The sequence below is a fragment of the Liolophura sinensis genome, chromosome 8 (genome assembly GCF_032854445.1).
Source record: "Liolophura sinensis isolate JHLJ2023 chromosome 8, CUHK_Ljap_v2, whole genome shotgun sequence".
NCBI classification, from domain to species: Eukaryota; Metazoa; Mollusca; class Polyplacophora; order Chitonida; family Chitonidae; genus Liolophura; species Liolophura sinensis.
Window position 1 is genome coordinate 52,694,422 of NC_088302.1, and position 130,120 is coordinate 52,824,541.

At 40.0% G+C, this 130,120-nt stretch overlaps 1 protein-coding gene across 1 annotated transcript; it reads left to right on the top strand.

Annotated features, from left to right (window-relative positions):
* The first annotated feature begins 59,197 nt into the window (after positions 1 to 59,197).
* LOC135473669 (potassium/sodium hyperpolarization-activated cyclic nucleotide-gated channel 3-like) lies at positions 59,198 to 119,450 on the top strand. The gene is made up of 10 exons (XM_064753533.1): positions 59,198 to 59,663; positions 60,239 to 61,062; positions 100,080 to 100,243; positions 101,548 to 101,715; positions 111,452 to 111,549; positions 113,694 to 113,843; positions 115,304 to 115,522; positions 116,037 to 116,183; positions 117,791 to 118,034; positions 118,576 to 119,450. The coding sequence occupies exons 2-10, from the start codon at positions 60,344 to 60,346 to the stop codon at positions 119,448 to 119,450; spliced, it is 2,784 nt and encodes a 927-aa protein (XP_064609603.1). The 5' UTR covers positions 59,198 to 59,663; positions 60,239 to 60,343.
* The last annotated feature ends 10,670 nt before the right edge of the window (positions 119,451 to 130,120 follow it).

The window sequence follows — 130,120 nt, forward strand, 5'->3', positions numbered from 1 at the left end:
CTGTATACGATAAGGGAAAGTAATAGAAATAGTACCTGTTGCCTGAAAATATCTGAAATCTATGAACATGTGGGGTTAGGCCGATTTAATCCCCATATCAAAATGATGTATTTCAGGGAGGGTCACACTATATGATAGCTTACAGGCAAAGAAAACGATATACGTGATGTGGAAGTACACGTTGCCTGAAAATATCTACCAGTATATGAACAGGTGGGGTTGGTGAGATTTAACCTTCATATCAGAATGATGTATTTGTATTTCTGAGAGGGTCGCACTATATGCCAGCCTAAAGGCAAAAGAAAACACTATTATGAGATATGTATATATATCAGGTGATTAACAATTAAACATCGTATTTTCTCTTTAATGGTTCCTTTATGGTCCATTCAGCGAGTGCATTCACAGGCATGTATCTGCATTTTAAATGCATAAGTCTCTAGCAGTGTTTTTGTGTGACGTCACTGGTCAGAATATGGTTAGAAAATGTCATCCTAGGAGCCATTGTTTCAAATGCGTTTTACTCGGTTGAAAACATTCTAGCAGACTACATCGAAATATTTTCCAGGAGAGTGTTTAATGTTCTTTTATCTGATATGTAGCCTACTTCATATTGCTTCAGGTTTCTTTAATTCTTGAACCATGTGGATGCCTGGAGCTGAAAGGCGTTATTTACATGAATCACAAGGTACATAATAGTGAACGTTCATGTCATCATGACATTATACGTGTATATAATGGTCCTGTTTTATCTGCCCAACGGTGAATGAATGACCCCCAACTGGCCGAGGATTGCAATCTGAACTTTGCCCGTTTGAGTCAGTGAGATAAAAGGAAGCTGTGTACGTGTTAGCCGGGGGTTGTAAATGGACATATGCTCTAGCCTCCTGAAATAATGCTGAAATTGTGGCTGATTGGCGGGCTTCTGGCGTGCCTGCCTCGGAGCTCAGGCTAGGTTGTGATCAAGCCATGATTATGTAATGCTGTGACTGAGCCGAGTGTTAATCCATCAAGCGGAGTCCTGGCCACAGTCTGGTGTCTGAGTGGTCAAGTTTGTATCGATTATCTATCAGTGGAAGATAAAATACGAGTGTGCTGTGAATTGCATCGCATCGGTGTATCAGACCGAAAGGGGAATTGGGCCTCATGACCACTGACAAGCCAGATATCACCTTATGAACTATACCATTCCATATGAAAACAGTACATATAAAAGAAAAAAAATTAAGGGAGAAAGCCTTGGAGCGTTTTTTGCGGAAGGAGTTGAGTCGCGTGAAATATATGCATGTATCTGTGGAAGAACAAAATAACAACCCGTGGGAGCTGAAATGGCCACATACAAGTTGCGTATAATAATCTATAATCAAATCATATTTATATTTGGTGTTTTACCCATTCATCCCCTCTCTCAGACGTTTGAAGCCCTGCCGGTCGGAAACTTAAACGGCAACAGAATCGACGCTGATTGGCTGATAGTGTAGATAGGGTTTCCTGGGTTAATGCCTACTACCATGGACACCCTTGAATAAATTTGTCATATTTTAAGTTCAGCTTAGGCTAGGAGTAAACCCAAAGTATAAATAAAGTGAGGCCAAAGTGTAAATAAGGTAAGGCCAAAGTATAAATGAGGTAAGGCCAAAGTATAAATAAGGTGAGGCCAAAGTATAGATAAGATGAGGCCAAAGTATAAATAAAGTGAGGCCAAAGTGAAAATAAGGTAAGGCCAAAGTATAAATGAGATAAGGCCAAAGCATAAATAAGGTGAGGCCAAAGTATAGATAAGGTGAGGCCAAAGTATAGATAAGATGAGGCCAAAGTAAAAATGAGGTAAGGCCAAAGTATAAATAAGGTAAGACCAAAGTATGAATAAGGTGAGGCCAAAGTATAAATGAGGTAAGGCCAAAGCATAAATAAGGTAAGGCCAAAGTATAAATAAGGTAAGGCCAAAGTCTGAGTAAGGTAAGGCAAAGTCTGAATAAGGTGAGACCAAAGTCTGAATAAGGTTAGGACAAATTCTGAATAAGACAAGGCCAATATTTAAATAAGGTAAGACCAAAGTTTGAATAAGGTGAGGCCAAAGTATAAATAAGGTGAGGCCAAAGTGTAAATAAGGTGAGGCCAAAGTCTGAATAAGGTATGACCAAAGTCTGAACAAGGTAAAGTCAATATCTGAATGAGGTAAGGCCAAAGTATAAATGAGGCGAGGCCAAAGTCTGAATAAGGCAAGACCAAAGTCTGAATAACGTAAGACCAAAGTTTGAATAAGGTAAGACCAAAGTATATAAAAGGTAAGGCCAAAGTATAAATAAGGTGAGGCCAAAGTTTGAATAAGGTAAGGCCAAAGTATATATAAGGTAAGGCCAAAGTATAAATAAGGTGAGGCCAAAGTCTGAATAAGGTAAAGCCAAAGTTTGACTAAGACAAGATAGATATTTGACTAAGGTGTAGATGAAGTATGACCAGGCTTGATTAGTCTTTGACTAAGATATAACTAAGCTATAAACTGACCAAAGTGTTAATAAGGCATGACGACACTGTGAATCAAGTATGAATAAGGTAATGATTAAGGTATGACCAAGCTATGCCTAAGACATGGACAAACTATGAATAAGAAAAAGGTTTGATGGAAGTATATTGTGTGGACAAGGTGCGACAGGTACATGAATGACCAAGATATGACTAATTCATGACGAATTTGTCAGCAAAGTATGACCAAGGAGTGATTATTCTATGACCAAAGTGTGAATAAGGTATGGTCACAGGATGACTCAGGTATGATCAAGGTATGACCAATATTTGATTAATCTATGACTATAAGGCATGGCTAAGGTGTAAATAACATATATGGCTGGGGGCTGGTTCATTAAATTGAAGATTTTCCAATGTTAAGTATTACGACTAGCTGCAGCTGTTAAAGAATAAATTTGTGAAGGCTAAAATGTGACGTGGGACTGCATGGAAAATTACAAATACCAGTTGTAACAATGCCATTGCTGCACTGGGGTTTCCTCTATTTGGTTCTTTCAGATGTTCCCTCTGAGAATTGGCCTTTTTTTAATAGCAGAGTAGATTATTTGGTTTGCGATCTGTTCCCTTGATTGACTTTCGTTTTCTTAGTTGAGGATCATCCATTTTAATTGACTTTTACGCGTGATACTCTCCAATGATTGACGATCGCTTTCTTGATTGAGAAATGGTCCCAATGACTGTCAAATGTGTAAAATGACATTTCTTCAGCTGGCACGTGATTTCTCATTGCCACAGATGATTGCACCTTTAGACGAACTACTCTGCAATTTGACTGATGATTCGTTCATTTCACTGACATCTAAATTGTAGTATGCTTATTGGCTCTTACACAGCTTATTATTATCTTCTAATTACATGTAACTCTAAAACGATATTGTACACTTAGTGTGCCGATATTATTGTGATTACATCTGCGCGATGACCAGATGTGGGTAGATTAAAGGCTTTTTCAAGCCTGTCAGATTAGGGTTTTAATACAGTTATTGCCGTCAAGTACCTATGTGAAAGGAAATAACATGCCGTAAGAAACCCTCGCCAATGCCCCACATTTTACGTCATAGACTTAAGGTCAGAGGTCAACAGACCCACGCAAGCTACGAGTCTCGGCTAATTGTAGGACGATGGGATATTTAGGATGGTACTCACATTTTGAATCTTCATGTCAGACTTCATTCATGGTCACGGAGTCATTAAAGTTAATTGATGCCTAAAGTTGCATCAGTGCATAAAATTTCAGATTGATATATGGATCGCTACTCGACAGGCGAATATTTTTTTCTGATACGATGGATTTAATCTTAGTAACAGGTTCTCGCACGCACTATATCCATTCCAGGTTTTATGGGCCGTTCAGGATACCTAAGTAAATTACACCCTTAAACTTAAGATTTGAGGTCAACCAAAGAATTTATTATTGGGTTATTCCCTATTACAGCAAATGTGATTATTGAACAAAATACATTTATGGTTTTCTGTTTCTCAGTTATTAACAGAACAGTACAGGTACAAGTCAAAGAAACGATTTGTTTTTGCTCTGTTTGAGACTGATATGTTGCGTTATAGACGTATTTTAAAGTCCTGGAGAACTTGTTACATTATTTGGGTAAAGGAAAACGTCTTTCAATCAGTTAATCAACCAGTCAATCAATCCTATTTGTTAGTTTTCATAAATACGGTCGATTAATCCACTACTTCATCAAATGGGAAGGATGAACAATAACTGGATTCATATATTTCCATCACGACATGGATTTTATATAGTGGACACCCGACTCATCTTTGTTGATCAGCAAGCTATATGTTTCTCGGTAAAGTTGGAACATGTTTATTTACTTATTTATTTGGTTGTTACTTAACGACATACTTAAGAATTTTCACTCATACGATGGCAGTCAGTTTATGAGTATGGAAAACCCGTAACGCTCGGCGTAAACAACCGATCTTTGGCAAGTTACTGGCAAATTTTCCTCACACATGAGCCCGGTGGACCGCTTATTGTCACCAAAACCCCAAGGATTTTCTAAATTTCCTGTTCCAGGTGACAACTGAACCCTTGAACAACAGAAAGAAGAGCATAAAAGTGTTTCTTTTTGGCTTAGATGTGAATTTTTTCAGTCATATATCGATTTACCTCTCATTGCAGTAGAATGGTTCCGAAGCCAAGATATTTACAGTGCTACCTCATGTAAGAACTAGACATAAGGGCATGCCACCCGAAAACACCAGATGTGATCGGCAACCACACCGAAGACACCCCACAAGACCATATTGAAGACACTACAACACGACGGCTCACCATGTCCACGAAACCAGGCATGACAGCACATCATCCTCAAGACACCAGGCATGTCTATGATCTTTCACCATGCCCAAGATACCATAAATGGCGGATTATCATGAAGAAGGCACCAGTCATGTATGTGAAGGCTCACCTTGACCACGACACTAGGTATGAAGTCACATCATGCAGAAAACCTAACGGCTAATCCAATCGAAAATATCATAAAAGTCATTATTGTCTTTAGCTGAATGGAACTGTTCAGTTTAGGCTACGTTACAAAACTTATACAAACTATTAATAACCGAAACAGTTCACAGTCAGTAACCAATTTCGATTTTGTTCCAAAAAGTTTATCCCCAATGCCCAAATTGTCAGGGAGTGAAAACGTTAATTAAATCTTAAAAGAGACAATTTCGCTGCCCTCAGAGGGCAATGTACGTATTTCCTTTATTTTTAGGACGCTAACGTCGAAACAAATCAATGAAATCTGGAACGGTGACTTTGAGGTGAAATTTCAGAGGCAACTCGTTGAGACATGAGCTTCCGTTTACCCCCGTTTATGTCGTAGACAGTGTGATGTTACCCGACTGGCCCAGGCTCTAAATGGAGAAGGACAAATTGGTCGTGTAATCAGAGATGTCGTGGTGCATTTTCAGCTCGCTGTAGACGGTCTTTAGTAGGCAGACATAAACACTCAGAGAGTGGCAGAAAAACACAGAGTAAGTCCTTGCAATAGATGACCGGATCACTCAAGAATCGGGCTTATGGTCCGACAAAGGCTCGTCCGTTTCGGCTAGGAGGCTGTTTGTTAGCTTCCAACGCTGCTTGAGTTTTCAGCTCAATAAATGCTTTTGACAGATGAAATTATATTATACCAACGAGCAGATCTGTTGACTGAAGAGCTACACGGTATTCTATCTAAACACATTATCGTTCTAATACAGCAGTAGTCCAGTGAGCACTCGCTGACCAGCTATAGATTGTTACACTGATTGTGCCACTTTTTACCCATTGGTTGTACACAAACGTCAATCACGCATTCAGGATTTGCTACATGTATAAGTAAATGCGTTTGATAACATGGACACTCAATCATTGCCGTAAGTGGTGGGTAAAACTAACGAACAGCCCGCTGTGTACATCAGCATAATGACCGTAATACTTTCTTGTCATTTTCTGAATAATGTGATGTGGATTGTGACTAGATACCATCCTCATATAGAAAAACTTCTGAATGGCTTTGGACATTGTGTGCCGCTAGTTTCCCCTGTTAAGTATTGCTTTGTTTTCTCGATAAGTGTTCACCGTGTCTTTCTGCTTTAATGCGGTCTGTCATGGCGATGTGTCCTTGAAGCACGGTTGGAATCAGCACTGCCATGATTCTCCTTCATAAATAAGGGGCATGCTAACGGTTGTCTTGGAAATAAAGAACACAGGGGTTTATGTGCAGAGACACGAATAGTATGCTAATTTATATTTGACCACCTCTAACCGATAACCGACATTTTAACTTTGACATTGTTCTTTTCTGTCTGATAAAGCCTTAATCTGAATGGTCGAACTCCTCCCAAAGAGAGCAATTATTTCAGAAAAAGCAAACAATATTTCACCTCTGGCGAGTTTCATTCAGGATTTGTTAACCAGGCTGCTGTGCTTCACACATTTATTTCGATGCCGAAACTTGGTTATAGTCTTAAAATGGCCGTTCAGGGTCAATAATCGTAAGGACAATTCTTAAAATGACGTTTAGCACAAACCACGAAAGAACTAAGAAAGTATATAAGGTACGAAATTAGGGAAATAAATATAAAATCAGCACAAAGTGAACTTAAGATCAAACAGGATATAACTGAATAACAGCAAGCATATTAAGGCACACATTTCGTGAACTAGTTGTTCAGTCCACTTGCACTTGTATGACTTTATGTGCTGGACCTCTACCACGCCCGTTATAATTAAAATATGGTGGACAAAGCAAGGTACTCTTCGAGGCGGAATTTTGTTCTACGGTTCAATAGACATGTGAGAATCGCCTTCTTGGAACTCGCAGCTTGCTTTTCCTTGGGCGTATTCTCGGTTCACCAGACCCACTGTTCGCAAATTAACATTGATTTCCGTTCTTCGTTTGTCGTGTTTGGGACCTGGTTTAGAATCTAGTCATCCACGAACACAGAGCTTATTGATACTGAACCATTCACTAGCACCACGACGCCCTAGAAGCAGAAGGAAAATTTCCATCATTGAGAGACACTTACTAAAACGAGAGCTCTCGAGACACCGTCCGCGTTTGCGCCTTCCATGTCAATAACTGACTCAGTTTTCAACACATAAGTTTATTGACCCAAATATATTGGTTAAAACAATTTTTCCTGCAGTCCCAGTGACGTTAAAGGAGAGTGGCTTCTGTATTATGGTGTTATGTATTGGGGTGGACATGTTCACTAAGTAGCAATCTCCAAGTGACGGATTTTCTAGTCATATGTATTATCCATTTATGGCAAACCCTTAATGAATAAATCGGAGAGTGGTTCGAGGAACGAGTTTCAAGTAAGAAATTTTACACATAAAGAATGTGATGTTCATCGATCTGATGAAATTTCCGAGGACAAGGATTCCAGTGCGAAATAAGACTGTCGGTCAATGCAGGTGTGTGCGTCAGTGTTGAGTGCCAGTCATCAGTTAATCGCCTTTCTTTAACTTATAGTTATTATTCATGTGTGCTCTAGGCTTATTCTGATCCCATAACTAATTGTTGTGAATTAGATATTGAGCAACTTTGCTCTAATTGAAATGCGTACCATCGGGAATCTGGACTAATTTGCGAAGATGATAAACTAGAGAGTATTTATACGCATCTCCCAAGACCACTGACATCACAAAAATTTTAATTGACATCGTTGCACTGTTTTTACCTAACTCTGCCTAAGCTAAGGTAATAGAGAATTTGTAAGTTGGTACTATTTAAGGATGTACATTAGCAGTAAATAAAACCCTAACCGAGGTAAACTGACAAGAGGCCAGGTTTCACCATTTACGTGTGGCTAACTATCACCTGGCCGACGATCTTCTGATTTTACCACCTGTGTTGCGGCCTTTTATACCGTACTGATCTCAGTGTGTTACGCGTTACACTACACTGTTCTCTCTGTACCAAGTCTTACACAACACTGATCTCCCTGTGACACGACAACGATCTCTCTGTACCAAGTCTTACACTGCACAGAGCACCCAATGTCAATTGTCACCTATATAACATCACATGGAACTGTGTCATGTGCTACGCCAGAGAACCTCTGTTATGTGTTGTTCTACTGTGCTGTAAGCATAAACAACGAATTAATGCTGAATAATTTAGTATGCTTAGGTTTATTCCGTTTGTTTCTTTATCGACATCTTGCTGATTCCTGTCTGTGTGTTTCCGCGCGTTCAGACGCGTTCACGTGAAGCCTGAGAGTCAGTCAATGGATGGACATAGAAATAACTTACCAATCGTTGACGTAAGTTTTGCATGTCTTCATCAGGGTTACTCAATAATGCCTAGCACTGATCAAAAGGAAAAAAATATTAACAAAGAAATGTCCCTTTTTATGCTGTTAAAACATCAAAACAGACATTTGTATAGCAGTCGCCAGCCAGAATGAACGTTCCGTGAAAATAATAGCAAGGGGAATTTCAAAAAAACACGTTTAAAGTACCGAAAAAGTTAAGATGCATTGATGCAAAGAGAAGCAAGAGAGGAAAAGTTCTTCAATGATGCCTTAAATCAGTATCCAAATAGCGTTCCATGCTAGCTCATAATGTTGCATCGTCGAATTTGGGTAATTCTAGACCAGTGTCGTTTAATAAATTGTAATTAACATCAGAGCATATTTTTACCTAATTCTGCTTTTGCCATAGTGCCAAGAATCGTGTAAGTCACTGCGATTTAAGCATTTTCGTGAAAACTTAGAATAAAACGCTGAGGTAAACTGAGATGAGGCCGGATTTCACCGGCCACGTATGGCTATTTGTCAAATATCTCACTGTTGTCGCTGCCATGGTTTTGATCTTCGCTCTATTGTATGATTCGTGAACAAAATTAGTTTTTGTTGGCGGACATTGAGTTCCCGAGGCCTGGTCTCTCCGCATTGCTTTCATGCGTTTGCTTATCAACTGTGATGGACCCACGGTACTAGTGAACATTTGTTGCATTTACATGATCAGTTAGCATAAAACCCTAACTGATGCAAACTGACGAGAGGCCTGATTTTACCCGTTACGTATGACCATTTGCCAGCTGTTACTTTCTCGTCGGTGTACTTTATATTAACATCTACAAGACTTTGGGGAATTCACTGACCGCCACAAGGCATTGTGTACATTCCTGACCTTCGCAAGACATTGTGTACATTCCTGACCGCCATAAGACATTGGGGAATTCACTGACCGCTATAAGACGTTGAGGACATTCCTAACTGCTATAAGGCAATGAGGACGTTGCTAACTGCTATAAGACACTGAGAACATTCCTGAATGGCATAACGCATTGTGGACATTCCTGATCACTATAAAGCACTGGGGACATTCCTGACCGCTACTAGGCATTGGGGATTTCCTTACGGTTACAAGGCGTTGAGAACGTTCTTGACCTCCTGAAGGCAATGGGGACATTCCTGAACGCTTCAAATCGTTGCATATATATTTTATATCTTTGTTCGCTAGTTTGTGTTGAGCATTATATTTGATCAGGTTGACGACTGGTATGTGAAAGTCTGTTTTCACGCTTAAATTTATTAGGCTATAACGATCGCTATAACGCATTAAGAACATTCCTGACCACTACAAGTGTTTGAGTGTTCTCATGATTTCTGAAAGTTTTCCAGTAGTCTCCTGACTGCTGGAAGTCTTTGAGGATATTTCTGACTGCTGGAAGTCTTTGAGGACATTCCTGACAGCACGCCTGAACAGCCAGACTTGAGCAGTTTTAAGCGTAGCCTTCCCCGTCATGTTTTTCCATCATGTTTTGGATGATGCGAACATTTCTGACATAAAACTATTGTTCCAAGGCTACATTTGTTCACTGAATAGAGAAGAAATCCATACTGAAGCCCCCAAAAGTACTACTCTCTTTTCCTTAAATACGCCGGCTTCTATGTTGGAGTCGAGCAGTGATATGCAGGCCAGTGAGGTTTGGCCTTGAATTCCCGGCGTCATCTTTGAAGGGAACTATTATTTGGGGTATAGGGCGCCTTTTAAAATGTTAGGTTCGCCGACTCAAGGAAGGCAGTGTGGTCATTCCCATTTTAGAACCGTCTTGGGGGCGTGTGGTGAAGGGAAATGTAAGCTAACTATGTGATCTCAGGTCATCTTGTCTAGACTTACCACAATAGGTGCACCATGATTACCCCAACTTAATCAGGATTCGCTACGTAAAGATGGTGGATTAAACGACCAAATTAGCTATACTCGGGTAGACCTCAGCCAGCCTCTAGAACATATCCAGGTCATCCCTGTATCGAACCACGACCGGTGTACTCTTCTCCAGTGCACGTAACACGATGATTTCTCAGATGTACCAGTGAGGCTCGACGGAGAGAAAACTGACGGAGAAAACAACAATCCAGTTCTTTGCTTTTTGATGTCGATAGTATTAAGTACCTGAATGGTATGACGAAAATGAAACAAATGCACATAAAATCATTGAAATTATATTGCATAACAAACGTTTGAAGTTCGAAAATCACAGTGTTTTTTTTATTTACGCTTTAAACTGTACACGTAAATTTGGATCTCTGGCGTTAATGATGTTTTCCTTGTCAACGGCGTAAATCATATCCTTGTTAGTGTTTAGAGTCATAGAAAACGCATCTGGTTGTAGCGAAAGCACACAGCACGGCCACCAGCCATTTAGCCCTCAAAGAAGTGGTCAACAAAATAACTGATATGACTTCTGGGGTTAAAATTCCTCCCAATAATTCAAATGCCAACATCTTTCTTAACAACAATGATTTATAAGCTCGCCCAAGTTTGTCTTAGATGAATAGTACGCCATATAAGTCAGTTCGAATTGTTTTTTAAGACAATAAACATTTGTCTTGAAAGGCAGCCCGCTTTTGGGCTTTGAAATTGGACAAAAAACCAGGGCTTAATGTAAAAGTTACAAACGGAAAACGAGCAGCCATTGTAAATAGTAACAAGAGAAATATGAAAACAATTATACGCCTTATTTCGCACAAAGAAACGAACTGCTCTTGTATGCCAGCTGCAAATCAAGACACCAACTCCTGCAACTGGTCAAAGTAAGGCTCTGTTTTGGCCTGACAGGCATTTATATTCAATATTTTTTCTCTTTAACAGAGTCAGTTTAATCGTTCAGGTGCACATGTTTAGGGTTTTATGGATTAGTGTTTTGACCACCTTACCAAGAATGTGTCCACACCTAAAAATGAAGCTTTTGTGCTCACAGAAGTGCATTTGCTCGGTTGTCCTACTGGCCAACAAAACAGACAACGGTGAGCCAATTCATTAGAAATTAACCCAGCGAGTAATTGCCGCTTTCCCTCGAAGTCCATTGCATTGTCATTGGTAAAGGTTAAAGATTAAAAACATTTAGGTAATTCCAGCCTACAAATTAATACCTGGATTAGAAGTTCAAGTGAGTAAACTACAACATTACCAAGACAGTATGTATGTTATATCAAAATCTGTGAGCGTTAATTAGCCTGGCAATTCATTGATTTTATTGATAACTCATTATAAGATACTGCAATTTTTAGGAGAGTGAATGCTTAATATAGGAAAGCATACACTTTTAATAATGGAAACAAGAATTGGCGACTGCTCGTCGGAATGGTCGGAAAGGCCTATTAAACCAAATAAGGATGGAATATTGCTCAATCGGAAATGTAGGTATTCTGTAAAACAGTTACATCAGAGTGCAGAATAACAACTGTGCGTAAATTTGTCAATGCAAAATGTGTCCAACATGTATAAGGCACTCGGTGGTCAACAAGAAACGTGTTGATGTTTACTGTCATGACCTGATAAAATCGTGCCTTCCTTGGCCGGCAGTTGTTGACCGCTCTAAGTGCAAAACGCTTGGGTTTTGCGTTAAGCCACAATCATTCTATAAGTCTGTCAATCAGATGAACGACAATTGCTTACAGTTGGGCAGTAGTGTAAAGAGTTGTGGTTACATGTATGGATGGGTGGGTATTATCAACTCTTTTACGTATTAAGTGTTCGTTTGCTATCGTGATAGCGTATATTGAATAATTTTACACTTTTATGCTTGACTATTTAAATAACTCACATTTAAATTTTGACTTCCGAGGAAACCTTTTTTCTGCTTTAGTGGCATTTAAACTTTAGTGTTTCACTTTGGAAGTTCTTGAATCAAACAAATGAAGCTTTTGCTTCTTTGGAGTAAATGCTGGAACGGATCAATAATGGGTGTGACGGATTCATTTTACCTACTATTCTGTTGATGAATCGTGGTCCGTACAATGGTGTGCAGTCCGTTTTGGGTCTCCCGTCCAGTCTGTTTTATTAGAATCATGCGTTTAATAAGAGGATCTGTGAGAACAGACAAACCAGTCACCTATCTAAAGACTTCGGCTGGACGTCAGCCACTCACAGTAACAGCTGGCCAACACTTTTCCCTGCATCGCTGCCAGAAACCTCTTTTCTGCGTGACACAAGCTCTCGTTTTTTCAGCCTGTGCGTTAATGACTAATTTGGCCGAGGATCAGTTCTTCTTTACCGACTCGACCGGGGCATGAACCATTGTGGAATTTATCGCCGAATTTGGGTCTTCTCTTAGGGTCGGACTTCGAGTCTAGACCGCTTATCATCAGGCCAATTACTTAATTGAGAGGAAAAAGCGAGATATCGATTCAGGGACGTGCTGTTCTCGATGTCCTTAGCTCGTGGTAAGAGACCCCTGGATATTTCCATTACATGTACTAGAGATAAGACAAGAACAGAATAATTCCATAGAGCATCATCCGTGCTGTTATACTTTCCTCGCCACTGCACTGCTGGGAAGTCCCAAATGTTACAGTTGATATCTATCCCCACAAGCGGGCGCTTCTGTGAGCTTGAATTGTCGCTTAGGCCTACACTAGTTTCACATTTTCCATAGACCTATCCATGCAGCTTGTGCGTCATAAGTAGGCAAGTTCGTCGAGAACTTGTTAAAAGCTGTCTGGTTTCCTTCACTCATAAAACTGAGCGCCGTTGTTCATGTGAAAAGTTATTGATTGTGACGTTTAGCTAAATTTATTCATCAATCAATCAATCAGTCTATCTACACGCCGGTCTGACGTCAATAAGCTTGAATTTATGGATTCCTAGTCAAATGCTGAGATGAAGGCATATCGACTGCGAATATCAATATTTCAGAATTCACCAAAAGCTGAGCTGCTCCTCACGCAGTCTTGTAAGGTTTAAGGGGAAAACTAACAGAAAACTATACATGTAACTGTAATAATATCAAAAGACATGACTCCGACGCAAAGAATCAATATGTCCGCAACACAAAGCGTACAGGCATCACATCACATATAGACTTATTTTTTTACTTGCTACACGTAGCTACACAATGTCCTAGGGGTATATTACAGAATAGTGGATGTCATTTAGAAAGTCTAAACTACCATTTGGATACTACACTTATATTAGTTAAGCCAAACTGTACTATCCTCGCTTGGGATTCACATTTTCTGATGGGTATAGGTCACATTCTAGCGCTGAAATTTGGCCAAACCACCTTTTTGCTTGGATATTGGTCTCCAGCGATTTTCAACCCTAAAATCTGAGCTATACACAGACAAATGTACATCCCAAATAACGCTATGACAACTGGGATATAAAAAATATACACTGATATAACTAAACTCGATCGGTGTGACTGTATACATACATATACATAAGCTTTCATACAGTGGTCAATAGGCTTTGTTAGATGGCTGTCGATCTTACACACAAAACTGTGGTAAGGTTCGAAAGACCCAGTGCCGATGTATATCGCAACGAATCCTTTTCAGACTTACATACACACAGGGTTTGTAAAGTTACCCAATTATGTTGAGCAAACAGAGAAACCGCTTACCACGTCATTGATGTGGGATAGATTAGACGTCAGACTGACTGTACGCCATTGACTGGGAGATCACGAGATTATTGTAAGTAGTATTCTCTAAAAGTCTAAAAACAAGAGGGTTTTACCTTCAGGACTTGGACACGTGTCCATGCATACCTGAGTGTCCATATATACCAATGGTTTATTTGGACCGTTGCCGTGTGAACCCCAGTTTAAGCAGTTCCTGGCCCTTGAGGATTTCCACGGGACACGATAAAGCACGGTTGTAGAGTAGACCCTGTCGAACTAGAAGGGTTCTGAACGTGACATAAGTTCCCCTTGTCCTTCAACAAATATCATCGAAACAATGTCAGCAAATGAATGTATGTAACCGGATACCAACTTGCTCATTTATCAGACACGATAGTATCAGTTTTCCCCCTGATATTATCCAATGTGACAACATGGTTTAGCTATGTAAACACTGGTTAGGCGCTGTGTAGCTGTAGCCCAATCTCTGGGGTCTGACCCGCCACTTTTGCCCCAACGTTATGACGGTTGTACATCACGTGGTCCTGGATACATAGCAATTCCAATTAGAAGACAGTGAAAGTTAACTGCTTTAATTTGTTCCCGGAAATTATTATGTTCTCAAGAACTTCTATGGTTATCTCGTTGATGGGCATAAAAACAGTTTTCGTTTGACTGTGTGGTTTGGATGATGATGTCGGGAAAGCGATAAGCAATGAATGACTGATGGAATTGAAATTCAACAGAATGAGAAATCTAATCATTTATCAATCATACACTTATTTCTTTTCGAGGACAAGGACTATTCCAATACAACATAAAGACAACGCATAGTGCAGCTAGGAAACAGAAAAGAAACAGACAAAAAGAATATTGAGATTGTTTGATACACAAATACATTGAAAATATTAATGTTTATAACATAACAAATATATTGATCACAACTGGAGTGACGTTTCGATATAGGTACTAATACCGTTATCAAACATAGTGATTTATGTTTTTGTATATTAATGTTTATGTCAATGTGAACTACATGGAACAATTAGTCCACTCCGCCCTCGCTTTCAGGGGAGACAATTTACCCCCGTGATTGCAAAGGAAGCTAATCTGTCTGCAGAAATTTTGGGCAAGCCTTAAGCAAGAGTATAAAAAACAGCAAAATGCATTTCCCCGACAAATATCCGTGAAGACATTGAAAGCTCTTCCAAGTCTAGTTTAAGTTACGGTCTGTATGTTTTGCCACTGGACAACGGCATGTGATGTACACACAGAGCAACAAAAAGAAAGAAAACGATCGTATTGGAAATGACTGAAATGAAGCCATACGTTCTGATCATTTTGCTCTTGGCATGAGTTTTGATCTTACTGTGCCTTAGCAAGTGCACTTTGATACTGGAAATTGCCAGAGGTGTGGTTATACCTGAATGAGCTACCTTTACCACAAATTCTGAGGCTCCTGAAATGTTTATTGATTATATCACGTGTTCAACTCTCGGCAATTATGCACGCGTAATGAACTATACACTTAATCTAATACTCATTTCCAAGATGCCTTTCCGAATCTGTGTCCATTTTCAGATCAGCGTCAGCCTGTGGTTAAGTTAACAGGCTACTGCAAAAATTATTTTTGGATTTTTTCATCAATTTGAAACAGCCATTAAATGATACAGATATCAGATCGTGTTTTGATAAATTATGAGTAGATGTAAACACATAGTATACATATGTGTATATAATTTGTTGACAAACACAAAGCGACGACTTCCATGGCCTAATGGTTAGTGTTTTCGAAAAGTTAGTGCCAAGAAGCAGGACTGGTTGGTCTGGTGTAAGTATAATGTGATTGAGTGGGGTGTCGTATTTGGTGTCTTCCGCATGAAATTTCAGCTGAGACAGCACTTTGCTGACAAGTATATGTACACAAACCTAATGGCTCCTCATCGTCCTATGACTGAAAGATTATTAGGTAGGACGTAAAACCCCAAGCATGCATACATACCAACGCATGAAGAGTTGTTTAACACGTGGACACTCCAATCTTCTCCACTCATCCGTAAAGCTGACCGTCATCGTATGAATGAAATAATTCTTATGTATGACCTTAAAACAAAGTTAAAATCAAATAAATCATCCTAACAATGACCCGAAACAATGTTTCCGCAAACGTTTCAACAACATGCATCACCTAAATAAATGAGCACACGTTATATTCGTGATCCTAGTTCATACTTCCTTCTTTTTGACGTTGATTGAGAACAATGATTGCTTATATACTGCTTACGACTCATAGTTTTACCTCGATTCAATAGTAATAATAATGAAGTCGACGCACCAGCATTTTACATTACGTGGTGATGCCTCGACTTCATTATTAATGATTGCTAGTTGAAACGTAACAAGATATTTGTATCGTTATTTAGTGGCCCTCTGGGCTATCTAGGTGAGCCTGATAAACGAGCTGTCCGTACCACAGTTCACCCGAGTCATTTGGTTACACCTCATACATGGCAGTTTGGCACATTTGGCGTTTAATACCTTACTGAAACCATCAACGTCATGGTTGTTGATCATGTAGGAAGACCGTGGCGTCTACATGCCATTTAGACATCCCATCTCTGCCACTCAAACTGATATCTGCCCATGGCTGGTGGACAAGAAACCCCAGGGCGGGTCTTATCGTTAACATAGAACTAACCTGCCAAAATTAGACACGGGTCTTTGAATATGATTGCCAGCTTGTCAGAATCTAGATATTGAACTGTGGTGACTTTTGTGGGTCTCTCGGAAGAGTGATTATATGCCTAGAAGATATATAGCCAAATATTTGCCTACCAGACAGCAGATCTGATTCATGCTGTCAATCAACACTATTCTGTTATCTGATTTATTTTTTTACCTATGCTGACCAATGAAAGCGTTATTCTGCTCGCTTTCAATTGTGTTCTAATAAACATTTTGTTTTAACCGTGGTATACACGGAATTGTTTAATGTGACTTACGCACCATATACAAGCCTTTGTAACTACGAAATTATGTAAAAAGTTTTGAGTATGACAATGGTATAAGTATATGAGTATAAAAACAATAAAATAAATAAAATCCAATAAAACGCGATGGAGGTTGGCGTTTTATTATTTGAGAAAACAATTGTGTAGTGAGACTTCCACAACCAGAGCCCTAAACCGAGGTTTATGTTTGCCTTTGCTGTAGAGACAGCATGGCTTTAAGCACATTCCATTTTGAGCTAATTTCCATTCACACAAACCAACCGTACCGTGTTCGAAGTAACGATAACCTGAGCGTTTTCTGTTATCTGTTTGGTCAGAAAGAGCCGGACATAATTATGTGGCACATCCTCTACTGGCGAAAGGACAAGAAAGTCAGGACCATGACAAAGAAAGGCAGGAATCCAAGACCGTTGACAGGGAATTAAATGTCTCTGTAGGACAGGTAAGAAAAAATTACCCACTGTTTTGTCAGAGGTAAAGAGCAATTACAATTAACTGTGACATAGAATGCGAATTCAGCCAAAGCGGCCTTAGCAGCCTATCACAGTTAATATCTACACGACTCGGTTAATGTGGATAATAACCGCATACAGATGGTAGATCTCACCAGCAGATACTTTATTTAATAGCTGACGAGTTTTCTCACATTCACTCTTCTTATCTATAGATGGGACTAATTCCCTGGTAAGTGCATTTTCTTTCTTCACTCTTTTAATCTTTAATTGCCCTGTGCTCTCAAAGGCCCTCAGCTGCCTTTAATGCGGGACAATTAAAGAAAAATTCTTCCATTCGCGTTCATTTCCGGTTAATTGGAGTAGAGCCTATTGAAAATATTCAGAAACTTTTTCCAACACAGATGCCGAAGGAGCCAGGGAATCGCTTTCTCGATTATTCTCTTACATTGATTTTCGAAAGGTCAAAAATCTCAGACCACAAACGAATTTTCTTTATTATTAAACCAATCTTCTGGACGGCTGGATTCACAGTGGGTTCTGTCTGAGCACTTGTGAAAGGTCGTAGACCATAATCCGAAGTAACGATGCGTGTACATCCAGAGCTCAGTTAATACTGACGGCCAATATCACTTTTAACCTTTTCGGATAACTTCGGCTGTTTCCGTATCACTGCGAATCTGGTGAAGGACTCGTGTTTATTTTGAATTTGCTCGGTCCACACAGCTCATATCGTTTTCGCGACCCCCCTCCCCCAAAAAGTCATGAAACATGCTCCCGCTTTCAAGATGATCCTACCGTGCAATTTTAAACTGATGCTGAGGATAGCGATGTTTAATCCGCTCATTTGCCTGTAAAAATGGATATGATCGATAATGTTATTATCTGTTATCCGTTTTATAAATGAGTCAAGGAGTCAAGTCTTTCGTAGTTCATTCAGATAGTCAGCCATACAGCTGATGTAAACGTTCTATCATATGTTGGGCAATAACATTACTAGGAAGCCATCTTCTTTTTTGCTTATGTCATTATTGAAATTTCCCCATATTTGCCACAAACATGTATTCGCGCCATTTTTTGTCCCATCAAAGTGATTTTCTCTGCTACTGAGGCGAGATTTAAAGCCAGATGTCGCTTCCTGCTTCATTAAATATTGTATTGATCGTCTAGGTTTTAATACATTACGGCCACCCAAATGGGGGACTGAAGCCTGTATAAGGCTGCGTCTGCTCTACTTTAACGGTTTCGGACAGCTTAAGTATGGTCATCAATCTAGTACGCTAAGCAATATTTGCTCTGAAAATCAAATGAATATTGATCTTGCATCACCTCCGCTGTTACTCAATTTTTCTTCAAGGTCACACTGAATAAGCACCGAATCTGAGAGGGCAATACATCCACGGGCGAATTCGAGCTGTTTTTGTCTGACCAGTTCTTTCTATACCCCTTTTTGGCACTACATTTCAAAATATGTTAAACGCGTTTGACATTTTACACTGTATTCCACAGAAAAATATCCCTGGTTTGTTAGAATGTTCGCTTATTGCGTTTCCTAAGAAACAGAATCAGGGCTTTTAAATTCAGAATAAGGGACCTGTTTAGTGGAATATCATTTTTGGCATTACACGTGCGAAGAATGAAACACACCAAACACATGCAAAATTGAAACGTAAATCCTGAAAATAATTTGTAAATATTTAATTCAGATTTAGGCCTTTCCACTGAAATGTTTCTTAAAAGTTGTCTATCAGATATAATGGGGGTTTTCACTACATATGAAACAATACCGATCGCTGCCTAACGAAAGTAGGTCGCTCGCGAATGAGACTCTCTCCCAATTCTCAAAATAAACGGTCAGAAATATAAAAAGAGAATGAAACAAATAAGAAAAATGCTGTCTAGGAGCTGTGTTATGAAAGAAGAAAAAACATAATTCTGATTTAAAAACATGCTGTCCACCAAAAGTCAGAAGATTAAGCGAAACTCAAATCAGGTCTTGATGTTCTAATACGAAATCATGTCGTGAAAAACTGTAACGAGTATTAACGCAGCAATCTAATATTCACTGATTTCTTTCCCCACAAAACCCCCTTTTAATGGAATCCAGTTTGTTGTGTATGTCTTCTGATACTGAGCAAACGCCAAAGAGTACGTTAACTTGCATGAGTACATGTGTAAAAAAAAAACAGGCCGCATTTGAGTTCCGTAAAACGTAAGGGACTGTCCATGGACAGCATTGTCAATATTTGAATTCCATTCGAGACGGAGTTTCACAATTAGCAATCCAACTGCAGAGTAAAGTCTCCAGCTATCTTCCAATCCACTAACTCTAGCTCTGATTGTCCTCTTTGAATTGTGTCGACAAAACCAATCAATTTTTTCCCCCAAACTCTACCCGTGATCAAGCATCCCTGCAATAGTTCAAGACACACAGACTTGCGCAATGTGGGTGAAGTGTCCCAAGAGGACAAGAAGGAGCTACTGAGTGTTGTTCCGGTCTGTCGTAAGACAGGACTAAGTGATTCTCCTTAGTAGAGTCTCTACGGTTACCCGGTGGCACAACGATGTTAGGGCTGTCAACCATTTGACCGGATGGCTAAATAAGCCGCAATAAAACGTAACCCTGAGAGTTCTTGACTGCAAAGATCAAACAATGCAAAATGCTATAACCTGTACACAAGCGCTCTGGCAAACACATTACGTTCAGTGTTTAATTTTAAGGTGCAATAATTTAAAGCTGAAAACCGACTCTAAAGTCTTTTAAAATAAGAGGAACAAACAAACGGAAACGCAATAAACATTATTACGTAAAATGAGGCCAAAATATTGGCGGCATTTGGAATGGCTATGCTGAGTTTTTAACCACAAGGGAAATCGTGTTAAGTCGGTGGCACACAAAAGACTTTTTAACGGCAACTTACACAAAAGAGATCTGAAAGGTCATAAGGTTCATTTGGCTAATTTGTCAGAGTGTTCTATTTTTCGTGTTTAACCATTAGTGGTATCCGCTTGCAAGGCCTGTAAGTTTGGGGTGTGATGTGATGACCGTCAGTGAGGCCAGTAGGCTTCGGGTGTGTTATGGGGACAGTCAGTGTGGCCTGTAGGTCTGGTGTGTGTTACATGTATGGTCGCCGTCAGTGTGGCCTGTAGGTTTGGTGAGTGCTATGGTGATCGTCAGTATGGCCTATAAGTTTGTTGCGTGCTATGGTGATCGTCAGTGTGGCCTGAAAGTTTGGTGTGTGCTATAGCGACCGTAAGTGTGGCCTCTGGGTTTAGTGTGTGTTAGATGTATGGTGGCCGTCAATGTGGCCTGTAAGTTTGGTGTGTGCTATGGCGACAGTAAGTGTGGCCTCTAGGTCTGGTGTGTGTTACATGTATGGTGGTCATCAGTGTGACCTGTAGGTTTGGTCTGTGCCATGGTGACCGTCAGTGTGGGCTGTAGGTTTGTTGTGTGCTTTGGTGACCGTCAGTGTGGCACATAGCTTTTTTCTGTGCTGTGGTGACGTCAATGTGGCCACTAGGTTTGCTGTGTGCCATGGTGGCGTCGTTTTGGCTTCTAGGTTTGTTGTGTGCTATGGTGATCATCAGTGTGACCTCTAGGTTCGGTGTGTACTATGCTGATTGTAAGTGTGGCCTGTAGGTCTTTTGTGTGCTATGGTGACCGTCGATGTGGCCTGTAGGTTTGTTGTGTGCTATGGTGGCGTCATTGTGGCCTGTAGGATTGTTGTGTGCTATGGTGACCATAAGTGTGACCTTTAGGTTTGCTGTGTGTTACATGTATGGCGACCGTCACTGTTGCCTGTAAGTTCGGTGTGTGCTATGGTGACCGTAAACGTGGCCTCTAGGTTTGGTGTGTTTTACATGTATGGTAACCACTTTTTAGGCCTGTAAGTTTGGGGTGTGATGTGATGAACGTCAGTGTGGCCAATAAGCATGGGGTGTGTTATGGTGACCGTCAGTGTGGCCTGTAGAATTGGTTTTTGTTACATGTATGGAGGCCGTCAGTGTGGCCTCTAGATTTGGTGTTTGCTATGGTGGCGTCAGTATGTCTTTTAGGTTTGTTGTGTGCTATGGTGACTGTAAGTGTGCCCTCTAGGTTTGGTGTGTGTTACATGTATGGCAACCGTCAGTGTGGCCGATAGATTTGGTGTGTGTTATAGTGATCGTCAGTGTGGCCAAAAGGTTTGGTAAGTGCTATGATGAACGTCAGTGTGTCCTGTAGGTTTGTTGTGTGCTATGGTGATCGTCAGTGGAGCCTGTAAGTTTGGTGTGTTCTATGGCGACTGTAAGTGTGGCCTCTAGGTTTGCTGTGTGTTACATGTATGGTGGTCGTCAGTGTGGCCTGTAGGTTTGGTGTGTGTTATGGTGAACGTCAGTGTAGCCTGTAGGTTTTTTGTGTACTGTGATGATCGTCAGTGTGCATGTAGGTTTGTTGTGTGCTATGGTGATTGTCAGTGTGACCTGTAGGTTTGTTGTGTGTTATGGTTATCGTCAGTGTGGCCTGTAGGTTTGGTGTGTCCCATGTAAACGTCAGTGTGGTCTGTAGGTTTATTGTGTGCTATGGTGGCGTTAGTGTTGCCTGTACGTTTGTTGTGTCCTATGGTGATCGTCGGTGCGGCCTGTAGGTTAGTTGTGTGGTATGATGGCGTTGGTGTGGCCTTTGGGTTTGATGTGTGCTATGGTGACCGTCGGTGTGGCCTGTAGTTTCCGTATGTGTTACATGTATGGTGGCTGTCAGTGTGGCCTGTAGGTTTGGTGTGAGCCATGGTGACCGTCAGTGTGCCCTGTAGGTTAGTTGTGTGCTATGTTAGCGTCAGTGTGGTCTTTGGGTTTGGTGTGTGCTATGGTGACCTTCCGTGTGGCCTGTAGGTTTGTTGTGTGGTGTGTTGGCGTCAGTGTGGTCTTTGGGTTTGGTTTGTGCTATGGTGACCTTCCGTGTGGCCTGTAGTTTCGGTGTGTGTTACATGTATGGTGGCTGTCAGTGTGGCCTGTAGGTTTGGTGTGTGCCATGTTGACCGTCAGTGTGCCCTGTTGGTTTGGTGTGTGCTATGGTAATCGTTAGTGTGGACTGTAAGTTTGTTGTGTGGTATGGTGGCGTCGGTATGGCCTGTAGGTTGGGTGTGTGCTAAGGTGACCGAAAGTGTGCCTGTAGGTTTGTTTTGTGCCATGCTGGCGTGGGTGTGGCCTGCAGCTTTGTTGTGTGCTATGATTATCGTAACTCTGGGCTGTAGGCTTGTTGTGTGCTATGGTGACCGTAGGTGTGGCCTCTAGGTTCGGTGTGTGCTATATTGACCGTCAGTGAGAAATTTAGTTTTGATGTGTGTTACATGTAAGGTGACCCTCAGTGTGGCCTGTAGGTTTAGTGTGTGCTATTGTGACCTTCAGTGTGGCCTTATAGTTTTGGTGTGTGTTATATGTATGGTGACCGTCAATGTGGCCTGTAGGTGTGTTGTGTGCTGTGTTGACCGTAAGTGGGTCCTCTTGGTTTGGTGTATGCTATGGTGGCCGTCAGAGTGATCTTTAGTTTTGGTGTGTGTTACATGTATGGTGACCGTCAGTGTGATCTTTAGTTTTGGTGTGTGTTACATGTATGGTGACCGTCAGTGTGATCTTTAGTTGTGGTGTGTGTTACATGTATGGTGATCGTAAGGGTGGTTTCTAGGTTTGGTGTATGGTATTGTGGCCGTCAGTGAGACCTTTAGTTGTGGCGTGTGTTACATGTATGGTGACCGTCAGTATGATCTTTAGTTTTGGCGTGTGTTACATGTATGGTGACCGTCAGTGAGACATTTAGTTGTGGCGTGTGTTACATGTATGGTGACCGTCAGTGTGATCTTTAGTTGTGGTGTGTGTTACATGTATGGTGACCGTCAGTGTGATCTTTAGTTGTGGTGTGTGTTACATGTATGGTGACCGTCAGTGTGATCTTTAGTTGTGGTGTGTGTTACATGTATGGTGACCGTCAGTGTGATCTTTAGTTTTGGTGTGTGTTACATGTATGGTTTGCATCGTTGCCTCACCATTGCGAACATCTGCGTTCAGGTTAGTTTGGGTCATTAGCTTGTGTAAATGGGACACCTATGACTTTTACCTGGAATAGTATGTACTGTAAAGTGATACAGATTTATTTCATTGTTTTCCCCACTGAACTGCTCAGGTATTTTATAGGTTCTGTTGGACTCAACACCATGACTTACGCCTGTGAATGAAACTTGGAGAAAAATTATGAGGATACTTGAATTTGAATGCTTTCCGTTTCGTGGAAACGGCTGACATTTTGAGGATTTATTTATCATAAATAAGTATTAATATCCACAAGTGAGACCCTGAAACCAGAACGACAAAAGTGATGGCCAGCTTTACGAGGGTGTTTTCGTTCCCTGGTGATCCATTCTGGATATCCCTAATTTTACTGAGAAGATTAGCTGGGGTTTCAGTGATTATTTTGCCTAAAGTGGCGTTAGTAAATCTGCCCGCATGGCAGCAATCCTCTAAATTCTTTAGGGCGGCAATTTTCGCTGCTGTCGGTAATCGCTGTCCTCTTAGTTGTACGTGACGTATTTGAAATGGTGCTGACTGCTTGACAAGGCAGTCGTCTCCTGCATCCATGTAAGATGCTGTATCTTAAAAAATTAAGAAAATATGTATTAAATATGCTGTTTACCAAAAAGTTTAATAAGAAGAGCTGCAACTTACCCCAAGAACAGTGCTTGGGCCTTTTATGGCAGCTTTTGGGCATATTCAACATTTTTAGGGCACATTCAACATCTTTAATGTGCTTTAATCACATAATTCATTTGTGATTCGCTTAGGTGAAAAAGTGAAAAAGAATACCATACCTTAAAATTTACACGGGAACTCTGGAAACGTTCTTTTAGTCCATGCTCGAGGCTTTGTGACCATGCATATCGTAACTGGTGCTCAAGAGTGGTTTCATATCTGATGTCACAGGTGTTAATCTATGCGTCGAAACAGACAATAGTATACCAGCCGTCAACCAAGATGGGCGCAACCAAGATAGCGACATTGCTCAGTAGTGTTTTCTTTTTGGTTTCAGTGGAAATGACTTTTCCATCTAAATGTACGTCGCTACGAATCAGAGTCAGGGAATGTATATTTACAATGGCCGAAGGAGCAGGGTAATCCATGGAGAAGCAGGATCGTCTCACGAAGGCAGGTGACTCAGTGGGGCAGACTGTGACAGTCGAAGGAGACAAAGTAGCACGAGTGATACAGAAAAATTTACAATTTTCATTTATATAACTCACCACAAGTAAAATTTTGAATTATTGTGAGAAATTACAAATGAGCAGTATTGATCAGAGAGCTAAAAGCTTATCGATATTTCAGTTTTTGATATCGATAATACTCGATTAAATGTAAATTTTGCCTCACATCCACACTGTTATGACATGGCAACATTGCATATGGACCGAGTAATAAATGAATGGGCCAACCAGTGAATGAGTGAATCAATTGCAACTAATAAATAAAAGAAGTAACAGATCAGTTAAATTATTGCTTTTCCATTTGGATTTGATCTACCCAATTTGCAGGTCAGCGGTCACGTTTGATTTTGACACGGAATTTCATTCACACTGTTCATTAAAACATCTCTGTGAGGAAAAATACCCATATCTGGTGAGAATGGATTGTGATACCGAACACTCTTGCCGCCTTCACGATCGCAAATTTCGAATATCTGGTAAAACGCCAGACAGAATCAAAGGTAAAAATTAGCAGAAAGGCTTTTTAAGTGTGGAAGAAAACAGGGGTCACGGTACTGATGAACGACCTGTGTGTGACCCGGGTCAACTACCTGTAGGTCACCTGTTCCTGATAGTCATCAGGAAAACAATACCTTTTATTTAACCCACACGATGGGTTTAAACCATATAAAAGGACAAATAAAAACATACTGACTGAGCCAGGTTGTACTTGTCACCAACTCCTGTCACAAAACTGGCCTGAGTTGTGGCTCATTGGACACCTGCTACACGAGCGGGTGACAATTAATGTAACATTATTTGTTGTTGAATTTCGGTTTCTGCGTGGCTGGATTAGCAGCTATTCTACAGTTGAACAACAATAACACTTTTACCAAGACCGCTTTTAAAATGACATGCTCAACCCCCACCCTCGCTCCGCACACTAAATTCATTGAGAAACGTAATGTATTCAAACATATTCCTTTTGTAACCAGATATTAATGGTTCCTCACGCAAACGGACACAAATGCAGATGGGTACAATTGTCCAATACACTCAAGGCTTAGAAATAAAATATAAACTTGTTTGAGGTCTCTTGTAAGTCAGTTTCTCCCATTTACTGGCGTTTACAATAATACTGCAAAGAATAAAAGCAAATATTCTGGAAAATATGACCTATGCATTCCAAAAATATACAACGTACATTATTTTATTTCTTTGAAGATATTTCCTTCCTTCTAGTTGTCGGTAAGAATTATTTTACAGATGTGCACTCTGTGGTAAGAGTGGACATGTTGAGGCAGGGCTAAAATGCAGATAAGGTGTGCATGCTGACAGGATATTAGTTCAAGGGGATGTGAAATATTGCTACAAAAATTTGAACTGTGCTTCTTTTTCTCCACGGACAGGGCTTGATTTATGCATATTGCTGCACGAAAAACTGGCTTAATTTAAAGAGCAATTTAAGCAATCATATAGCAATGATCTGGCCTAGAAGGAATACGTCGTTGGGCGAAAGCTGCAGCAAAAAGTCAGGCTAACCTGTATTTATATACAAGGGCACTATGGAGACGATCTCCCAGCTACACCTACAGACCCTTGATTCTCCGGATCGTTCCTCGAGTTTGAAACTCTCGGCAATCAAGAATCCTAAATTTGTGACTACATGTCCCATGGGTGAATCCCCGGCTGTCAGAGTGATGGACATGTGTTGTTAACGTTTGTCGGGGGAATTCCACCAGTCTGGCCGTTAGCCCACTCCTCAGCGCTATCAGCTGTACAGCAATAACGCCTCTTACCGGCCTTTTTAGCATGTAATACGGTAATTTTGACAAGATCTTCAGCCTATCTGTTAGCCCCACCTCAGCACTGTCTGTTGTAGAGCCCACCTGAGCATAGCGTGTGTGGCAACATACTGTAACCTTGACATAATCACCAGCATACCTGTCAGCCCACACTTCAGCCCCCTAGCTGTACAGAGATAACGCCTCTCACGCGAGTACAACGAGTGTGGCAACATACTGTAATATTGACATAATCACCAGCATACCTGTCAGCCCACACTTCAGCCCCCTAGCTGTACAGAGATAACGCCTCTCACGCGAGTATAACGAGTGTGGCAACATACTGTAATATTGACAGGATACCCAACCTACCTGTTACCCCACACTTCAGCTCCTAGCTGTACAGAAATAACGTCTCTAACACGAACATAGTGTGTGTTGCAACTTATTGTAATCTTGATGGGATCACCAGCCTATCTGTTAGTCCACGCCTCAGCCCTGTCTGTTTTACAGAGATAACACGTCTCACGCTATGTGTGGCAACATACTGTAACCTTGGCAGGATCAAGCAGCCTCTTTGTTAGTCCATTCCTCAGCGCCATCAGCTGTAGAGATAACGCGTCTCACCCCATGTGTGGCAACATACTGTAATTTTGGCAGGATCCCCAGCCTATCTGTTAGCCTACTCCTCAGCGTCATCAGCTGTAGAGAGATAACGTTTATCACGCTATGTGTGGCAACATACTTTAATCTTGGCAGGATCCCCAGCCTATCTGGTGGTCCACTCCTCAGCGCCATCAGCTGTACAGAGATAACGCCTCTCACGCCATGTGTGGCAACATACAGTAATCTTGACAGGATCACCAGCCTATCGGTTAGCCCACTTTTAGCTGGATTTAGATCTCTACTTCTCTCAAGTGACCGATTAATGTACGTTTAGCCTTGGCGTATATCATTTATTAAAATGGAGCTGCAGCGACAATAAATCATCATAATTCATGCTGCCACAAGCCCATCCTTCTCCCCAACTCTGTTCTTTCCGCACAGATATGCTGAATGTTCCACTGAGCCTGTCTAGCTCTGTCTTTTCTATTTTATTTGACTGGTGTTTTATGCAGTACTCAAAAATGATTCACTCATACGTTGGAGTCGACAAAAGCCTTATTCTTCAGATCTCCAAAAGGGCAAAATACACTACATGGCTTGACAATCTCTATACACTTGATGAACAGATCATTAAAACATAAATAAAATTAATTAAGATTAAGACTGACCTTAAGTGACATCTTGACTCTTGTTCAACAACAACTGAGGACATGTTGTGTTAACACATCTGAAGAGAATGTAAGTCTGTTTGGGTGTGGGGAAAGGTTTTATGGTTTTACTTGAAAGCCGCAATCGAAGGTCAACATCCATCCCGCCTGATCAGCCGTACAATTTCCTCTCTGAATTACCGATGACTTTCTCTATTTATTTGCTGCCAGGATTTCACGCTGGTTTTAAATAACGTACGTCACTGACGAGGATTATACCGTTAAGTTATTTCAAAATTCTTTGGCTTCGTTAAGGATAGTTTTTTACCAAAGATATCTTTACTCACTGATTCAGACAAGCGACCTTAAACTGAGAGAGGAAGACAGAATTTAAGCACCGGACACAAGTGGCCAACCTTGATCTGAGAAACCTTGTTCAGCTGCCACACGAACACATCTCTGACAGGTCCAATGGTAGCCTGGTAACTTTCATAATCAACCAGGAACCCGTGAACAAGTTTACGTTGACCTCAGCAAAAATGTTCTGATCCCGAATTGGCAAAAGAATATATTTATGAATATCGATTGCAACCTGTAACATGCGATATGTTGATTGTATCAAGACAGGCGAACACGTCGATTCCTTGACAAGTGTTTAATGAAATTGACAAAGTGCTATTGGTCGTTCAAATTTTATTTGAAATCTGAGCCTTTTATGCCATACTTCAATACTTCAAAAAAGTAAAATTAACATTTTTGTTTTTGGATATTTTTGAAAGATTAAACTTGTGGGATTCCCGGGCTTATAAAAAAACGAACTAGCACGTTTTATTGTAGAGGCTTCGTCAACCCTCAACATGATATGTATTGCATACACAGAGCACTATGCAGTTTTGAATGAGTTCTATTTTAGGTTAAATTTAATTTATGCAAGAATAAACAAATAACGTCCAAGGAAAATAAAACAGCTAACTGTACTTGGAAATTTCGTTTTAATTTTTCTACAAATTTAATACAGCACATTTTACATGATAGGGGTGAAGCGTTAGTTTTTGAAGGTTTCTCATTAATAATTATTCATTTTAGTAACAGCTAAAAGATCTTAATGTTTCAGATTTACTACCTTTATTTAAGGGCCAAACTCGAAATCAAAGGATGGCCTTATCTCTAAAGGACAGCTTCAAAGGGATGTTATTAAATTAGCCTTTTTACGCTACGACACTTGATTGCTGAAGATAATGAATGGCTTTCCAGTTACACAACACACAATGCGATCGATTTCTTAAAATAACTGAATGATAAGGTAACCATTTGTGGTAACGTTGAAGAAGATTCATCAAAGTAAATAATCTTTTATTCATCTAATTCCTGCGAAACGCCGATAAATGCTTACATCCTATATCGACCATTGAGTACAACCCGCACGAATGTGGCACCTACTAGTGTGGTGTTCCTGATGCTTGTATCTGTATTCTACATATACCACTGGGAAAAGGTACTATGTCTCGCCGTGTTTAACACCCTTTCACCGTCCCGTGTTTGGTGCAGACTAATAAAGATTAACTAATAAGACGCAGCTACGATGTTTGTGTGACAGAAAATTGTGTTATATTCAAAATATAGGATGAGATGGTTAAAACCGGAGACAGTGTATGTGTAACCTACACCAGCCACAAGTGCAATAAACCAATCACTGTAGGATGCATTGAATATGTCACTGACTAATGAGTATTGATACGGATGTTACCGATTACAAACGTGAGTGTTATTCAACTATCAATGCCATAGCGTTTTCTCTCCCAACTGTACACAAATACCAGACATATGGTTGCGCACAGAGTAGAGCGTTACTGTAACCAGAGTGATTCCATGGCAACACAAGACGAAGTCTACTGTTTTTTCTGCTCTGGAAAGGCAATCATTGGATTAACACCGGCTCTCAGCAGTCGTATTGCAATTAAATAGAGTTTCTATAAAGCACGATGTCTTTATTAAATAATGGAGCCGTCGTATGGAATTAGACAGATTTGAGAAGTAAACTGCAGCCAGCGTGTACGCCCACACTTAACTGAAGTTTGAGATTGTATGAGAACAGGTTATGTTTTGTTCTCCAAAAAGAACTCATACCGTCATTACATGATTGAATGAGGCTGGTGAGCCTCTCAGGGATAATCACATTCTCTCTGACCAGAGTCATGTCCAGATTTTACCTGGAATGACCACGCCCACTCAGACTTACGTGGTCTAATTAGTAGCCATCACTTGTGACGGATATATGTCAACTTTTTACTGTTTATCAATTGATAAGAATTGATGAATCTCAAGTGCTGTGCACCAGTCTAAGGTTAATGGAACTGTAGTTAGATAAAATACCTTCTGACGTTATTCATGACGTGAAAAATGACGTCAGACGACGCGTTTATGTGCAGATTACCGGTACCTCATAATTATCAGAAAAATGAAGTGGTATATGGTAATCAGGAGACATTATATATTGTAATTATCCGAACTTCCTTTGTGTGTCTTCCACAGACAGAATGATCGCTCAGCCTCAAGATGTCCCTCACATCCAGGATGCTCTTCCCGTCGTAACTTTATGACTTAATTTAAAAACAGGGTTTCATTCGCCGTTCATGGTTTTTGATTTATGGTTATGTTTTATCGCAAAAATCACCATTAAGACCAGCTTTACTCACGGTACCATCACCATACAGGTTGGTGTCCGAATATCACTTCAGTTGTTTATCATTTACAAGGGAAATGCATCTGCTTTACTCACAGTACCATCACCATACAGGTTGATGTCCGAATATCACTTCAGTTGTTTATCATTTACAAAGGGAATGTATTCGCTTTACTCACGGTACCATCACCGTGCAGGTTGATGTCCGAATATCACGCCAGTTGTTTATCATTTGGAAAGGGAATGTTTCTGCTTTACTCACGGTACCATCATCATGCAGTTTGATGTCCGAATATCACGCCAGTTGTTTATCATTTACAAGGGAAATGCATCTGCTTTACTCACGGTACCATCACCATACAGGTTGATGTCCGAATATCACGCCAGTTGTTTATCATTTACAAGGGAAATGCATCTGCTTTACTCACGGCACCATCACCATGCAGGTTGGTGTCCGAATATCACTTCAGTTGTTTATCATTTACAAGGGAAATGCATCTGCTTTACTCACGGTACCATCACCATACAGGTTGGTGTCCGAATATCACACCAGTTGTTTATCACTCAAGACAGCATAATTTCAGTTTTGTACACCTCTGAGAACATATAGGCCAATCTCTCTGAGGTAATTTTTTAGTACTTTGTCACTTAGTGGCTTTGTAATTTGTATTCACGTATTCCTTTGGAATTTCACTACGGCCTGAATGGATCATAAGTTTTTTGGTTAAATTGTCACTTAGACGGCTTTTCCTGTGGAATTGATCCATGACATTGAAAAGCAAAATCTGTGGAGGGTTATGAAGGAAATCACATGTGTGTAAGTCAGTGTGATCTGTACGGAACTTGAGAGGTTACTCTGCATAATCCCTGGTCGTTAGTAAGCTGATGCAGCGTGTGAGCTGGTCTGTCCTGTAACGGTGAAGCCTGCGAATCAATACTTCTCGGATGTATTGCATCGTCTGTCAATACAACCAAATTCATGTAACAGAACACATGCGTGTAGTAGTGACCAGTTATAAATCATTCATACCATGGTTACATAACATAGTGAAGTAAAACAATAAAAACTGCATTCCCCATAGACCTTGCATTAAGATCAGGAAGAGGTGGGTGGTGCGATCAACGCTGGCGAATGTCGCTGTGCTTTGGTGGTCGGTCTTGAAGCGCTTCTTATTGTGCATACATTGTTCCACTCATGCTCTTGTATTGTTTATGGCGCACATCTGTCTGCTGAACATTCAACCAAACAACCAACCAGCCAGAGAGTAGAGGGTAGAGTAGAGAATTCGTATTAGATTTCTCAGACTGCCAATCTATATAGCTATACTCAATTGAACCTGAATATACAAAATATAATTCGACACAGCCATTTCATAAATTTCGAAGTTGTATAAACGGGTATTGATTTTGGAATAAAGAGTTTAAATTTTGGAAATGGCAAATTTTGTTACATGGCTTGTTTGGACAAAATTAAAATTGCCGCTACCATCATGGACTTTCCTGGTCCATTTGCAAACAAAAATTATATGTTCATTTTATGTCTTACATTTATTGCAGGTTTACCCTATCAGCTTGTATTATTTCCCACGGTTTGTGTATTACCGAATTTCACTTTTGAACCCGTATTAAACTAGACCAACTATTTTTGAGCTAATAATTTTTATTGTAGAAGGATTGTCTTCATTTAATGCGCCTTTATTATTTTAATCCTTACATGCCTTGGATGCCCTGTGTTTCAGGCTTGGTAAACATTGAATATTCTTGGGTATTAACTTGACACATTAAGTATCGAGGGGCAGTAACAGTAATTTCAGCATGTGAGAATGTCAGCATATATACATTAACAAAAAAAGAGAGAATTTCTACCAGGTCTACTCAGCTAAATGCACAGGTAATCTACAGCGAAATTACCAGCTGTGTTTTACTGGGGCCTGAATATCATGTGTGATAGGGCTGTCTGGATGGCAGATCGCTCCGACCCGCTCTACACAGATTTAACCTACTATTGATCAAAGCTTTCGACTTGGCTTAACAGAGCTAAGATTTGGGGGTGGTGGGAAATGGAAGCTGTGGGACAGTGAGTTAACGCTCAGCTCAGAGACATCCGATCAAGTCTGTGTCTCTACTATCACTAAACTAGGCTCCGGAAGTGATGATATTAGCAATCCGTAACAAACTAGTTCAGACAGATTTGGACATTTGATAGACAAATTGTTTCAGACGTCACATCGATTTTTCAGCCTGCAGATACCGCTAAGTGTCTGCGAACTCCTTCCCACACACTTCACTGGTACCTAAACCTCTGAACACAATTCACGACTCAGTAATGTGAGAGTATCCACAACGGTATCCACTCTCCAGTGAATTCATAGTACATGTTACATGTGGATATCTTGTCAGAAAGTCCAAGAATGTGCATCATAGAAAATCCACAGCATTCATACGTCAGAGCATACTTTCTTCAGAATGATCACACCTAACTGTGTAACGGCCAACTCTTTGAGGGTCCACTGGATTAGACTCACAGTATGGTCATTTTAATATTGTATTCTAGCTACACCCTTTATCTTTTTAAAACACATACACACATTTCATACCTTTGCTCTAGATAATACCCTAATTACCTCAGGGAAACAAAATCAGCATTGACTGTCTGAAGGTGTTAATTGGTCCAAACATGGTGATTAGAACTAGACAGACTGTCAGTAAGAGTTAAGTTTTACGTACACAGAATGCAAACTCCAAGCGATCAAGGTTTATGGTTTCTCCGGGGCGCCATATAAAGCGTTTTCGTCAAAGTGAATGCTTGTATCAATGTTTTTATAGTTGAACATACAGTATTTGTACAGGGTATATAAAATGTTCACTGGAAGGCCAAAAAGATATGGGTTTATGACGTCCAGCACATTTTATGCCACCCACTGGTGTGAAATTGTAATGAAGATTTGAAACCGATCCTATTTCTTGAACCCTCTTCCTGATACCTCAAGACCAATTGCAATTTCTGCGTCGGTTATAGGTAACGACTTAGTTTGTCATGACAGGTAACAGGTGTCAAATCGCCGTCTTGGATAAACTTTTGATTTTGGAAAGAAATCCGAATGCAAATATTTTTCTAAAATTATGCTTCCTTATTTGGATAATTAAACAAAGGCAGCCGTGGTTTTCAATATAATAATAATTGGGCCTTGTTTTAGATTGCAATCTCCATATATGTACAATGCAATGTCTAGGTAACATTTATAAATTCTTCAAAATCCACAATTTGTTCTGCTCGTAGAGTTTTCTCAGCTCAAGGTGGGCGACCTTCTGTGTTCCTCCGTCAGCTGAATCCGAGGTAGAAACTCAACTCGTGCAAAGACCAATACGACTCGCTCAAATCTCGAGACACATTGTGAGAAAACAAAAATTACATATTATTGAGGGCTTTGTTCAAGCTATAGCGATGACAAGCTAACGCGTAATTTTAATGTATTTTATAAAGATTCGTTATTTTACTGTGGGCTGTATTGAAATTCAAAATTGAAATGTAGCGATGATATCTTTTTGTTACACATTACATGCGAAAACATTAACCATTACTCGGTCCGGGTATATGAGCAATTTAGGACAGTGACAAGTTTTTTATTACTAAATTATGCATTAAATGCACCATGTATATTTTGCGAATGCATATATTACGAACCTGTTTAGAATATGATGTGTGGTCTTTATGTAAGCATCATGAATTAAGATATTGGTTTCTTTAAACAGTAGTGATTAGGCAGAACCAACCAGTAGAGCCGGAACATTTTTTATTTCATTGTCAAACTCTGAAGATATTGCACATTTACACCAATATATATTTCTCTGTACTTGTGTGAGGAAGCATTAACATTGGTGTCACAAAATATATATGTTTGAGTATGTGTATGTTTTCGATGAATTTGAAGTGGGGGGTTTGAGCATATCATTCTGAACGCAGTTGTAGTACAAATATTGGCGCTGATCAGATTCTAAGCAGCTGTTTGTCCAACGACTTAGAAACTGAAGTTCACCAAGAACTATTGTTACGTTAATTGGTGTCCAATTAGCCACAGCTCGGGCCAGTTTGGTGACTGGAGCTGGTGACAAGTACAACCCTGGCACAGTAAGTATGTTCTCACTTGTCCCGCCTACTTTTACCTCCAGTGCGTGGGCTAAATAGACGTTTTGTTTTCCTGATGACTAGCGGGAACAAGGTACCTACAGGTAGGTGATGCTTATCACATACATCAGTGCCTTATATTCTGTTGCCTTACAAACTCACAAAGCCTTTGTTCTACGTTATTTTAAACTAGGCTATGTTTTAGAAACAATGTTTTCAAAGTGACAGAAATGTTTAAAATTTCTGAAACAAGTAGTATATTTTAAATCTCCATCCACCCCGCCTACCCCTAGCGATAAGGAAACCGGAATACATGATTGGCCAAATAAAGCAGCCTTTAGAAATAAAGACGACCGGGGAAGAATTTACCTTAGAAATCGTGCAGAAAACATTGGCACTTACGATGCTGACAGGTGCTTTGTATTAATGACTGGAAAAGCATTATATATGGTAATGCATTTTTTAGGCTTCCGATCTGAAGCTGGAATCAACTTTTCTTGCTCGGAATACTGTACTAATTCTTTTCGGGTAGCGCTTTTCTTTGTTTTCCTATAAAACGGCAAATCGCAGCTGTTGAGATCTGATGTTTGTTTTTCAAGTTTCGCGGCTATATAGGAGTTCGAGCAAAAGTTTAGACAACTTCTTCTCAAGCATCAATGGACGAATCCTTCTAGAATGCAAGGAAAGCTGACACGGCCTGTGTTACAGACGTTTATAATAGCCTACATCTGTGGTGAGCACTCATTGGTGAATGGCATATTCAAGACTGTTAGTTGATATTACTCTCTAGACTGAATGTCTTTAACTAAGTACAATATCCCATTGTCGCTTCTTATTAGCAATAATAACACCCTCCTCAGCAAACTACATGTACTGACACTGAAAACGTATCGACCGTGGAAAGGCATGTGCCTGAGGTCGGTGTATTTCCCAAAAAGCACAACAACAATGTTTCCAGTTTTCAAGATGTGGGATATGGACACAGGTGTGTAAATGTTATCGGCATTTTGTCGACGTTTGATGGATAAACGAGCGTTTACAGTTGGAGAAGCTTCTTCATCGTAGCCACAAATGGTTATCTGATCAAATAGTTATAGTAAGATTTTGATTGCATTATGTGTTGTACAGGTGGAAAGCCATTCGGTAATCTGGTTTCCTCGCCTATAGAGGCTAATTTATTGGCATCTCCTTTGATTCTGCTCTATACGGAAAGAACCATTCTTGGACCTTTAAATAAAGGTAATGAGTTCGAAGCATGGAGATACTCCAGTTGCTGGTAAAATGAAGAATTGTTTATGAGCAACTTTTCAAAACCATGTCGCTTCGACACATTCCTTGTTCATTACGCAGCTAGTCGAGGCTATGCATCAACCAATTGCAAAACCTGTAAAAACTGTTTTTTTTTTAAAATTTACAGAATAATTGAAATGCTTTTACAAGGAAGTATCTTCTGCTCATGTTCTGCAAAGTAAAGTTAGTGGTGTAGGCTGTATCAAGTACATAACGCGTAGCTCATGTAATGACGTTAACGAGGCCTGTACAAATGAGATACGTTCTCTCTCTTTATTATTAAGGTTTAAATCTCTAAAAGTCAAGGAAAAAAAAAAAAAATTCTCGGCGTTCAGGAAAACTAGATTAGAACGTCACCAGTCGGAGTTCTGTTTGTTTAGCAGCTAAAAGTTGGCGACCTGTGTCCGGGACTTCCCCTTCAGCTCACGACCGCGTGTCTGAATCCACGGACATATCCTCGGCATTAACTAGCTCTCACAAGAACAAAATGCTCAAATAAATGAGGGGATCCTGGTCAGCGACGTAAGAGACAAAAGGTCCGGAAGCAGTTGAGAGACAACTAATTAGCCAAGCTGGGAGGACACGACTAAGTACCAAACTGGTAAGAGACAGCTAAGTACCCAAGCCGGGAAGAGACATTCGAACAAGCCAACATGGTACAATGCTTCCACAAGCTAATCATTTCAAGCACAGGTTCACATCCTGCTATTTCTTTAATATTTCTGACAAATTGCAGGTAAAGCAGTTACTTGAGTGTGAAAGGCCATATTGCTAAATGTGGTTTTCCTTAAACATGGAAATATAACATAGTCGACTCAAATGTGCTTAATACATTTACAAGACTATTGCATGTGCGATAGCCACTTTCAAATCTGTCCTCTTTAATAATATATCATATCTGTGGTTTTATGCAAACAGAGACGAGATGTTGTTTACACCATAAGCTATAAGTACCTGGGAAGGTCTGTCAGCGATCTGCGGATGGCCGAGGGTTTCCCTCGGGGTCTGCCCGGTTTTTTTACACCATAAGGCTGGCCGCCGTCGTGTAACTGAAATATTCTTGGGTATAAATAAATAAATAAATAAATAAATAATAAGCTTTAACTTAAAACTTCTGGAAAGTATGGCACATAGAGACAGACAATGCACCAGATTTAAGGTACGTGGACGAAACTGTCGTCGGTTTGACTATAGAAGGATAGCACACATGTCTCATCATCTCATCAGGTACTGCTGGATGTAGCACACATGTCTCATCGTCTCGTCAGGTACTGCGGGATGTAGCATACATGTCTCATCGCCTCATCAGGTACTGCTGGATGTAGCACACATGTCTCATCATCTCATTAGGTACTACGGGATGTAGCACACATGTCTCATCGTCTCATCAGGTACTGCTGGATGTAGCACACAGGCCTCATCATCTCATTAGGTACTGCTGGATGTAGCACACATGTCTCATCGCCTCATCAGTTACTGCTGGATGTAGCACACATGTCTCATCGTCTCATCAGGTACTGCTGGATGTAGCACACATGTCTCCTCATCTCATCAGGTACTGCTGGATGTAGCACACATGTCTCATCGTCTCGTCAGGTAGTGCGGGATGTAGCACACATGTCTTATCGTCTCATCAGGTACTGCTGGATGTAGCACACATGTCTCATCATCTCATTAGGTACTACGGGATGTAGCACACATGTCTCATCGTCTCATCAGGTACTGCTGGATGTAGCACACAGGCCTCATCATCTCATCAGTTACTGCTGAATGTAGCACACAGGCCTCATTATCCCATCAGTTACTGCTGGATGTAGCACACAGGCCTCATCATCTCATTAGGTACTGCTGGATGTAGCACACGTCTCCGCATCTCATCAGGTACTGCTGGATGTAGCACACAGGCCTCATCATCTCATCAGGTACTGATGGATTGCACAACAGGTTGATATATCAATCTCCAGATCGCACGTCCTCTGTGCGTGGTATGTTTATCCTACCATTAATTATACCGCCTCTTTCAGCGACTTCAGCTACTTAATCCATACATTCGTCCCAGAGGAGGAAGATTGTCACAAATCAGGGGAGAAACTTTGTAGTTGATGGTCGGTACGACAGACTTGTCGGGGATAAATCTTGCACAATGGAAATGTACGGCAATTCAAAACCATGTTTATAGTGTTTCTGTTAGGTTAAAATGCTTGCAAAAGAAACAGGAAATCAAAGTTTACGGAGATGATGCAATTAATAGCATTGCCAACGTTTGGACTGTAATGGTAGCTTAATATACTGCTGTCATACACTCTGCTTACAGAGGCATATATCGTCAGTGGTGTGAAACATTGATTTGTCATCCGTAATGCAAATTTATCGTAGATGTCAAACTAAGGAGACGAAAGGACAGGCTAATTGTGCAGTTTTGCACAGATCTTTTACATATCTGTACAGATAACTTTGTCCACGTGAGACACGTTTCACCTGGCAGATTGCTTACCTGGATAGATTGGTCAGTGTATGGAAGAATCCTGGTGGCCTGACGTTCATCGCCTTTGAACAAGTTGACGGTGACTGCAACAGAATAAAAGGTTGGCGATCCCGAGCATTTTTATGAATATCGATTGCAAACCCGTACGTTGTAACTTAGAGAATGTATTAAAGAAGGCAAACACTGTGACTCCTTTGAAAAAACTAATCAAACTGTGCTGCTGGCCTTTCACGTTTAATTTGAAATCTGAACCTGTTCTTTAGAGCATTTAACTTTTCTTCAGTTCGGTTTGTCGTCTATTCTGTATGAAGAAAAACGGCCGCCATCTTTTATAACTTGCAAAATACATCGCTCAACACTTGTTTCATCTGCAACTATGTCATTTTGTAATTACAGCTGCACAATTCTATTCAAATGGCGTTTTGTTTGCCATTTGCTTTGTGAGCAGCCACCGAAGACTTCAAGGCTATAAAAAAATGACAGAAAAAAAGGAAATTGCGAACCACTTTGGTAAATGAAACGAAGATACTCTTACCTGGTGTTACGACACATAACACACCCACCCTTCAAGAAAAAAATTTTTCCTAACTTTTTTTTTACTTACAATATATGTTAAACAATATATATATATACAACATTGTAAAATCACATTCAATTAAACATTTTATACACAACCTATACACGAGACAAGCAATCTGCAATAACATTATCTTTTCCCTTAACATGTTTGATTGTATCCTTGCAACAATAAACTCCACCGTAACAATCTCTGATTCTTTCCCCTTATTTTCTGTAGAAACACAGGTGGACTGTGATCAGTATTTACAATGACAGGTTGTCTCGAAGCTGTTACATGAACTTCAAAATGTTGCAGGGCCAAAATAACAGACAAACATTCTTTTTCAACAGTTGAATAACTTCTCTGAAACTTGTTAAGTTTACGGGAAAAGAAACAAACTGGATGATCAACACCAAGATTGTCTTCCTGAAGCAAAACAACACCTACAGCAACATCGCTTGCATCATGAAAAATGACATCAGTTGTTGATGGTACATCCGGAAACAAACGTGAAAACTCATAAACAAGTTCAGACAGTTGCTGTTGCTGAATGGGTTCCAGAATTTGCAGTTTAGAATCAAGTTGTTTTAAGACATCTGAATTCTGAAGCTTTAAAGAATTGAGCTTAGAGTCAACCAACTGTTCGCCAATATCATCTGTGTTACAGCAACTCTGGTCAATGTCAGCAGCAACAACATTAACAGAACGTGCAGCAGTGTTGTCAGTGTCATTTCTGTTTACATAGGTTTTCAACATGTTAATGTGACTTAACTGACTTGATTTGCGTCGATCAGGTGTTTTAACAACATAGTTAAGCTCACTCAGCTTTTTGTCAACAACGTATGGACCAAAATATCTGACCTTAAAGCATTTACCGGGCACAGGTAACAATACTTAAACTTTCTGACCAGGTTGAAATGACCGAACAACAGATTTCTCATCATATCTACGTTTCATATTCTTCTGAGTACATTCAAGATTGGCTTTAGCCAATTCACATGCTCTGACAAGCTTAGCACGAAAATCAGATACATAATCCAAAAGATTTACATTACTTGTGTCATCATTGAGAAACTGTTCCTTGTAAATTAACAATGGTCCTCTAACAGTATGTCCAAATACTAAATCAAATGGACTGAAACCCAATGATTCTTGTACTGACTCTCGAACAACAAACATAAGAAATGGAATACCTTCATCCCAGTCTTTCTCTGTATCATAACAATAAGTCTTAATCATGTTCTTTAATGTTTGGTGAAATCTTTCAATTGCACTTTGACTTTTTGGGTGGTAGGCAGAAGACTTGTATTGTTTAATGCCTAACTGGTACATAACTTGCCGAAAAACACCAGACATAAAGTTTGAACCTTGATCAGACTGTATGGATTTGGGTAAACCAAACAGAGTAAAAAACTTTGTTAAAGCTTTGTCAACAGATTTGGTGTTTATATTCCTTAAAGGAACAGCCTCGGGAAATCTGGTTGCTATACACATAATAGTTAACACATACTGATTCCCAGACTTCGTCTTAGGTAAAGGGTCTACACAATCAATCAATATTTTGCTGAATGGCTCTTGAAAAGCTGGTACAGGCCCTAATGGTGCCTTAGGAATAGTCTGATTAGGCTTACCCACTACCTGGCATGTATGACATGATTTACAAAACTGGGTTACATCTCCCTTTAATCCTGACCAAAAGAAGTGGTTCAGTATCCTGTAGTAGGTCTTGTTAACACCCAAGTGACCAGCTATTGGCATTTCATGTGCTATACGTAAAATTTCAGTTCGATATGCCTTAGGTACAACAATCTGATGTATAACAGCCCAGCCATCATCAACAGATACATCTGGTGGTCTCCATTTACGCATAAGTATATGAGACTTGACATAATAACACACAGGTTCAGATGAAATAACACAATCATCGAGAGCTCTGTCAAACAAACATGAAATGTCTGGGTCTTTATGCTGTTCAGTTACAAGCTGATGTTTAGAAACATGTGATATGTCACTAGGTGTACAATGGTCTGATTCATCATTATAAATGCAGTCACCTTGAGTAAACATATGTGTAAGAAATGTATCGTGTAAGTCCGTTACTGTGTTTTTGCCGTTATCAGAAAGTTTGTTTGACATAGACCTCGTTACAGCACAAGAGGGATACAAATCTGGAATTTCTCTCTCAACAGGATCAACAGTTTGATTTAAACAAGGTTTAATTATCAGTCACAATAGGATTAACCATTACTTTGTCACCAGCAAGATCATTACCAAGTAGTAGATGAATTCCTTTAAAAGGCAAAGTAGGCCTAATGCCGACAGTAACAGGACCCGAAATAATATCTGATGACAAGTAAGCTTTGTGAAGAGGCACAGATTCAAATTCAGCAGAGCTTACACCTCTAATTAATGCATTTGATCCAGAATATGATTCATCAGAAAATGGCAAAACATCTTGTAACAATAAAGACTGAGAAGCTCCAGTATCTCTTAACACCCTGATCTTTGTATCACAAGACATGTCACTTTTAAGTGAGACTTTACCGTCACAAATAAATGGCTCAAAAACCTTCATAACATTATCCTGTGAATTCTGTGTACAATCTACTGGTGGAGTCTTAACATAATCAAATGCATCAACATTGATCACTATGTCAGACTTTCTAGCAGTAACACACAAACAAGTAGGCTTGGAGCCACCCTCATGTTCTTGCCTTCTCTTTAAAGCATAACAATTTGATATAACATGGCCTGGCTTCCTACAATAATTTCATGTAACCCTGCTAAACTGTCTATGAGTAAATGTATGGTCAGACCCTCGTTGAGTAGTGTTTGAATTAACAGGTCTTCTTTGCTCACTTGATTTGTTAACAGTTTGAGCCTGTTTCGGTGGGCCTAAATTTGAGTTAAATGAACTGCTGGAAAAGGGTTGAGGCTTTTTCAATGTAGACGGCTTTTTCTGAAATGAGACCTTATGTGTAACCGTGTAAGTATCGACCATAGTGGCTGCTGCTTCTTTTGTCCTCAATGAAAGTTCTGACATCATCATTAATACACCTTTTAAAGCTTTCAATCAGAATGATCTGTTTTAACTTTTCATAATCTTTACCTACACTTTTAGCAGAACACTACCGCTCAAACAATTGTTCCTTCTGCCTAGCAAATTCAATGTAAGTCTGATCTCTTTTCTCAAAATTTCTAAATTTCTGCCGATAGGCCTCTGGCAAAAGCTCATATCTTTTAAAGATAACATCTTTCACAAAATCATAATCTGCAGCCTGTTCTGTTGATAACTCTGTGTATATGTCCATAGCTTTGCCAGTTAACACACTCTGTAAAAGGGTAGTCCAAAACTTTTTAGGCCACTCTAAATTTTGAGCAATCTTATCAAACTGTAGAAAATATTTATCTACATCAGTCTCACGAAATTGTGGCACCAATCTTATGTTTCTAGCGACGTCAAATTTTGGAGGCATATCAGAAAAACTTAAGCCAGACCTATCTAATTCTAGTTTCCTCGCTTCAATTTCGCTCTGAAGTCTCAATTTCTCCAAATCGAACACTCTTTCATTTTCCCTTTCTCTAAATAACATTTCTTTTTCATTTTCTTTTTCTTTAAACAATCTTTCATCTTCGCTTTCTTTCAGTTCTAACTCCTTCAGTCTTATTACAGTGGAATCATCGCCCTCAGGCCTGTACGCATCTAATGCACTTTCATCAAACTCCTGTAATTCTACCAAGCATTTAGCAATACTAAACTGCATATCTTTCTTGCGTAAGGATATTTTGATGTTAAGATTCATGTACTTGCTTAAAGCATACAAATCATTCTTATTCAACACATCAAAAATGTCCTGATCTGGCGCTTCCATAAACTTGTCGGGCTTAAAATCCGACACGATGAATAAAATCTGCTGGCAAAATTTACTACAAAGTCAAAGACTAGAAAAATGACACAACTTACACAAAATCCTTTCAATTCCAATTCCAATTCACTTCCCGGACAAGCCCCCGATTTTTTACAACCCATACTGTCTGTATTATAAAGAGATAGCTTGTTCGAAATACACGACAGTTTAGCCGCACAAAAAAGTAACCAAAACCATCAGATTTTATTTTACAACAATTTATTAGGTTTAACAAGAACAGATAACAAGCCTTTACCAAGACTACAGTTTAACGAGAAAGGATAGCAGTATCTATACAAACACTAAAGTACTTAAGTTTAACAAGAAAGGATAGCAGTATCTATACAAATACTAAAGTACTTACATGTACAACGGTGTCAAGTCCAAACGGACGCATATATTCCACAATGCTGAAAACCATACAGGCATGAATGCAGAGAGGCAATATTCATAAAAACGAAAATCCACAGTATAACTGAGTGTATGACGAAATGTACACAAAATTCCACAGTCAGGGTCCGTGTACTAATAGTCGTAAACTTGTCGTAAACAAACAGGCCCCGAACTGAGGGTATTCTGGAACATTCTAAGGCAGATGCAGACAGCAGGCCCTGAACTCAGCATATGTAAATAGTGGCAAGCTAAATTTAGAAGCTGACGGCAATTGTGCACATAACACCTGGGTATTCAAAAAGATGTGTTAATAATGAAATGCATTTTTGCCTTTTTTTCTTTTAGGTTCAAAGCATTAAAACGTGGTTTTAATTTGCTATGGATTCACCATCTTCTCTACGTGTTGTTTTTGCTATGGACATCAAACTTTTGGCGTTTCTTCGAATAAATGAGGACACCACAGAAAAGCAGCAACTAATTTTTCCCTCCTATGTCAACTTAATTACTCCGCAAAGTTTGTGTAAAAGAATACTAATTTTGCAGCTGATAGACGCGTCTTCCTATGGCAACGTATTTGAAAAATATTTCCTGGAAATGGTCCTTATCGTGAAATTGGTCATTAATATTTACTCCTATTAAAATCTTGATGTTTCATGTGAATGACCTATATTCCAGGGCTAAACTGAAAATGAAAGGAGTGCTTTATCTGTAAAGACTAACTTCAAAGGAATGGGAAATAAATTAGCTTTTTTACAAGATCAAACCTGACTGCTGAAGACAATGGCTTTCCAACTATAGAAAAACGATCTGACCCATGTCTTTCTATAACTGTATCATACGGTAATCATTTAGGGCTAGGATGAAACATCTGCTTAACCATTCTTTTGTCCTTAGGATGCCTACGAAAACACCAATAACTGTTACACTCTGACGTTCAGTGCATACAACCCACAAGCTTGTGAAACCCACCGGAATGTCTAAAGTGTGGGACGTTTTAGGTGAACGTTTTAATGATGTTCAGGTATCACTGAACAAAGGTAACATGCCTTTCCACGTCTGACACATTTCCAGTGCCCTGAGTTTTGTGCGGTTAATATCTATTTGCTTTTGATAAAGGCTAATTACGACCCAGATGATTTCGGACAGAAAGGTTGATATTGAGAAAAAAAAAATATACGAAATCTAAAAAAACATGTCATCGCCTTAACATAATCAAGCGGAAAGTACAATGACCGGGTCACTAGGATACCCTGTGTGTCTTACAGAGACTGTATATCACCGGTTTCGTGTGGCCGTTTACTAGCAATCACACTGTCGTCGCTGATCTGGTTTTACTCTTTGTGCTGCACGTCTTTAATTATATTGACTTATGAGTCTTCCCGACAGATGTCAATCATTACAAACGTGTGGACATTACAGCCAACAATGCCATAGCGTTTTCTCTCCCCACTGTATACACACACCAGACGTATGTGGGCCGAGAGTAGAGCGTTACTCTAACCAGCGTGATTCCATGGCAACACAAGACAAAGTCTACTGTTTTGTTTTAACTCAGTTAAAGCTATTATCGGATTAATGCCGTCTCTCGGCAGTCGTATTGCAATTAAATAGAGTTTCTATAAAGTGTGATGTTAATTAAATAACGGAGCAGCCGTATGGAACTAGACAAGAATGGGATGTATGCTGCGTTCAGCGTGTAGGTGTACATGTAACTGAATTTTGGGAGTGACATTTGTCCCCCAGCAAGAACTCATATCGTCATTTCGTCATTGACCGAGGGCGGTGAACCTTACACGCATAATCACATTATCTCTGACCAGAGGCAAGTTCAGATTTTAACCAGAATGACCACGCCCACTCAGACTTATCAGACTTACCTGGGCTAATCAGTTGTCATCGCTTGTGCGCATAATGAGCAGGGATACATGTCAGCCTATAACTGGTTTTCAGTATATGAGGATCGATTGAATCTTCAGTCCTATTCACAACTGACCAATGCTAGAATGATGGGACGGTAGCTACAAAAAAGGCCTGTAACTTTATTCGTGACGTCAAACTTGGCCAGCCATCTACGTTAGAGCGAGGCGTTTATGTGAAGTAACATCTGACGGTTTCGTTAGTTTACCTCGTAAATGACGACCTCAGGGCCTCATCGTGAAGGTGATAAGTTAGTCACGGGTTATTCTGGTTCTTCACATACACTGGGCAGTTGTATCATTTGGAAATGGAAAAGGTTCGTCTTACTCACGCTACCACTGATGTATACAGGCCGATCTCCGAATATCTCGCCAGTCAACCACTGTTTGTCATTCATGACAGCATAATGCCATTTTCCAGATCTCAGATCAACATAGGCTTTGTATTACTTTGTATTTGTCACTGTGTCGCTTTGAAATTTGAATAAACGTATTCCTTTGGAGTAGGTCTCACTACAGCCCAAATGGGTCGTAGGTTTGGTGGGTGAATTGTCAAACATCAGCTTTGACGCCTTGTCTTGGGGAACTGACCCATGGCTTCAACAACTTGTCAACCCTCCAAAACGGTGGATTTGAACAGGTGTGAAGCGAATTACATGTGTGTACGTTTGTGTGGTTTGTTGGAGGCTTGTCAGGATACTGTGTATAATCCGTCGTTAGGAAGCTGGTGCAGTGTGTGAGCTGGTCTGTCCTCTAATGGAGAAGTCATTAATCAGTCCTACACGCATGTATTGCGTCGTCTGCAAATACAACCAAATTCACCTAACAGAACACATGTGTGTAGTATTGACCAGTTATAAATCATTCATACCATGGTTACATAACAAAGCGATGGTATACATGGATGGCTTGTTATATCAACGCTGGCGAATATGGCTATGGTTTAGTGGTCGGTCTTGAAGGGCATGAATTTTTAATGGTTAAGCTTCATCGCGTTCTCATTTCCTTGTGGCGAATTGCTATGAAACTGAAAAATGTTTGTAATGTAGAGCCTCTTCTAGAGAGATCTGAGAGAAGAGGAAAGTATTCACTGCACACTTCTAAGAGGTCCAGTCTGTACAGCCATACTCAATTAAATCTGATTATACGCAGAATAATTCGGCACATGCCGTTTCATAAATGTCCGAGGCTGAATAAACGGGTATTGATTTTGGAATAAGGATCAATTTCAGCGACGAGTTTAAATTCCGGAAATGGGAACTTTTTGTTACAGGGCTTGTTTTAAGAGGATTTTAATTGCTGTAACCACCATGGATTTTCATGGTCCATTTGCCAACTCAAATTATGCGTAAATTTTATGAATGTCTGAACATTATTGTAATCGAAAGAAATGGCTAATTTTATTGTTTTTACGCGCTGCCAAAACACACAATAAGGTAATGATTTAAATCAGATCACGCCATGCACTTTTTAAATCTCTTTCAGAGAAAATGATTCACCTTATTTACTTGTAACATTATACAAGGTTTGTGTGTTACCGAATATCGCCTTTAAACTCCTTTTAAAGTGACCCGAGGGCTTTACGGTTAATAAATTTAGTCATAGAAGAATAGCCTTTATATTGTTCGCATGTATTATTAGTAACTAATATTAGTCATGTCAGCATTGCGGTAAACGGTATGCTTGTAAAGGTATAAAACAAACAAATAAATCAATCAATCAATGAAGAAAAGAATTTCTGAAATTTCTACCGGTCTTCCGCACTCCACAGGGAAATTACAAGCAGTGTTTTACTCACAAGCAGTGTTTTACTTACAAGCAGTGTTTTACACTTACCAGACAGGAACTGATGTAGCGTGAATATCGTGTTGATAGGGCTGTCTGGATGGCAGATCGCTCTGACCCGTTCTAGTTAGATATAACCTACTATTGATCAAAGCTTTCGGCTTGGCTTAATTGGGACTGTGTGTCCGACTTTCACAACACAGAGGTAAAGATCTGGCGGTGGTGGCTACAAATGGAAGCTGTGAGACAGAGTGTTAGCGCTGAGATCCGACCGTCTATCAAGTCTGTGTCTCTACCTCCACTAAACAAGGTTCCGAAAGTGATAATATTAGCAATCCGTAAGAAACTAGTGAGACAGATTGGGACAAATTGTTTCATGCCTCCAGCGTGCAGAAACGGTTGAGTGTCTGTGAACTCCGTCCCACGGTCGCACTGGTACCTTAGCCTCTTAACATAATTCACGACTATGTAATGTAAGAGTATCCACAAGGGTACTATCAGAATATTCAATACCCTATCATACCCTATCAGAATATTCAATACCCTATCATACCCTATCAGAATATTCAATACCCTATCATACCCTATCAGAATATTCAATACCCTATCATACCCTATCAGAGTATTCAATACCCTATCATACCCTATCAGAATATTCAATACCCTATCATACCCTATCAGAATATTCAATACCCTATCATACCCTATCAGAATATTCAATACCCTATCATACCCTATCAGAATATTCAAAGTATTTACATCACAGTAAATCCACAACATTTACACGCCAGAACATCCTGTCGACAGAGAGGCCAGAGCATCCAAAGTGCATGTAACGTCCAACTTTGTGGTTGTGCTGTGGTTGACATTTTACCATATGGTATGAACATCTGTCATTGATTTGAATTCAAGTTTGGTCACTTTACCACTGTACGCTAACTATACGCTTTGTCGTATTGACGCACACATACATTTTCATATCTCTGTTCAAAATAAGACCGTAATTGCAAAGGAAAATAAGAAAAACAAAATCAACATTGGCTATCTGAAGCTGTTAATTAGTACAAACGTGGTGCTAAAAACTTGACATGCTGTCAGTATTTAAAATTTTTGATCTAAGTGGCTAAAATTTCGTCAAAGTGAATCATTTTATACAAAGTTTTTATATTTTAACCATACAGTATTTGTACATGGTGTTTAAAATGTTCACTGAAAGGCGGAAATGTATGGGTTCACGAACACAATTATGCCACGTACATATAAAACAAAGTTGCCCTTGGGACTGCCATGATTTGTAACTGGTTTGATGTTGTGAATTCGATCCTATTCCAGAATGGCTCTGCCGGTGATCTCAAGACCAGTGAAAACGTCTGCGTGGGAGTTACGAAATAAATTAGTCTGTCACGGCGGTTAACAAATTTATCACCGTTTAATTGTTTAATTAACAAACCCCATATACACGTTGTATTTTAAAATATACATACATGGAGAAGATATGGACTGCAGTTTCCAAAATTTTTCGCTGTGAAGTCTTTGGTAACATTTATGAACTCTACCAAAGCGCTGTATAATCCCGAGAATTTGATGGTAAATGCGAATCGGTATGTTGTTGATCGTATGAATAGAATTCTGATAATAAATAGCTAATAAATTACAGATTGATATTTCGGTGACGCGATGATCAAACTGTTCTTCAACTTATTATTTAAATGATTCCTTCCCTTGTGTTTAAACAATAAATTGGTTTATATTCTTCAAAGAACTGAGACCTACGCAATCAATCAATCAATCAATCAGCGAATTAATTAGTCAACCTTTCATTGGTATACTGTAGTTCCCAATCAGTTGCATAGATTCAACGTATTGCTTTATTCCGTTTAACTTTCCAAGAGTGGGCCATGATGCTATCAGGGAAATATTCGATACATCGTCTGGGTAAGCTATCCGACACGTGAGACGTGTCTCACGTGAACCTGGCTATGTATACGGATATATAACCGATTCCGTTAAAACTGTACAATTATTCAGTCATTTCGTCTCGTTGCTTTGAGACGTTTGAGAATTTTTACTTGGTAAGATTGTGCTTTCACGCCACCGATAATATAATTCAGTGATTTTGACAGAAGTACACTGAGGAGATCTAGGCATTCTAATTCAAATAGTGTAGATCTTATTTTTATTTTGATTCCTTCTTGTAAATTTAAGCCTCGAATTGTGTTATGTTCTGCAAAGTTTGGCGCTTGCTGAGACGAGGAACTGTAACATAGCTCGGAACTGTATAACAAGTCTGTTATACCGACCATCAGCTACTACACATCTCCCCTGATTTGTGACAATCTTTCTCCTTTGGGACGCAAATATGGATTAAGTATTTCACCCAAGTGAAAGAGGCGGTAGGATTAATGGTAGGATAAACATACTGTGCTCAGAGGGAGGTCTACTTTGCCAGGGAAAATATTTCAGATGTCACAATCTGGATATTGGTGTGTCAGTCTTTTGTGCAATCCAACAATAATTAATGTCACCTGTGTAACATCTGTTCTTGTCAAATCGCCGACAGTGTCGTCCATGACTAACCACACATCCCGTCCCGTGACTTACCACACATCCGGTCCCGTGACTAACCACACATCCCTTGTGTCCTGACGTATTGTAAGTCAGATGTTTTGCGGATGTTGTTTATCATACCTTATGATAGAAAACATTGCTCATTACTCTGTGCATAAAGTCACAGATATAATGTATTCTTACAGACAATGGAATTTAAAGTGGCCAGTCATGTGCAGTAAATTTATTACACACAGCAGGATCGAGTGTCCAATGATTTAACAAAACTACATTCAAACAGTACAGTGTTTTTCACACCCCAATATCTGCTCAATGTGTATCTAGGCGCCACAACAGACATTCATATACCAGTGGTCAACCAATATGGACATTTAAGAAAAGTTTTCGGAAATATTTGATAAAGACAAATGTAGGATATGTATCTATTCAAGGAATGATTAGTCTGTCGTGAGCATTATACTGTGTAGCCTTGTCTTACTGTCTCTTTCCAGCCTGGGTATTTAGTTATCTCTTACCAGCCTGGGTATTTAGTTATCTCTTACCACATTGGATGTTTAGTTATCTCTTACCACTCTAGGTGTTTAGTTATCGCTTACCACCTTGGATATTTAGTTATCTCTTACCACATTGGATGTTTAGTTATCTCTTACCACTCCAGGTGTTAAGTTATCTCTTACCACCTTGGATATTTAGTTATCTCTTACCACCTTGAGTGTTTAGTTATGTCTTACCACCTTGGATATTTAGTTATCTCTTACCAGCTTGGGTATTTAGTTAACTCTCACAGGCTGGAGTATTTAATTGTCTCTTACCAGCTTGGGTATTTAATTGTCTCTTACCAGGTTGTGTATTCTGTTGTCTCTTTAATAACAGTCTGGGTATTTAGTTAACTCTTACCAGCTTGAGTATTTAGTTGTCTTTTACCAGCCTGGTTATTTAGTTGTCTCTTGCCAGCTTGGTTTATTAGTTGTCTCTTACCAGCTGGGGTATTTAGTTAACTCTCCCCAATTTGAGTATTTAGTTGTCTCTTACCAGCTTGAGTATTTAGTTGTCTCTTAACAGCTTGTGTATTTAGTCGTCTCTTGCCAGCCTGGGTGTTTAGTTGTCTCTTAACAGCCTGGATACTTGGTTTCCTGTTAACATCTTAATATCGTGTTTAAAGTAAGTTCTTGCCATGATAAGTCTGATATATTTTCAGATGTGACATTATGCCATAATCATTCATCCATTCATTCATTCTTACCAGTATGAATACTTTGTGATTGATTACCAGCTGGATACGTCGTAGTCTCTCACCAGCTTGCATACATAGTTGCCTCTTTCCAATTTGGATACATAATGGTCTCTAAACATCTTTAGAAATTAGGCATTTTTTTGTCTCTTATCAGTTTAGGTACTTAATTTTCTCTTACCATCCTGCACCAATGCGGTTGCCGTGAGTTCAAGTCGAGCACATGTTGGCTTCCAATCCGGTCGTACGTGGGAAGGTGTTCCAGCAACCTGCGGATGGTCGTGGGTTTCCCCAGGGCTCTGCTCGGTTTCCACCCACTATAATGCTGGCCGCCGTCGTATAAGAGACATGTTCTTGAGTACGGCGTAAAACACCAATCAAATAAATATAATAAACAAATCTTACCATCCCGGATATTCTTTGTCTGGGATCCGCTTGAGTACTTATCAAAAATATACAAAAATCAAAACATTTGATAAATAGGTCAGGTGTTGCCATTCTGTCTGATTGCGAAACATTGTCGACAACGAATTAATTTTGAATGAACTAAATTTTATTTTGTAATTGTACTTTGTATTTTGTTCTTAGCACTTATATTGTTTTCTGAATGTCCAACGTACTACCCTAATATATGTCAGCTGTAATTGTTTTTATGTATATGTTTTCATATCTGAGCTTGCTTATGTTACTGCACATTTCACTTATCAGAGCATTCATGATCAAATGATTGTTTAAAAGGTAACCGGCTTTAGAGTTTTGGCTTATTCATCCTAAAATTGTTTGTACTTTTAATTGTCACTTATAAAACCCGACTACGTCTTCACTCGACTACGTACCGGGCACATCAACTGCTTATTTGTGAGGACAACAAATGTGGGAAAATAATTACAAAAAGATGAATCCATGCGCTAAAGACACACTGCACAAAGTCCACTTATGGAATTGTCTAACTATTTACATAATATATCCTGTGGACTATACTTCTCTTAAATGTGTGTTGAAATAAGGTTTTGTTATTCATAAGGTGCTGTCACTATGCTTTTTAAGCCCATTCATCCATTTACTAAACTCGCAGCATGAAAGATTTTGCAAATGTGGTAACACATTTTGATGTAATACCAGGCTACCTGGATCAAGACGTTAGGGCAATGTGAATATGTGCTGTGCATCAACGAACTAGCTAACTGTAGTGATCCATATTTATTTCTGTTTGTACGTTTCAAGGAATCTATGGCGCAAGCGGCGAACACATGATGTTTGCTCTGCACTCCAGGAAGAAATCTGGATTTATTTAGCGGTGTGGTAATATAGAATCGATTCTAATGGCAAACTGTATTGGATAAGTATGAACTGCGTTGAAGGTCTGGTCACAATGGAGATTCCACTTTGCATTTTAAAAGGTCCACTGAGCTTTGTATTAAGTTGTGGTGAGCAAATTTCATCACTGTTAAAAATCGGATTAAAAGCTTATTGATTTCTCTGATGTTTGGTGCTTGAAAGCAAAAAAACAAGGTGTTACCGCTGAGGAAATGGAATATGTCGAAAATATATTGGCATGGAAATGCTATCCGATATGATGACCCTGTTCAATATTCCTCTACCTTCCCAACGAGGCTTGACGAAGTAGGGGTGGGGCAATGTCGACGAAGTGTTAGGCTTATATCAGCAGCTCCACAACAATGGCTCTGATATGACTAGGTTTTCGACCGATATGAGCTTAAGCGCTGGGACACATACCGCCAGAGCCATCTGGAGTTGCTCGTGCCAACCTGAAGGTTAACCCGTCTAAACGAGATTGGTTATCTTTATAATACAGCCTGATTAGCCTGTGATTGATTAGCCCATTGTACCCTTCCAATGTGTTAACAAATCCCAATCAATCCCAAGTGTTAACACGACAGACTTTCTGAACAAGTTCCATAGAGGGCTGGAGGTCACATGCTTTTTGACTGGAATCGTTTCAGGCCAACATTGATGTCCAGGGTACAAAGGAAAGTAAGTTTAGTGGGATGTTTGGTCAGTGACTTATGATTTGTGATAATTTCAACGTGGTTTATCGAATTCTGATACAAAATGATTATCTCGGCGTATTTGCTGTGCTTGGGTGGGATATATGCTGACTAATACAAATATGACGTCATTAGGAACGTCTTTTTACAGGAATATCATGGTAAAATACAAACGAACTAATATTGAAAGCTATGTTGAATGATTATTAATCAATCAATATGTCAGTAGTTGACACTTAACAATCAGTCTATCGATCATTGACACTTAACAATCAGTCTATCGATCATTGACGTCACGAAGTCTATACTCAAGTGGTGAGTAATATTTTAAAACCTTAAACCTAAAGGGCTCTAAAAGGGTTCTGCACACAGAAATCTACGAGAAACTTAAAATGCACTTGCATAGATATCTGAGGGTATGTTGAAACATTTTCTTATTGAGTAGTATATGTCCGCCATACTCTATTAGTTTGACATCATCGTTGTCAAGATCGCTGACCTGAGAGTCCAAGTCATGCGCAACATGTGGAGTCCAGTTACTAGGGTGGTCTGGCAAAGAGCAGAGTAATACGCCCAAGTCCGTCTGCTTCCTGTCCCATGATCAGTGAAACAGTATTGCTGTTCTCCTGAACCGCAGTAGACCACTTGAATTCCGAGGCGTCGTTGAAACATGAACCCCGATTCAACAAACTTCCTAACTTCGGCAAATTACCTAAGTGTGTAGTTTTTGGCGTCATCCAAACTTGGGTGTTTCAAAATTTGAGTTTAGGCATTCAGAGGAAATCGATTCCTGGGATATCAGATGACGGGGATTTGAACAGCAGGTTGCATATAATAGGAACAGAAATAAGAGGATTCTCTAATATTTTTGAATTGGTAGAGATGATTTTCTGAGATTGGTTAAGAAACTGTGTAAGTAGGGTAAAACTGTATAGTGAATATGTAACTACATCATTCAGATTACGGAATTGTGTAAGTAGGGTAAAACTGTACGATGAAAATGTAACTGCATCACTGCGATTACGTAATTGTGTTAGTGGGGTAAAACTGTACAATGAAAATGTGATTACATCACTGAGATTACGGAAATGTGTAAGTACCAGTGTGCAGTGAACATCTAACTGCTTCATGGAGATTACGGAATTGTGTAAGTAGGGTAAAACTGTGCTGTGAACATGTAACTACATCACTGCTATTACGTGATTGTGTTAGTAGGGTAAAACTCTACGATAAAAATGTGATTACATTACTGGGATTAAGGAAATGTGTAAGTAGGGTAAAACTGTGGCGTGACCATATAACTACATCAACGGGATTACGAAATTGTGTAAGTAGGGTAAAACTGTGCTGTGAACATGTAACTACATCACTGAGATTATGGAACGGTGTAAGTAGTGTAAAACTGTGTAATGAAAATGTAACTAAATCTCTGAGATTGCGGATTCGTGTAAGTAAGGTAAAACTGTGCCGTGACCATGTAGCTACATCACCGAGATTTCGAAATTGTGTAAGTAAGGTAAAACTGTGCCGTGGCCATATAACTACATCAACGGGATTACGGAATTGTGTAAGTAAGGTAAAACTGTGCCGTGACCATATAACTACATCAATGGGATTACGGAATTATGTAAGTAAGGTAAAACTATGCCGTGACCATATAACTACATCAATGGGATTACGGAATTGTGTAAGTAAGGTAAAACTGTTCCGTGACTATATAGCTACATCAATGGGATTATGGAATTGTGTAAGTAAGGTAAAACTGCGCCGTGACCATATAACTACATCAATGGGATTATAGAACTGTGTAAGTAAGGTAAAACTGTGCCGTGACCATATAACTACATCAATGGGATTACGGAATTGTGTAAGTAAGGTAAAACTGTGCCGTGACTATATAACTACATCAATGGGATTACGGAATTGTGTAAGTAAGGTAAAACTGCGCCGTGACCATATAACTACATCAATGGGATTACGGAATTGTGTAAGTAAGGTAAAACTGTGCCGTGACCATACAGCTACATCAACGGGATTACGGAATTGTGTAAGTAAGGTAAAACTGTGCCGTGACCATACAGCTACATCAATGGGATTACGGAATTGTGTAAGTAAGGTAAAACTGTGCCGTGACCATATAACTACATCAACGGGATAACGGAATTGTGTAAGTAAGGTAAAACTGTGCCGTGACCATACAGCTACATCAACGGGATTACGAATTTGCGTAAGTAGGGTAAAACTGCACGATGAAAATGTGACGAGTTCAAGTCAGCCCATGCTGGTTTCCTCTTCCGTCGTACGTTGGAGGTTATGCCAGTAACCTACGGGTGGCTGCTGTCAGCAACCTGGCATATTCCCCGGGCTCTGCTCGGTTTCCTTCTGCCATAATGCTGACCCTTTTGTAAGTTAAATATTTTTGACTACGGCTTAAAAGACAAATCAAATAAAATTAAAACAAAACCTGTACACTGCATTCAAAGGGGGGAAACCTTGAAGTTTTGCACATTTTTGTGGAATAATCAAGATTTATTTTCTAACTGAGAACGCTCTGAAGTGGATGTAAAAGTCCACGCCTCAACAGTCATATAATTCATAAATTCGACTATGCTACAGACTTACGTTACACAAAGTAAGTTATGCTATAGAGGATTACAAAGTGCAAAGTCGATGATGCTACAGGCTTACGATACACAAGGTCAACGTCGCCACGGTCTTGCGGTACACAAAGTCAATGGCGCTACAGGCTTAAAATTCACTAAGCCGATTGCGCTGCAGGCTTACAAAAGAAAGTCGTGGACGCTATAGGGTTACAAAATATAAAGTCGATGGCTCTAAAAACTTACGAAATACAAAGTCGATGGCCCTAAAATATACAGTCGATGGCCCAAAAGTCTTACAAATCACAAAATGGTTGGCTCTACTGGCTTAAAGAACAGGCTTCCAGGTGGAAGATATTTCCAAAGATGGTAAAATGGTAGTTTTATATCATGTGGCTTTATCAGCATGTATCAAAGACACGGATAGCGACTGGTGGACCTGTTGTCAATATTTTGTGACTGGCCATTGACAGGTAATGCGACACCGCTCTGTTATCATTTTAATATTGCTGAATGTCATATGCATGTATACTTCAAATTGAATGAACAAAAGCTTGGTTCTTGCTAATAGTTTATTTAACACAGCAGTGAAAGCCGTTGCAACCAAGTGATACAAGATGACCGTAGTTTTCTGCATCAGACGTTAAAGCTTCCGCGAAACCCAAACCGGAAGTCGGTCTTCCTGATCAAATGGGAGGTTGAAAGGTGAAGGGGTGGGGTACTTTTACAAGTTGCTGATGGTCAACGTGGTGAAGTGCAGAACTGTGGATGTTTGTATTTACACGAGTACTTAGCGGGGCAGTATTGTTACAACCCAGCCTTCTCTCCATTCTCCATTCAACGTCTTCACACGGCCACACTGGTCCCTTCCTGATCGATGTAGGAAGCCCACAGAGTGTGATTGGAAACCATTGTCCCTTAGGCCTCCTGCTCTCCAAGCGACCGAAACTAACACGTCCAGCGCCCAATATAACAGTAACATGATACCTAACAAGGCGCTGACGACAGCTTTGTCATTGTGCAATATGTGCTGAAGTCCACAGGCAGCAATGATCTCTCTCCTACTAGAACGTTATTGGCCCCACAATTACCCGGATCACAACACACTGTGATTGCATGACAGGAAATTTTGTGAGGAACACGAATTTTTGCAAAACAATTATTGAATTCACCGCCATGAAAAAAGGCACCGTTTTCTTGCATAAGGCATTGAAATCTCTGTGCTTAGCTGCAATTCATCACAAAATGAGTCTGAAAAAAATATCGGAAAAAATGAACCCGGTAGCAAATTGGTTGTTATTAGGTCATGTAATTATGTTATGGGTCATTAGCTGTTACAGACCTCATCGCATTAATAAATGTCATATATATTCTACAGAGAATAAAAAGAAAAGTATAATTGATATAAATTAATTATGACGGCAAATACATACATGTGCTAATTGTCAGATGGACAGCTTGTAGCTGTGACATTGATGTAGTGATGACAGCTTAATAACTTGGACACGGTTAGCTAGCACCTTTTGTAACGCCGCTAACGGATTAGAGCCTGCTCATGATCAGTTAAACGGTATTATAACAGTCACAAAGATTAGAACATGTGACACCTGACACTAACAGAAGCGTACCAGTCTGTTCATTACTGATTAATTCGGTTGACCATATTTCTAAAGCCATATTGTGATGACTAAGTTGGCTAATTGGCTGATATCGAAAATATGTAACAGTAGAATGAAGCCCTATTTAAAACAGTATTCTGAATTTCTCAGAACGAATGTTCGTACAAAAGTATGTAATTTATTGATCAAAGATCATCGATATTCTGCATTAGATATTCTTGTTATTAGATCAAAGTAGTTGCCATTTTCGCGTTCTGCTTCAGCATTAAACTTATGACATTATATAGTTCAAATTATGAAGTGAACCTATTTTTATGTCGACCCCTCCATTTCAACCTCATTTCAATATAAAAGCCTACTGATACTACATATAGGTAGAGGCTATAATGGAACATGCTGGAAAGTCTCACGATAGCATGTGCTATATCTCAGCGAGTCACAAGATGGCATTACTGTACCAAAGAGAGACAAAGAGCGGGACACAACATCAACAGACATTTTCCCGAAATGTCAGACATATTGCCGTAATATTGTTGGAGGTTATTACGTTTGGAGAGATTACTACCAAATGTGATGCCTAATGTTGTGACATAGTTGGGGACGGAATGGTACGAAATTTAGCCTATCATCGTGTTGGAGAGAGACTATGCCGTCTAAAGTTTTCATAGTATCAGAGACTGACTGTTACAAAAAGTGAAGTCTATCATAGTATCTTGTTGAGGAGGGACTATTGCGAAAGGTGACGTCTAGCATGGCACCGTGTTGGGGAGAGACTACTACAAAACGTGGAGTATAGTGAAGTATCGTGTTGAGTAGAGACTATCACGAAATGTGTGGACTAGCGAGGCACCGTATTGGGGAGAGATTATTACAAGACGTGAAGTCTAGTGTAGTGCCACACTGAGGAGGGATTATTACGAAACGTGACGTCTAGCGTGGCACAGTGTTGGAGAGAAACTATTACAAAACGATAAGCCTGAAGTTTTGATTGTGTTGGAGGCTGACTGTACAAAACGTGACTCTTAATGTAGTATCGTATTACAAAACGTTACGTCTGAAGTCTTAGGCAGAGTCTGTTACGAAACGTGACGTTTAATATCACAATAATGTTTAAAATAAACTATTAGTAAACATGGCCTCTTGTGTAATATCGTGTCAGGGAGTGTTTGTTGCAAAACGTGGCGTAAAGTTGTGGGGACAGACTATTGTGGAACGTGACACATGGTGACGGTAATCCGCTGACACGGAATGTGTTTAATTAAACACGTTTTTGAAATCTCCACTCAGCGGGAGAAGAACGACCGAGCGAAAAACGGCCAAATTATCAAAAGCGACCTGACCACAGTACTGGGAGAAAGTGACTGATAGTGGAAATCGAACGTCGGAGAACTAGACTTACAGCCTCTTTTCTTTGATAGAAATAAAGGCCAGGCGCCAATATAGATATCACAGCTGACTGCTGCCACCACCTACTGGTTGCCATGGAAACCAAGTCTTTCAAGGCGGATAAATGACGGGAGTGAGTGGGGTGGGGGGTGCTGAATCACCTCTACACAGAAATGGTCACGGTGCCGCTTATTACGTGATCTCGTGTGTGATTCCCAGCTACAGAGACATTCCACGCTCTGCCATCTCTGCAATAATGAGAACAAATGAAGACTTAGATTGTGTGAAGAAATCTACATATATTCTGAGCAGATTTTGATCAAGTAAGGATCGTCTTCTTGAACCGCTCCCCTTTCCTCTGGTCGCTCGTTCCATTTAATTACCTCATAAGAAGAATAACACCTTGACCAGTGCTCATTTCTATACACAATCGAAATAACTTGCCCTTTTGCATCAACAGAATGCCAACATCAGAAGGTGCATGTGCTTGCCGTGAATAAGCACAGCTTTCTTGTTTGGTAATGACTGTTTTATTGTGCATATGCGTAATCGCCTTCACACACCTTTCCGCTCCGCATAGACCACCTTTTCTATGCTAGTTCGGTATGATCGGGTTGAGCATGCATGCACCCACTTTCCATACTCAGATCCAGTTTAACCAGTGAACACATACGTCCGAGCTCGTCTAATAAGATTTGATAAGCCAGAGCGAGCTGAAGCCCCTGGTAATGATGCACAGATTCGCCGCTCTCTCACCATCTATACTTCAATTTCCAGACGACCACCGAAAATTCAGTTGGTAAAACTGGCTTTTATAACTCTCTGATCCCATGAAAAGTAGAGGGTATTTAGCAACGGTGAACTATTGAATGTTCTCTTTTCGATCGATCCCAATCGATTGTCTGTTTCAGCCTCGTCTACATATCCAACTCTCAGCAATATCACAGACGCTATGTTCCAGCCATCCTCTGTTACTCTCCACTTGGAATCTCTCCGTCGCTCTAACTCCTGTTGTGGATTTTACACCGTTCATTCATTAGTTGTTCGCTATTAATTTATTTCGGAGAGGTTGTGGTCAGAATTGAGACTTAGAGAACAATTGCTGGAGGCACAGCTAGTTGAACATTGCGAATACCACCAAACCGAGACGGCTCAGTAGACGAGCGGAATTTAGCGATCCCCAGTCTGGCGGGTTCCACTGATGTAATGACTCAACAATATCTAACGTAGGCGCGCCGAACCGACTCCATGGACGTTGGACTGCCCGCATATGTTCCCCGGCCAACGATATGGCAAGTCCTGTATATGTGGTCGGGCTAAACGGCAAGTGGTTTATCTGAGAAATTCTCCCGACGAATTACTACTCAAGATGGCAGGCCCATAATCAACGGAGCGATATCAAGCTACACACAGGTTCTAGCCCATGGCTTAGTGCTGAAGACGCAGCGTGATGAACTTACCTCGGTACGATCGGCCACAGCTTGAGGCTGAGCAAGGTAAGTGGCCTATCTTCTATACGCCTCCAGCCCAATTAAACGGTAAACTGTCACAACAAAATCTGTCTTTGCCGATCTAAAGAGCACTGGATTGGAAGCACAGACAACTAATTTCTAAAGTTTAAATAGCATCATGTTCGGAACTTCATCGTTGGAAAGCATCCAATCTCACTCTATAGGCTGTTACAAAACTTTTCTGTCGCTACGTAGATTTGTCCAGGGATCAGGAAAACAGCCAATCTGCAGGGTAAAGTAGAACATAATAACATAAACGCACGGATTTTGTTGAAACTAGGACAGATGTGACTGTAAGGAACGGGGGAAATGGACACAGAAATACCCCGCTATTGCAGCATGTGTTGGATTGGAAATCCAATTAGATTTAACAGGAATCCCGTGCATATCTGGGGCTGTAACCCGGGGAGTTTGTAAACCGAATTTTACAAACCTGATTACTTGTAAATGCGACCATTTGGTGTTTGAAATTACATTCTCTGTTGTTATTACCAAATGTCCACTGTTTTACGCTCTGGGCGGGTCAAAAATATCATTTACAGCTTCCATTACTTTCCTAGGCAATCCACTATGTCCAACAGCAAGCCAGTAAATGGTGCAAATTACTGGCTTCAGCCAAGGAACAGAATAGCAAGAATGGCTCCCAGGGTAGTGGCAAGGTCGTGATGAACGCTGGGCCAGTGACGCGAGCAGGCGAGGAGGAGAATGGTTCGATTGGTTCGCCAAGTCCCGACTCCAAGACTGGCGCGTTGATTTGGTCTCTCAATGGATCCCCGCCCAAGACAAAGAAAAAGACATCCCCTCCTCTGAAAAAAAGTTTCTCTGATGCAGACGGGTCTCAGTCCTCCACCAGTGCCTCGACCAGTGATGGTCTGAAATTCAGCCGAACTAGCAACGGCATTCCCCCAAAGGCAGTGGGGATAGCCTCGCCCCCAAGGCCCACCAGAAGAGTGCCAAGTTTGAAACTTAAGCGGTTATCGATGGGGACAAAATCTTTTGAAAAGTCGGAAGCAACGATACCATGTCTGCCTCAAAACTCGAACAACCCCTGCATCACGATTACTATGGACTCGGATGATGACTCGGTGTACAGTGATTACCTGAGTCCAGAGATCAACTACAAAAACGACATCAAAGTTCAGTTCTTAGGAGACGACGTCAGTTTGTACGGGACACCTAAAGAAGAACTCATGCCGCCTTCCCAGGAAAACGACGTAAAGCAGAGGGCGGGGAGCTTCCTCCGCGACCAGATCATATCATTTTTCCAACCTTCCGACAACAAACTAGCCATGAAGCTGTTTGGCAACAGAAATGCTTTAATAAAAGAGAAAATGCGTCATCGGAAGGTCGGCAACTGGGTCATTCATCCATGTAGTAATTTCAGGTAAGACAATTTTCCACGCATATCTATTATCACAACTATATACGCATTGCAATCACAACTGTTATCTGGCAGTCATATCTCATTCACTATGGTCTTCTTTGGTCATTTGTACATATGACTTGCTTATGATTGCCTTTCCTTGTTTAATCAATATATGACAATGGGTAGCATTATTGGCCGGCACAAGTATGGAATATAACCTCCATAATGAAAGATCACCTGCTAATGAAGGGATATTCAAGTATACGGCGATGTCTTGTTTTAATTACTTTCTACGTCTCTTGAGGTTTACTGATGACAAGTTGGCTTGTATCATAGCAAAACGGACAGTGTGAACTAGAGTTGTTGCGTAGCGCATGTATTATGGAAAATCTTAGGACAGTAGAATGACGTTGGTGGATGATGAGTGTGTGTGTGTGTTAGTTGGGGGGGGGGGGGGGGCAAGAACGTGGGCTTAAAAGGGTTAAGGCAAAAAGGGTAATGCCAAGGTATGCATTTCGAGCAGTTAGTACTAAGTTAAACCCTGATTATTATCATCCAAATTGATTACAGAGCTATATCTTCGAGTTTCCCTCATGATAGTACGGACTGTTACGTCATTATTAATCACTACACTGCAGTCACTGACAGTCTTAAGACATGGGTATATAAAGCGGCGCAGTGAACAATTGAATTATTCATAGTGTTACAACAAGCCCAAGAAATCCATGTTTTATTCACGACATGGTCGAATTGTTGTGACTTTTCTATATACAACTGTGGCATTCGTAGTATGTGTTAATTAGTCAGTTGGACATAGAGCGGTGACATATAGTAGCGGCATGACTGTGCCCTGTATGCTTGTTAGGCAGAAATGTCGATACCACGTGGTATGACAGATACAGCGTGGCATATTATAAACAACCCGAACAGGCGGCCTAGAGAGAGCCATGATATACGCCTAACGTCAACACAGTTAAGCTTAAACGGGCTTAACAACAGCGCACGTGGGCTGGGATAAACACGATTCTCTATCGAGTATAGTGGGCTGGAATCATTTAAAATCGAAACATACTTCTGTTGAACTTAGCGCGCATCTGGATTATGTACCTGTTTATGTTCACGGCGGAGTTTTCACACTGCGGAATAATCCACTGAGAGCGTTAGCTGATGTATCCCTTAGGACGCTGATTTAGTTTTAAATTGTGTCGGCCTATACCACAATATACCACAATATTGCTCTCTTAAGGAGGGTTGTGTCAGTATAGGAACTTGCTCGTTGAGTTATTTAATGATTCAGTTGCTTATTTGAATCGTGTTTACGTCGTTCTAGATGCATCAATTATACAGGGCGGCAGTCAGTTTTATGAGTGAATCAAATTCAAGAACATCCCGACAAGTACCTGCTCAGAGTAAATCACCGTTCTTCGGTAGATATCAGCTCAGAGTAAACCACCGTTCTTCGGTAGATATCAGCTCAGAATAAACCACTGTTTTTCGGTAGATACCAGCTCACAAAAAAACACCCTTCTTTGGTAGGTATCAGGTCAGAGTAAACCACTGTTCTTCGATAGATATCAGCTCAGAATAAACCACCGTTCTTCGGTAGATATCATCTCAGAATAAACCACCGTTCTTCGGTACATATCAGCTCGGAGTAAACCACTGTTCTTCGGTAGATATCAGCTCAGAATAAACCACTGTTCTTCGGTAGATATCATCTCAGAATAAACCACCGTTCTTCGGTAGATATCAGTTCGGAGTAAACCACTGTTCTTCGATAGATATCAGCTCAGAATAAACCACCGTTCTTCGGTAGATATCAGCTCAGGATAAACCACCGTTCTTCGGTACATATCAGCTCGAAGTAAACCACTGTTCTTCGGTAGATATCAGCTCAGAATGAACCACTGTTCTTCGATAGATATCAGCTCAGAGTAAACCACTGTTCTTCGTTAGATATCAGCTCAGAATAAACCACCGTTCTTCGATAAATATCAGTTCAGACTAAACCAAGCTTCTTCGGTAGATACCAGCTCAGAGTATACCATTATTCTTGGATAGATATCTGGTCAGAATAAACAATTACTCATCTGGGCCCAGCTGTTCGAAAGTGTATTATCTAATCCTGGTATTAAGTCATATTTAAAATTTTAGCCAAACTCAGCAGTCAGTGTAGTTCTCCAAAGTTAAAGTATACCAGCAGCAACTTTAGTTCATATATTTAATATAATGTTGCACATTTTTTTTAGGTTAAGTACAAAATTGAAGACCTGGCGTAAAGTTAAATCTGATGTTAAGTTTTAAACCAGTTTTGAACAACCGGACCCTGTAGATATCTGGTCAGGATAAACCATTACTCTTCGTAGATATCTGGTCAGAATAAACCATTACTCTTCGTAGATATCTGGTCAGAATAGACCATTACTCTTCATAGATATCTGGTCAGAATAAACCATTACTCTTCGTAGATATCTGGTCAGAATATACCATTACTCTTCGTAGAATAAACCACTACTCTTCGTAGATATCTGGTCAGAATAAACCATTACTCTTCGTAGATATCTGATCAGAATAAACCATTACTCTTCGTAGATATCTGGTCAGAATAAACCATTACTCTTCATAGATATCTGGTCAGAATAGACCATTACTCTTCATAGATATCTGGTCAGGATAAACCATTACTCTTCGTAGATATCTGGTCAGGATAAACCATTACTCTTCGTAGATATCTGGTCAGAATAAACCATTACTCTTCATAGATATCTGGTCAGAATAAACCATTACTCTTCATAGATATCTGGTCAGGATAAACCATTACTCTTCGTAGATATCTGGTCAGAATAAACCATTACTCTTCGTAGATATCTGGTCAGAATAGACCATTACTCTTCATAGATATCTGGTCAGAATAAAGCACTACTCTTTGTAGATATCTGGTCAGAATAAACCATTACTCTTCATAGATATCTGGTCAGGATAAACCATTACTCTTCGTAGATATCTGGTCAGAATAGACCATTACTCTTCGTAGATATCTGGTCAGAATAAACCACTACTCTTCGTAGATATCTGGTCAGGATACACCATTACTCTTCATAGATATCTGGCCAGAATAAACCATTACTCTTTGTAGATATCTGGTCAGAATAAACCATTACTCTTCATAGATACCTGGTCAGAATAAACCATTACCCTTCGTAGATATCTGGTCAGAATACAACATTGCTCTTCGCTAGGTATATCTGCTCAGAGAAGACCATTTCTCTTTAATAGATATCTGGTCAGAATAAACGATTACTTTTCGGTAGATATTTGGTCAGAGTGAACCATTACTCTTTTGTAGATATCTACTCAGAATTAGGCATTACGTTTCGATAGGTATTTGCTCAGAATCCGCAGTTTTGCTAGACTTGTACTGTTTTTGTGGTCTTATTTGGATGTTCCACCAGGTGGTGGGAGGAACTTTGAAATGAAGAACTATTAGGTTTCTGTTCATCTGCAGGTCACATGCCACACATTCATATACACGTGACAGAAAGAGGAAAGTCAACGGTAACAATATAAACAAAATTAGAGCATCCACCTCATCCTGATCCCACCAATCAAACAGAGGTTTATGCCATTCAAATCTGACATTACTGAGTACTGTATGTATGGCAGAGCTCTGTGTTAGGGGAAACAAGATGTGCGTGTATATTTTGAGCCGTCGCCTCGTGCGAGGAGAACATATCAGTCACATAAACCAGAACTGTGTATAAAGCCTCAACACAAAGCTTTTGTTCAACAAAAACATGATGGACAAATTTTATCAGTAACTGAAAGTTTTATATTATACAGCTAGTGCAGTAGAGGTGGTGACGGATGAGTTCGAGGTATTTGGTATACGTGTGCTTATACGAATACTTTCTGTGAATTGTCAGTGGTCCCTGGAATGACATGTACCTTTTTACAGGTCAATGAGCAAATACTCTGTATGCGGTATCAAGCAATCAAGGCAGAAAGATTCAATCTCCCAGGTTTGAATCTTTCTTTAATGCTCTCTTCGAACAAAGCAGGTCACATTAGAGTTATCCTCATTCTTTTTAATGGTAAATAAATATGGCTGTCGAGATGTGAGGCAATTCCGAATCTTCCCTCTGTCTTTTAATCAGAAACAAATACGTTCATTAGTGCCCCGTCCAACATGGAATACTAAATATGGCGAAATCCACATGTGGTGCCGGATGTAATACACGGAAATGTGACGGTCTCAGCTGCGCTGTGCTTCTTTACTATTGCCACAGGTTTTACGCAGAGCCCTATTCTTATTACAGTCTATATCTTTTCGCTGATAAAAATGCTCCAGGCATGCCCATGTGTAAATCAGAGGTATATTTCCCGGAAGATCAAAGGCAAAACGATAAACGCCTTTAACAGCCAGTCGATTCTCTGGTCTTGAAGACGATTCATCATGAACACAATCATAGCGGCTTTCTATGGTATCACTGTGAACAATACCCATCACGAGCCCAACAATGCTGACGTATGTAATTTGGTGGCAACAACTTGGTACCAGCGCGTACATATGGTTGAGTATCAATACTATGTTTAGCTGATCTTGTAAAAAATCATCCTCATCACTGTGAACGGCTTCTGTACTACAGAACACCTATATCTGGACAGCCATTGATAACAAAATGACAATATAAGAATGCAGAGCAGTGTTTGGTAGAATTTCTCATGCTCTGTCCAATAGAGGTTAGCAATGGTTTTATCTATGTTAAAAATGATAGTTGAATTGTACGATTGTTCACCTGAGTGTTTTGGGAAAAAAGTTTAATTCTCAAAATTTCATTTAAATTTTTCTACATTGTTTGATGCAAATGGTTATAGGTATTAAATCTGTGGTTCTAACGACATTGCATATTTACACCCACGACCAGGCCTATCTATCGGGGCAAATATTGAGAGTTCCTGTGTATCGTTTGCACGTAGCCAGTGCCAGTATTACGTTTGTTAATACAAATTACTTAGTGGAAATACATGTCTCAATAATGCGGGCAGCCTCTAATTGACTCTGTGTGTGTGTTGAACAGGAGCTCTTCTTGTCCACCATAACTCAATCTGAACTGTCCGTTATGCAGGTTGTTCCATTGGTGTACCGCTTAAGCGACATCTATCTATCATTTGCTGCGAAGAAACTGTTCAGCGAATAACAGTAAACGACCCTCCATGTGAATACTCGACCAGAAAAATCACTTATGTGCTTACTGACGGTAAACTGTTAGTTTCTGTCTTCCAAGGCGGACAGGACTGACAGTGCAGAAAGTCATCTTGGTGAATGCCTAGGGCGCCTGATCTTGTCCGATCGATATCGGGTGGAGGCTCGATGTGTGCAAACACGCCGTGACTTCTGCTGCGTCTAATAAACAGACTTAATTGTAGGACGGTTCGTCTCGCCATTCGGCCTGTGTATCACGCCTGCCTAGCTTCTTCTACAATGGTTAGCCAAATCCTCCGCCTATTGTAATTAACCCCCCATAGCGTCTCTCCCAGCAAACGCTAACTCTCCTTACGGGTATTCACGTTTAAATTATTTATTTTAGTGCATAGTGATTTTAATTGGTTAACGACAGACCGCTGAGCTTTCGACACGCCATCGTCTGTTAACTTCATCCTGATCTGTTGATTGAGCCTGTCCACATGCAACTTGAGTTACGTCCTGACTCTTTGGACTGAGGCCAATACCACATATATCGTCAATCAGATAACATTCACTATCGTGACCAGAGGATAATTTCACTTCAACCTGGCTACGGCTATAAGACAGGAGGGTTTTATAGATGGGTGAGGTGAAGGGTGGTGCTTTTACCCCAGCTTTACCCTCTTTCCCCCTCCCAGAAACTCGGTCTTGTGGAATTCTTGAGCACGTTTTAAGTCTCAAATACAGACACACCCACCACGCGGGAGGAAAATGGGCGGAGCACGGGGGTGGGGCCTATTATTAGCCTTTGTGATTTGCCTATCTTCGTTATTATTTCAGTTCATTTTGATTTTGGTTGTGCTGTTATCCTACACGTCACTATTCATTATTTAATTATGTTTTTTTTTACTTGATATATTCACAGCGGGTCTGCGTGCTTATTATTTCTGAACCAGAAACTTAGTCTCATTTATTGCCACCATGTAATCAAATATTTCAAATCATTAGGCTCACAGTATCACCGTTGTTTTATTTTTTTTCACCTTCCCAGCGCAGTGTTACTTTTCCAGGCATTTGTAACGCTTGTATTTGCTGACAATTTAAAAAATCATATGACACCTACAACTCAAGGAGGTAAAACTAAACGCCATGAAAATGTATGAGATGTTCTGATGAGGTGTTTCCCTTCAGAAATTGTCCATGTTCAGCTGTCCAGATTGTCGCATTATCTCCATATTTATCCACCGAACAACGATCAAACCTTTCTCACTGATTAAGTTCTTGATTTTGAGTTTTTTATGTTGAACGTTCCCGTATTTTCTAAAAAAAAAAATTATTTAACATGGCCCATCATTAAAGGACCTATAAAGCAATCATGTGCTTTATATGAAAATTTTCCCTTGGGTTGGTTTTTTTTGCGGACATGTTTTGCGACTTACTCAACGTGAGCTTTGCAGTTGTATGTATTATGTATATCCACAGGGTTTTCGTTACTGGGGAATACATCTAACTGTATAGAAGGAGTTGTGCGAAAAAGCCAGGAAAATATGCACCTTGTTCTGCGATTTATCCTCAGTGTTTTCCCTTGGTGATCATAGTGTTGATTTAGTTTTTGTATCCAGGTATATTGGAGAAGAATAATGATATTTGTTCAGACGTGTTGCAAATATTGATTTCTGAGAAATTAAACTGTATGTACTCGGCACATCATTATGCTTGCTTACAGTTTTTATTAACTAGAAAAGATATACATGTATATATATATACGTATCTGATCTCTTAGATAAAACATTCAGAAGCAGAATATTGCCATTGCTTGTAGTCATCGAAATGTGAAATAGGTTACTGTCGCCATCCCCTAAAGAATCGCAATGGGAATGACACATCAGCAGACTATAATTTAGCCTCAATGATCAGCTTTATTAGAGAAATACATATTGTGCCCAACACGTCGTTCTGGTATGGTTTACAATGATACATACCCATTGCATGATTTAGTCCCAACTTTCTTTTGACCGTGTTAATTCTCATATATGTCAATTTAAGTTAGTTTGTTTTGTAGAACGTGGAAGCGTGGGTGAAAGGTTGTACATTTATTCTGTCGTTTAAAACACAGAGATGTGCAATATTTATCAAGGGATGACCCTTATGGAAGCTACGTGATCAGATAAACAGTAGAATAGCTTCATAACTAAATGTGTAAAGCAACTGTGCAGCGCGTCTCTGTTTAAGTAAGTAGTTCTGGGCAATCGAGAACGTGGCATCTGATATCTGTAAGTAAGAGATAAAAATGGAATTCCGTGAAGTTTGGCGTGGAAAAGACATTTTTTCGAGTACAGTTTAGATGACCACGCGCGAGAGCTCGGGCCAGTGGCTTTCCTAATGAGTGATCTGTAGAAACACTACCCTATTTGCTGCGTTCACCCCAGCATCGCGCCCCTTCATGCCACCGGGCCATGCAATAAAGATAAGATAAAAATCCAATTTTGGAATCCCGAGAAATAAATGTGCTGAGAAGCCGTCCCGAACAAGCCGTTACACCACAGAGAGAAGATAATGGCACAGCCGACTGGCCAAATATAGCCCCTTGGTGCGCGCAATGTGAATGTAATTCTGGCACCGTCCCAATCTATACGTGCTGGACTTGTGGAAAACATGATGGTCAATATTTTAATAGAAACACCGCTTTCTTGTGTTTAATCTTTGATTAAAAGGCCCTTGATGACAAAGTTAAACACTTATGTGGCGCTATCAAGTTGTAAACAGGACGATTTGTGCTGAGAAAGGTTCAGTTTAGGACTTATGTTTACGGTGGGTCTAATATTTGATGCTGCTATATGGATAACGGACACAGTTCATATCTCCAAGCTGGGTGCCAGGTTTCTGTATGGATAAATGTTACGCCATTGTATCTCTTCAGAATTACGTCTGATAGAAGACATATGCTGTGTTTGCATTCGCGGTATTTTGGTGATTTCTGGTAGATATACACTTTAGCACAACCCGAGAGAGATCCATCGTCAGCGTGTAGAGATACATCCTCGGCTGTATATAGCACTAAAGGATTTAGTGCGTTATAGCAAAGTACATTGGGCTGGAAGGGAGAAGCACCGAACTATAGACAAGACAAGCTAAGTTAGCTTGTTTGGTTGTTTATTTGAGTCGTGATCATGCTAAGGAAAATTATAGCCTTATTGCTGGTCAGCTATATGGGTCAGGTCATTTATAACTCATTCGTTGGTGTTGACCTTAAACAACAGTTAAAAAAATAAATAGGCCTAAATGAATTCCTAGTTCTGTCAAATCATTGATCATACCATACAGGCCATCAGCGGCAGGCATGGTAATAATTCCTTAATCCGGCCTTGGCTAATGCGAACTGGTGGGAGCTGTTCGTCAAACGCCCTTTCGTGATTCGTAGAAATTGACAAATCTTGGCGCATCCTCTTGTTTCGAAATCTCCAGGTTCTGGTGAATATTGATGGACAGAAATTTGTATTTCCGTGTAAATATGGGCTCAAAATGTTTTGTATAATTTCTGTTGCAAACTCATCCTGTATACTAAAGCATTGTCGACGATGTTGATACAAAGGTGACGGTTGAAATACCATTACGCAAACATTCCTGAAATGCTTTCATTTCTGGCTGATTTCATTTGGCTTGTATTCATACACTCCGGAGGCCCAATCTACAAAGCTGTTGCAAAACTACGATGACAATGTATCACTTCGCTATATGCTGTCATGGAGGGTATGTATGGCGCAGTTTGCGACCGCTTTGTAGAACAGGCCCCTGGTGCCGAGTACGAGCAAGACACCATTTTACCTTCGGGACATTGAAGAAGCTAACCTACGGTTACACTGCAGTTTCTGTTAAAATATAACGCCAAGCATATTTTACATGTTATATATACAACAACTATTGGAAATAATGTATGCTTCAACACACTGGTTTAGAATTGAGATTTATTAGCTGACTCAGTTATTCGCTTGCCTTTCATTAAAATCGTCCGACTGTTTTGCGAGAAGATAACTTTCGAATAAAATATACCTTTGAAGCATCGGGGACTGGGCTTCTCATACATGGATCATAATCAAGAGCACACCTGACAAGACTTTTATCAACCATTAAACCTTATAATGCGTTATTTGTAAACCAGCGTAAATGTCACCGTGGATGAGAATATCGAGACATGAACGTTCAAGCCTCGGGGCAGGCTCCCGGTCATATCTCCAGTTGGGTCACGAGAGGCATTGGTAGAGGAGGGTCTACGCTCGCCTGATAATTAGCTATCCTGACGTTATGGTACTTTATTGATTACGGCATTACCTTCAGTGTTCGATAGACTGTCGTTATAAGCCACACCATCTCAGCCGGGCAGACATCTAGTCATTTCTCAGCCATTCAATAACAGAGTTAAGTATACGATTTAGCCCAACCGTCACGTTTCGCGGGACAGGCGCACGGTATAGCGTGCAGGAGGTTGTCCGCTTGTCTACCCTAGGCCTCTTCAAAGCCCGTGTCCCAAGACGAAGTGCAATCCCGGGTTAGGATCAAATTGCGTGATTATTCGACTGTCTCTGCTGGCTGTCTTATTGCCATGCCCAGAATGAAACGATGTTCCAAAGAGAAATTGCTTTCTGCCTACATGATAACCCCTTTGTACGAAGAGTACGTCAATCATCCCTACCTATTACGGGCAAATAAGGGTCACTGAATTTATGCTTGTTCAATAAGAGGCAGTATTGAACACGAACAGCTCTAAATTAGAGCAATGCCAACTGATAACTTTCTTCGTATTGTTAGAAAGCCTGATATAACAATATCTCAAACTGTGAGAATTTTCCGATTGGTGAAAATGGTTTAGTGTTTTCGTCAGTTTCCCTTTTTGTTGACCAAGTTGTATGAAAGAAAAGAAAAAGGTGTCAATTCACTGAGTGCGAAAGTTTTTCTTTGGGGATATTTAGAAATAGCTGTTCATACAATCTCAGGTTTTCTTTTGATGATAAATTGTTCACTGGTGAAACGGCTACATATTTCTTAGTGCATCAGAACAATTTTTGAGAAGACTTTTCTTTGAATATAAAAAATACCTTTGTAACTATGAAAGTAGTACAATTTTACGAAATGTTTTCTACAGCTCTATTGCCCACAGAAGATGTATATAGAAAAGAGGTTGGGATTTAAGAGCCGCATAGTGATTGGTTTTTGACATATCGACAGCTCTGACGTCAATTCGGCAGTGGTGCTTAGCGCCTTCCGGGGGAGGATAGTGACTGCTCACGCTAGGACTCTGCAGGCCTCATTGCAGACATGATAAGTGACTGAGATACCCCTAGGTAAGAACGGCTTTCCCACGGGCAATTCTGTGTCAAAACTCTGTGCACAAGGATTCTATCCTATTTCACTTGTAATTTAGTCTGCTGTCTTGTCGCGGGTGAACACCTTCCGAGTGGCTAATGGAAGAACGGTCACGATCATTGCTAAGAAGTGGCCATGTGAATGAAATGATGAAGTGAGGTGAGGGGTGGAGGTGAAAGGCGGAGAGGTGTGTGGGGGATATTCGTAGTTGGAGGCTGATCAATATATTTGTTTATACGAACTGTCACTTCCATTGTTGTCTACTACCTCTCCACAGCGCCTTATCTTACACGGAACGCCATTATATAATTCAAAAGCCAATCTAATCCCAGTGACGAACTTCCAACCGGTATAAAGAATGCTTGGAGAATGACGGTGAGAAATTGACTGGCATCGATCGCTAACATATATTTACGTACATACAGTGTTGTTAGGAGGAAGCCCTGCGAGTGAATGTGGCACGCAGAATACGTGAGTGCAGTTGTTAGCGGGACCAGGGTGTGAACAAAAAGAGCCATTTCTGTTATATTATTACTGTGCGAAGAAGCGTCAGTAATTAGTGCTCTGAAACGTATAGATTGAGAGTTATAATCGCTTTCCTTCTCTCGAAACGGTCAATTCCTCATAATTACATACTCGTACATTTACTGCTAACCTTGTTACCATATCCAAACACGTGCGTGATGTCGGAAGAATCAAGATTTACAACAACAGGGCCAGTACTTCATAGATTTTTCTGTCAGTGTCTATTAGGGAACAGCAGACAAGCTAGTGAATTCTTAGGACTGACTCGTACATTTGTTAATGACTCTGATGTGCAGGTATCAAGGGAAAATCAATCGGTAGAATCAAATATATCTTACAGCCGATTAGCCAGGTGTGCGTATATACCTGAAGCATTTCGGATCAATTTATGGTCAAATAAGGACTGAACTGGGCAGATTACTCTGTTGAGTATTTGCATTAGCCTCATAATGTATTTGGTAATTGCTAATTAAATAGCACAGGTCACAAAGGTCATTTATATAGGATAATGTACCCTTGCAACAAATAATCCTGTGTTCGTATGTATGAATGTGCATAGTGTAGCGTTAGTTCTTTTTATATATAAATACGTGTCTTGCTACAGCATGCTTTGGTCAGCCAATTGTCGTATGAAAGGTGGAATGCACTTTCTTCAACCACTGTGTATTACCCTGTCACGTGGCGTGGTGACCCTGTAGTCCAGCTGCTAGTCACGAGTTTCGGGGCTATCTATTTCTTACATATTATTAGTTAATTGAAACACTGTACGCCAGTATTTACGTGCAGTCGTAGTTGTAACAAGTATTTCTGTATTTTTTCTGCATTATATAGAGCGAAGTTCGTTGTAGAGAATACTTACCCAAATCAATAATGCACAAATCGGAATTACAGTTTCCAGCAAAGTTACAAAATTGTTAAATATTGTTAGCAATTTCTCATATAGATGTATCAAAGAAGCGGTTGTTTCAGTGAAAGGTTCTATATTACTGTAGTGCCCACATCTTATGGCCACTTCGCAGACGACGTTAACAATAATATATTATCATGGCGAGCCGGGACATAAATTATCAATGCTACATCAAACTACGCGGATTGATTTATTGTGTGCAAAAATAGTTGTTGTGTATGGGTTAGCTGCCAACGACGACATAGCGCTCGTGGTCAAGACAACCACAACATATTGGCTCATCGTGGAATCCTGCCAAGAAGCGGCATGATGCACGTTCGTAATTTACTGTAAAATCAAAATTCAAAGGGGATGCCAGAGAGGAAAGCCATTTGCCTACAGCATAAACAGATGTGGTGAAATGGTGGGTTATACGCTTTCGGCAGAGGCTGTTACAAGTGACGCTGATACCGCCTGCCGAGGATATCATTTGGTGATTGGTAACCTGCTGTGCGATAATCCTTAACGTAACCCAACTCACCCCACCCAGACTCTGCGTATATACATATATGAACAGTTATCATAAGCTTTGAAATGAATAGCTGCTTATCCTAGGCTAGCTGCCCCTCAGGCTTGGGAATCAGGCAGGCATCCGGCCAGCCTGCCAAATTGTAATAGTGTGCAGTAGGTTATTAGGACACCAAGCGAGATATTACTGAGAAACGCTCCTCATTTCTTTACAGAGGGATTCCTTTTACACATTATATTAAGAGTGAAAGACTTGATTTGAGGTATAACAAGTTTTTGTTTGAAAGAGGTGAATTTGTCCCTTTTATGTTCCTCATTTTAAAGGCTGGTTTAACGGTTAATGTTTATTTAATTGTTTGAAACAATCATAAGAACATAAACATGTTATTTGTCGCAATCTTTGTGATCGTTTTTCAGGAAGTAGCTCTTGACATGCCTGTTCATATCGAGTGTCGAATATATTTGCATGGCAAGCTAACATCGTAGAAAACGTAAGAATTGCGACTGAGGAACGTCTTTTACCTAAAACCTAAAAGGCTACGTTTGAATAAATAGAAAAAAAAGCCTGGCTTTATATTCTTTTTGATGGAACATTCATACAATAGTTTTAAGGAAACACTAAAGGTGACATGAATCTTGCAATGTTGCCTTCTAAATGTGCGACGTTTAATTATAATAAAAGGTGTTTTCAGTGTGTTTGGAATTCTACTTTCTTAGCGAGCACACGTATTACAAGATCCCGGCAACGATACTCTGACCAGTTTTACAAATTTGTTGCAACGCGTTGTGTCAAACGTATTTACCATGGTAACGTATCTCTGCATCATATGTTGTCATGGAAGTTACACCAGACGCAGGTTACGACTGAATGTAATGCATTCCACCTTTTAGCATTCGATCACCGTTCTGTTTCTACAAGGCGAGACAGTAAAATTACCACACAATGCAAATACTGCTAATATGTATTTAAAAGTTGTCAGGAATTAGAGATGCGTGAAATCGAGCTGGGGACAACGTTTGGACTGATCACGGGTGATCAGCCCTGAATGAGGTAGTATGACCGCCAGCTGAAGCAAGTTTGGCGGCCATTATTACGTGATCTCAAGGCTCCAGTAGACTGGCAGAATCGGCTCGGCTCAGAGTCTCTGACCGGAAATTTGAGTTTGGGGCCTTGTAGAGTTATGGACGTGGTTCAGAATGGGTTAACAGTTAAACTGGTTTGGAGTCTATATCAATCGGGGCAGATCTCTCCCACTTGAACCCGACACAGCAGTGATTGGCATACGCAGACCATTTTTATATTCCAGTTCGTTGACGCTGACTGAATGCGGACTCGTCGTGGGGCTTGCAGCCGGGATTGTGCCAGAGGGTCGACTTGTTTACACGGGAGAACAATTAGGTTTCACATTTCTCGCTGTATCAAAGCCGAAGTTTCAACCTTGCCGAATTAAACATCCGAAAAGGGCGTCTGGATTGCTCGATACTGGTCGAGATACAGACGAGATTAGCATGTATTGATAGAGTATTTAACCGATTTGTCTATCTATATGTACATAATCATTCTAAACTTTTCTCAGCCCCCGGCAATTCCGTGCCAAAGCTCGCCAGATCTTACCTTGGTTATTTTGCAGTTTAGATCCCCATTGCGGCTCTTTCCCAAGCCTCACTCTCATTACATGTCTATGCCATACACTGACATTGTCCAGATGGGAGTTTCTCTGAATGGCACGTGTTTCATAGCCTTCCTCAGCTCTTCTGACCTTGGAAATGTGGACTAATCACATTTTTTCGACGACCGTGTTTTTTGTTTCCTGAAAATTCCCAGCTCTTTCCAAGATAATTAAAATTTCTGTATTTATATTTTTGATTCGACCATTACGTCTTACTGAAAGGCCTGCACGACAAAAATTAGTTTTCTAGGAAAAACAAAACAAATTCGAAGAGATCACCAGATCTATCTCAATGTCCATCTACTTGCAAAAATACGCCAAATTTATTAGTTTGCTCATGCGATCTCATTGGCCAAGGGCTCGTTTATTAGTGCATGCATTGTCAGTCTATATTTAGTCGATTTGCATCAGTGGGCGGTCAATCGTCGCTTAGATTCATGGGATACTTTAATTTGCAGGTATTGAGAGTGCTCTAAAACGTTACCCAGAATTATCACAATTCAGTTTACATAGATCACAAACGAATGGATATAGATGCTAGCTGTACGTGATTTTTTTCCATCTAACAAAGGTAAACATCTAAAGTTGTAACGCTTTTGATGAATTCTCAGTCTGATCAGATGACCTTTATTCCCAGATTTGATGTGGCCCAATTCTGTGTACATATGTGACACGGTTTACCGAAGGACCTTAATGTTGAGATATACTTCAGAAAAGAAATGTCGTACAACCATGTTTTTTACATTTGCTAGTGATATTTTTCTTTGCTAGTTTGTATTTCTCTAAATGTCGCCCTGATAAAAACTTTACTTCACGCTGGATAACATCGCTTCTGTATTTTGTTGCTGACTACGTGTCCAGATCGATAAGCTTAAGATCATACTTTAGGTAGACCAACTGGCTTTATTTTCCCTACTGGATAATGAATGAATTATAAAAAACAGCATAAATAGAGAATAGTCCGACACTGAACGAGGTGATATACGAGGATTTAGTGCAGCAATACCGATCAGCGCGTTTAAACAGGAAGCCATTTGCATATCAGTTATATTCTGCACAGGGGCTCTCAAACTGATGCGTAGGTTTCTTGTTAACTTGAGGCTTTTGTCTCCGGCGGAAGAGCGTGTAAAGCGGGTTAAACGTGCCAGGTGGGAGGAAACGCTGACGTCAGCAAGCTCAGGACCGACGGAAGCGCCTGCATATTTGCAATGACATAGCTCTACTTAAAACCAATTGCCTCGGTTTGTCGCCGAGTTTGACCCAATATCTTAATGATGTAACACGCGGAAAAAATGCTGTAAAACACACGTGGGCATTTGCCTAAAAGTCTCTGACGGCTCCGTTTTTTAAACACCCACACGTTGTATGCGATAGCTTGGGTAATTGATATTGCTTTGGGAAAAATAGCTTTCGTATCAAAGGGAACTGTTACACTAGTCTGTCCTCATAAAAAGTACTACCAAAAATATTTTAGTTTCCATATCATCGGCAACCTACTGATGGCGGTGGGTTTCCCCCGGGTTCTACCCGTTTTTCTACCAACATAATGTCGGCATGTCGTATAAATGAAATATTCTTGAGTACGGCGTAAAAAACAATGAAATTCTTAAATAAATAAATAAATAAAAAAATAAATAAAAAAATAAATAAATCACTCAACCAAACCGTACTTGCTTACAAAGAGAAGCCCAAATGTATCGCGTAAGTTAAATTCATTAAACTGTTGTATTCGTCACGCATGGTTAATGTGTTTTTGTGATACTGGCCGTGAAAAATCATTATGGAAAAAATAGAAAGACGAGACACGCGCTACAGAATCTAAAATTTATCTGCATCGAACGGTTTTTATTTCCAGTGCCTTACGACACACAGTCATCATTAGTCTTTGACACGGTGAAGTTCAGCGTCGTGGCTTAGTAGCATTCACGTGCAAATCACCCATCTTGAACTGCATGCTTACATTACCGGAATGCCAATTTCACATGACGTATTGAAAATAAACAAATGCTTTTTTCGAAGGGAAAGGTTTACTCGACACTCGTCAGATACATTTATCAGCACTTTCTGATCAAATGCACTACTCTTATTTATGGATTTATTCGTATGTATATTTATTTATTGTTGTTAAAGTATAAGCAATAGTTTCATCTCGTAGGCCGTACAACGGGCGTGGGATCAGTGGGAATGGGTTAAAATATCGAATTTTTTGTTTTACTTTTACTGACAACCAAACATTACATCCAAAGACAGAATGAAATGCGGTTGACGAAAGGCGTATTATCCTCTGCTTTTGAACACTTCCAAGCCTAAATACATAGCCAGTAACACGGTCATAAAGTTAAAGTTGTTTAAGTGTTGTCTTGTTTCTATTTTCAGTACGTAGGCTACGTGATAAGTGATTTTAGTGTAAAGATTTCAAAGATATTCGTTATGTCTGGTAATTAATATGGATAGTTTATGAAATTCTCTCAATTAAATCCATGTGGGGAATAGTAATTCAGAGAGTAAAGAAATCCCAAGTGGAGATACGGTATGTGCATTTCAAGGTCTAACTAGTTCTTCGGTGGGACATTTCAGAGTCTAACTAGTTCTTCGGTGGGACATTTCAGAGTCTAACTAGTTCTTCGGTGGGGCATTTCAAGGTCTAACTAGTTCTTCGGTGGGACATTTCGAGTTATTGAAAATCCTCATACGGTTGACTCTGTGTGTTTCACAATTAAACATCAGCAGTTTTTTTCAAAAAACGACTACATATTTTGGAGTGAAATAGCTTACGACATCAGTTTTCCAGACAGTTACATTTATGGTGACTAGAGTCAGTGTATACTTGGTTTAGAAACAGTAGTTACTGTAACTTTCCTTTGTAAAAGTGATACCTTACCAGACTTCCAAACAGTGAACAGTTTTTTGCAGTAGACAACCGGAAAAGAGTTAGTAGATTTAAGAACAGTGGTTACAGTTGCAGTACAAATCCTTCACAATCCCGAAGACTTCCTGACAGACATAATTACAAACCTCCCCTATCCCTTCCGCCCGGCTCCTGGTCGTCAGCACGTGTAGATGTTTACAACGTGACTCCAGTACTACTGAGATGGTAATTGATCTACCAATCGTTCAGATATTTCAGAGTTTGTCAGGTAATCTTATAGACGTCGGAGGATGAGAGAGCCACAGACAATATTAGATATTAACCATTCCTGTCCCGCAGCGAAGGGCATTCTGACGGACCAGTCGTCGACATTGCCGGTACAGGTCACCAGCACTAGGCCACTGTGCCCTATCACTTTCCACTTTCATTAAGAAAAACGTGCCATGGATGATGAATCCATCTTAGACAATAAAGTAGACCTATCTTTATTAAATCCTCTTTCTTACCGATAAGTTGCTCTCTATTAACGTGGGTCGAACAGTCAAACGGACCCAGGCCTGTTTATTTGGCTAGGTCACATGACTTGATCTGGGTGATTAACGATCTATATCAGTAGAAGATGTATGGCGTCCAGTCTGACTTTGGAGGAACATTCTTGAACTATCTGAACTGAGACTGTTTGACCAACTCCAAGTAGAGCGATTCCCGATCAAAGAAAGTAACCAAATTTTAATACTTGAACCATATCCAGTGGGGCGAACTATCTGCAGTTGAAAGGATGTGACAAAACTTTTTCCAATAATGCGATTTAGTAAAGGGCCTAGAAGAACTTGGCACAAGCTGGTAGAAACCCATCAACTGCCAGATTAGATGCTGAGTAACATGTGATGATTTCAGTCTACGTCAAAAGTCATTGATTAAAAACTGTGACCATTTGCCAGCCATCACACTGCTGTGTCACTGAGTTAACGTCTCGTTAAGTGTACATATTTATGCCTGTACTATACCTCTGCGAAAAATCTACTTTTCACTCATGGCTGTTGGTTTCTCTTGGCTAATTTCCCCACTTGTCCGTCGTCTTATCGCGTTCAACTACCAGGACCACACGGTCCGTCAGTGCCCCGGGGACCACTTGGCAGACGTTTATCAGTCTCCAGAAATTTAGTGTCTTAACGCTCTTATGTATATCCTCAGGGAGTTTGGAGACCTTTGCTTAGATCTACCCCGTGCAATATCACTTTCGAGGAATGGGAGACGAAAAACCAATTACCACTACAAACTGATAATAAGCTGTTATAATTACGTCCATACAATAAGCTTTCCATATATTCATAATTTTTTATGGTCGTCGTAAAGTTGAGTCTGTGTTGCTTTGTTAATATACTGCTATCGTGTTGTACCAGATTTGTCTCCTGTATAGTTTTCATATAATTAGATATGGCGATGAACATATCATGGTAAAAGTATTTAGGCACAGGTCCACTTGAAAAGCCTATATCGCTGTACAAACAAGACGAGAGCTTTGAAATGTAAAGACAATCACATTGCAAAGCGGGTTCATTCAGTACAACAAGGGCCCAGTGTACAAATGCAATGGACTAAAGTTAACCTTAACAATTTTACTCACCCCTGTCTCTTTTCATTAAACACGTTACAGCGAAGCTGAAGTAGAACACATACCCTACCTCTTTCGAAAACAAAACAAAAGTAGTCCTCTTACCATTGCATTTATGTAGTAGACATAGCCGTCGCGTAGGCTTTGAAGATGAATTGTACAATTAGTTGAGTCAACATACCAAGGAAACCGTAATGTACTTCATTTTCAGATAGGCCATGGTGAACGATCGCGAGCCAATAGACCCCTATTACTCAGTCTATATCGACACTGGCTAAAATGGAGTTGCAGTGTGGACGTAAGCTGTTGCCACAATCTGCTGGTTACCATCTCTTTGGGACGTACGGTGCAAACACTGTTCAAAATGATGGTCTATTTAAGGTCCTTTACCAATGTTTAAATGGCAGACTACGTCGAAGGCTATTCGGGCCAAAGCAAACAACTGTCGTCAGACGAGTGTTCCTCCGACCAGCAGTCACGGAGATCTATTTAAAATGACGTGTCTTGATTTCATTCAGGGTTTGTACATTCTGAAGCAGTGAAATAAATATTGGACGATTCCTATGGCCGTGGTGAACTGTACCAATTTGCTTTGTAATATAGAATGACACAATCTGAAAGATTTCATATGGGCAAATTTGCATGTTTACAATCCATTCCCATGTCGTCATAACACAAACGGCTCGCAGGTTTTATTACCAGATCAACCCACAGACGCCCACAAGCGTGATGACGTAGTCACCAAAACCAACTGGGACATCGCAATAAAATGTCATATGGTCATCGTTATGAGTGTTGTTTAAGCGATATCTTACTTCTTAGAACCTCATTGTTTATTTTGGTCTATCAATCAAAATGAATCCTAGATAGCTGAATTACGTATTTTCCAATGAAACCCCAAGGTACAATACCAGTCAGTGCATGCCAATCCTGAATACAAACACACAGCCTAAAACTATAGCTAACCTGTCTTTCAAAATATTTTGTTGTTTTTACCCTTTTCAACGGGTTTTCTATAAGGCATAGACCTTTAAATACTTAGTTTCTTTGATTCATTGTTTTTCTGTCATTAACTTGTGTGTATTTCTTTGAATGTACAGTATTGTACGTGTGATGTACAGTTATAATTTACACTAATCCATACAGATTGAATTCTCGACATATTTGTTTGATTCTTTCGTGAACATATCCGTTTGAAATAATTTTCATAGTATAGTGCCTGAAGTAAACCACAGGCTATTGACCGGTCATTGGCAATCTTACCCACATGTAATGCACCGATTTTCACACACATAGCTAGCTGATTATGTAAACCATATTAGCGGTAGACCAGTGCTCTCAAAGCGAACGTCATGTACAGCGACGCCAACGGCCTGTTACCTCGTGTTATGTGATAACGAGTAATTACATCACAAGGGCTGTGACATTACAGGAAAATATTCCGTCACAAGGTGGGTGTAACATGACTTATGTATCATTACGTAGCACTGTGTATTACAGTACTACGAGCGTTGACAATAGCTTATTAATGCCAAGGCCAAGAAAAGAGAGTGAGTGAGTGAGTGCTTGAGGTTTAACGTCGTACTTAACGATTCTTCAGTCATATGACGACGAAGGAGTCCTTAGGGTGTATCCAAGAAAAGAGAAGAGACAGATCAAATATTCCAAGGCTGAGATTTGACTGCCTTATGCGAGAGAGTCATTTACAGACTAGAAAGAGTACCACACGGCCATTATAATATGCTTAATATATGCTCAAAATCATTATGTGGTGAATTAAATTAACTGGAATATACATGCACATTAAAGACTATCCTTGACAACTTTCCACCAATGAAGCTTTTCCCTCTAATGCCGTCGTGTACTTTACATATGTGCTCGCTCGTCACATAGTTCTTATATTTGAAATGGATAATTTCTAAATACACCTACTTGATAGCAGTACATAAGGATGGTGGTTAGATGTGAGCTATTATTTTCATATACCAAGCCAGTTATTGTTCAGTTTTCTTTGACTTTTCTTATACTTTAATAATACATGTACAATATTTTTCATTGATATACCTGGCTATCCCAGCCTCAATATAACGTCTGTGATCTCCAATGATAACCAACTGATTATCATGTTGTTTATCAACATCAAAGTGTAATGGTCATGTTATACAATGGCCTGATGGATACTGTGTATAGCTGTTGTATAGACAATCGGACTTAATCTGCATAAACACTAGAACGGCCCGATAAATAATACACGTAACGGATAAACATAGCCGGCTGTTTTGTCTGTGTTGAAAAATGCATCAACAGCCCTCCACTGTTACCAACTGTTGAACGAGGTATTTATAACAGACCATGCTTTAAATACTGTGCAAAAGTGGACCATCCAAACGGAATGGTCTGAGGTCACCTAAAGTGTGTACTTTTTCACATAAAAACCTCAAATTATGAATCACTGCTTTTGTAGTAATTATTTTGTGAATGAAGGTACTCATTATACATAAGGTTTAATCCTGTACATCAGCCATCATCCTCCTACACCAAGATTCTTCAAAATAGAACAAATATAATATTGGGAAACTTGGAGCACATGTCCTCTTATTTATATCGCATACCCTTAACCAGACAACTGGATTCCAGACTTCTACAGGCTTTATTCCAACCATATTTCAGACACAGCTTTATTTGGCTCACAGGTAAATCTCTGAATATAAAACAGTGTTAGAAAGGCACTCCCACGACATCTATCTTGGTTATGATACCCCACTGATACCCCTGCATGTCATGTTTATGGAGAGGAAGATATCTTGTCTAGCTCTGTACTTGTGGCAGTTTGATATGACGTCTGGCGGATGTGATGTTTGGTCCATCTTGATTTAGACCGCGGGGCAAAAGTAAACCGCTCTGTCTCCCATCCAGGACATACACAACGTAAATCACCGGTGGACAAATGGAAGCATTACACGAAGTTTAGGACAACATCGCCACTGGCTTACCATTTCTCTGGCCTTTGCGCTGCGGCGTTCCTGACAACTGAATGCCTAGAAGTGACATTTTCTACATTCCATTCTGCAGCACGAGCAATGAACCCTTGTAGCTTGGCTGTTATCGCGCAACCTGATTGCACTGAAACACCGTCAGACGGGAAAGTCGGTATGCACTTTTAGTGAGGAGCCCACCAAGTTCCGCTATATCCTGTGCGCGAATGAATTACGTTTTTCTCAGTTGGTCACCGCCGATTTGTTTGTTCAGTTCTCACTGTTTGGTGATCGGATGCTGAGGGCGTATCCCGGCTGAGTATGATCTGCCCCATAGGCAAGCCATCAGCCTCCCCGCCCCCTCCCCGCCCCCTCCCCGCCCCTCCAGGTTGTGCAAGAGATAGCTCTGTTCAAATGAGTTTCAAATATTTCTCAATGCATATCTTGACACATTGATAGAATTTAAAACTTTGATCTAGTTCTGGATCATCTTCAGTTATTTTCTCTTCGGCTCGCTTTTATTTTGTAGCAATCAGATGTTTGAAAATCGAACAAATAAACAATGTACGCTCTACTATGGCAAGCCAAACGTTACAATAATAATGGTAATTAAATAAAAAAATGATTGAATGTGACAAAATACATGCTATAAAATCCCGTTATTAAATATAAAGTGTTTTCAGCATTCTAATGAAAGTGATAGGTTTTGTTCATTTGTGTATATACACAGGTTTTTTTTAAATGATTAAGAGTATTAATTTAGGCTCTAAAAACCTTGGTCTATATGGAATGGGGATGGGATCCTGGCTGCTGTTCGTTTCACACACAGGCATGATTTCTGCTTTTGCTGTTTCTAGCATCGAAAGACCATTTGACTTCTCTTTCGAGATAATGGTGAACTTTAAAAATAAAACAATATTCTAAGTGAAACAATTGCATTCCTTGTACATTTATCCTTGTGATTTTAAGAGAAATACCTGTTATGTACCGCGTTATATGCTATTGAAATAAAGCCAAACTGGACAGCCATATTTTGCAATCTTTTCAAACACAAAATATCACACTGACTAAGACTTTGACACGAAATGTTTTTGAATTTTCACAAATTTGCATTCTGTTGATTGTTGAGCTATTATTATTATTTTGGACGGTGTAATTATCATTATTTAACTAAGAAAGACATAATCTAATTTTCGGGATCAAATCTATAATTTGACAATGTGTGAAAGGTGAAGAAAATAGGCTAAGTGTTGATTACCAAGTAAGAAATATGTTACAATGTATCCGTTAAGGAGGAACACAAGGCTAGAGGAAAATGTCAGAATAGACAGCTCTCTGGCTAAGGAACATTTGATATGATACTTATGCAAATAACCCCTGTTTGCCCACGCTGATATGGCCTCGTCTTGTTATGGATGAGCCTTGTCTAGTAGGTTGAATAACCAGAACGTAACAACGTTGGAGATTTCCATATACATTAATAGTAAAGATGAGCCAATAATGCAAATACGTTGGTTTGCACTGAAACTCCTTCAGAGCCAAATTCACATGTGTCGACATCAATTTGGAACGGCCATATCGGGTACACTCTTCAGTTGGAAGAGTGGGGGTAATAGCTCAAAGGCGACCAGAGCCAGACACATATTTCAATATTCATGGGAGCTGAACATATAAAAAACAAAGACTCGTTATTAACGTTGTATTTCCATAGTATTGTGTTGACTATGTAAATTAACCGACTACAATATCCAATACACTCTAATTAAACACAATTAAACACAAGAACAAACATTGTTTCCAGGAAGATGAAATCAAAAAAGGGTTAATGTATCTTGAGAGAACATGCACTAAGATGACATACCTTTCTGAAATATAGGTCACCCCATAGAGCTTCGGAGTCTGTACACATGGTGAAGGAAATATGACTAACACTTGCATTTATTTTAAGTACAATGCAATCCTGGACAATCTCAGATATCAAATTAATAAATGGATATGCTACTTTTTGTATGACGGTGGCAAAACCCTTGGGCCTTGGCAATATTAGTTTTAATGGATTCTGAAGAATGCACAGGCTTCAACACCTATGCGCTCCTCTGCGTAAACAATTTCCATCATGTGGTGGCCCGCATCCATCAAGCCAATCTCAAAAACGAAGTGGTTTGGTCGTAGAATGTGATCTTGATATGCACATGTTTATAAATCGCTGAACATGACTTGAGTGAATGCTACTCAAAGATTATATCTGTGGCACTTTTTAGACGTCATTAAAAATTCAATTATTTTCGCCCGGACGTGGGAAGGTCTCTCAGCAACCTGCGGATGGTCGTGGGTTTCCCCCGGGCTCTGCCCGGTTTCCACCCACCATAATGCTGGCCACCGTCGTATAAGTGAAATATTACTTTTATTATATATATATATATAAAAATTATTTTCGCCTCACACCTAATAGTCTTACATGATATACTTTTCGTTACATTTTCATTAAAATTGCGATAATATTTGATTTTGACTCAGGTTTACTGTTGCTAGCTTAATACTGCCTTTGAGTGTTTTTTTTTATACATGCATGTATAAGATTGTTACTACCACACCACGTCTATAGTCACACCAATGCCAAGATTACCATTGTTATAAATGTACGTGTACCTTGATAATACAAAACGTCTTCTGTATGTTACAGCGTTACACAGTTCGAGAAGGCTTAACCTGCAGAATTTCACATCTTCCAGTGAACGATTTCTTCTGTCTTTCCAGAAACGTTAATTTTCTATCTTACAATCACTGGCATCAAGAGAGACAATTTTTAATAGTCGATTGCATACACTTTGTGCCAGAGCCTTTACGTGGATGCCTTTTCGCAGTGAAGCAGCCATGCAGGACTTGGTACACGCACGCCTCTTTATCCGTATTCAGGGATACCATGATTAAATGTAAAAGAGATTACCGAGCTTTGTGTATAGATATGGGGATCCGTCGTTGACAGACTTCCAACTGTCAATTGACTGTATCCATGGGAACTACTGCGCCAAGAATGGGTACATAATGGACAAACTATATAACTCTGTTAATACACACACGGCGTTAACGGCCTGCTGAGGTATGCAAGAATGGAACAGATCCTTTTTGCGTGTGGACTTACCAACACTCTCGGTATAGAGAGCAATGGGTGTGGGGTTGGGCGGAATGGCTGTCCGACACTCGATAGTTCCTGTCTATGATTATAAGATAAATAAAAACATAGCGGAGCAGGGCTCTCTTTCACAAGAGATTATCTTTATTATTTAGACTTCTGTTCAGTTTTTTTCATTCATTTCAAGATATTTGTTTTCGAGTAATCATCTGTTCACCAGCTGTGGCACTCATCTACTGAGCGAGCCCTTCCTGTAAATGACGATGTAATGACAGAGGCTCACGTTTCTTTTGTCAAAGTGTCGTATGAATGAGTAGGAAATTATTAACGAGTTGCGTAACAGAAAGCCACAATAACCTGATACAATGCAATGACAGGCTTGTGGAACGGAAAGTACATTCGCCATTTCTGATCGTAAGAATGTCCTTATTACGAAACCTAAAACGTATTGCAAAGCAATATATCTACAAGAACGGTGTATAAGTGTCACAAGTGCTAATAACAACAACAACCCTCGGCTCTACAGCATGTCCCTTGTAACTGAGGCGCCATGTAATTACGTACTTTCTCTGTGGGGACGAAATGATAGGAATACCGCCTCTGTAAGGCGATTAAAGTCAGATCATGTAGCCTACATAACGGTTCGTTCAATTTGGTGGCATGTAACATGATAACACACAGCAGTTAACATGTGCAATCCGTGATAGACCCAGTGATTTCTGACAATCTACTAGTGCCTTCAGGGGACTAGTGCTTTCAGGAGACTGTATCTCATTGCCTTTAAAGCTGACACTTTACGTGATCTCGTGTCCCACCAGACTCTACACTGATGGATAAAGGGCGTGACCTTAAAAGTTTCATGGCCTGTGGAATGACGGTGGATTCATATTGCCAATATTTTTCTTTGGAAGGAAATGCAGTTCCAGTGAGATGACCAATTGTATGAGATATGTGAAGCATTACTGGAGTACACATTTGTCCCTGGTTAAACTGTTGATGAAGAACTATAATCGTATTGCAGCCTATATACCTATTGTGGTGGGAGCCATGGAAACAATGTAGTAGATTGTTAACGCTAAGCTCTGAATGCGATTAATCTGCCCCGGAGACCGGCATTACCTAGAGCTCCCCCTAAACCCTACCTGCAATCGATTCTGTCATGTTTGCCTTATTTATGAATGCCCAAGTCCGCGAACACCGTCTGGGGGTCACGGTATGATGCATTTTCAGCAGGAACTTCGGGCCCATCATCTTCGAAGGGGATGCTGTTGTCGGTCGTAGGCAGCGAGAGGCACTCATGCTGGTGCGAATAAGACTATTGTTCGGGACAATTTGTCGATTGATTGGGGTCAGTCACGAACACTTCTATTTATACACTGTACGGCGTCTAATGCTTTGAGCTGTATACTGTATTGACCTATGATAATACGTTGTGTTCATACCAAGGCAGATATTGTCACGCTAACACCCACGTACTTTTAATAATGTTGTAACTGCCTGTGACCAAAGTGAAGCATAATTGAAGATATATTTGATAAAACTGTGCGAAAACCATGTGAAAGGAAGGGAAACCATGTGATTGAGTGGCAAGAAAGATGATTGTATTTTCTTGTTAAGTGGCTGCTATAGCCTTATATGACTGACGAACACCATAAGGCGTTCATGATTTATGAAGTAGATCGTTTCATTTTTCTTACCTGTTTTTAACGGGTAATTTGTCTTCATTTAAGAACAACGTTTGACACATTGCATGATTCTTTATGTTTGAAGAGGAAAGCCTGGATGAAATAAGACAAGAGAATCTCATGGAAACCATTCTTCAGTCATTTTTCATCTATGGTCGAAGTTTTTATAGGGTAAAAATGATAGTGAGTTAAAAGTCCACCAAAGCCAGAAAAACTAAACGTGAGTTATTCAATTCTATGTGATGGAGTTTAAAAAAATCCACAAAAACTTGAATAAACAAATGTCGGTTGCTCAGTTGTAAATACTCAAATGTATATTTGTGTTATACGACGGTGCCCAGGATTCTTGCTGGATGAAAGTGGACATCGTCTAGAGATAACCACAAAAGATACCTGTCATAAACGACTGTAAACCATTCCCGTCTCCTTGATATAAACGAAGTTGTCCAAAACTGAAAAGGACACCCGGATATTACGTAACACAATCTAATCAATATGATGGACAATGTTAATCATAAGTGGTAGATCGGTCCCGCGTGTTCTTTAGCCAGATAAGTCTCTGTACAGCGGAAAAAGGGCAACTTTGAGTTCTTGGCCTAATGGGGCACCAGTATGGCTGTGATTGCACAACTCTGGAGTGAGTCCGCCGTAATAGAGATTTTGCACGCACAATCACTGGTTTATGTACTCTCAAATAGCGTACCTTGGGTTCATGGCTCCAGTTGGTCTCGTCATCACCGGATAAGGCCGTTGTCGTCATTTTGCTAATGCTACCAAAATACGGCTATCCATGATGAATTTGCCCTTTTGCATCGTGCTTCTGTTTTTTAACTACCTGACTTTGTGTGCCCTGAACAAAGATTATTGTTTAGCGTTGCCTGTGCGTGTATCTGTGAATGTCTGTTATAACCATTCACTGTGCAACTTGTTTTATCGCTAAGAAACGACTCCGAATGCCTGTCTTTGTCTGTGATCATCAGCGTTTTTAATTATTACTAATAAGAAACTAGTGTGTCCAGGATACTTTCTTTCCAAGTTTCTTATACTTTATAACGGGTTAAACACTCTGGCTGGTCAGTATGCGCAGGAGCTTTCAAGGCCCTTGGCAATCTGCTCCATATGTGTCATAGTTCTATCTTTCTCCGTTTTATCTAGAATTAAGGGATCTATAAGGATTCCTATTTATTAAGGCACATGATGCTGTTATGATCAGTCACACTTTCGCGCACTACTAGTTTGAATTTGAAATGGGATATCAAGAATAGTATGTCGATTGTCTTCCGTGTATCATTCAATACTATTTATCATTAAGTGCTTCCCTACTTAACCAGTTACCAACTTTATTTAGCCTCATGCATTATTTAGTACATATTCCTTATAACTGTTTTAGGTTGTTTTGGAAATGAACCCGAGATTATCAACTTGGAACATACCTTTATTGTAAAGGAATGGTAGACGAATGTCAGATTTGACACTCACATTTTATCTGGGTCTGTCCTTGTCAATCAGTGCTAACTACCTGTGCCTGTCTGACAATCCTAGGGGTCTGTCTTGGTTTCTCTGCCCGTCACAGGTAATCAAATCTGCATGGCTGACAATTTTCAGCCTCTGTGCATTTCAGTGCCAATTATTGGTAACTACCGGTGTCTGTCTGACAATCCTAGGGGTATGTCTTGGTTTCTCTGCCCGTCACGGGTAATCATATCTGTATGGCTGACAATTTTCCGCGTCTGTGCATCTCAGTGCCAATTATTGGTAACTACCGAGGTCTGTCTGACAATCCTAGGGGTCTGTCTTGGTTTCTCTGCCCGTCACAGGTAATCACATCTGTATGGCTGATAATTTTCAGCGTCTGTGCATCTCAGTGTCAATCATTGGCAGCTACCTGTGTCTGTCTGACAATTCTGGGGATCTAACTTGGTTTCGCTGCCCGTCACGGGTAATCATGCCTGTATGGCTGACAATTTTCAGCGTCTATGCATCTCAGTGCAAATTATTGGTAACTACCGATGTCTGTCTGACAATCCGGGGGCCTGTCTTTCTCTGCTCGTCACAGGTAATCATAAGCAAAATGCTCGTAGTCTGTGTATCTCAATGCCAATCATTGATAACCATCTGTGTCGGCCTGACAAACCTGGACGTCCAATCATTGCCTGTCAATCGTCTGAGCGTCCATTCATTGCCTGTCAATCGCCTGAGCGTCCATTCATTGCCTGTCAATCGCCTGAGTGCCCAATCATTGCTTGTCAATCAAGGGTATCTTTATCTGTCTGATCTTCTCAATTCCATCTACATATGTCTGTGTCATCTCATCAGTCATGTTTACCTATCATCCTGTCACTTCGTGCCATTCCAGGGTACTACATCTGTCTCGTTTTGTCATTCTTACTTACCTAACTCTTTCTCATTTTGTCATTCCAAGTTACTTAACTCTGTTTCAGTTTGCCAATGGCAGGTATATGCCCACGTTTTCTATTTGGATGCTATTTGTCAGGATTCCCACCTGTCCCGCATTTGTTAATTGTCTAGAGGAATTACAACAGCATACTCAAGCAAGCGTGGACTCTGCTTTAAGTAGGTAGCTTGATTAAGTCTATCAAGGGGGATAATCACAAAGTTATGAATAAATAGGTCCAATTCAGGTGGAGAATGGCGAATCCTTGGCTGCCAGGCTCTCCCTCAGGGAATAACCTGTACCAGTTGCCACCAATGCTCACTCCTTACCTTATGAATTAAATATGTTCTAGAGCCGACATCTAAGATTAGGGTCAACCAACGTACGTCCTGGCTGCGATGGTCCGTAATTGACATAAATCGGGCACAGAACGATTAGTGGGTTAATTGCCACGTACAACAGCTTAACTGAGGTGGGCAAAATAGCTTCAAAGGACGTAATTGAACAGTCATGAAACCTGACTGCAGATAAGCAAAGAGTTACATTAACATCGTGTCTGCAGAGACTACAGTTTAGAGCAGTAGCACTATTTTAGACGTTAAGCTGTCTACCAAACCGTTTCACAATACTAACACTTGTTTTACTTATTTTCTATTGATTATTTTGTAAGACAAATTAGAGTATAAATCTACTGCAGTTCCCTTTTGCATGCTTTATCAATATATGAAGTAATTTCTAAAGTAGTAACGTATTAAAGAGATAACATCCTTGCATTGAACAATGTCAATGTGTGCTCACAAATATTTCACCCAGGCAACAGGTGTTGGATTTATGGCTGAAAGACACCTTGTAGAGCTGGGTGGAAACCTCAACACCTCACCAGGTATTAAACAAGCCGCGTAGGGTAAAGTCTACAATCTGACCAGCAACAGCGGCACCCGGATTCAAACACGTGCTCTTTCCTCACTCAGTAGCGAATTGGGTCCAAGCTCACTCGACCATTGTTTTCTTCGAAGGAGTCCCCACTATAAGGATTTATTTATTTATTTATTTATTTATTTGATTGGTGTTTTATGCCGTACACTACATTTCACGTATACGAAAGGGGCCAGCATTATGGTGGGAGGAAACTGAGCAGAGCCCGGGGGAAACCTACGACCATCCACAGGTTACTGGCAGACCTTCCCAGGTACGGCCGGAGAGAAAGCCAGTATGAACTAGACTTGGACTCACAACGACCGCATTGGTGGGAGGCTCCTAGGTCATTACGCCAAACTAGTGTATTAATTGATTGGAGTTTTAGAGCGCACAATATACAGGATATTTCACTTATACGACAGTGATCAGCGTTATGCTGAAACCCAAGACCAACCACAGTTTGCTGGTCATACCTGACCACGTACTACCGTCATGAGATGGCCGCATTTTTGAGAGATTCCTGGGTTGTGCTAGTCCACTCGCCACCAGTATATAAAGCAGTGGACATGCGCACCAAAATAAATACACTATATGCTTGCGGCCACCTCAGTATGTTTGGAATACGGAATTGCTTCATTAGATGTCTGGCAAACGACAGTATATGGTTTCGCTTCGTTTAGAAATACGCTAGGGCATTAAAATAACAAGACATTGGCCATTCGATCAGGGCTATCACTTTCTACGTTATGCAAGAAATGGCGTAATCTGGTGAATTGAAGATGTTTCAGAAAACGACAACTTATTACCATAACGAGTACAGGCTCTGCCATCTGAGCGGAAGGTTTTGCCAAAGACACATCCGGCAGATTAACTCTCATGGGTGTTTAGTTCCGATTTTGATAGTGTCCTTGGATTAGCGTGAGCCACCCAGTAACTTCTGCTCAAAATACGTTTGAATTTTTGAGAAGAGTCAACCAGTAAGGTGATTGATGGCTTCCAACTACCATCTGCCCCTCGGTTTACAATCTTACTCCCTGTCGTCCGTCAACAGCGGAGCAATTTCAGTTGTCACTTGACCTCCTGGAAAAGACCGTCTGCAGTTGTGACCCTCCGCGTTATGACGCATATAATTGATTCATATAAATCCCGTAATTTTTATTAAAGCTCGATCCCACGTGGGTCACTCATTAAGTGCCCATTGGCCACTTATCCGTGAGATTACTGGCTGGAATTGCAGTGCCTGGAGGGTCAGGCTCTAGTTGTCCGCTCAGGCTCTAGTCCAGCGGGACTGACTGAAGGGTCATCTTCTACGCTTCCGCCTCTCGTTGGGTTCGTCGGCTACAGTCAAGGGTTACTGACGAGACCTTGTTACTCGTCGGTGTCGTTCGAGTGATGAATGAGGTTAGTGTGAACCTCAAGCCTGCCATCCCATGTAAAGTTCATTACTTCATCAGCAACGCGGTTTCGGTTAGCACAGCCGTAATTCAGCGTGTAACTGGATATGACCTGTGTTTCAGTTAAAATTGCTCTGAGATACATTGTTTTTATTTCAACATGGTATACAATTTCTGAACTGATATTGATATTATACGCCCAGAGGATGACGTAAAAATATAAATGGCTTCATTTTAATACAATACGCGTACAGGTTTACGTTTTATTCATTAAACAGCTGTTTTGCAAATTTGCATCCCAGACGAGACATATTTATTTATTTATTCATATATTTGATTAGCGTTAGAATGTTTCACTAACACGACGTCGGTCAGCATTATGATGGGAGGAACCGGCCAGAACCCGCGGGAAACTCACAACCACTTCCTACTTTAGCCATCTTTACAATATAAGAATCGTGCGACTTGGTGTGCAGTAAAAATTAAAAAAAAAAATACAAAAAAAGAAAAAGAAAAAACCAGTTTGTTTAAGAGTTCCCGTATGAAAAGTTATTGTGCGGGTGGAAAATTGATTGGCCGGACAGGTGTTGAAAGCAGTGGTTGAGCTTGTACTGGAACTGTCCAGGCGAGGAGAGCCTTTTGTTGTAGAGTTGCTACTAGACAATACCTACACATTCGTCACTTTGATGCAAATGCATTGGTATACATGTAGCCAAAGTCTATCTCCATGCATCTTTTAGTTTGGTTTTGATTATGCTGTATGATAAGAATACTAAATTAATGTAGGTATTTTGAGTTGGAAGGCTTCTATCTAAAAATAAGTATAGCCAGGCATCTTACATACATCATCTTTGTGTATTTACGTTTTATATGAGTATCAAATTGTGCAAGTCTAAAATACATTTTCTTCACATCGAGAGCTACACAAACAGTACTACAAATCATTGCAGATTTGATTTTTTGGGAGTAAACTGGTGATGGCTAAATCAATGTTTCAATAAAGAAACCGGTTAGATTTAATAGGAATTTGTTATTATCTCAGTGTTGACATATGTTCTTGGATAGTGATGGTGTATATTAGCAGTTCTTATAATGGCGGAAAGGCGCTACGGTGATCATTTCTGATGTGTTTGATAAGAGGGCTAGAGTTTCAGTGCATGTCGTGCACTATATGTTAAGCTCAGTTTTGTTGGTCCTGAGCGTGTAATCTTCATGGCATTTGCTTGACGAGATATGGGATGTTGTGTTTAGCTGGTGGCGATTTGCACCCTTCACTCCAGGTATGCCAAACAGACGATACCTGATATCACTGTATTATTGTATAATGCCAGCGATACGAACTCTCTATATATGGCAGTATTATCACGTGTGTGGTGTTCAGCTGTCTAATAACCGACCCCCTTTCTGATATGGAAAACAGGCATATAATAATATATATACATATATGATTACTAGATTCCAAACACGAGTAACATGAGACTTTTGGAGCACAATAGTACTGGCACATGACTCTGGCTTATAAAGCATTGGGGCTGATCGTTATACGGGTATTACATACACTTCCACCATGAATGGCCTATAGACTATTGGAGCTGATTGTTACACGGGTGTTACATACGCTTAAAGGGGTTCATGTCTGCAAAGGTATTATTTGGTCTTCCAATTCAAATTTCAATTTCAATTTCAAAGCAGAAGATCGGCGTATAATACCAAAGAGTTCCTTTCTTTATTGGTATTGTTTGGGCATCCAACTGCATGTGATCTGTCAATTTCAAAGCAGAAGATCGGCTTATAATGTTAATGAGTTCATTTCTTTACGGGTATTGTTTGGGTTTCCAAATGCATGTGATCCGTCAATTTCAAAGCAGAAGGTCGGCTCATAATGATAATGGGCTCCTGGCATAGTTTGGACTTCCGAGTACGTTTGAACAGAGCAGGCCAGACCTGAAGGTTCTGGCCCATACTTTCAAGTTGTTCATTTCTTTACAGGTATTGTTTGGGTATCTAAATACGTGTGAACAGAATACTCCAGACCTGAGGGATGTGGTTCATAATTCTAAGAATATTTAATGGGTATTGTTTGGGCCTTCAGGTACGTGTGAACAGACTATTCCAGATCTGAGGGATCTGGTTCATAATTCTAAGAATATTTAATGGGTATTGCTTGGGCCTTCAGGTACGTGTGAACAGAATATTCCAGACCTGAGGGATGTGGTTCATAATTCTAAGAATATTTAATGGGTATTGCTTGGGCCTTCAGGTACGTGTGAACAGAATATTCCAGATCTGAGGGATCTGGTTCATAATTCTAAGAGCATTTAATGGGTATTGTTTGGGCCTTCAGATACGTGTGAACAGAATATTCCAGATCTGAGTGATCTGGTTCATAATTCTAAGAGCATTTTATGGGTATTGTTTGGGCCTTCAGGTACGTGTGAACAGAATATTCCAGATCTGAGGGATCTGGTCCATAATTCTAAGAGCATTTTATGGGTATTGTTTGGGCCTTCAGGTACGTGTGAACAGAATATTCCAGATCTGAGGGATCTGGTTCATAATTCTAAGAGTATTTAATGGGTATTGTTTGGGCCTTCAAGTACGTGTGAACAGACTATTCCAGATCTGAGGGATCTGGTTCATAATTCTAAGAGCATTTTATGGGTATTGTTTGGGCCTTCAGGTACGTGTGAACAGAATATTCCAGATTTGAGGGATCTGGTCCATAATTCTAAGAGCATTTTATGGGTATTGTTTGGGCCTTCAGGTACGTGTGAACAGAATATTCCAGATCTGATGGATCTGGTTCATAATTCTAAGAGCATTTTATGGGTATTGTTTGGGCCTTCAGGTACGTGTGAACAGAATATTCCAGATCTGATGGATCTGGTTCATAATTCTAAGAGCATTTAATGGGTATTGTTTGGGCTTCAGGTACGTGTGAACAGACTATTCCAGATCTGATGGATCTGGTTCATAATTCTAAGAGCATTTTATGGGTATTGTTTGGGGCCTTCAGGTACGTGTGAACAGAATATTCCAGATCTGATGGATCTGGTTCATAATTCTAAGAGTATTTTATGGGTATTGTTGGGCCTTCAAGTACGTGTGAACAGGACTATTCAGATCTGATGGATCTGGTCCATAATTCTAAGAGCATTTATGGGTATTGTTTGGGCCTTCAAGTACGTGTGAACAGACTATTCAAGATTTGAGGGATCTGGTCCATAATTCTAAGAGCATTTTATGGGTATTGTTTGGGCCTTCAGGTAACGTGTGAACAGACTATTCCAGATTTGAGGGATCTGGTCCATAATTCTAAGAGCATTTTATGGGTATTGTTTGGGCCTTCAAGTACGTGTGAACAGACTATTCCAGATCTGATGGATCTGGTCCATAATTCTAAGAGCATTTTATGGGTATTGTTTGGGCCTTCAAGTACGTGTGAACAGACTATTCCAGATTTGAGGGATCTGTCCCATAATTCTAAGAGCATTTTATGGGTATTGTTTGGGCCTTCAAGTACGTGTGAATAGACTATTCCAGATTTGAGGGATCTGGTCCATAATTCTAAGAGCATTTTATGGGTATTGTTTGGGCCTTCAAGTACGTGTGAACAGAATATTCCAGATCTGAGGGATCTGGTCCATAATTCTAAGAGCATTTTATGGGTATTGTTTGGGCCTTCAAGTACGTGTGAACAGACTATTCCAGATTTGAGGGATCTGGTTCATAATTCTAAGAGTATTTTATGGGTATTGCTTGGGCCTTCAGGTACGTGTGAACAGAATATTCCAGATCTGAGGGATCTGGTCCATAATTCTAAGAGCATTTTATGGGTATTGTTTGGGCCTTCAGGTACGTGTGAACAGACTATTCCAGATCTGATGGATCTGGTCCATAATTCTAAGAGCATTTTATGGGTATTGTTTGGGCCTTCAAGTACGTGTGAACAGACTATTCCAGATTTGAGGGATCTGGTCCATAATTCTAAGAGTATTTTATGGGTATTGTTTGGGCCTTCAAGTACGTGTGAACAGACTATTCCAGATTTGAGGGATCTGGTCCATAATTCTAAGAGCATTTTATGGGTATTGTTTGGGCCTTCAAGTACGTGTGAACAGACTATTCCAGATTTGAGTTATCTGGTTCATAATTCTAAGAGCATTTTATGGGTATTGTTTGGGCCTTCAAGTACGTGTGAACAGAATATTCCAGATCTGAGGGATCTGGTCCATAATTCTAAGAGCATTTTATGGGTATTGTTTGGGCCTTCAGGTACGTGTGAACAGACTATTCCAGATTTGAGGGATCTGGTCCATAATTCTAAGAGCATTTTATGGGTATTGTTTGGGCCTTCAAGTACGTGTGAACAGAATATTCCAGATCTGATGGATCTGGTCCATAATTCTAAGAGCATTTTATGGGTATTGTTTGGGCCTTCAGGTACGTGTGAACAGAATATTCCAGATCTGAGGGATCTGGCTCATACTGCTAAAAGATTTCTTATAGGTATTGTTTGGGCCTCCAAGTACGAAGAGAAAATTCCACACCTAAGGATTCTGTCCCAAAATGCTAAATGTTTTTACGGATGTTTGAGGTATGTACAAACAATTCCTATCCGTCCTAATACTGATGAGCTATGAATTCCAGTGTACTTGGGCATAATTAACATTAGCTAACAATGAAAGTAAGCGGTTCTTCTTTATACGGATATTTTGAGTTGTTTCACTAAATGAAAGTTCGTTCCTTATAATTTTTTTACTTGTTTTTCTAGTTTTGCAAGTATTGCACAAATTTCTTTCATCATTTGTATTCAATCTCATAACTAGTAATTACCATATAACGGAACATACAACCTCGTCTTGTGGGCAAAAAAGTTTCATTAGTGATTTTGTTATTGGCCTGACTATACGCCCTATAGACAGTTGGTCGAGTCACAAGATGGTTATCCTCGTGTGCTTTTGTCGGGCAAATAGTCAAGTACTCACAAAAAAGTAGAAAACCACATCCGAGACATCCATACAAGTCCCTCACGTAATATCTCTAGTCGAAATTTGTAAGTGTAATTTTTGCGCCATGTAGGTACTGATCGAATTAGGGGAAAGATGAGAGAACAAATGGTAAGCTTATATACGATATAATGCAAGCTCCAGCTGATCATATACCGCCGTCTGATCGATGTCAAATGTTTCAGTGAAATAGAACGCTTGTCAGACGCCAGGCACGAGTGACTGGATGATACGAATTAAGGAGAAAATAGTAGGGCGCTGTGTCATTTTCCCATTACGCCTGTAGATCGATGGAGGAAATAGAGAAAGACCGGCACTCGCATTTGTGGGCCGTTCTTCTGCACGTCAGGCTTTCTTTACCAGCCCGATCCTTGCCAACTGACGATCCGAACGCCCTGCCATCAATTCAGTCGCTATTGGATATAGAGCCATAGCCTGGCAGTCACGGCACTATGCTCACCTAGAAGCTGTCCAAATGGAGTTGAGGGATAAAAGGCATAAAATTGGTCATTATTTCTCGCCTTCAGCCACCAAAACCCAGTAATCCAAATTGATGACATTTTACTGCAGTCCAAGAAACTCTCCGGCTTTTAGTTGGAGTTATATCAATATCGCTAAGCTGATTACAAACTGGGAGACGGGCTTCTAGAATAGACTCGCTTTACACTCTGCTCAGCCGGAACTTTTCCCTGTCTTTCAGGCCATCTTGATTTACGATTAAACCTTAACGAATGGCAAACATGACATGTCACGTGGTGATTCAGTCAGAACGGTAATGGAACGAGCGCCTTGATAACTCTATCATAAGCCAACATATGCCTTAACACAATAAGAGACAAACCGGAATGTAAAATCATAAATACTTTCAGGTCTCACGTCTCTGATTTATAGCACAAAACTGTATATGTCAAAATGAATAAATAAATCTAAACTCTGGCAAGGTTTTTAGTCGTGGATTATATGAGCCATGTATTATAATGGGGGTTCCAGTATTTCTTGGTTGAATCTGGCTGGTGGATCGGTATAATGTCTTTTTTTTAATTGTCAACCATCAGCTTTCAAGTGGTGTCATGTGTTCTGGTAGGAAGATCAGTCAAATGGGTTCTTTACACCAGAATCTACAGGCAAAGCAGGTAGTCTATTTGCCGTTTTACGATCTAGCATTAGATTTTTTCAGAAGTACATAAAAGGAGAACGTCATTGCGAGATATAGCCGATGGCGTGTCTTCACTCCCTCCAGTCTGACTAGCCCACTAGAGCATGCAATGTTACTAAAAATACAAAACGTCATACTGAAGAATTGTGGGAAATAGTGATTCGTCTGTAAATGACGATCAGTCAGTTCCTCTATAATTTTACCAGAATAAATCGGGACGCGCTCGTTTAAAAATAGAAATACCCTTAACAACCTAAGATTGGTTGTTTCCGTGAGTGAATGTATCAATCGATACACACTGGAGAAGGCAGATGAATAACGGAATGAAGCGGTTGTTCATCCTTCTTTCTACATATGTACTTGTGATAATACGCATATTACAACAAAACTTTAATTCTTAATGATTAGACTTGATAATTCCAAAATACTGATCGCCACGATATGTTTGCAAAACGTCTACTGCCGAAGTGGAGTTAAAGCCATAATCACTCATTTTTGATTTTCAACAATGAATTTCAAATTGGTTAACACCTTAAGCACTATGCATGTAAGTGTATATATGTGATCCATTTTCCACGAAAAAAAACGTTATCAGTTGTGTGAAGGCTAAACATTAATATCATGTACTTTAAAACGATGGGACTGGATAAAGATAAATATAATGTTTTGTAAGTCTCGCAAAAGTACTATGCCATGCATCTCAGTTATCTGAATTGGAAAATTTTATACTACCAAAGTTTTCTTTTCTGCTTAGTACAAGCTTGTCTAAGAGAAGGCTCCGTTATATTCTCTCCTCAAATCTAAGTCCACTCCCCCCAAAATACTTGACATTTTCTCAATACCATCTGTGTGTAAGGTCAATGTTCCTTGGCTGAATTGTCGACGGTTAAATTGTTGGTGGGATACAAATGGTTATACTAAACCAGCCTCCTCTGCAGATCTCATCCAGCCAGTACGAAGTAGGTAATACGCAGACCATCTTAATACTGATCTACGAGTTGTCCATTTGGCCTTTATTGTTTTACTGAGAAGTTTGCCTAGTCGGTGGTTAAGTGGACATGTAGCAACCCCAAGGGGAACCGACGCTTTCGCCAGTTAGACTCTTTCATGCTATCGAGTTCCTTCATACACACCATCGATCGCTCTTCAAGCTAAAGACAGCCAAAGCTGTTTCCTTTACACTTGGCTGAAGGTATGGCGGGTAGAGTCAAAGTTTAATCATAGCGAGCCATAAAGACAAATGACTGATGAAGGCCTAGACAGTAACCAGCATACAGGAAACTCCCAAGAGCATTAGTGTAGTCTTTATATATTGGTGTGTACAGGCTATATGGTATGGGTTATATTAATTATTTCAGATTACTTAGGGAAGTGGCATATAAAAAGCGGCTATGGGAAAATGGCCCATGTTGTGCTTTACGTGGAAATATGTTTTACTTTTATTTAATCAAAGGTTTTTTTCACCAGCATAACATTTTCTTATTTAATATGAAAAGAATCAAAAATGCCTTGTAAAATAATAATATTAGTATTAATATTAGATATTCACTCCGGAAGTTTAACCAGATAATTATTAAATGACAAATGATTATTATGTGCTTCATTACAGTAATCCATATTGATTATTACCAGTGGAAGACTCCCCAGCGCCCCCTATACTACCAGTAATATTTGATGTTTGAAATAAATGTGCAAAAAAACTAACGATGATTTCATTTTCTGTCCTTGCAGATTTTATTGGGACCTATTTATGCTGGTTTTGTTAATCGCCAACCTCATTATCCTGCCAGTAGCCATTTCATTTTTCAACGATGATCTCAGCACTCACTGGATTGTTTTTAACTGTATATCTGACACGGTATTTTTTCTAGACATAATTATCAACTTTAGGACAGGTAAGTGAATTTCTTGAATTTGTTGAACTGATTTAGCCTATGTTTAAACATAATGTCATAGGTTATGCTCCCTTTCTATTTATCCATATTGTGCTGTTCAGTCTTGTCCAGGAAGACAGCACCTATAATAGTGTCAGATCCCGGTTTGTTTTTATTTATCCGCTTTATTCGACCTCAGTGTCCCCGCCTGTTAATTAGGTCAGTGGTTTAAGATGCCTGGATGATGTATCGGCATATCGATCGGCTACTGGATATAACTTAGATGTTATCAATTACATGTCATTAAGCTGGTGACGTGCATGTAAGGTCAACTTATTAACAAATAGAGAAAGTCTCTTAAATTAATGGTGATTAAAGTACTAGGCCACGACCAATGCTTTCATGCACGTGATTTCTTCATTGACAGCTGAGTACAGTATATACAAGCTACATGATTTCAACTGAGACACTAAGCCCAGCATCGCGGTGGTATAGAACCGTTGTAGTTTGTCAGTCTAGGAAAACTTAAGCCTGTGTAGAAAAGATGCAGAGTCTCTAGAGAACTGTACGTTTATTAAGCCACATAGTTAATTTGTTTTGCTGATATTACTAGGAATGTGTAGAAGAAATGATCGATGTAAAATTTGTTATAGGCCTATTATGGAATGAGATATCAAGTTATTTTCAGTTTGGAGACGAGTATGGAAGAATTTAAATGGTCAAATATATGTATCACAGATAAGAAAGTTTCAAATTCTAGATTAACAAGATTAAATTTTGAAGTTTATGATTGTAAATGCTTTCTCAGAACGGACTGTTATTTAAAATATTTATAACATCCCGGCACGCCATTGCTCATATATTAATTTCCGACCTCATGAGATGACTTTCACATGTTTAAATTTAAGGAAAATTGCCATAATTAAGTTAGAATTTGTTTTGCATAATGATGTACCATTTTCTGTGCTGTGCCGCTTGGGTCCAGGCAGAAATGCTCCAGTTGGCCAAGAAAACGTCATTCATAAACCGTAATGAAGAACACAATTAGCAAGATCTATAAGTATTTTAAGTGGCAAAGCTTTCCCTTTCGAAAGGCGCCATTTCATTGTGAACACTAAGCTTTAAATAGCGTTGATACGAAATCCTGTTATAGGATTATCTTCTTGTTCTCTGTGTTTGGGGTTTTCCTGAAGGCCAATGAGATATACGTGTATACACTAATTTCGTCCTCTTAATCTTTAGAACCTTAAAATTAGTGGCAGATATACATTGATGTTAAACGTGTTTTGCTATTCCCTAAGGACTTTTCCATTTATCTGTTGCAGGCGTGATCACCAATGATTTTGCTGATGAAATTATCCTCGACCCGAAGCTTATAGCCAAACATTATATGAAAACCTGGTTTTTCTTAGACCTTGTCAGCTCAATTCCCGTGGACTATATTTTTCTAATGTGGGACGCCGAGGCCGACTTCAGTCAGTTGTTCCACGCAGGTACGAAACCGCGAGTGGACGCTGCTCCATACTGGCAAGGTGATCATTCTCATCTTCACACATTAACTACTGTTATTATTTCAGTTTAACTATAAATCGTCATGTTTCTCTTCTTTTTGATCTCATGCCTTTATCTTATCTTTACTATTAACACTGTAGTTTGCGGTGTAGAAGTCAAAAGCAATGGTGTCTGTCTTAGAATAGCCCAAAGACACTGTATTGGTAAGATACTTTGTATATGATGACAAAGAGAAGAGAAACACCGAGACAGCTTTTGTTAACACTTATCTGTCTAGAACCCTATGTAAACTGTCTTTTAGTTTTGCACTTAATTAGTATTGACTGACAATCTAGCACTGAAAATTACATGTTTGTGATCATAATTCTGTAATGGGCATCGCCTCCAAGTTATATGCGGGATATCCTTCAACGAGGCTATGTGTAGGGTAAAGAAAAGCTTAATGCAATATCCCGGGTAAAATATTAACAACGATTGGCCACGTTCGGTTTTGTTGAAACCAACATGGTCAAGCGACGCATGAACGTCATTTCGTACATGGAAAAATGGATAAATCGTCATGACAACGAAGAGCACTGTAGCAAAGCTTGGTCAGTGTTGTCCAGTTAGGTGTGTTTGTAATATAGCTAGTTTGTGACGTGATTGCCACTTGATTGTGTGGTATGTGTACGGCTATTGTGTATCTGTTCACCGCTTAGTACTTGTACAGCCTTGTGGTAGCACCATTTCACACACGCACAAGCACGAGGAAAACATGAATGCAAAACCCCTTTTTACCCCAACTCCCAGACTGACCCCATTTCTCTAAAGAGTCCTCTTTTCTTGCCTGTCTTGTTCTTTCGTTTTTACATGTCAAACATCTATGTGTTTGTGTTCCCCTCTCCTCCTGACAGTCCCTTGATTCCATTAACTTGTTTTTTTTTCTGAAATCCATCATATTTTTTACAAGACGAAGAACGAGAATGATCGCCTTGCTGTTCGATGTATTTTCAATTGTTTACATGTTCATGGTATTGTGGAATAATTTTGACCTGACTAGTAAAAGCTGCGATCACAGCCGTTCACCTTGAGCAACCGCTGATCAGTACAACTAGCAGCAGCACTGCATGTGATATCCACGTGATCGGCCATCCTTTCTCTGATTGGATACTGCCTTGTTTTACCCAACCAATCCCGCTTGAGAAGAGTCATCTGTCGTCTGCTGCTTTCATTATTCCAAGGATGGAGTTACCCTAGCTTTGGTGGTGTACCCTGTTGTGCAAGCCAAGCCATGTATTTCATGTTTTATTGTGCGCTCAGTGCTCTACAAGCGGTTTATCTGTGAAAGGGCGACGATGCCTCAAGTCTGAGTTACGTTTCGATCAGGATGCGGAGGACGCCTGGAGTACACATAACCCCTTTCGATCTGTTGAAATAAAACTGTGCTGGCCCCGTAGCGCTTACAGAGATAGCTTCAATTTGCCGACTGCATCAATACTTTTCTGTGCGTGAGAGGTTTGTCACCTTCCTAATCTGTGATGGATCTAACCCACTTATCGCTCCGGCGAATCGGAGCGGATTCGGCTGGTTAGTCTGGCAGAGAAGACTCTGTTCTTGATGATCAGAGCTACCCGCAGATAGCTGTTACCACCGGTCTTCCTGGGAAGGCTTGACGCAGTAATGCGCCACGCTAGTATACAGATGGCTTTTCAATGGATTACGCGAAGCTCCCCAGATCAGGCGGTCTGAAACTATTTAGCACCAGATTATACGCCTTGTGATTTAACACACATAGCACACCTTCAAATGTGAAGTTAATCATGTGAATTAACGCTGTTATGATTTTCCTCTGCATGGTAACGGTGTTTAAATGTTCGTTTTCTATTTTTGTAGATCCTGTGCTGTTAACTTGTGTAACCAGATTTTATTGCAGCTTCAAACACAGAGCAGAATTGTTTGATGTATATTGGGGGGGGGGGGGAGGGGTTGGGTAGTGTGTAGAGAGGAGGATCAAACTCTGGCTGCACTATAGTTGCTTGGCTGTAATAGATAGCGCTATCTCGTCACTGTTTCCCAGTTGCAAAAATTCCACACAATCCTGAAGGGACTATATCTATCGTGCCATGGTCACAGACGTTTTTGCTATGACAACTGTGCTTTGGGAATTCAGACGATTATATACTGAGTCAGTAAGACTTACCAGCTTAATTGAAATGGATAAAATGTCGAAGTTAATATCCAAGTTTACAAGCGAAAACGCAATTCATCAAATTGTCGGAGGTATCATCAGTTCATTCAGACATCCCATTGTTCGATATTACATTGCACAGCCGCAATTGTCTGTTAAAGTACATTGTTGATGCTATGTATTCATGGGGAATTTAACAGTAGGAAGAGTCTGTGATACGCAACAAGCTGTGGAATTGTCGAATCTTACATGGTGCAAATAATGTTTTTAGCTGCAGCAAAATAAGAGTACTTAGTCTACATGAGCATAGGAGTTCTTGCACGGTGGTGGTGTCGTAAATGTTCGGATACATAAGGTTGCACCAATTTTCTATTACATAAACGTATTTCCACAATGTACTGTCACGTAATAGTCTTGACACAATGTTAAAATATTGCTTTAGCACTAGTAGTTGTATGGCACCTCCTTAGTGTTCAGTTTGGCACCACGACACTGTCTTAATTTCCACTAGCGTAAATCGTATTCAATCACGTGACTTGAACCACGCGATTAATGGCAGAAACATGGACGCCCTGCTCAGTTCATTTTGTCAGCGGATGTATAGCAAGAAATGACAATGTACACTTGTTAACTGTTCGAGTGCCGCTTATATATGAGTCAGTACCAGTTTACAGTTTGTATATTTACATGTGTCCACTGACTGTCCGTAGGTCCACTGTTCCAACTTATCACCGAATCGCTCCAAATGTTGGAAATGATTTAGCACATTTGTATAATGTCTTGTTTCTCTCGATATTTTGAGCAGCAATACTACAGAGCGCTGGAAAGCAATACCACAAAGCGCTCGTAAGCAATGTTTCAAAACAACAATGCCACACAATAGGTGACAACGAGAAAACACTGAGCAACAATGCCACTAATCAGACACAATCATGAAGTATAGTGCTACATAACAGATAACAGCCGGAAAGCAACAGAAAAATAACAACCAGAAAGTATTGAGCCACGATACTACAAGTCAGGTAACAATCAGACAGCCCATGATAAACATACCACTAAACGAACAAACAACGTCAGAAAAATCTGAAACAATGAGCAACAAATACCACACAACAGGTAAAAGTCAGAAAGCAATGGGCAACATTATCACAAAACATTTAACAGTCTGAAACAATGAGTAACAAATACCACAGAACCAGTAACAGTCAGAAAACAATGAGCAACATTACCACAGAACAGGTAACAGTCAGAAACAATAAGCAACAAATACCACAAATACCACTCCTAGCAGACAACAGGAAAACAAAATGAAGAAAAACCACCAACCATTATATAAATCAAAAAGCAACTGAACAAACAGAAGTCAAAAAACGCTGGGAAGCTTTCCAAGAAAACAGTTGACCGGCAAAAAATATTTGGAAACAATACCACCAGTCGCCCATCCTGTGTACTGCAGACGTGCATTAAATACAAAATGATCTGTGGTTTACATTCGGCATTACATTCGGTATCTGTCTTGAATATAGGGTGAGCTATTTGTTACTTCAGTGCACACCTATTTGAAAGTAGTTCCTGCAAACTTTTAGTGTAAACTTCCGTACAACTCATCACACTGCATCAAGTCTATGAACTGGATAACATTCAAGCCCTATTTATATTTTACTTGGCGCTTTCAACAATCAGAGGTTGATCGATACCTGTAGCATACAAATCTCGCGTGATAATCTTCATTTCGGAACAACGCAGGCTATTTCAAGGCAGCCTGCACCTTTGCCCAGTAAATGCGTCACACAAGATAACATTGAAAAGATGTAGGTCACTTCCAGTTTATTGTCTCTGTCGCGCACCATCCCTGAAACATATCGTCTAAGATAAAGATGTGAATCACATTAGATTTCTCAGTAGTGTATCTCGTTGTGCAAAGCTTTGCTACCATTCATTTCGTGTTACATTGTTATTCCTCAGCTATATCTCTTAACGTGATATTGTCAAACAATACTAAATTAGGCATTCGCTCTATGGCATATAATCACCTAGAAATTTCCCAAGGCTCTTTTCTATTATACAATGTTAAGCAGCTGGATATGATTGCATGAACTGAAAAAGTTATTGAGTGTAGACGAACTATTGGAGAAAATTGAGGAGCGTTTGGGAACTTGTGAAGATCCGAAAAGAAATGTCATTTGTGCGTCTGGAAGGCAGGTGATCGGTAAATTCATTTCAATAAAGGCCGCCTAAAATTTTTTACAAGTCACGGTACAATCGGGCTGTATACGTGTAAAATATAATGGATGGCAAATATTTAAACAAGGAGCAACAACAACTATACGGAAAAGACAACTCCACAAACCAAGTAGCAGTGGAAACACCGAGAAACAAGACCATAAAGCAAATATCACGAAACACAGCACTGGGTCGCAGTACTACAAACCACGCAGAACTGGGTACCAGTGCCTCAAACCATGGCAGCACTCATAAACACTGACACACAATACAGCAAACCAAATAGCAACTAACAAAACACTTTGCAAAAATATCACAAAACGTTATAGTTAAATTTGAGGAGCAATACCACAAGCTACACATAATCAAAAATAACCCTGGGAACAGTGCCATAAAAGGGTAATAGACAAGCAACACCGACAGCATGTCATACAGCACTGTACAACACTACCACAGTGCAGGTAACAAGCATACAGCACTACCACAGCACTACCACAGTGCAGGTAACAAGCATACAGCACTGTACAGCACTACCACAGCACAGGTAACAAACATAAAGTACTCGTCGACACTACCACAATGCAGGTAACAAGCATACAGCACTGGTCGATACTACTACAGTGCAGGTAAAAAGCATACAACACTGGTCGATACTACTACAGTGCAGGTAACAAGCATACAGCACTGTACACTACCACAATACAGGTAACAAGCATGCATCACTGGTTGATACTACTATAGTGCAGGTAACAGCCATACAACACTGAACAACACTACCACAGTGCAGGTAATAGGCATACAACACTGAAAATCATTACCACAGTGCAGGTAACAGGCATACAACACTGAACAACATTACCATAGTGCAGGTAACAGGCATACAACGCTGGACAACGTTACCACAGTGCAGGTAACAGGCATACAACAATGGACAACATTACCACAGCGCAGGTAAAAGTCATACAACACTGGACAACACTACCACAGTGCAGGTAACGGCCATACGACAATGAACAACGTTGCCACAGTGCAGGTAACATGTATGCAGCACTGTGCGACACTACCACAGTGCAGGTAGCTGCCATATGACACTACCACTCTGAAGGTAACAGCCATACGACAATGTACAACACTTTCACACTGTCGGTAGCAGGAATACCTCACTGGGTTGCGTTACCACAGTACAGGTAACAGCCATGCAACATTGCACAACCGCGCCACAGTGTAGGTAACGGGCTTACAACACTACCACAGTGCAGATAACAGCCATAGAAGAATTCACTACACCACTAGAAACAGCCACACACCTTTGGATAACACTCTCACAATGTAGGTAACGGCTATACAACACTGGGCAGCACTACCACAGTGTAGGTAACAGGCATACAACAATGGACAACATTAACACAGTGCAGGTAACAGGCATACAACACTAAACAACACTACCACAGTACAGGTAATAGGCATACAACACTGAACATCATTACCACAGTGCAGGTAACAGGCATACAACACTGGACAACATTACCATAGTGCAGGTAACAGGCATACAACACTGAACAACATTACCACAGTGCAGGTAACTGCAATAGAAGAAATCACTAGACTACTAGAAACAGCCACACAGCTTTGGATAACACTCTCACAATGTAGGTAACGGCTATACAACACTGAGCAGCACTACCACAGTGTAGGTAACAGGCATACAACAATGGACAACATTAACACAGTGCAGGTAACAGGCATACAACACTGAACAACACTACCACAATGCAGGTTATAGACATACAACACTGAACATCATTACCACAGTGCAGGTAACAGGCATACCACACTGGACAACATTACCATAGTGCAGGTAACAGGCATACAACATTACCACATTGCAGATAACAGGAATACAACACTGAACAACATTACCACAGTGCAGGTAACAGCGATAGAAGAAATCACTAGTTAATCACTAGTAACAGCCACACAGCACTGGACAACACTGTCACAATGTAGGTAACGGCTATACAACACTAGGCAGCACTACCACAGTGCAGGTAACAGGCATACATCACTGGACAACATTACCACAGTGCAGGTAACAGGCATACAACACTGGACAACATTACCACAGTGCAGGTAACAGGCATACAACACTGAACAACACTACCACAGTACAGGTAACAGGCATACAACACTGGACAACATTACCACAGTGCAGGTAACAGGCATAGAACACTGAACAACACTACCACAGTACAGGTAACAGGCATACAACACTGAACAACATTACCACAGTGCAGGTAACAGCAATAGAAGAAATCACTAGACTACTAGTAACAGCCACACAGCACTGGACAACACTGTCACAATGTAGGTAACGGCGATACAACACTAGGCAGCACTACGACAGTGCAGGTAACAGGCATATGGCACTGGAAAACACTACCACAGTGCAGGTAACAAGCATGCAACACTGGATAACATTACCACAGTGCAGGTAACGGCAATGAAACACAAAAATAACGCTAAAGCCTAGTGTCTTGCTGTCAGGTATTGCGGAGTCGGTCTTTTCTACAGTAGCAATGCGTCCCCTTTTAACGTTCCAGGAATTTTCAGTGATGTCAGAAAGACATACATCTTGCTAAAACTTGACGAAAACAGGTGTAGTGGGAGATACATAGCACTAACACGAGGCCTGAGAAACTGTCACCTAATATTGTGTTAGCATGGAAACAACAAGGAGTGTGATGCTCTCTACTGTCATTAAGGCCTTGTTAATGCCTAATTGCCGCGATGGAACACACATAGGCTTGGTATTTCAGTACGTAACCAGCAATTTAGACAGGTCGACTGTTTACCAAGACCCATTGTTGAGTTTCTTCCCCAGACGTGTAAATTCCTATATATATTAGATCTCAGAAACAAACCAAACCTTGTGAGCTGTGCTTTATAGGTACTCACTATGAAGTGTGTTGGTACGCGTCAGGGACATACCAGACAGTGCTTGATACGCGGTATAGACACATACCAGGCAAAGTGTTGGTACGCGTCAGAGACATACCATACAGCGTGTGGTATGCGGTATAGACACACTCGAGGAAGTGTATTAGTGCGCGTTAGAGACATACCAGGCAGTGTGTGGTACGCGGTATAAACACATATCAGACAGTATGTGGTACGCGGTATAGACATATACCAGGCAGTGTGTGTGGTACGCGTTATAGACATATACCAGAAAATGTGTGGTACGCGATATAGACATATACCAGGCAGAGTGTGGTACGTGTGATACACACGTATCGGACAGTGTGTGGTACGCGGTATAGAGCCATAACCAGACAGTGGCTTGGTGTGCGCTGTAACAAGGTGGTATGGTTTCAAACGTATTCCAGAGAGTTTTGACAGTTATGTGGTACATGTTTTAACCATTTACTGGACATTTGTTTGATACACATTACAAGTGGGATTAATTCGATTAGTCATATCTAATAATTAAAAGGGCTTCAACACACACGTGCTATTGGATTAAACTTTGGTGGGCCTTATTCTTTTATGTTTTCAGCAGATAGAAAATGCTTCCTGTGACTTAATACCAGAAAGATGGGCCTCGTTTTGTTAAAGCATCTTTCGTCCGCTAGAATAGCATCTGCTGCTAAGAATAAAAAATCCAAAACATGTTTGATGTGGTAAGACTACCAGCTGGTACACCCTATGCTTAAAGCACGAGAGACATGAACGCGGCCTGGCAGGTGCGCGATGATAAGGAAACGCCTTAGATGACCATTCATACAGACGATAGTATAAGTCTTACGCAACCATACTTACAGACATGAGGAAACGCAAATACAGAAAACAATCCATGAAACGTTAAAAGAAGGGCCCAGCATACGTTTTTCATCCCCACAGGTAGCTGACATTCCTCTTTTAAGGCATTGCATTGTTTAAGACATATGTTTTTTTGTACGACAATGAACAGACTTTACCTCCTAGTATTATATAGCAATTTAGGCGGGCTTTATCAAGTGTCCGTGTTTATATCTGTATGCGGCTAAAGCTTAACCATATAATGAAATAAACTTCTGTTGATGGAAAATGAAGTGCAGATAGACTACTAGAGTGTACCGCACTGCGCTGTCCAATTGACATAGACAGATACACTACTAGAGTGTACCATACTGCACTGTTTAATTGACATGGACAGATACACTACTATAGGGTACCGTACTGCGCTCTCCAATTTACACAGACGCAGGTAGCCCACAATATAGGTGTCCCCTTGTGACAGAATAAGAAATGAAGACAGAATAGGTGCCCCCTTTTGACAGAATAGCTGTCACCTTGTGACAGGTGGAACAAGGTTGACATTGTAATGGTATGGCATTGTAAAATGTGTTATCTTTTATACACCGCTGTTTTATTTCGGAGGAGGTAAATGACTATATTTAACATAAATATAAATGAACAAAATATTCCCAAAGGGAAATATTCAACAAGTTGCGCAATATTACAGTATACATGCACATCAGAAGCATTTGCACTTCATCTTTAAACCGTACGTTGACAAATCTTATGATATATTCATACATACGATAAGTATGAACTCGTCTTATTTTCGTAAGGTGAGGTTAATTGTTGTCTCATGTAAATGTTGCAAAACAGGATGAACCATGAAAACGGGAAATTGTCAGACATTTTTCGGCTGTTTGTAATCAGTGGATAACATTCTGTCCCACTAACACCACTATCCAATGGCTGGATGCACAAGTTGCTAACAAATAAATCTACAGCATTGGCTACAGTGTGTGGGTTAAACAGTGTGTATGATATGTCCAATGGAGAAGTTTTTCGCTTCTCCACGTTTTTATAGACGGGTGTCTGTTTTTGATTGATTGTAACTAAGGTTTAAAGACTTGCTATGATTTTATTGAAAGCAATCAATATGCGGATGCGCTTGAAAACCAACACATGCTTGAAAAGCTGTAAATTTGCATGCATACAACATTTTTATTTGTACTGTAAGACGTGTAGTGAATGGTGAATGATGCTTGAACTGTTGCCTGGAATTAATGTTTATTTTCCAGCCTTTAAAACATGTGTTTTACATTTGACTTTCTTTGAAATTCATAGACTAAATATGTTATTATTACTGTTATATAATTTTGCGAGTGTTACGTTTTATTGATACAGCCATTGAAATGGCTGTGTATCAATCCAATCTGTTAAACTGTATAAATCGCTGTGATGTCAGGCGATTGGTGGAGCAAGTGGTGAAGTATTCCATGAAGAGCTGGTGCGTTGAGTGTGTGTATATAATTTGTGTATTCTATATTCAGGTAGAGCCCTCCGCATGCTTCGCTTGGCCAAGCTCTTGAGTTTGTTAAGACTCCTGCGACTCTCCAGACTTGTGCGATACGTCCAACAATGGGAGGAGGTGGGTGCTTATGTCTCAGCTTCATCTTTTATTCGTTTCTTTTCTTCCCAATGATATTCGATACCATACTCTGTATGCTGTCGTTAAGCCTCTGTTCTCATCGAAAAGACACGGGGCTTTGTTATTATTCGCTATCGATGGACTTCCGGCCGAAAGGTGAGTCCAGCTCTAGGACAACAACCACACCAACCCCTGTCAGCGAAACGCTTTCGATGTCACCAGTTTAGTTTGTCCTTTGTAAGATCTATGTGGAACTAAAATTAGACGCTTGGGTGGATGGTCAACAGAATAATCCCACAATGCTTCAGCCAACCTAGCCAGAGTTAATAGGGCTGTGTTCTCGTAAATCAGTACATTTTTCGACATGTATGAAATTAAATGATTTTTGGGTAAATTAAAAACAAATCTGTTTATACGCTTAAATATTAAGTTTGACTCTGATACGATGATTACAGAAATAATTATTTTGGAAATAGAAAAAGCAACAGAATAAGTTAAATTCACGTATATGTATATCAGTTCAAGATCACTTAAGAAGTATACACGGCACATTATGTCTTGTACATTGCACATGACACTGACACCCAGATTAGATATGCCACGTGACGCACTGTTCAGCGGGCTGTGAATGTGTGTCGCTTGAAACACAGTACCTGAGTGTCAGAATTACATTTCCTTTTATAGGAAATACGCCAATGTCAGCTTCACGTGATAGATCCAGTAATGCCTCACTCTGTGTTAGAACTGCACATAATTTACACGAGAGTGAGAATTTGTGTTCTGTTGCTATTGGATTCCTCGGCTGTATATGTTTACCAGACGGGGCTGGGTACACGATTTTTACCGGGACTATGCACATCTATAGTTGATGCAAACATTATAATGTGCCCAAGTCCTGACTGCCCTGGATGAATTATTTAACCGGCGCCAGCGCTAATCAATAAGGGACGAGGGTGAAATTTAACTTATTAATGGTGAATGTGATAAGTTGTCGCTCCTTACGTAAGCGTCCGTTGGACTGTGAAGCTGTGTATTCTGGGCTGTCCGCTGGTCGCAAGTGCAAATCGAAGAGAGCGTGTGGGAGAGGATATCACTTACTGAGCGGTATTCAGAGAAAGCATTTCACACTGATTGTGCTCTTTGTTTTCTGCTTAATTTTTACATGCATGACGCAAATTTCTTTTTAAAAACAAATCTTCCAAAAAAAAAATGAGTCGTGGTGTTCACTTGCTGGTGTCTCTAGAGTCAGTCTTTCCATCTCACTGGACACACCCTACCTAATGTAAGCCACACCGGATACTCTCTTCCATATATCGACAAGCACTTGCGGTCAGCGGCCAACCCCCTATATGAATTTCTGTATATTGTTTGTCAAATCTACCTTTCGGCACTTTTTCTCTTCGAGCACTTAACTGTACCTTCTATATCTTTAAGCCCTCTGTCTGTTTACCTCTGTCCAGTGTGCTGTACGTGTGAAAAAAAAGGTCGAAAAGAAATTTTCAAATTTTACACAGCCATTCTATAAGGCGTCTAACTGTTTCAAAGTTACGAGTTTACAAAAAAATGTGTCAATTTGAGTGACAAAGTAGTTCTGTCTTTCTGGTTTTATTCTAGCCGGCTTTGGAATATATGGAAAAGAGCTCAGTGGTGAGAACCTGATACTACAACTTCTAATAACTCACCAAAACTAGCAGTAACTACCGCATGCTTGAACTAGCTTAAGGCCAGCATGCCCGGTTTGCCCAAGACTAATATGCTTTCAAACATTATAAGGTTTTAGTATCAGAAATTCTGTTCTATATAAAGACGCCGTAGAGTTACCGGTTTTTAACTCAGAAATCTTCCCAGATTCAGTTTGTTTTCTACTTCACGTTTTGTTCTTGACAACTGACTTACATATTGCATGGTACATGTTATCGGGTTTGAAAGACTGACTCTCCTATTTTGCATGCCATTGTGTGTGAGTTGCTATGTAAGATAACTTCTTCCTTTCTGTTCTTTCTGTTCTATTGAAGTAATGTCGGTTGGCAAATTATGTGATGTGGACTTGTAAGCTTCCACATAGATGTAGTCTGATAACAAAATGTCAGGAGAAATGGTACAACCGGTAATACTCATGTTTTATTGCCTTGTTTTTGTTACAGTTTCTTGCTCTGGCTGGGAAATTTATGAGAATATTTAACCTGATCTGTCTAATGTTCCTTCTGGGTCACTGGAATGGCTGTCTGCAGTTTCTAATCCCCATGTTGCAGGAGTTTCCCAGAGACTGCTGGGTCTCTCTAGAAGAGCTGCAGGTAAATGATCCTAGCGACAACGTCTGCTCCATACAGAAGTAAAACCAAACAGAACAGTCCCCGTCGCTAGTGTTTTCTAGAACGCAAAGGGCAGTGTTTTACATCACACTGGTTTAATTTTGATTCGTTAGACATGTGTGGTTTCATTTACACATCTTTCTGTCATGTTTCCCATTTTGCACTTCACATAATTCTCAGTTGCACTGTTAAGAAACAGTATACCCAAATCCACCAGCTATTTGAGCATCAATTAACTCCGTGGCTTAAAACAGAAAACCAATAACAACAAACACCGTAGCTTAAGACATTTTATTTACTACAATACACTAAAGATGGTTATATTACCCTATATCATCATTAGTGGCGCCCAAAATTTCGTCCTTTTAAAATACAAAATCCAGTTGGACAGTTGAATGACTAAAAATCTTCAATCATTCAGTTTCAAGAGAAACCGGACATGTTCGACTCTAAGTAGATGTAATCAATCTCGTAAGCTTGTTGTCATCAGTGCTAACATACCTTCCTCAGACCCAGGTTCTCATCAGTTCACTACAATCAACTAGGAATCAAATTCCCGGGTTTATTCAAATCACGACAGCCTATTATACAGAACGTTCCCTGACAGCTTGTTTGAACGAGGCGTCAAAAAAGAAGCGAAAAAAAAAATCCGAACAATCCTGAAAACAAGCCCAGAATCAAAATGCGGCTGTTCGCAGGGATTGTCTGCAAGATGAATCTAGACGTCAAAATTGACATTCATATATCATTTGATCATATAAAAATCTGCAAGTACAAGTCAAGACGGTAACTCCCAAGCCGGGGTAGTGTTGACTTGTTAGCATTATTATCTGTATGTCTGGCCAAATATTTTAATTTTGGTCTTGACTTAATCGGTTGTACTGTAATAGCTGTCACCCCATGTAATACGATTTGTTCCGTCATGACGACCTCTTGTTCTAACAGTTTCATCATGTAGTTATCATTGTTTCATGCGATTAACATTGCTCCATGGAATATCATCATTGCTTTACGAGTTCATCATTGCTCCATGCGCCCATCATTGTTCCATGCAATCACCATTACTGCATTAGCTCATCATTGCTAACTTGGAACACGCACTCATAATTGTAACACGTGGTCGATGAATCATACTGCACTTAGTGACGCTCCCCTCTCTTACATTTATCATTGTCGCTTACTCATCATTGATTCGTCCGCTCGCAATTGCCTCGTATCCACTCATCATGCCTTCGTACACTCGTAATTGTTTCATGCGCTCGTCATATTCCCCATACATTCATCAAGACATCCATACATTCATCAATGCACCCATACATTCATCAATGCACCCATGCATTCATCATTGGTTTGATTGTTTTTTCTAATGTTCAGCGTTTGCCGGTGTAATATCCATCCGACAAATACTGCCATCTTATGACTTTTGTTTCCTTTTCCTTTAGGACGCCACGTGGATGAAGCAATACACGTGGGCGCTGTTCAAGGCTCTGTCGCACATGCTGTGTATCGGTTACGGGAAGTTCCCGCCCCAGAATATGACGGACACATGGCTTACCATTCTCAGCATGCTCAGTGGAGCTACCTTCTATGCACTGTTCTTAGGCCACACTACCACACTTATACAGTCTTTTGATACCTCTAGACGGTTATACAACGAAAAAGTACGTACTGAGCCCCATCGGTAATATCCACTTTTAAGTATCGTCAGGATTATTGCATCTCTTGGTTTCCGTTCGACATTTATAATGTTCAGTCAAGACATTTACCCTTTTAAACAAATGACGTAAAATAACTATTGTTTCCCGTGAAGATGCCATGTTTCTCTTTCTACCCACTTTTTGTTTATGTAATTTAAAAAAGTACAAATTACTGGACATTGATAGAAAAACAAAACAAACGTTGCTAAACTTGAAGTTGAAATAGTTTAGGCCGTCTGCGTTCCTCATTTGCGATGACGATTAAATTAGGTTCTCTTTTTTTGCCATACCGCCATGGCTTCGATTTGATTAACCGTGTTCATCAAATTTTTCTACGCTCATGTGTCATAACAAAAAGGTGTAAATTTCTATGAAAAATGTATCATAAGTGTTGATAAATCATGTGGAAAGTAACTTAGCATAAAGTATTACGTTAGAGAAAATTGTTATGTATCTTATTGTTTATGATATTTTTTAGATAAAAGAAGTAGAAGAATACATGCTCAGTAGAAAACTTCCAAGGAAGTTGCGCGACAGAATTACAGAGTACTACGAGCACAAATACCAAGGGAAAATGTTTGACGAAGAAAACATCCTTGGGGAACTCAATGAATGTCTTCGAACGGTAAGTTACGGCACTGGACATCTTCACATATGCATTCACAAATGTATGTACACAGTAAATCGAAAGTAACTTTTGTATATACTTTTAAGTACAGTTGCTTCAATTAATTACTGTAAATCATTACTTGCTACTAGTCAGAATTCACAGGAATCACCATCCTGAACTATTGTGTGACACTGTTATATTTTCAGCTTTGAACGCTTCGTCAGTAATTTTTCCGACTGATAATCACTTAACAGAAAGTAGTCTAATTTTTTGCGAGATAAAGAAAGCTCCAATTAAATCACTTGAATGGCACACTGACTTTTGAACATGATACATCCTTTCTACGCCTTGAAAAGTCCTTACTCAATAATAAATTGGGAAACAAATCAATAATCAAAATCTATGTGGAGTTAAAATGTGAAAAAGGGAATGGAGCTGGTTGTGTGGGTGTTCAGCGTGGGTGTCTGGAAGCCTTGGCACGTGGCTGTTTTGGTGTGTTAAGAATAAATAAGGGATACAAGGACAAATACCAAACTGAAGACTGAAGGCGTTGTAACTGCAACTGTTAGACAGGGTTAAAATTGCTTGCAAAAAAGAGATCAGTATAGTTACTTTTGTAATATTTCATTTAGAAGTCAAGCCACTTTTTTTTTGGTTGTCAGGATAACCTCCGCTATCCGGTTTCTTTGATGGATTATTCTCTCGATATTTCAGATTGTACACGATAGTGCTGTCTGATAGGCTAAGGACAATTAATACCCGATTGGCACAGAAATTCAGTATTACATTTCATACTGTCTGTGTAACTTTGGCTCAGCATTCAATTAATTTCTACCAAACCAGCACAAAAGAAATTCAGATGTTTAGCTTAAGGCAAATGCATCCATCTTTGTCGAGGGACACTGAGTGATACGCATCAAAATGTGAAACTGTTGGCAACAGCACGCGTGTGACGACATAAAACTGGTTTACTGTCTTATAAAGTATTGGCTTGTGGAATATATGTGCAATAATGATGCAATTAATCAATGATAACGTGTGTATTCCATGACAATAGCGTACTCCAGGGAACAGCAGGATTTATGGTATTGCGTATTGACCAAAACAGCCGCAGCAAACGTCTCACTGTTTATCCCCCAAAATGAGGACATTTCTATGGTGTCCAATGGGAATCTCATACTCCATACAGTCCCATTAATACTTCAGAATCCAACACGAGACAAAACTTTCCCTTACGAGAGCGATTGGATAAAACTGTTTATTGATATGGTGCGGTATAAGCTAATTATGAAAGCCACATCGAACTGGTCATAAATCCTCCATTGCCTTAATAAGCCGATAAATTGCACTTAATTAAGTGCAGCACTAAATCCACGCCTAAGTCTCCTTATAGTTTCTGGTTTATCTGGCACACACGACATCTCGGATAATAAAACCCACAGCAGATAAATATTCGCCAGGCAGCCGTGTTGACCATTTGTCTCACGGCATGTTTTAGCCGTAGTCCAGTCAAAGCGAGCGAAGCGTTTAACTCCACCGTGATTATTACCATTGTGAATACAATCACGCTTCACTACCCAATTACCTCCCTTTATTATACTTTTCTGATTTGTTGTCTCCAGGAAATCATCAATCACAACTGCCGCGCCCTGGTTGCCTCCGTGCCTTTCTTCACCCATGCTGATCCCAGTTTTGTGTCCGAGGTTGTCAGTAAGCTGAAATATGAAGTGTTCCAGCCCGGAGACTACATCATCAAGGAAGGGAACATCGGGACAAAGATGTACTTTATCCAAGAGGGCATTGTTGACGTGATCACGAAGGACGGAGAAGTGGCAACTAGTCTGTCAGACGGCTCATATTTTGGTGGTACGTCCTATAAAAGATTCCCACAAACAGTTTTGATTGGTTAAAATTTCAGAGTTGAACCCAATGACTTAAAAGACTACATCATAGAGGGTAAAGTAGGAGCAGCGGCCAATGTTTAATAAATGGCAAATTTTCACGAGTAACATGTGAAATCGGGTCTCCTGCTAAGATACCTTAGCGTTTTATTGTGTTCATGTATATGCTTAAAGAATAGAAATTAAACTCCTTCTAAAATAAAATTTGAACGAAGTGCATACTTCTTATTAAGCATCGCTGAGATAGCTTATAGTCAGGCTGTAACGCAATGTGAACACAAAGGGTTATTTAATGGAAAAGTTGAAACCTCAACCTCCTTTTTATGCTGAAAAACTTTGCAGATTCTAAACTATTACTGGAATATTAGTTTATACTAATATTTGCCGTTCTACTCCATGAGATTTAAAAAAAAACATCCCACACAATATGTATAAAAATATAATAAAGCAACAAAAAATCTTGTAAACGGGCACTTAAAATAAAACATGAATTGGATTTGTTTCAGAAATCTGTTTACTGACCAACACGAAAAGGGTGGCAAGCGTGAGAGCTGAGACTTATGTAAATTTGTATTCGTTGTCTGTGGAGCATTTCAATGCGGTTCTGGAGCATTACCCTGTGATGAGAAGGACAATGGAGAGTGTGGCTGCCGAGAGACTTACGAAGATCGGGAAGAACCCGAGTATCGTAAGTAGTCGCGCGGATCTGGAAGAAGACCAAAAATTAGTGAACGAAATTGTGATGGAATCCACGCCGGTGGCTACGAGCGCGAGTGAAGACGAAGATAGGGATTCTGATGACAGCTTCGAAAACAAACCCAAAAAGAAATTTAAGTTTGATTTCCCAATCACTTTGCAAAAGATTTCTGAACACAGAGAAGGAAAAGAATCCAAGGTGAAAACTCCCTCTGATGCTAGAGAACGTGCAGTAGCCTTTTTCACGGAAAGAAAGTTCTCTAAGAAGTCTTTCCATAAACTGCCCAAAGTGGCATCGGGCTCTAATTTGCTTAGCCTAAAGGTGCCAGAAGTGAGTGACCGAAAACGATCAGGGAGTGTTGGGGACGCGCTAGGCATCATTCACGAGAGGAACAGTCCGGAGCCCTCTGAGGAAATGCTGAACGTGACGCGTCCTTCCGCCGAGAGACGCTTCAGTTTGTTCCGGTTTGACGGACGCGATTCACGCGATTCCTCTCGTCACTCCGCGCTCCAGAATCCACATTTAATACAGAGGAGGAGTCCTCCTAAGGAAAACTTGGACACTCTAAAGCCTCCGGAGGAAACGCCTAAGGACGCCAGAGAACGCCGGCCTTCTTCTAGTAGTATATCCAGACACTCTAGTTCGCACCAGGACGGTCACTCCGGCTCGCCCTCACCATTATAGGGACGTCTGATTTCAGATGAATTTGTTTTGTACGTTATCAAAAAGGAAAATGTGTGATATGCATATACTGATGCTATAAGGGTGCAATGCTTAATTCTGTGTCGCAAAAACGATCGAGGATGCAATTTGGTATTGATGTGGTTGTCATACAGTTGCGACAGAAAGATTATATTAGGTCTGTCAACCTATCACATGTATAAACAAACTGTTTAATGGCCACGATAAATGGACCCACTGTCATTAAAGCAAACTGGGTAGATCGTCTCAAAAGTATCGCCTTTTGAGATGTGGTTTATACCGGCCATATTCTACAGCTGTCACGTAAACCGGTTTAAAACAGGGTCTGGAATAAGTATTCCTCCATTAGGGTTACTCTCAACTATTTGTTATCTTTGTTTTCCTGGCAATCCTTGTCCAGTAAGGTGTTTTGTGAAGAGACAGGCGTGATTCACTCTCGTGTGTGGTCAGGTTTCAAAGTTAAGAAATGCTCGGCCCCACCAACAAGTTTTTATTTCGATGGCTTTTCAAGTATTCCTAGCTTACCATAAATATTTTAGCCAGTTTTTCGTCCAGAGTAGCCAGTTTCTGCATTAATAGTCTACATCTTCTAGGTAGACACGCGAAATAGCAATAAAGGCCATTTCTGCATTCACGTGTAATGACTAGCTGACAGCCAACGGCACGGAAGCTTTCTTTTGGGCCTGAATGGCAATTGCATAGGCTAAACTTCATCTGCAGCAATTTCATCCACACTGAATCATTCATCAACTGAGCAAGTTGTATTACAACTTCTCATAAACAACTTCCAAGCATTACACTTTTATTATAATCTGTGTCAGTGTGTAGAAACCAACTCTATACTAGCTATATAAGGTATCATCCAGATGTACGTACCTTACTTTAGACTCATATTTATCGGCTTATATTCCACTTTCCTTTATCTCTACGCAAGATAAGTTTATCCCCTGAACAGTGAAGCACACAACCGTTTTTTTTATTAGATATCGGAACACTCGATGAATACACTCAAAAAATTAATCTGTTAATTTTAACAGAAAGTTTGTTATCTGAGTGATCCTTTTAGAAGAATTGAACATTATGTTGAATATGACACAATATTGTGTTATAATAACAAAATACAGTCTAGCACCACTAGGGCAACAAACTTTCTGTTAAAATTAACCGATTAATTTTTTAAGTGTAATTCACGGGAATATAGTTATAGACGATAAAGGGACAAAACAGCGGATACAAGCGAATTGATTTCCACTCATGGCTATTAAAATAGTTCAAATATCATGTCTTTCTCCACGCGTTTGCTCAACTTTTCACCATTAATGGTAGGGACATGGTCATGTGTGGCACGTTGAATGTAAGTTGACTCTCGGTTGTGAAATCACTGCTCTCATGTAAATGAAGTACTGTCATTGTACAACTTAATATCATTCGCTAACTACCATCTCTGTGACTACATATTCATCCTGGATCTTGCGTACATTTAGTCTTTGCTAAGCACTAGAGTCATGGAAACAACTTAATCTTAGCTCAATATTAGTCTACAGTTTTAAGAAGCGATACCTCTGCTTTGGTTGGAATCGAACCTGCATGACAAAGAGACTATGTACCACACCCAAGTACAAAGAGAAATGCATGTCTACGTAGTTTTGTGTGTAAGCGTTTATTTCTGCAACTGTGATCACTGTATCAGAGGTTACCTTTGTACATAGGTAGTTATCTTTGAATACCGGCCATTCCTGTTCTGAACCCATGGTTATGTTTGTGTACCAACAGTTCACAAGTAGCAGTTTCATTTCTGGTCCACATTTTAATCTACGTTTGGTCCACCGAACATATCCACTTTACTCTTGATGAGCAAACCCGTACACAATTATTTATGATGTGTATTCGTGCACATTAAAGTACTACAAAGCAAACTAAATCAAAACTTCAATAGGATGTTTGATACGTGGTCAAATAACCCTACATCACTACGTGATAGCTTTACTCCGGTCTTAAATTGTGTGCGAACGCATCTTGAATGCAGTCTTGAATATAGAAGTGATCAAATACATCAAATAATATGCTGTTTTAATAGTAAGTCACATGTTAACTCATTTCAAAAACTAACTAACCGAGTAACCACTAAACTTTGCTTCACCCATTCCAGCAGAAGGTATCGAAAACGTATGACCTGAACCAAATGAGAAACAGTATGGTTTTGGAGGTACTTTAGAAAATTCATGCTCTGTGCCTTCTCTTAAAATATCACAAAAGTGTATGTATGCACATGTTTTGTGGTGGTCTTTTATTTGAAGTGTACTTTACCGAAATAGCCTATGTAGAATTCATTTGAGAGTAACTGACCTGTATTGAAACATTAAATCTCCTTCTATGTGTATGTCATATTGTATATAACTTATGCGTTACTATGACACGCGTGGACATATAGTTTAACCATTATTCTCACAGATACTCGTGCGCTTCAACCACTTTTCACGCGCCAACAACTTTTCCTGTGTTCGAGCGCGCTTTAGCCATTCTTTACGTATACCTGCAGTGTTTTGCGTATTCTATCAGCAGCCACCGGTCTTCTTTACATAACAGGTAAATCGTCGACCGTGCTAAGATTGCAATATCGAATTTTGTATATCATCACTTACAAAGTGTTGCGGGATTTTATACACGTATTCATAGATTGTGAGTAGACATTAGCTATTGCACATTGTTTATAAGCATTTTGGTCACAAACCATGATTGCAATTTTTGTCTCCACTTACATATATTAGACCAGCATTTTCTATGTACAACCTGTAACGATGCGTTCGCTTCATACATTATATCACTGTTACAAGAGTTTTAGTTACATCATACATTAAGATATCTTCGACACAGTGCCTGTAATTTTGGTTTAATAAAGGATAATTAAGGTTAAATACCGATTCATGAATATTCAGATACAGGCCATTGTGAAGGCAGATTAAGCAAATAGCCCAGTTGTTCACAAGTGCTAAGACAAGTGCAGAGACAAATCCCAGACTGAAGTGTCATATACTGGAATGGAAGTGGTATTAAGACATATATTTGGCTTGACTCTAATACCTATAATATCCAATTTTCGACGATACCTGAAATTATAAAACTGTAAATGGTCAGGTAAAATTGTATAATTCTGCACAAGATATATGTTTCACTCAGGTACAGTCTCCATCCACCAGAGGTCATGCTAATCTTCACATCACTGCTCACAGTGCAGCTTCAACAATTAAGCTAGCTGATACAGTTCTCCTTTCGAAATATTCACTTGTAAACTGGACGTAGCAGTGTCACTTCAATTATGTTCAACTGCGAGCCACCTATAGCAGTCAGACTTCTGAATTCTTTGTCTTTAAACCGACTGTAGCAGTGTCGTTCCCACATTCCGCTTAGTTGTAAGCCATCTGTAGCAGTGCCCTTACAGAAATGTTTACTTGCAAGTCATCTGGAGCAATGCCCTTCCAGAAATGTTCGCTTGTAAGCTGACTGTAGCAGTGCGCTTTCAGAAATGTTCGCTTGTAAGCCGACTGTAGCAGTGCGCTTTCAGAAATGTTCGCTTTTAAGTTATCTGTTGCAGTTCGCCTTCAGGAATGTTCGCTTGTAAACCGATTGATGCGGTGCCCTTTCAGAAATGTTCGCTTGTAAGTCATCTGTAGCAGTGTCCCTTCAGAAATGTTCGCTTGTAAGCAATCTGTAGTAGTGCCTTTTCAGAAATGTTCGTTGTTGACCAGCTCTATCCCTGCGGCTTCAGAAAGCCGGCAGTAGTAGTGCCCTGAAGAAAGTTTCAGTGTAAACCAGCTGTAGTAGTGTCGGTTCAGAAATGTTTGCTTGTACGCCAGCCGTTAAAAGTTGAAGTCTGTCATGCCCAAGATCTCACAAGCCAAAAATAAAAGCTTCTTTGGCGGTTTGCATATGTATCAGAACCTATACGGCACATGCATGCTCATACCAGTGTCAAAATGATCACAGGCCAGCTGCAATGGTATTTTTGCAGCAACGTTTACTTGTACATTTGCTGCATGAATCAATTCTGCAATACAATCAAGTGCGCCCTCCAAATATTCAGACTCAGTGCACGCCTTGGATCAGTTTGAGAGCATAAATTTTTGTAGCCAAAGCTGACATATCTTTGTTTGGATGTAACGTCATTTTCTGCATATAAATGAATTTTCTCAGCTGACGTACGTCAGTAAGATGTTCATTGTTCTCGCATAAATGGGTGAGTTTTTTGTGTTACGTTGTGTAACAGAAGAGGCCTTGTCCATCCGCTGAACACTTGGCACATCGTTTGTGAATGATAATGGAGTAAAATAACACGGTATGTTTTCAAGTGCAAATCTTTTCGCGGTGAATTTAATCCGGTGTCATGTGTGGCCGACACGAAATATTTTGACGAGTATTTTATAAGGGATGTTTGGGTAAAATTTGAAACTTTATAGAATGTTAAATTTTAGATATGTATACAGATTTAGAGAGTGACAATCATAATTTGAGAAGACAACCAATAGCTGTGATTTACCATGGAGTGAGCAATAAGAGTTATCTGTTGATCACTATATGCCAAAACTGCCCAACTTATGTACCCATTACGAATAACTAAGACACATAATTTGTAGTTTTTTCCTCACCACGTAGCATTTTAAAGTCCTCTTGTTATTGTTTGACTTCATGACAGTAATCCCTTCAGTTCTGACGGGTTGAATAAAACAAAAAATTGTGAATCTTGCACTGAGATAAAATCTTAAACTATCGGTATTTGACATATTAGCTGTTTTGTTAAAAATCTGTCGCTAATCACTATGCATGAACGAAAAGACAAACTGTAGAGAATGGTTAAAATGTACGTAGTCACAGCTTAGCTGTACACAGTTGATGTCTTCGAGTTCAAAATGTGTTAACGTCGGCCCTGACTGTATATGCCTAGCACGCTTACAATGCAAATTTCACTGTATGTTGTTGTCACTGTATTTCCTGGGCAATGTCATCATCTCCGCATATTCACACGTATAAACAAAGACATTTATCAAGTGGATAGCATCATTGCACACCGTTCACAAAGCAAAACAGACTGACTTCTCCACGGCACAAACTCAGACTACTGTTATTTAGTCTGCCTGGCTTTATACGCGCGAAATGCTTAACACCATCTATTAAGTCGAAAGTAAACCTGAAAAAGAAAAGAGGTGTAAATACTATGTTGTACATTTCGCCTTGCAGTCACTCAGCAGATGTAGGTTAATGCTGGTCCGTGTTTACATCGAAATCAGGTCCCAGTGTAGTTTCTGGTGAACAACAGGTCTCTGTGTTGTTTCCGGTGAACACCTGCCGTGAAGATGAATTCATGTGCATAAGTGTCAAGTGTCTACCCACACATTTACGTCATCGCGGACGGTCTGTCACATAATCATATCCATCAAACACAGGCACCCCCCTGTAGTGGTTGGTCAAGGGAGCTTGACAAATATTATGAAGACAGACGAAGGGTGTTGTTTTGACTGCAGTGATGAGTAAGTTGTACAGCATTTTATCTTCTTGCAGTGATATCTTCAACTTGTGATTCTCTGAAGAGGCCTAGATCAGTTTAGAGTTGTGTTTGATCACTGCTTCGATTCCTATTGCTAATGTTTTAGCTGTCTCATTAGAAGGTGATACACGATGTATGCAAGAAAAAAAATCGTTAGAAAACAAAAAAAACCTGCCTTGTTGATAATCATGAAGAACTATCATCGAATTGAAATAAATGTGATTTCAGTGTTTTTATTATTATTCTGTGTTATTTGTGACTTCCTGTGTGTTTTTTTTATCTCATGTGATTCGGATCTTTCAGTGGCGGAAGGGGAACGATTCGGTTGAGGAATCGAAGAAAAGACTGTTTCCACCTGATGTTCTCAAACTGTGTGTGCACACAGCCCCACACAAAATCGCCAAACTTGCACTTTTTCTAGTCGGTGGTGATTAAGTATATTAACTGGCTATTTTATGTGGCATAAACGAATAGGATAGGCGCTTCCCAATCTTTAAATAAATAATACAAGACGATATGTTCATAAACTGAAATTTTCTACCGCCTCACCTAAAACGTTTTTCTATAGGAGGGTGTCAGTAACTTGGCACAAAGCTATTTCTCACGTGTAAACAAATCAAACTCTGGGGGTAATGAAAATGAGAATTTAGGGTTGTCGTATGTAGACACCACGGCAGTGTTGACGTCAGACCACATGCTACGACAATCAAACCGTAACACCAAATGGCCTTGGAAAATGTTATGTATGGTCAATTCCACCAGTGAAGACGCAAGTTCGACACCATGGCTGATTGATTTATACAGAAAGGATAATGATTGTTATCAACTAAAAAACACATGTGAAGATAAAATAAAAGAAAACGTGTTTTATCCCCTGAGTAAATTCCACAGTGGTAAATGAAAATAGCAATTCAGTATTCCTTGGCTGCTTTACCAAGGTGTCCAATGCTCCCACGTCAGGTAAGGAGGTGCTAGTGATCGGATAGCGGGTTTGCTATAGATTTGACAATGCTAACACAAGGGAGGAACACATCCATACTTGTGCTGTGTTTTTTGCACTTTAACATCACGTAACATGACATGTGTCTCTCTCAAACGAGCTGAAAAGGATAGAATAACATCCATTTCTGTTCTGTGAGTGTCAATAGTACCTGGTCGATAATCCCTCACGTCTCTCAGACTTAATGCAGTTTCTGACGGCATTCTAACGGGATTTAAAAGCTTCATACAGAACATCTATTTTTGGTGTGGTAAAAAACGCCCATATCAGCTTGTCTTCAAATTTTACTTTGTCACTTAATCACATTCAGTGTATGAAAGCTCGAATAAAAACTATGAACTGTAAAAATAACGCTGTTCGGTAGAATCAGTAATCTACTGAAAATTGTGAGACTGAGTAACTATATATAGACTCAAATAATGGTATACATCATAAGTTCAATCCCTTGTATGGTAAATGTTATATACCATTAACTTAATACTCTCCTTAGGTGAGGCAGTGTGAAAATCTGTATACGGTTTTAAAAATAGACTTGAGTCTTCTAACAATGTGGTTTTGTGTACTTTAAACACATCTGGCCTATACATTACGCCAGTCCTCTTAGTTAAATGGAACATTTTCCCGTCATGCCCGCCATGTAAGCCTTGTGGATTTTGGCTCCTTCTCGTTGTGGTCAGCATTTAGAGTAAATAACCACGATGTCCTGTAAGAGTGGAGCCCGAGTATGAAGATACTTCCACGAGGGAGCGACATGACTCACACCATAGAAACTTCTAGAAAACCGTGTTAAAATGGAAAGGTATGTTCACAGTAGCGGATAGTGTGGAATATTTTAACTGCATATAACAGCCAATGTGGAAGTCAGTGATGGCTATATAACAACCAACGTGGAAGTCAGCGATGGCTATAACAACCATTGTGGAAGTCCGTGATGGCTATAACAACCAATGTGGAAGTCAGTAACGGCTATAACAACCAATGTGGAAGTCGGTGATGGCTGTATAATAACCAATATGGAAGTCAGTAACGGCTATAACAACCAATGTGGAAGTCATTAAGGGCTATAACAACCAATGTGGAAGTCAGTGATGGCTATAACAACCAATGTGGAATTCAGTAACGGCTATAACAACCAATGTGGAAGTCAGTGATGGCTATAACAACCAATGTGGAAGTCAGTAACGGCTATAACAACCAATGTGGAAGTCAGTCATAGCTATGACAACCAAGGTGGAAGATAGTAAAGGCTATATAACAATCAATGTGGAAGTCAGTGATGGCCATATAACAATCAATGTGGAAGTCAGTAACGGCTATAACAACCAATGTGGAAGTCAGTGATGGCTATAACAACCAATGTAGAAGTCAGTAACGGCTATAACAACCAATGTGGAAGTCAGTAACGGCTATAACAACCAATTTGGACGTAAGTGATGGCTATAACAACCAATGTGGAAGTCATTAACGGCTATGACAACCAATTTGGAAGTAAGTGATGGCTATAACAACCAAGGTGAAAGTCAGTAACGACTATAACAACCAATTTGGAAGTAAGCAAATGCTATATAACAATCAATGTGGAAGTCATTAACGGCTATAACAACCAATGTGGAAGTCATTAACGGCTATAACAACCAATTTGGAAGTAAGTGATGGCTATAACAACCAAGGTGAAAGCCAGTAACGGCTATAACAACCAATTTGGAAGTCAGTGATGGCTATAACAACCAATGTGGAAGTCAGTATAACAACCCGTGCAGAATCTTGGAACAGCCATGAAACCCGTGTTGAAGTAACTAATTGTTATAACAGCCAATGTAAGGCCTTGTAAGGGCTAGAACAACCCGTATGGAAGGCAGTAATGTCTTTATCAACTAGGTGAGCGGTGAAATGAGGCCTCTTGTCAGTTTACGTCAGTCAGAGTTTTATACCGACTGTTCATTTAAATTTATAAATCGTAGCAACTTACAAACCCCACAGCATTATGGCTTAAGCAGAACTAGGTAGAAAAAACGTAGTGCTGTTAACTGCTATTAATTAGAAGTGACTGACTTAGAATTACTCAAAATGGTGTGTCATCACATTTAACATACGATAACATTTAAACAATGTAAATGGATGAGACCTCATGTGCTTGCTTGTACGAAGCCTTCTTAACGCTACGAGCACGTAACTACCATGACAACTAGTAATGTAGGCATTACATCGCCATGGCTGTTGCGTGCTCGTAACGTTAAGTGGGCTTCGCACAAGTGAGCCCAGGCCCCTGCAAACCTTTGACGGCTATAACAACAGTGGGGAAAGTTGTGACGACAGTAACAACAGTGAGGAAACTTGCGGCAGCTGTAACAATAGTGTGGAAAATTGCGACGGCTGTAGCAATAGTGTAGAAACTTGCGACGACTGTAACAACAGTGTAGGCACTTGCGACGACTGTAACAACAGTGCGGGCACTTGCGACGACTGTAACAACAGTGTGGGCACTTGCGACGGCTGTAACAATAGTGTGGGAAATTGCGAAGATTGTAACAATAGTGTGGAAATTTGTGAGGACTCTAACAACAATGTGGGAACTTGTGACGGCTGAAACAACAGTGTGACAGTCAGTGGCGGCTACAGGAGCCAGTGAAGAAACCAGTGACGGCTATCATGAATAGTGTTAAGTGGGCTTCACACAAGTGGGCCCATACCCTTCTACACCTTTAACAGCTCTAAAGCCAGTGTGTAAACTTGTGACGACTGTAACAACAGTGTGGAAATTTGCCACGGGTGTAACAGTAGTGTGGCAGTCAGTTACAACGGTGTGGAAGCCAGTGACGGTCATAACGATGTAAACATCAGTGACAGCCTTAGCAGTCTGGAAGCCAGTGACGGTCATAACGGTGTAAACATCAGTGAAAGCCTTAACAGTCTGGAAGCCAGTGACGGCTGTACATGTAAGAAACAGTGTCTCAGAAACACGTCAACATTATCTGAACCCAGCTGAGAGATATGATTTAAAATTGAGAATACAACATTTCTGGCAAAATATACACTTTTAAAATTCACCGGATTCAGTCATTCGTCCTACACACGACGAGAATTACAGAAATTACTGTGTTCGGATGATAATCTGTCGTTAGAGAGTCAGATGGTGATCCGAGAAATGATTTGGGGCAATGACTGTGTAATGGAAAAAGCGACGGTATAGAAATGGTCGTTATCAGAAAACCGGAAGTGGACACAGAAAACTAGACGTGATGGATTTGAGAGTAAATACTTTCTATCATTTGACATGCTGTCTTACGATAATGTTTGGTAATCGCCCATCTTGTCCAAGATTTAAAAACTGACAACTCCTGCCAGCAGCGAAACACCGTTATCGTTTGTTCTCACATAAAGACCTACCCTGCAAGTTTTAAGCTGACCAAATGCAACAATTACATGCTTTAATAAAAAGATGTGCAGATTTTAGGACGGGTTAGTCACGGAGGTCAAATTAGAAAGATTATTCTTTGATGAATTAAATAAAATACTCACCGAAGACATGAGATAATATGCCTATACTCATTTTTTAAAGGTAAATCGCTCTGTGTGAATCAGGTACAGGATTTTGAATTACCTCCAAATGGATGTAAGCATAATGTTTATCCAGGACATCCAAACAAGTTTACAAAGTCAAAAGCTGCTTAAAGCTAGGCCTTTAACTAGTCTTTGTCGCTTTAACTTCGATACTCGTGTCACATTTTAGGGAATAAAGGGATGATTATGGCTTATCCCCATTTCGCATATTTCAGAAAACCTTCTAGCGTTTAAAGTTTATGTATTAATAATTAAATATCAAAAAAATGGTTTTCACTTAAATGAGTCATAAAAACATTGTTCAGATTCTTTATAACGGTATCCAGTTCCGCTTAACCTGGGGCTAGGGGTAGTACATTCATCGTGTTGAATTAGATGGCCACGTTGGATATATGAACAGTTGCAACAAAAGTGCATCTGAGATACATGTTTTGATTATTGATCACTTATAAATTAAGAGAGTATACGACTTGCACACTGATTTCATTTATTACCCTAGAACATTTCACGGGTCTTTTCAATATCACTGAAAACTGTTGACTGCTTATCTTT

Coding starts and splice junctions, on each gene's coding strand:
- LOC135473669 (XM_064753533.1), top strand. CDS start 60,344: ATGAACGCTGGGCCAGTGACGCGAGCAGGCGAGGAGGAGAATGGTTCG. Junction 113,844..115,303: donor TCTCTCTAGAAGAGCTGCAG/GTAAATGATCCT, acceptor CTTTTCCTTTAG/GACGCCACGTGGATGAAGCA. Junction 116,184..117,790: donor TCAATGAATGTCTTCGAACG/GTAAGTTACGGC, acceptor TGTTGTCTCCAG/GAAATCATCAATCACAACTG.